This window comes from Equus quagga, chromosome 19 (genome assembly GCF_021613505.1).
Source record: "Equus quagga isolate Etosha38 chromosome 19, UCLA_HA_Equagga_1.0, whole genome shotgun sequence".
NCBI lineage: Eukaryota > Metazoa > Chordata > Mammalia > Perissodactyla > Equidae > Equus > Equus quagga.
The window spans coordinates 18,387,283-18,531,461 of record NC_060285.1 but is presented as its reverse complement, the minus strand read 5'-3'; the positions used below and the strand labels follow the sequence as shown (position 1 = coordinate 18,531,461).

The 144,179-nt window shown below is 41.9% G+C and overlaps 2 protein-coding genes across 7 annotated transcripts; both read left to right on the top strand.

Moving 5' to 3' along the window:
- The first annotated feature begins 75,263 nt into the window (after positions 1 to 75,263).
- TXNRD1 (thioredoxin reductase 1) lies at positions 75,264 to 139,979 on the top strand. 6 transcript variants are annotated; one of them, XM_046646065.1, is made up of 16 exons: positions 75,264 to 75,399; positions 76,808 to 76,905; positions 97,005 to 97,342; positions 98,360 to 98,482; positions 99,944 to 100,016; positions 101,670 to 101,789; positions 109,119 to 109,261; positions 109,690 to 109,805; positions 111,206 to 111,431; positions 114,402 to 114,494; positions 115,100 to 115,176; positions 116,677 to 116,833; positions 122,829 to 122,936; positions 126,032 to 126,127; positions 129,158 to 129,292; positions 138,009 to 139,979. In XM_046646065.1, the coding sequence occupies exons 3-16, from the start codon at positions 97,037 to 97,039 to the stop codon at positions 138,069 to 138,071; spliced, it is 1,836 nt and encodes a 611-aa protein (XP_046502021.1). In that variant the 5' UTR covers positions 75,264 to 75,399; positions 76,808 to 76,905; positions 97,005 to 97,036; the 3' UTR covers positions 138,072 to 139,979. The 6 variants fall into 6 exon arrangements, with proteins under 6 accessions (XP_046502021.1, XP_046502024.1, XP_046502025.1 ...); XM_046646067.1 differs by having other exon boundaries at positions 75,328 to 75,481; XM_046646068.1 differs by lacking the exon at positions 97,005 to 97,342 and having other exon boundaries at positions 75,266 to 75,399.
- On the top strand, positions 86,257 to 89,246 carry EID3 (EP300 interacting inhibitor of differentiation 3). The gene has a single exon (XM_046646072.1). The coding sequence runs from the start codon at positions 87,403 to 87,405 to the stop codon at positions 88,609 to 88,611; it is 1,209 nt and encodes a 402-aa protein (XP_046502028.1). The 5' UTR covers positions 86,257 to 87,402; the 3' UTR covers positions 88,612 to 89,246.
- Positions 139,980 to 144,179: the final 4,200 nt, after the last annotated feature.

Sequence of the window (144,179 nt, the reverse complement as noted above, 5' to 3'; positions counted from 1 at the left end):
ATTGGCTGAGCTGCGGTGTTTCTCATTGGCTGAGCTGTTGCCTGGTGGGGAGAGAAATCTTCCTTCAGTAGTGAAGTAGTTTTACTTCTTGTCCAAGATGCAAGCTATTCTCTTCCTGTTTGGTATTATTGATGATATGTGATAGGGCATGAGAGCTCCCCCTACAGGCCTTCCTGACTCCAATTTTGTTAAGGTTTCTTTTACAAATTTGTGCAACAGGAAGCAGCCAAAGTCTGCATCACAACAGAGGGTCTGGAGAGGCCGGATGCAGGCACTGATTGTCCTCTCTTTGCGGGGCTGAATGGATGCACTTTCTCTTTTAGATCAGGAACCACTAACGTGGGCACAGAACATCTTAGAATTAGAGCATCCAAAATGGAGTATAGGCTGGGCATCATATACCCTGCTGATCACATGGGAAATTCTTGCTATGTAAGCACCCCAAGGCAAGAGCCCCCCAGGGGGGTCTCACTGAGACCAGGTGCAAATAGTCAGCCTCACAGTTATCAATAAACAAAGCTGACAAGCTGGCACAAACCACCCTGAAACTTGCCTTGGACTCCTGGTTACAAAGTAACACTTCAGACTTTTAAGTCTTGACGAGAGGCCAGTTCTGTGCAGGTACATCTGTCCCTTCAGCAGCTCATCTCAGGCCAGTTCCAGACCCACAGGAGGTAACCCTGAAATTCGTCTAATCGGTTCTCCACACCGCATCCAGTGAGCTTTTAAAAGGGAAAATGAAACTTGGTCTGAGAAAACAGAAAATAACAAGTCTTAGTGGGGATGTGGAAAAATTGCAACCCTTGTGCACTGTTGGTGGGAATGTAAAATGGTGCAACTGCTATGGAAAACAGCATGGAGTTCCTCAAAAAATTAAAAATAGATCCAGCAGTCTCACTTCTGGTATATATCCAAAGGAATTGAACGCAGGGTCTTGAAGAGAGATTTGCACACCTATGGTCATAGCAGCATTGTTCACAATAGCCAAGAGGTGGAAGCAACCCAAATATCTATGGATGGATAAATGGATAAACAAAACAATACATACGTAAAGTAGAATGTCATTCCCCCCAACAAAGAATTACCCAGCCCCAAATGTCGATGGTGCCAAGGTGAAAAACCTTGATACAGACTAACAAAGGGGATGCTTAAAGATAATCAGAGTAGGGGCTGGCCCGGTGCCGCAGCAGTTAAGTGCGCACGTTCCACTTCAGCGGCCTGGGGTTCTCCGGCTCGGATCCTGGGTGCGGACATGGCACCGCTTGGCAAGCCATGCTATGGTAGGCGTCCCACATAGAAAGTGGAGGAAGATGGGTATAGATGTTAGCTCAGGGCCATGGGCACGGATGTTAGCTCAGGGCCAGTCTTCCTCAGCAAAAAGAGGAGGACTGGCAGCAGATGCTAGCTCAGGGCTAATCTTCCAAAAAAAAAAAAAAAATGATAATCAGAGTGCTTTTGCCAGAAGAAGGAGGGCCTAGACGCTGGCAAACCCCAGATTCCACTGCAAGGACAGTGCCTGGCCCGGTTTTCTTTTTCTTCTTTTTCTTCTTCCCCTGACTTGTTTTCCCTCTCTACTCCTGACTCCAACCTTTTCCCGCACATCCTCTTAGAAATGAGCCTTGCCCCAGTCCACAAAGATGAGGTACCACAACCTCTCCCATAACCTAAAGCCCTCTAGGAATTGCATGTCCTCGTGATGCCTTGAATACTGAGGGGTCTTTACGTCTCCCCGACTCCAGGCCACGCCCACCTGCCATCACAAATGTCAGAAGGCAGGAGAGGGGAAATGGATGGCGTGTTTGTTGAATTTGCACACTTCTTCAGTCCTACTCACCTAGAAGATCACATATATATTCTTTTTTGGCCCAACTTTCCCCTCCGGATACCATAACACCAAATTCATGCCCCAGCTACTTTTCTTTCTTTCTCCTATCTCTGTCTCCTCTCAACATGATTTTCCCTGGCTACCATCCTCTTTTTAAATTGGTTTCTATTCATGTGGTTCAAAATTCAAAAAGTACCAAAAGACACTTGCAGCAAAAGTTACTCCCACCTGTCTCCACTTCCCAAATCCCTCACCAGAGGCGACTACTGTTACTAATTTGTTAAGCACGTACGCACACAGATTCTTCTCTTTCCTTTCTTCTTTTAAACAAAATGGTAGTATACTATGCACATGGCTATGCACCATACTCTGGCTTACCACACTTAAAAATTATTTTGGAGATTGTACCTATCAGTACATAAAAGCTTGCTTGTACTTTATATGGAGACTTAGCGTTCCATTTCATGCATGTGTCAAAATTTATTTAACCAATCCCCTCTTGCTGGATACTATACATGGAATGTTTGTGTCCCCCAAAATCCATATGTTAAATCCTAAAGCCTAATGTGATATTTGGAGGTGGGCCTTTGGAAGGTGGTTAGGTCATGAGGGTGAAGACCTCATGAATGGGATTAGTGCCCTTATAAAAGAGACACCCCTCCCCCAGAGGTTGCTCATCCCTTTCACCTGTCAGGACACAAGGAGAAGATGCCCTCTATGAACCAAGAATTGGACCTACACCAGATGTCAAATTTGTTAGCACCTTGATCTTGGACTTCCAGCCTCCAGAAATGTGAGAAATAAATTTATGTTGTTTATAAGCCACCCAGACTATGGTATTTTTTTAATAGCCGCCCCAATGGATTAAGACACTGGACATTTAGATTACTTCCAATCTTCTGTTATGAAAAAATTCACCATCGCTTTGCATATGTATGAGTATATCTGCAGGACAAATTTTTAGGAGTGAAATTGAAGGGTCAAAGACGAAGTACCTTGTTGTTTTGACAAAAGTCTCCATTTTGCATCAATTTGCTCTCCTGCCAGCAATGTATAAGACCGCCATTTCCACCACTCCCTCACCAGCATGGGGCACCGCTGTTGCCACATTCATTCCTAATGGTGTTTGCAGTCAGAAGAGCTAGTGAGGTTCCTTCTGCATAGAAATAGAAAGGAGCGTGAAGGGCCCAGTGGGCAAAAAGCAGCGAAACACCTGCTCAGATGGAGCTCCGGGTTGGGAGTTTCTAAGCTACAAAAGAACTCAGTGACTAAGATGAGAGGCTATTCAGCTATGAAACATCTAAACACACACCATGGGGTGTGATGAAATCTTACCGCATAGAGAACCCTAAAAACAGGGTGGCCTCTGGCACTCTGTGCTAAGGAAATACTTCGAAGTATGCAAAAAGCTTTATGCACGGTCTTGGTCTGCTCAGGAGGCCACAACAAAATACCACAGACTGAGTGGCTTAAACAGAAACTTATTTCTCACAGTCCTGGAGGCTGGAAGGCCTAGATCAGGGTGCCAGCGTGGTTGGTTCCTGGCCGGAACCATCTTCCTGGGTTGCAGATAGCCAGCTTCCACTGGGAGGTGGGAGGGAGAGAGGCAGAGGGAGATGCAGTGCTCTTTGGTGTCTCTTCTTATAATGGCACTAATCCCAGGAAAGCCCCACCCTCACGACCTTGTGTAACCCTGATCACCCGCCAAAGGCCTCATCTGTAAACACCACCACACTGGGAGTTAGGCTTCAGCATATGACTTTGGAGAACACAAACATTCAGTTCATAACATGCACAAAGTTGTTCATCTAACCTAAATGTCTAGCAAAATGGGCATGGTTAAGTGCACTGGGGCACAGCCCTGAGATGGAATATCACAGTTTGCAAACAAAACTGACAACTTAGGTTTATCAGCCAGAGCTCTTTGGCTTCACAATAGAAACTGACTTTGGCCTATTTAAGCAAAAGGGAACTTATGGAAAGATGTTGGAGGCTGAGACCATCCAAAATCAACAGGAGGCCAGAGGCTGAGGTGGCAAGTGGGCAGGAATCAAGGTAGTTCCAGAGTCCTGGGCAGCAGCATCTCCCCACTGGGCTCATACCAGGAAGTTCCTGGGAGAGAACTGAAGTGGCAGCAACTCCCCTGGAGCTGCTCCTTCCCTCCTGGCATCATGCCCCCGTGGGGTGCCTCTAGCCTGCACGGAGGTGAGAAGATGTGGATCTGGCCCTTTCAGCTTCTGGGGGGGTGGGGGGGGGGGGGGGAGGGAGTGGGGGGATGGGGGAGTTGGGGAGCATCACCTGGATTTACTCTCACATGATTCACTATGGGGGGGAGAGAATTTGCAAAACAAACAAACAAACAAACAAATCAGGGCATTGCTTGGATGATAAATTGGTGTGCGCTGGTCAAGAGTGACTGCTACAGTGAAGAAAAGTCTATTTTACACTATTAAATTGAAAAAGTAGGCAACACAATTCAACATTTGGTGTAACTACGTAGAAAATGCACCCACTGAAAAAAAAAACTGGAAGGAAAGACACTCAAATGCTATTAGTGCTTGTCTTTGGGAGGCGGATTATGGGTGTTTTTTCTTCTTTCTACTTTTCCATATTTTCTTCTTTTTTTCTAATACACCAATCCCTATTTATTTATTTTTAAAATAGCTGTGTGAAAAGTTTAAGTGCACTGCTTCCAGGGAAAAGAGACATTTAGGACTGGCCCTAGGTGACCTTGTGAGTAAGGGAGCTTTTGGGAACGCCAGCTCTTGTTCCGTTTCTTCTTTCTTCTTCCTCGTATTCCTCATCCTTAGGCAACCAATGACTATATTTTTCTCAACTGACTTGCCACTTTCTCTCTATCAAAACCTGCTCTCAGAAAAGGATGTGATATCAGTTGTCTTAGGGAAATTCAGTAAGATTAAAGTTTTCAGTAGTAATAACATCAGCTGTAAGCTAACGTTTACTGCCGCGGACTCCCTCCCTGCTCCCCTCAATTCATATGTTGAAGCGCTAATCTGCAAGGTGGCTATACTTGGAGATGAGGTTTCTAGGAGGTACTAGAGATTAAATGAGGGGCTGGCCCGGTGGTGCAGTGGTTAAGTGCACGCGTTCCACTTCGGTGGCCCGGGGTTCGCTGGTTCGGATACTGGGTGTGGACATGGCACTGCTGGGCAAGCCACGCTGTGGTAGGTGTCCCACATATAAAGTAGAGGAAGATGGGCACGGATGTTACCTCAGGGCCAGGCTTCCTCAGCAAAAAGAGGAGGATTGGCAGCAGATGTTAGCTCAGGGCTAATCTTCCTCAAAAAAAGAGAAACCACCTTTTATTATCTCACTATTTCTGTGGGTCAGAAATTTAGGAGGGGCCAGCCCCATGGCCAAGTGGTTATGTTTGTGCACTCTGTTTCGGCGGCTCAGGGTTCACTGGTTTGGATCCTGGGTGCCGACCTACATACCGATTATCAAGCCATGCTCTGGCAGCGGCCCACATAGAAGAAGTAGAAGGACTTACAACTAGGATATACAACTATGCACTGGGGCTTTGGGGAGAAAAAAAAGAGGAAGATTGGCAACAGATGTTAGCTCAGGGCCAATCTTCCTCACCAAACAAAAATAATAATAATAATACCTAAGAAATTTAGGAGCAGCTTAGCTGGGTGGTTCTGGCTCAAGGTCTCATGAGGTTGCAGTCAGATGTTGGCTGGCGCTGCAGTCATCTGAAAGCTTAACTGGGGTTGGAAGACCTGCTTCCAAGATGGCTACTCACATGGCTGTTGGCTAGAGGACTCAGTTCCACACTGATTGTTGGCAGGAAGCCTTAACTTCTCACCACATGGACCTCTCCATAGGGCGGCTTGAGTGTCCTCCTAACATGGTAGCCAGCGTCCCCCAGAACAAGCCACATCATCTGAGAGAGCAGCTCACGTCATTTAGATCTGGCCGCAGATGACACACACTCCTCATTTATGCAGCATCCTCATTGTTCTAAAGTGAGTCACTGGGTTCAGCTCACGCTCGGGGTCAGGGATATCAGGCTCCACCTTTTGAAGGGACTAGTGTTAAAGAATCTGTAGACTTACTTTAAAACTACTCTAGCATTTGAACTGATGTCGGAACAAATTCTAATACAAACGACTTGATTTTTCTGAGCTTCTGTTTGCTCAAATGACAATGACTGAAGTGATGAGGTATGTAAGTTGTCTGGTCTGAGTTTCCTTGAACTTCATGTTATGGGTTCCTCCACAAAAAAAGAAGGATTCTGTTTCCGGAAGGAAGGAGAAGGGGAAGGAAGGGGTAGTCAAATGTGTCCAGATGTCCACTGCACACATCATTTTGGCATAGCGAGTGTCAACATGAGCAGACTGCAACAGAGGCATTGCCCATTGTCCTGCCTGAGTTAGAGGAGTCTCAGAATTTTTTTCATTTTCATTTTTAATTTTTAAAAATTGTGGTAAAATACACATAACATAAAATTTACTATTTAACCTTTTTTTTTTCTTAAAGAGATATTACTTTAAAGGTATGCTTTTTTTGGTGAGGAAGATTGGCCCTGAGCTAACATCTGTTGCCAATCTTCCTTCTCCCCAAAGCCCCAGCACGTAGTTGTTTATCCTAGCTGTAAGTCCTTCTAGTTCTTCTATGTGGGACACCACCACAGCATGGTTTGATGAGCTCGGTGTATGTCCACACCCAGGATCTGAAACAGCAAATGGACCGCCGATGCAGAGCACGTGAACTTAACCACTACACCACTGGGCCAGCCCCCATTTTAACCATTTTTAAGTGTACAGTTCAGTGGCATTAAGTATGTTCACATTTTTGTGCAACCATCACCACCATCCATCCACAGAACTCTTTTCATTTTCCCGAACTGAAATTCTGTACCCATTGAACCCTAACTCCCTATTTCTCGCTCCCTGCAGCCCCTGGTAACCACCAGTCTACTCTCTGTGTCTGTGAATTTGCCTACTTTAGAAGCTTTGTATATGTGAAATCATACTGTATTTGTCCTTTTGTGTCTGGCTTATTTCACTTAGCAGAATGTCCTCAAGGTTGATCCATGTTGCAGCATGTGTCAGAATTTCATCCCTTTTTAAGGCTGAATAATATTCCATTGCATATGTATATACCACATTTTGTTTATCCATTTCATCCATCGATGTACATTTGGGTTGCCTCCACCTTTTGACTATTGTGAATAATGCTGCTGTGAACATGGGTATAGAATCTCAGCATTTTACCAGTAGCTCACTTGGAGCATTTGAAGGCTTTATTTTCAAATTGAGATCCTGGGCTCTGAAGGTTTCAACTGTGTCAGGGGAAAAGCACACTGGATGTGCAGGCAGAAGATACAGGTTGAGGTCCCCACTCTGCCTGCATCAGCTACATGCCCTTGGGCAAGTCACTTCACCTCTCTGAACCTCAAAGGGTTTCTAGGTGACTCAAAGGAAATGATGAAAATGGAATGGCTGGAAGGACAGATAAAGAGGGAAGCAAAAATAACAATTGTCTACTTACGTGACTCCTTTTCCCAGCTCCTGGCGTGAGGCAGACCTGGAACATCATAAATGCTCACTGAATATCTGCTAAATAAATGAATCCTAGAACTTGTTAGTATACTTGATTCATTGCTTAAATCTCCTTCTTTATGAGAACATCGTAAACTGTGATGACTACTAGATTCTGTTTTTCTCCTTTTATTACTCCGTACAGAAAGATTCCTCAGGACAACATTTTTCAGATAGCACACAATATTGATTTTATATAGAATCTCGTCACAGGAGCATCTTTTCATAGGATTCCTGGGTCCAGAGGCTCAGAGCTGAAAGCCCATTTTAATGAAATAACAATCCTATTTGACCCCAAGCTGGTTGGTCTTTGATCATACTTAATTCTCAGTATTCTTTCAGGCTAATCTTATTTTTTCCCCCAGAAGTTGACTGATTTCAGATATCGACACTAATTCTTCGTTTTCCTAATACAGGAAAAGGACCCAATTCTCATCTTAAAGCTGTTCCTTGATTGTAAACGCAAAGATTCTCTCTGGAAGGATCCACAGGAGCCTAACTGTGGTTGCCTCTAGGCAGGGAGATTTGGGGCTTGGGATAGGGTGGGAGAGAGACTTATTTTTTAGTAAATGCTTTTGTATTTTGGGGGGAAAATTTTTATGTTGTGCATGTATTACTTTAAAAATAAAAAACACCATTCTTGAAGCAGGAGTAAGTACTAACGATGTGTTCAGCCAACTCTGAGTCACTGGGTGGGGGGGGGGGGGGGGGGGGGGGGGGGAAGGGGGAAGATTAAAATGGCAGAGGAAGGTAGTTCTTGAATCAGAAGACAAAGCCAGCCCAAAGAAAACAGTAAACGAGATGCAACTGCTTCAGAGGCGATGGTGTGTAGGATCTGTCGACAACGTGGGAGTTGGATAAAGTTGGAAGCAAATTCCAGTTTTGCCATTTTTTGGGCAGAGAAACCTGTTTAACACCTTCAGGTCTCAGTTTGCTCATCTGCAAAATGGGGATAATAATGTGCATCTGTTATTACTAATTGTAAGCGTATTTGGAGTTTTTCTCAGGGGACCTCTGAAGAACACAGCTCCCCAGGGAAGGCAGAAAACATTCGCTAAGTGTCTACTGTGTCCCAATTTTCTTGCTGAGTAATTACTTTTATTTTATTTAATCTTAGTAGCTATCCTGCCATGTAGATATTATAACAGTCTAATTTTATAGAGAAGGTGGAGGCTCAGAGAAGTTCAATAACTTGCTCAAAATCACACAGCTGATGAGTGCCAGAAGCAGGATTGGAATCCAGATAACAAAACTTGTTTCCCTGCTGTACTCACCTGGAATTTCAGTTGCCAGGACAGGCACTGTGGGAACTTTTTGAGGCAGGAAGCAATCTAACCAGAATGCATCAGAATGACCAGCCTTGCAGGTACATCTCCAAATGACCTGCCACAGGTCATTTTGGAGTCCACCTTCCCACCCAGCGTTCATTTCATCTTTATCTTACCCAGCATACTAGTTGTTTTGGGCGAATAGACCACATACAGTCCTACATGTAAGTGACCCAGTGTTATAGTCACCTTTAAAATGGAACATAGAGTTTGTGTGTGACTCAAGCAAAAAGTTCTAATATTAGAGAAATTAGATTTAGGGAAATTGCTTTAAAATCTAAATTCCAGGGCAAATTCAAACAACCAGAAGACTCAAATAACTAGAATGTTTTTCAATGTATAATTGAGGATTGATGTTATGGTTTTCAATGTATAATTGGTGATCGACATTATGTGATAGGCTGTTCATATTCATTCTCTCAGGCACTGAGAAGGGTGCTGGGGACACAAAGGTGAATTAGACAATAACAATTGTTGGCAAAGATGCGGAGAAATGGGACCTCATACATTGCTGGTAGGGATATAAAATGGTGCAACCACTTTGGAAAACAGTCTGGCAGTTTTCCAAAAGGCTAAACGCAGAGTTACTATTTGAACCAGCTGAAACAGATGTCCACGCAGAAACTTGTCCACAAATGTTCAAAGCAGCATTGTTCATAATAACCAAAAAGTGGAAACAACCCGCATGTCCATCAACTGATGCATGGATAAACAAAATGCTGTATATCTACACAGAAGAATTTGTCCCTAAAAAGGAATGAAGTACTACTTCCTTACATAATGATACACGTCACCACCATTACCACGCGGGTGAACCCTGAAAACGTTGTGCTGACTGAAAGAAGCCAGTCACAAAGCACCACAAATTGTATGGTTCCATTTCTATGAAATGTCGGAATAGGCAAATTCACAGAGATGGAGTGTAGATTTGTGGTTGCCTAGAGCTGGGGGTGGGTGTGAGGGGAACAGGAAAATGACTGTTAATGAGTATAGGGTGTCAATTTAGGGGATGATGAAAATGTTCTAAAAGTGATTGTGGTGATGCCTGCACAGTTCTGTGAACGTTCTAAAAACCATTGACTTATACACTTCAAATAAATGAATTGTTGAATGGCATGTGGATTATAAAAAAATTTAGGTGAGGTGCTGTTTACTATAAGACTTGTAAGCATTGGGGGTTTTTTTGTTTAAACTTTTATCACTGACTTCTAGTACTATCTCATTGTGGTCAGAGAACATTGCCAAAACAATTTCTCTGAAATTAAAAAAAAGGTGAATTACACCTGCCTTAAGATAGATCTGCCTTAACAAGTTCACTATCTTGTAGGGAAAATCGTGGTGGCGTCAAAGGGTAGCTTGGAGCATTTGACTTCTCCACTCCTCCCAGCCTCCCAGCCATCCCCAGTCTTTGATGTGGACAGTTAGAATTTTCTCAAGCTTTTGTGAATCTGGGCAAAGCCAGCTTCAAGTTCTTGTGCCACCCCATCTCTGCCCCCTTGAAGCCCCCTATGAGAGACATTCTGGCGTGACTCTGAGAGTGTGAGTAACGGGCAGCCTAAGGGCAATGATAGCAGGAGGGTGGATTATAGAAGCACTTGTCCCGGCCAGCCCACCCCTGAAAGAGGAGTAGAGGAAGTCAGCCCAAGAAGGGCAGCAGGAACCTGAGCCAGCTGCAAAATCTCAGGGCCCACAGGTGACCTGGCTTCCCTGTGCCCTTTGCTCTGGGGAGAGCAGCGAGAGATGCAGACGAACGGAGGGCCTCCTCCTGGGGTCTGCTAAGAAATTTGTCTCTCCTCTCTTCCAACCATGCTGTAAATTTCAGAGATGGCAGGAAGCTAGTTTTGTTTGATTCTCCTCTGGTGTCCTAGCTCCTATCACAGTAACTGGTCGGCCTGTTGCAGATGTCAAACGTGTGTGCTGCATGGAGGCACATTAGGGGAGCCACACAAGGCAGAGATGTCACAGAAGACTTTCCTGGCTGCCACGCAGAGGCAGGATGTGAGAGGAACGAGACTGAAGGTGGAGAAGAGACTAGAGCCTAGGGGCCTCATAGGGGTGGGGATGGGGGGACTAAAGCACCAGCAGTAGGGCTGGGGAGCAGCAGATGTATTCGAGAGAGATTTAGCAGGTGGAATGAACAGAATTTGGTGGGCTACGGGCAACCTCTGACCATGGATGATGGGACAAGGGCTGGCAGGAGGCGGGGGTGGTCCAGGTAAGGCACAAAGCTAACTAGAGCAGGGTATTCCTCAATCCTTCTGAGTAAAAAGAAATGTACTGTATCTGGATTGCCAACACTTAGAGACTAACCAAATAATTGTGGAGCCCTAATTTTGTTGAGATTTTAAGACTTTGTTCATAAACTCCAATTATGGAGTGGCCCTCTGAGGTGGACTGATGGTTTATTTTAAATGACATGTTCTAAATTTGATCTGACATCAGCTTTTATGTCAGTTATCTCATTTTGAAAATTACAAATATGGTGGCGGTGGCGATGAGTCCATCAGTTATTATCCTGTGGTACCTAGAATAATGCCCTACACACAGCAAAGCCTCCATAAGTACTTTCTGAGTGAACGAATGAATCCTGCTCCAACATCATCAACTTGTAAATCACATTGATGTTCCTTCCTTCTTTCGTTCAGCAAATACTTAGTGATTGCCTGTTAGTGCCAGATGCTGTTCTGGGCGCCAAGAATACAGCAGCAAACAAGACAGACAGAAATTCCTGCCCTCGAGTTGACGTTCTTTTGGGAGAGGCAGAAAATAATCAAGATGATTAAGTAAAATGCATAGAGCATGACATATCATCATTATATATTATAGATTGCCTGTTGTTATATTGTTATATTATTATTATTTCCTGTTATATATTTAGATGGTGATCATTTCTAAGGAGAAAATTGTAGCCTGGAAGGGAGAAAGTGGCCGTGGGGGTTAGCTGCAGAGCAAGGGGCTTATTAATTTTAGAAGGAGTGGCCAGAGGAATCTTCATTGAGAAGGTGCATTTTGAGTTGAGGTCTGAAGAAGGCAAGGGAGTGAGCCAGGCGGATATAGGAGGGAAGCGTGGTTCTGGCAGAAGGAAGAGCCAATCAAAAAAAACACACACAAAAAGGCTTAAGATGGGAGTGTGCTTGGTGAATTTCAAGCAGAAAGAGATCAGTGTGGCTAGAAGGGAGCAAGGAGGAGAAAGGCAGGAAAGGAGGTCAGAGAGGTACAGGCTGGGGATGCCTCATACAGGACATTTTAGGCTACTGGTTTCACTCTGAGGAGATTGAGAGCCATGGAGGTTTCTAAGCAGAGACAGGACACGATTTTAACAAGATGCTTCTGGTTGACCTGTTGCAATAGCAGGAGGGGGAGGGGGGCTGGGCCAAAGCAGGGAGACCATTAATGGGCTGCTGCAATAACCCAAGTAAGAGGTGATGACAGCAGTAGACATGGTGAGAAGTGGTCATTTTTTGGATATCTCTTTTTTCATATCTTTAAAAAAATTTTTTATTGTGAAAAATTTCAAATACACAAATTAGAGAGGATGTGGAATGAATCCTCATGTACCCATCAGCCAGCTTCAACAATCTGCACCTGGCAAATGTTATTTTATCTATAAATACACTCTACCCAATGCACTGGATTATTTTAATGAAAATCCCAGATATATAATATCAGTTGTAAATATTTCAAGATGTAACTCTAAAAGATAAGAACTTTAAAAAAATATTAATAGGGCCGCTTCGGATCCCGGGTGCAGACACGGCACCGCTTGGCAAAAGCCATGCTGTGGTAGGCGTCCCATGTATAAAGTAGAGGAAGATGGGCATGGATGTTAGCTCAGGGCCAGTCTTCCTCAACAAAAAGAGGAGGATTGACAGCAGTTAGCTCAGGGCTAATCTTCCTCAAAAAAAATAAATAAAATAAAATAATTTTAAAAATATTAATATAATAAAAGAATCACAATTAAAACATTAATATATAAATAACCAGTCCATATTTTATATATTTATATATATATATATTTACATATTTTACAATTGATTTGTTCAAATCAGGACCCAGAGTCCACATATTGTATGGTACTAAAACATATACAACATGAGAAACTTACCATTTTGAACATTTTTAAGTGTACAGTTCAGTGGCATTCAGTACATTCACATTGTTGTGCAACCATCACCACCATCCATCTGCAGAATTTTTGCATCTTTCCAAACTGAAACTCTGCACTCATTAAACAAGAACTCCCCATTCCCCTTCTCTCCCCCAGCAAGCACCATTCTACCTTCTGTCTCTATGGATTTGCCTACTCTGGGTACCTCGTATATCCTGTCTCTTTGATTGATAAGCTCCTATGCCCTCTTTTTCTTCCCTTCTTTGCTATTATTTGTTGATGAAATCGGCACATTCTGGATTTTGCTGATTACATCCCTATGGTATTGTTTAACTTGTTCCTTTATCCTCTGTTTTCTATAAACTGGTAGTTAGAGGGACTTTGTTTGTTTGTTTTTAAATATGCTTTGAAGGTAGAGTGGATAGGATTTGCTGGCAAGTTGAATGTGGGATATGAGAGAGAAGAGTCAAGAATGACTGTGATGTTTCTGGCCTGAGCAACTGGAAGAATGGAGCTGCCATTTTCTGAGACGGGGAAGACCGAGGGAGGTGCAGGTTTGGGGGAGGGGACAGTGTTTGAACACTTTTGGTTTGAGACGTTTATTAGAAACTCAAGTGGAGGTGTTGGGCAGCCAATTAGATCTGTGAGCCTGGCATTCATGGAAGTGGTTGGGGCAGGAGATATAAATTTGGAAGTTGTCAGTGGATAGATGGCATTTAAAGCTTTAAGACTGGATGAGATCACCAAGGAAGCAAATGCAGATTAAGACTGAGAGAGAGAGAGAAAGTTTAAGGACTGAGCCTTGGGGCACTTCAATATTGAGTGCTCGGGAGACTGGGGAGGAACCAGCAAAGGAGACTAAGAAGAGGCAGTCAGCAAAATAGGAGGAAATTTAGGAGGATGTGGTACCCTGGAAGCCAATTGTCCCAAGGAGGAGAGAATGAAAAATGGGTCAAATGCTAGGGACACGTCAAGTGACGAGGACTGAGAATCGATTATTATTTAGTAGAATAGAGATGTTCTCTCTTTTGATGCTCTTTAAATTAATCGTGTATAATTAAATTAAAACTCAAAACATTTCCCAAGGAAGAGTCCTTTCATGGACAGGGATTAGTGGACTGGAATATCACAGCGAGGAGAGAGGTGAGTGAGTGGTTAAGAGCAGAGATCCAGGAGGCTGCGCATCAGCCTATGTGAACCCAGTCAATTAGCACACAAAGTGTCAGCACTCCACCTGTAAAATAGGACAAGAATGGTCCGTACCGCATAGAGCTCTTGTGGCTCATGAGATGATATGAGTAACATACTTAAGCAGGATATCTTAGTCATCTTAAGTGCCCAATGAATTGTTGGTATATAATAGGATGACTCAGGTCAGCACCTGACTTTCAGCTACCTTTGCCTAGGTATTTAAACAGAAAATGGAAAAGCCACCATTTTAGTTAAATGTGTACTTTCAATAGAGAAAAAGGGAAGACAACCACAATTGGAATTTTGCTGACAAAACAGTAATTTTAGCATAAATTGAACACCATTTTAAAAAAAATCTCTGAAACAATCATTCCAACTGAATAAAGGAAATGCAGACCTGGTTCTCTGAGGGAGAGAACTTCGCTTTTAAAAAGTCCTAGTTTAATTCTATCAGTTGCTATTATAACAGACTGCAAACACCTGGATGAGGTTGTTATTCAGATTCACTTGGCTTTTTGCATGTCTGTTTTTAAAAGGATTTTATTTGTTCAGCTTTTATTTGTTTTTTGTATTTAAGCAAATAAACACCTGGTGTTTTCCAACAGCGTTTTGACTCTGGGTTACTCCCAAGAAAAGCAGGAAATAAGCTTGCCCATAAGCCCAGATAAAAACAAAGGGCCTGCACCATTCCACACATCTGGTGACCAGACAAGCTCACTAAATCTCAGCTGGGATGCAAGTTCCTCAAGAGCAGGAAACTATGTTAGACCCCGTGTAACCCCAGAGTGAAGGCGGATATGGGTTGGATGCATAACATATGTCAATTAATTGAAAGAGGGAAAAACAAAGCCATGCACTGATTGGGAACAGTGACCTCCACCTGATGTGGCACCATGTGGTTTTGGTGTTAAATATCACTCTCGGGTAGTATGGAACTTTCATTCATTACCACTGGGAGTACAGATGGGGACCACCATTCTGGAAAAGCAATTTGGCAATGTGTAAGCAGAGTCTTAAAGATCTAAACACAAAGATATTCACTGCAATCTTATTCATAATATTTTAAAATAAGAAACAAATGTCTAATGATAGAGGACCAGGTAAGCATAGTACAATAGCTCCCTTGGAAGGACTATTATATTGATAGTTATTAAAGATAGTATCTCCTCTCATCTCCCTTTCTTTCTTCAATATTGAATTCCTACAGTGTCCCAGGCACTGTTCTAGGCTTTTGGCATATGACAAAGGAAAAAAAAAATGTGAAGATGCTATTCTGGCGGGGTTTACATTGTAGGAGGAGGGAAGTAGGAGCAGGAAACAGAGACTATAGCTTAAGTTAGAAGGCTGTCAGTGCTGTATAAAACAAAAGAGTAAGGTAGGAGGTGGGGGTCAGGTGACGGTGGGGTGAGCTTTCAAATAGGATGGTCAGTGCAAGTCTCATCCATTGGGAAAGTCTGAGATGAGGCTGGAAGCCAGGCAATTATCTGTGGCTTAAAGATTATGTGATAGTATGGAAAATGCTAGTATTAAGGGAAAAGCTGGGTGCAAAAACTACGTATTGAGGGAAAAAAATGGGAAAGAATTAGTAAACGCAGCAACGATAGTTTGAAGCGTAGGATTTTGGATGACGCTTTTTTTCTTCTTTCCACTTTTGATTTTCCTATTTATCATTACTGAACGTATCTTAACGTTAAAAAAATCCATGAGCTTGAAAGAGAAGTAGGCCTAAGCACTAGGGGCCCCCCCCCCCCCCCCCCCCCCCCCCCCCCCCCCCCCCCCCCCCCCCACCGCCCGCCCCGCCCACCGCCCGGGGCCAGCAGAGGGCGCGCGCCCTCCGCTCGGCGCCCCGCAGCCCCGCGAGTTCCCACAGTGCCTCGCGCGCCATGGGCTGTGCGAAGAGCAAAGAGACGTGTTGGGCTGCCCGGCGGCAGCAGGAGGCCGTGGGCCCGAGCTGCAGGGCCCACCGTTCCTCAGGTACGACCGCCGGCCAGAGAGGGCGCCCCGCGACGGCCCGCGCCGCCCCGCGAGGGTTGGGCTGCAGCGCCCCGAGCCCTCGGCCTGCGCCTCGCCAGCGTCGCGGCCCGACGTGCGGCAGCCCGGGGCATCCCGAGCTGGCGAGGCCCGCCCGGCCTGGGCCCTGGGGGTGCCCTGCGGCGGGGAAGGACCCCTGCCCCCGCTGACCCGCAGCTGGAGGCCGGCCGACGGGCCGCCCCGGCCGAGGCTCACGACTGGCCTGAGTCCGGTCACCGGCCGGCAGGTGACCCGTGTTCCAGCACCGTGGTTCAGAGGCAGTGTTAGCGGGGAGGGGCCGCACGGTCCGCGCCCACCTTCACCTCCCGGAAGCCAGGCCCCCGAGCTGAGGGTGGCGGAACCCCAAGTCAGGCGTAAGCGCCAGAGGGCACTTCAGGCCTGTTTAACTGGGGGTTCTGACCGGGGTGGGGCCCGTGTACCCCCTTGCCCACACGCCCCCTCCTCTGCCAGCAACACTCTTGTCAGACACATCTCTTCTCTGGTCCCCCACTTGCCCAGCAGGGTGAGCAGTGGGGGATAGGCTGCCGAGAAACCCAAGAAAAGACTCAGAGACAGTCAACAAGACATATGGGTTTATCGGGAGCTGTTTACAGAAAAGGTCCAGTGGCCATGGCTGGACAGTAATGTGGACTAGCTATGGACCCCTGAGAGAAGCTTGCTTAAGTAGGCAGAGGAGCAAAGGCTGCATGCTTGCCACAGGGGACTGTCCCTGTATGACCTGTGTTCCAAGGACTGGAGACCCCCCTCTTGTTCCCTCTGACCTCGTGGGTCTTGGTGCTCTCCCCCGAGAAAGCAGCTGGGTTGGCCAAGCCCAGGACTGTCGTGATCGTGAATGCTGGCATTAGGCTCAGACAAGGGGCCTCAAGGACACATGGTTTAAAGGGACGTGCCAGCCAGTGACCCTGCACTCCACCCCACAGTGTCCGCGTTGTGCCACTCTGTCATGGTTTCCCTCCAGCCAGACACAGAGAGGAGCGCTGTAGTCAGACCACAACAGCAGTAGAGAGCACAACATGAAAATAAAAGAAGCAGTGAAAAGGCAGGGACACCAAAGCAAGCACGTTCCCCCCCCAGGTGGAGGGGTAGGAATGGGAAGGTGGGCAGCGCTCCTCCACTCTCACAGGGCTCTCCAGTCAGAGGCGTTGGCAGCTTGGAGACGCCATGGTAACCCCGTGGTTGAAGAGAGGCCGCTCCCTGCATACCCAGCAGTTGGAGTGGTTTTGTGTGTCGGCAATGGTGTGTGCCTAAGTGGTGAAAAGGTTGGCAGACATTGTCCTAAGGATGAAAAGTAAGATATTGAGAGGGAACTAAGACGGAGAGATCATGACCATCCAACAAGACACACCAGAGGGGAGAGGATGAAAGTGCCTTGAGGAACAGGAGGTGTTACTGTGATATCCTGTTTTAAGCCTGTCCCCCAAGGGGTTAAGAGACTATACCAGTGGGGCTCCTACCTGCCAGTCCCAGGGCAAGTGACCATGTGGGTCCCAGTAGGGAGTTCTGTGACAGAGGAAAAAGCAAGTTGTTCTGAGTGCTCATCTGTGGCTGTAGTTTGTCTCTTTGATGATCCCTTGTCTGTAGACGCACTGTTGTATCAGGTCCTTGTGTCAACATCTCATATGCGTTGGGTTGGGTGCGCCTCTCATGTTCATTCAGTTGACGTATTGCAGTTGCCAGGTGTCTTGTCTAGTGGGCTAGGGTTCTGTCTTCTATCCTTAATTGTTTCAGGAAGCCATTCATTTGTTCTACCAGCCTTGTGGCCATGGGATTGTGTGGCAGGTGAGAATGCCAATGTATGTCCATTTGACCAGCCTGTGTCTGTACCTGATGGCCAGTAAAATGCATACCTTTGTCACTGTTGATGTCTGTGGGAACACCGTATGCAGCACAGAGGCGTCCCAGGCCTCTTATGCTGTGGCCCTTTTGCTGGGGTATGTCTGTAGCAGTCCTGTAGATGTCCCCACACAAGTGAGAGCATGCCGACAGCCATCAGAAAGAGGCAAGGGCCCAATGTAGTCCACTTGCCAGCGTTGTTTCTGGCTATTTGGCCTGTGTCCCAGGGAATGGCCCAGGGTCTCTGCGAGGAGCAAGAAGGGCACACCCGACAGACCTGCACCACACCAGCATAGTGCAGGGGGAGGCCCCAGGCCTTGGCAATAGCCCCTAGGATTCTTTGTCCTTTGTGCCAGTCTTCTTGTGTAGCTGCTCTGCCACTCTTTTGGCTGGCACTTCTTCCAGGAGACGAATCCAAGCTAACTCATCTGCTTGTTGGTTCCCTGGTGGCGTCATCGCCTGATGTGCAGACACATGGTACACTGTTACTGTCATTCCCTGGACCTGCTGCCAGATATCATCCCAGAGTTCTGCCCCCCACAATGGGCGACCATTAATTGTCCACTTTTGTTGTGCCCGCTGTGCCATCCACAGGGTGAGCCCTTTGTAGACCGCCCCCTGTCCATGCACAGACACAGTGGATCGGGTTCACGAGTCAGCACCATCCAGGCAGCTCGCAGTTCAGCCCATTGACTATTGTACCCAGAGCCACAGTCCAACCACACGCTGTCGGTCGAAGGCTGGATGGCTAGTGCTGTCCACTGGGGGGTCGGGAGGGGGGTTGCCCCTTGCAGAGCCATCCATATACCAGGCCTCCACTGGGATTGGTCCTTCTCCTTTCTGTACGTTTGGCAGGGTTTCAGGCATGGGCGCCTCATCTAACAGGGTTGTTTTTTCTGTGGTGTATGTTACTGGCCCCAGGATGGCATGCAGTTCGGCACTGAGGGGACTGTTGGTCAGGGTCCCTCGTCGTTGTAAGTGTGCATGCCATTTTGCCAATGTCTGTTTGGGCTGCTCTCGAGTGGGGCTTCTGGAGAGCGTCCTGCAGCCACCTGGCAATGGGCAGATGAGTACGGATTGTGACCAGCAGGGAACAGGTTATGGGCTCCACCTGCTGGAAGACCAAGTAAGCAGCACACAGTTGTTTGAGGGCATTGTACTGGTTTCCAGCCCCTTTCCACAATGGGGACCAGGAGCCAAGGTTTATTGCCTTGCCTCTGCCAGAGACCCCATCCGAACCTCTCTAGGTTACTGGAAACATCCAGTTCACACAATTGTCCTTGTGTTAAACACCCAAGGACTGGATTTGTTTCACTGTTATTTGGCTTGGGTGAAGGCCTTCTGCTTGGTGGTCCCTCAGTCCCAGATCATACCCCTTTGCCCCAACTTATAAAGAGGACAGACACCCCTTATCTTATTTATGACAGTAGCAAGAACCACTTTTGTCTTATCTGACCAGATAACAGCCAAGTATTTGACAGATAATCCAGACCTTTTGTTGTCGTTTACCACCCATCCTTGTTGGCATAGGTGGGTGATGAGGGATCGGGAGGCTTCTTGAAGGTCTGGAAAAGACTCCGAGGTTAGCACGACATCAGCAATATCATGAAACAAAGCAAGCTCAGGGGGTTTTGTCCACCGCGCGGTGTTATAGAAGCATGGCTGCAGGGTGGGGTGAGAAGTGATGGAAGTCATTTTGCTCATTTCCACCCCCGACAGCAAAATGTCTTTTTGCTCCTGTAGACCAATACATTGTTATTTCTGCATGTGGCCTCCAATCCCCTGATACCCGAGTCACCTTCACGGCGCTTGAGGTCACTTGGCCTTTCTCCTGGTGGGCGGCGGGGGGGGGGGGGGCGGAAGTTGCTCTAGGGTGTTCCCAGGCTGTCACTGGGGTCACTGTTAAAGCCACCAGAGCAGCGTTTGGTTATCACTTTTTTCCCAGAGGTGCTTGCTGTTTCCTGGGGCTGCGGCAGCCGCAGCGCAGACTGTTCTCTCTGCGCTGTGCTCAGCCTGGTCGTGCCAGAGAGGAGGGAAGAGAGGGGAGTCCCGGCCACCTGCCGCTCCGGACTCAGCATCCCGCTTTGCTCAGCCGCTGTGCCAGTGCTGGGGTGGCTGGACCATGCACTCCCCGCACTCTCCCTGTCCTCTGCAGGTACTTTCTGCCTGTGGCTAGACACCCTCCTGCTCTGCCCTCACTTCTGCGCGCAAGCTGGAGCCAGCGGCTCTTCTTGTGACTGCTTTACTTTTTTTTTTTTTTTTCAAATTTGCACCTGAGCAGGGCCTGGCCCCGTGGCCAAGTGATTAAGTTGGCACTCTCTGCTTTGGCGGCCCAGGGTTTTGCTGGTTCGGATCCTGGGCGCGGACATGGCCCAGAAAAAATAAAATCTTAAAAAATAAATAAATTGGCCCCTGAGCTAACATCTGTTGCCAATATTTTTCTTCTTCTTCTTCTTCTCCCCGAAGCCCCCCCACTATATAGTTGTAGATTCTGGTTGTGAGTGCCTCTGGCTGTGGCATGTGGGATGCCACCTCAGCATGTCCATGCCCAGGATCCGAACTGGTGAAACTCTGGGCCGCCGAACTGGAGCACGCGAACTTAACCACTCAGCCACAGGGCTGGCCCCTGACTGCTTTACTTTTGATATTGAAACTCTTTTATTTTAATCTCAGCCAACTTGACCATACACAAAACTCCTCAGGGTTTTACTCCACAAACCTTCTGTCACTTGTTTTTAAAACTCAGAATTTGTTCCATACTTTTTCTTTTTTTCTTTTCTAGTTCTTTAAGACAAATTTATCTTTCTTAACAAAACAAAGGAAAATATTTCTATTCGTTATACCCTCTTCACTGAAAACATACATTTTACTTTCCTTGTATACAGACTTTCTAGAAATATGTGCTTTCTCATAGAAAATTTTTCACCATGAGCAAAGCATGTTTATCAGTAAACTCAAGCATCTTTTAGTTTCTTTGAGATAAGAAACCAAAGGCAGACAAACCTATGTTTAGTAATCAATTTCTGATATTTTATCTTGATTGGAAAATGACCTAGATACTCCACAAATTTTTATTATTTAGCTTAACTTAGCAAAACTCTTAAGTTTCAAGTTACCAAAAAGATTTTGGAAGCTGAGTTTCAAGCGTTTATACCATAAAACATAATTATTGTACCTGAAAACTCTTACCCATTTTTATCTAAATCATTTGTTCACAACAATTATGTTTAGATTACTCACAAAAATTTCATGTGACATTAAAGCAGTCAGCCATCATCTTGGATTGTTTTAAATACATAGACCATAACACAAAATTATTGTTGAAAGTTCTCCCCTAATTTTCATGCTTTTCACATCTGTTTAGTTTACTTCTTCTCCAATTCCACCAGTTCTGCGGTGGTATAATCCCTCATGGTGCAATGCATATGCCCAACAGGTGGAGGCAGGTCCCTGGGATCCACCCCCGCAGGTCAGGGCTGGTCACACCTTTATCCTCTCATCAGACTCCCACAGGTGTGTTGACAGAGCCTTGGTAGTTTCGACTTGAACCAGCCATGCTTCCCTTTCTAATTTTAATTTCTCTTGTGGCTGCCTCACCTTTGTCTTAGCTTCCATTTCGGCTTCTGTTGCTATGCGAACAGTGGCAAGGAGGGGCCATCCCACCACAGCAGCTACTGCCCAGGCTTCTAATTTCTTTCTCTCATCGTTTATCCTGCCCAGGACTTCCCCTACTTTCGTTGCAAGCTGTCCTACGGTGGAGAGGGGCTACCCCATGGCTGTAGCAATGGCTTGGGCTTCTCTCATGCCCAGGACTTTCCCCTAGGCCCTTTTGTGTTTTTTGGGGTGTCCCCATACTCACACAGTGGGCCCTCTCCTTCAAGGATGGTGGCAACCAGCCCCCACAGGGCGGACCCAGGATTACCCCTGCAGATTCCCCTTCCATCGCCCATAGTCTCAGCACTCATGGGGGTTTTTCTGTCTTCGCCAAGTGTTCTACCACACACCCAGCTGGGTGAGCAGTGCGGGATAGGTTGCCAAGAGACCAAAGAAAAGACCCAGAGTCAGCGAACGAGATATGTGGGTTTACTGAGGAGTTACTTACAAGGAACGTCCACTGGCAGCTGGCTGGACAGCAATGTGTACCCACTACTGCCTCCTGAGAGAAGCTGGCTTAAGTAGACAGAGGAACAAAGGCTGCATGCTTGCCAAGGGGACTGTCCCTGTTTGACCTGCATTCCAAGGACCAGAGCACCCCCTACTCCCACCCAGTGGGCCTCTGTGTTCCCTCAGACCTCAGGGTCTCTGGGCTAACTCTCCCATGAGAAAGCAGCTGGGTTGCCTAAGCCCAGGACTGTTATAATCGTGAGTGCTGGTGCCTAAGCCAGACAAGAAGCATCAAGGACACATGGTTTAAAGGGGTACGCCAGCTAATGCCCCTAATTCCCCTTGAATCTTAGGCACATTTCTGACACCACCATCCTACTTTATCCTTTCAACTACTCTTTGAAATGAGAAAGGTGCTTGTATTTTCTCCACTTTTCAGATGACGATAATAATGGCTAACAGTTAGTAAGCACTATTTTAAGCACTTTACATGAATAATCTTGTTTCATTTTAGCAATGATAGTATGAGATAGGTTTATCATAACATTCATTTTACAGATGAATAAACTGAGGGACAAAGAGGTTATGAAACTTGCCCAAAGTCCCACACCTGGTAAGTGGTAGAGCTGGGATATAAGCTGAGGCAATCTGACTCCGAAGCCCAGGAGTCAACCATTACACTGCCCCCTCCTCCCTGGGTTTTATAGGTGTGAGAAGGGAGACCCAGAAAAGTAACTTGCCCAAGTGATGGAATTTGTTAATGCTGTAGGATCCATCTCTTTCAGAGGCTTACAATTTAGTCACAATGCAGCATATTGTGAACAACTATGAGCAATGGTAAAAACAACCAAGGGGGGAAGGCAGCTCCCTTGGGAGAGTTAGGATTTGACAAGAGTGTCTGAAGGGGAAGATTTTGTTGGGGGAGCAGCTGATAAGACCATCCTGGAATAATGAGGATACGTGTCCTGCTGGAGTTGAGGAGTTGAGTTGGGGGAAGGGGAGATGGGAGAGAAGGTTGGGTGGGGGCGGTTTGCATTCAAGGTCAAGCAGCTGATTTGTGGCCATCACTTGAGTCTCTTCCCATTTACACCATGGAGTTTGAGTTGCTGTATCCCAAATCTGCCTTTCTTGTACCATCGTCAGGATTTTTCCAATATCCATGTACTGCCATTTATTTACTATTTTTCTTTAACTATATCCACCTTTTAAAATACTTTTTGGGGCTGGCCCGGTGGTGCAGTTGTTAAGTGCGCACATTCCACTTTGGCAGCCAGGAGTTCACTGGTTCGGATCCCAGGTGCAGACATGGCACCGCTTGGCAAATGCCATGCTGTGGTAGGCATCCCACATATAAAGTAGAGGAAGATGGGCATGGATGTTAGCTTAGGGCCAGTCTTCCTCAGCAAAAAGAGGAGAATTGGCAGCAGATGTTAGCTCAGGGCTAATCTTCCTCAAAAAAAATAAATAAATAAAATACTTTTTAATTGAAATACACTGTCCATACAGAAAGGTGCAATTATCATAACATAGGTTACTAAATTTTCACAAACTGAATGTCCTTATGCAGTCAGCACCCAGCTAAAGAAATAACATTTCCGGTACTCCAGAAGTCCCCTCATACCTCTTACTCCCATACCCAGGGCAACCACTACTCTGATTTCTCATAGCATAAAAGTATCACCTGTTCTACATTTACTTTTTGGAATAAATTTAGCATTGTTTTAAGCATTAACTTATGAAAACACTGCTTTGTTGTAGATATTTTTCTATACACATACATATATGCATACTGTTGAACTTTACAATGTCCTTTCATGTATCACTTGTAAACATTCTAGAAGCTGTCTTCCTTGAGTACCACCAATGATCTACACACCAAGTTTAGTGAAATGCTGGACCACGTGATCTCTAAGTTGCCTCCCAGTGTAAAATTATGTGGCTCAGTTTCAAAAAACTGGTTTCTTAGATGAGCAGCTAGCATCTAATGTGAGGTTTCTCACAATCTGGCCCAAGTTGTCATGATTAAAGAATGTCTTGATTGAATGACTCTTCAACCAAGTGTTTATTATTTATCAGGCACTAGAGACTCAGGAGTGAACAAGGCGTGATCTCAGCCCTTGAACGTGCAGTCTAGTGGAGAGGAATAGTGTAGAAAGTGCAGTGTCATCATGGGTAGTCATAAAGGTGGACAGGTACGAGGTACTGGGGAAGAAGCGTAGAGGGAGTTAACTGCTGGGTGCTTAGAGTTTAATTTAGATTTCTGCCGTGACACATATTCCATTCTATTTTAATTAACTTGTAAACATTTATTTTTCCTGCTGGATTTTTGAGGATCAGGAATGTGTCTTGTACATTATTATATCTCCCACAGTCCTTGACACACTGCCTTACAGATAGTTGGGACTCAGTAAAAGCATCTGTATGGTCCATGTGGCAAAGGGCTGTTTTTTGTAAGTGAGGAATTTTTTTTAATTGCAGTAATTTCAGATTATAACATTGTATAGCTTTCAGATGTACATGGTAACATATTTCGAATTCTATGTAGATTACATCATGTTCACCACCCAAAAACTATAGTCCATCTCCACACATGTGAGCCTAATCACCCCTTTTGCCCTCCCCCCTAGGAATTTTCCAAACGCTGATGTTGCTAATACTGACCAGCTTCTTCAGTGAGGCAAGATGTTGTTTCTCAAAGTGTGGTCCTAAGACCACCTGGAAGAGAAGTAATTACGTAAGGGATGGGGATGTGTAGGTCAAAAGCTCATTTTCCTGGTCTCCACCTCAGACCTACTCAGTCAGTCTTGGGGCGTTGGGCCAGGAATCACCACCTTTGTCGCCTCAGGTAATCCTGTTTGAGCCAAGGTCTGAGAACGCGGAGGTGAAGTTTTGGGCCAGAGTCAAGCCCTTTTCCTGGGCAGAGGCTCCTGTCCTCCGCGATGGGGCTGAGGCTTGCATGGAGGTAGCTGCTGCCCATCGTTGAGGCTGATGGGGTGAGTCAGACGAAGGAAGAGGAAACTGAAAGCTGTGGTGTAGAACCAGAGATCATCCTGACTAACACGCTAGGAATCTGCAATGAGAAGTGATTTACTAGATAATTCAAGAGAAAACTTGCTTTTGGCCCATGTTAGCCAGATAATTTAAATAAAAGTCTTTACCCGCTGTTTGGGTCTTCACACTTGAATGTTCAGTTTTTTGTGTTAATGTGTACTGAGTAAAGCTTTTAAGTTATTTAGTCTTTTTCTTAAGTGTATTTTGGATTTACAGGTGGATTAAGTCCCTGAAGGAAGGGATTAATCTGTATGCCTTTTTTTTAACCTTTATAGAACATCAGTGAGTATTTCATAAGTGTTCCTTATATCCTAATTTTTACCTCTGAGCTTTAGCTGGTAGAAGCTAGCGTACATGTGTACAGCTGTAAATCACTATCACAAATTACTCTTTGATGTTAAAAACAAATCATTTCTTACCTGTTGGATTAAGTAGTAGTGCAATGGTTTTCAGCTTTCTTCTTTCAGGTTTGTCGAGAAAGTCATCTAGGCATGCTACCAACTTGATCAATATGTAAATATTATTTTTTGCCACCATTGAGTGTGTATGTGCCTGTGTGTGTGTGTCCGGTGTGTATACACGCATATAGACACATACACTTCACATGTCAGTGTCTATTAGATGAAAAACTGAACTGAGCAGGTGATGGGAAGTGGTATACAATGTGAAATAACTTATTATGAGAAGAATTAGGAGGCCATGGCTGAGGAGTTGAAAACCCAAATATCTACAGGGACAGCAGGTAGTACAAATGAGTGAAGCAGGCAGGTGGTAAACAATAGGGAGTGGTGGAGACTGGGATGAACTGAGGAGAGAATGCTCCAAAAGGGGCTGCCTCTACTCAGCTCCCCTTCCATTGAATAGGAATATGAATGTAGTGTTGCCACTCTTTCTAATTTTTCAAAAGAAACTAGAAATCTGTATTTATTTATTATTTTTGTGACTGCTTCCAGTTTGTAAATATCAACAGTAATTCAATTAAATAAAGCAAAACACTGAGGGCCAAACAAGGTATGATTGCAGGTGATTGTGGCCTGTGAATGTGTAATGTCAAGCTGGCACACATTAAAAAAAAAAGTGGTGCCTTTTAATTGTGTAGAAGTGGCCAGGACAGAAAATGGTTTTTCTTAGATACCAATGCAGTGCAGAGAAATGAGCGAGGGAACAGTGTAATGACTGTTGTCGAAGTATGGTTTTCAGAAAGTTAAAACACATGATTCTTGTTCAAAAATAAAATGAACGTGTATAAAAATTTATTAAACTCATCAGTTAATGAAGGAATCAGTAAAGTGGTAAAGCTGATTTAAAGGAGAATTCAAGGAATATAGACATAATAGTCAAAGAATTGCTGAATTGAATTTGCTAGTAATTACAAAACTGATTAATGTCTACAGAACAATAAAACTGTAACCTTTGGTATTAAGGGACAGAAATGTACAAGTTAACGCGAAACTTCAGTGTCTGGACGCTAATAAAATAATAAATAGCAAAGTCAAGTGCAGTTACATTCTCTTAGGGAATTAAGTGATCCTTGATTGCACTTGTTAAACAATGCCCCAGCATGACATTGAAAGGACATTGTTATCCCCTTCCTTTATTTCCAAGTTTTTTCTTAAGATTCTGGATATTACAGTGTAGTTATAATTTCTTTGCAATTATCGCTCACTTATTTAGTGGTATTTTAAGTACTTTATTCCCCTCAAACGTGCTGCCAAAATTTGACTACTTTCTCAAGTTTGTGCAGCAGCCTGCTAAAGCCACTATGAGCATCCTGAGGGCTTGCTGCCCTCTGTATCCGGTTAACGATTGTTTCATTGAGTGCTTTACCACAAAGATTTATTTTGAAGTGAGCTCAGTGTACTCTTGATCATCACATGTTTTAGGGAGTAATCTTATCTACTGGAACAAGAGCCAATATTTTTGCTTTTCTGTACACAGTGAGATCAAGGAAGAAGGTAGAGTGGAAGGAACCAGAACTCAGTAAGCAGCTCCCCACCCCCAGGCTAAGTTGGTCAGATGTATACTGCTAGACTAAACAGTCCTCATTTTGGGAGAGCAGGAAGCATGGTTTCCTCATACCTGTTTGCAACAGGGTTCCAAGGTGTCTTTCTGGATGTGATTTGATCTGCTAGCCTGGTAATATAATCCTCAGGATTTGGCCAGGCCCATCTGGGTGGGCAAGAGGGGGTGTCCAGGCCAAGGCAGAATAAAAGGAAAGCTGAACTGGGATTTGGCCTTCAGTCAAGCACAGGGAATAAGCAATAAAATCTCTCTGGTGTCAGTAAGAGGCAGCTGAAGGTAGGGACTGGCGAGGAGGGAGGAGGGAAGCGTGGGCCGGTGTGTGTCAGGCAGCTGGTTTTGATACCGGCTCAACACAAGGTTGACATAAGGGAAGCCATATTGTAGAAAAGAAACCATATTGTAACTTTGAGTGACTTCTGGTTAACCCTGACTCACTAGCTCTTTGAATCTTTGCTTTAGTTTGCCTAGATAAGTAAGGGTCTGTCTCTGAGGTATTTGCAGGGTCTGTAGATTTTATGGCCCCTCTCAGCTACTGTGTTGATAACTGTGTTCTTTTGAGTTCCTTAGGAATGTAATGACCCCCAGGCAGAGAGTCTATGCTGATAGCCATGCATCAATGACAAGGAAAGATCAGGGTGTAGGGCGTTGCTCCTGTTTCTGATGCATATCCAGTAAAACAAAAGACTATCAGGAACCAAGACCAGACGTCTGCCCCCACCTGGAGGTCAGATGGAGGCCCCACTTGGAGACCAGCTCCATATGTAACTCGCCTGTAGTCTTTGTTCTGTAAGATGATTCTTTCAGACATTAGTTGGCCATCTTCCCTCTTGCTAGCAGGCTGTAATAAAAAACCCTTCCTCTCCTACCACCTTGCCTCCTGACTATTGGCATGTCTTGCCACGGGCAGATGACCCCCCTTAGGTGGTAACAGTTTTAGGGTACAGTGGCTGAAGCAGGCTTGCTAAGGAGTGTTAATTTTATTTATTAACCCAACAACAACAAGACAAAGCCAAATCGTGGGGCCGGCACGGTGGCACAGCAGTTAAGTGCACATGTTCCGCTTCAGAGGCCTGGGGTTCACCGCTTCGGATCCCAGATGCGGACATGGTACTGCTTTGCAAGCCACGCTGTGGTAGGCGTCCCATGTATGAGGTAGAGGAAGATGGGCACAGATGTTAGCTCAGGGCCAGTCTTCCTCAGCAAAAAGCGGAGGATTGGCAGATGTTAGCTCAGGGCTAATCTTCCTCAAAAAAAAAAAAAAAGACACAGCCAAGTCAGTTTCTCTGGCTCTGGGTGTGGGCAGAGTGGTATGAGGGCGGTAGATTTTATGTGAGTAGAATCACATAGTAGTGTGGAAGGGGCAGAGGGTAGAATTGTATGTGAGATCTCTTCTTTTTGCACCAGCAGTCATTAATAATCATTCACTACATTAGATCAACACTGTAACTCCTGGTGAACTTTCTTTTAAGAACAAAGGACCTGGGGCCTTCCCAGTGGCACAGTGGTTAAGTTCATGAGTTCTGCTTCAGCAGCCTGGGGTTCACCAGTTTGGATCCCAGGTGCGGACCTACGTACTGCTTATCAAGCCATGCTGTGGCAGACGTCCCACATATAAAATAGAGGAAGATGGGCACAGATGTTAGCTCAGGGCCAGTCTTCCTCAGGAAAAAAAAAAGGAGGATTGGCAATGGATGTTAGCTCAGAGCTAATCTTCCTCAAAAAAAAAGAACAAAGGACGTTAGGCCTCTTTTTAAGCCCTCCTCTCTTGCATATGGCACAGTTTTTTTCCTGTTCCCTGACTTTGCCAGGCTCCCTCACTCATCTGTTTTTGAGTGTTGTTCTCTTTCTGCCTGGAATACCCTTCCTTCTCCTCTTTGCTGGACACAGTCTCCTTACCCATCAAGACCCCATCTAAATGAGTCGTGTGATTCCCCAACTGGAGTTAACGTTGTCTTTGTGGACGTCTATGGCCCTTCCCATTTCTGTGATAGGGCTTACAGTGCATTGGGTAGCGCATTCGACTAGACTGCGTTCCAGGGCAAGGATGTCTTATTCAGAGCTGGATTTCACGTTTGAGATAGTGCATGGCACACAGTAAACGCTCAGCAAATGTTTGAATAAAGTGAGTCAAGTTATTCCATCCTGACTTTCTCTCCCACTGTTGATCAATCCAGTAAAGTCTTTTTCCCCTTGGAGACTTCTTTTGTCTAATTCTCTTGTCTCTGACTCTTTGGAATCCTACAAATGGGACAGCTCAGGCAGGTAAAATTGCCCTTGCCATGAGGAAGAAGGAATGATGTTTCCAACATCCCCTATAGAACATTGTAGTTCCCTGTAATGTGTAGTTTTTTTGAAAGAGGGGATAACTTCTAAGATGGTCTTGAAAATTAGGTTGCATTTACTCATTCAACATTTGTTAACTGTCTTTTAGATGTCAGGCATTATTGTAGGTGCTAGGGATATGAGTGAACATGGCCTTCTGGAGTTGTTTTCTAGAGTAATGTATAACTTCTGAGACTTTTTTTTTTTTTTTTCCTGGAGCCTGTTGGTTTTGGCTCCTAGCAGCCTGTGGAACCAGGCCCGGATCTCAGGAACAGCCAACAGAGACCGCTCTTTTGAAGAAAAAGAATCGCAGTCGTGGAAGAGAGACTAGTCTGAGCATTATTCATCCACTCGCTCATCAAAGAAGCCACTTAATGCCCATTGTCCTCATGTTTGGATCTGTGCACAAAGTTGACTCGCACACCAATTTTCTGTCTCCTTATGTGATTATTTCCCTTCTCCAATTAACTAGAAGCCCTGGAAGGTCTTGCACTGTACCTGACCTTTTTTCCTGATTTTGAAAAAATAATATGTTCCTGTGTTATGTTTAAACAGTATAAAATGGTAAACAGTGAAAACTGAGTCTCCTACTGAACCCCTCAATTTCCCAGTTCAGCTCTCCAAAGGGAAATCACGGCTCCACTGACACCTGTTTCTTATGTATCTTCTCTGAGATTGACTGGCTGTCTCCCTCTGTCCCTCCCTCCCTCCCGCGCTCCCTTCGTCTGTGTGTCTGTGCATATCTCCCTGTTAAAAATACAAATGGTGGCTATACTGTGTATCTTGCACTTTGGTTTTTCCCCACTTACTAGATTATGTCAGTGCTGTGTATCAGCACATAGAAAATGTGTGTCATTTGTTCAGTTGCCCCATAGTGTTCCACTGTGTGGATATACCACAGTTTTAACCAGTTCCCTCTGATGAACACCTAGATTGTTTCCAGTCTTTGCTACCACAAACAGGCTGCAGTTTAATGTCCTGTTTGTGTCTTTGTGCCCATGTGCAAGTGGGTCTATAGAATCAGTTTCTTTTTTTTAAAATTTTTTATTGAGTTAATGATAGGTTACAATCTTGTGAAATTTCTGTTATATATTATTGTCTGTCAGTTGTGTTGTAGGTGCAACTGTTCACCCTTTGTGCCCACCCCCCATCCCCCTTTCCCCTGCTAGCCACTAATCTGTTCTCTTTGTCCTTTGTCCAGAGGTTTAAATTCCTCATATGAGTGGAGTCATACATAGATTGTCCTTCTCTATCTGGCTTATTTCATTTAACATAATTCCCTCAAGGTCCATCCATGTTGTTGCAAATGGGACGATTTTGTTCTTTTTTACGGCTGAGTAGTATTCCATTGTATATATATCCCACATCTTCTTTATCCAGTCATCTGTTGATGGGCACTTAGATTGCTTCCATGTCTTGGCTATTGTAAATAATGCTGCAGTAAACATTGGGGTGCATAGGACTTTTGGAATTGCTGACTTCAAGCTCTCTGGATAGATACCTAGTAGTGGAATAGCTGGATCATATGGTAGTTCTATTTTTAATTTTTTGAGGAATCTCCATACTGTTTTCCATAGTGGCTGCACCAGTTTGCATTCCCACCAGCAGTGTATGAGGGTTCCTTTTTCTCCACAACCTCTCCAATATTTGTTACTTTTTGTTTTAGTTATTTTTGTCATTCTAATGGGTGTAAGGTGATATCTTAGTGTAGTTTTGATCTGCATTTCCCTGATGATCAGCGATGATGAACATCTTTTCATGTGCCTATTGGCCATCTGTATATCTTCTTTGGAGAAATGTCTGTTCATGTATCCAGCCCATTATTTGATTGGGTTGTTTGATTTTTTTGTTGTTGAGTTGTGTGAGTTCTTTATATATTATGGATATTAAGCCTCTGTCAGATGTATGACTTGCAAATATTTTTTCCCACTTAGTGGGTTGTTTTTTTGTTTCAATCCTGTTTTCCCTTGCCTTGAAGAAACTCTTTAGTCTGATGAAGTCCCATTTGTTTATTCTTCCTATTGTTTCCCTTGTCTGAGAAGGCATGGTGTCGGAAAAGATCCTTTTAATACTGATGTCAAAGAGTGTACTGCCTACATTTTCTTCTAGAAGCCTTATGGTTTCAGGTCTCAGCTTTAGGTCTTTGATCCATTTTGAGTTTATTTTGGTGAATGGTGAAAAAGAATGGTCAATCTTCATTCTTTTACATGTGGCTTTCCAGTTTTCCCAGCACCATTTGTTGAAAAGACTTTCTTTTCTCCATTGTATGCCCTCAGCTCCTTTGTGGAAGATTAGCTGTCCATAGATGTGTGGTTTTATTTCTGGGCTTTCAATTCTGTTCCATTGATCTGTGCACCTGTTTTCATACCAGTACCATGCTGTTTTGATTACTGTAGCTTTGTAATATGTTTTGAAGTCAGGGATTGTGATGCCTCCAGCTGTGTTCTTTTTTCTCAGGATTGCTTTAGCAATTTGGGGTCTTTTGTTGCCCCATATGAATTTTAGGATTCTTTGTTTTATTTCTTTAAAGAGTGTCATTGGGATTCTGATTGGGATGGTGTTGAATCTGTAGATTGCTTTAGGTAGAATGGACATTTTAACTATGTTTATTCTTCCAGTCCATATGCGTGGAATGTCTTTCCATCTTTTTATGTTGTCATCCATTTCTTTCAGAAAAGCCTTGTAATTTTCATTGTATAGGTCTTTCACTTCCTAGTTAAATTCACCCCAAGGTATTTTATTCTTTTTGTTGTGATTGTGAATGGTATTGTGTTTTTGAGTTCTTTTTCTGTTAGTTCGTTATTAGAGTATAGAAATGCTACTGATTTATGTAAATTGATTTTATACCATGCAACTTTGCTGTAGTTGTTGATTACTTCTAAAAGTTTTCTAATGGATTCCTTGGGGTTTTCTATATATAAGATCATGTCCTCTGCAAACAGCGAGAGTTTCACTTCTTCCCCCCCCCCCCCCCCATTTGGATTCCTTTTATTCCTTTTTCTTGCCTGATGGTTCTGGCCAGGACCTCCAGTACTATGTTAAATAAGAGTGGTGATAGAGGGCATCCTTGTCTCATTTCTGTTCTCAGGGGGATGGCGCTCAGTTTTTGCCCATTGAGTATGATGTTGGCTGTGGGTTTGTCATATATGGCCTTTATTATGTTGAGGTAGTTCCCTTCTATCCCCATTTTTTTCAGAGTTTTTATCATAAATGGCTGTTGGATCTTGTCAAATGCTTTCTCTGCATCTATTGAGATGATCCTGTGGTTTTTATTCTTCAGTTTGTTGATGTGGTGTATCACGTTGATTGATTTGCGGATGTTGAACCATCCCTGTGTCCCTGGTATGAATCCCACTTGATCATGATGTATGATCCTTTTGATGAATTACTGTATTCGGGTTGCCAAAATTTTGTTGAGAATTTTTGCATCTATGTTCATCAGCGATATTGGCCTGTAGTTTTCCTTTTTTGTGTTGTCCTTGTCAAGTTTTGGTATCAGCGTGATGTTGGCCTCATAGAATGTGTTAGGAAGTGTTCCATCCTCCCTAATTTTTTGGAATAGCTTGAAAAGAATAGGTATTAAATCCTCTCTGATATTTTGGTATAATTCCCCAGGAAAGCCATCTGGTCCTGGGGTTTTATTCTTTGGGATGCTTTTGATGGCTGTTTCAATCTCTTTCCTTGTGATTGGTCTGTTCAAATTGTCTGCTTCTTCTTGAGTGAGCTTTGGGAGATTGTAGGAGTCCAAGAATTTATCCATTTCCTCTGGGTTATCCATTTTGCTGGCATATAGTTTTTCATAGTATTCTCTTATAATCCATTGTATTTCTGTGGAGTCTGTTGTTATTTCTCCTCTTTCACTTCTGATTTTGTTTATTTGAGCTTTCTCTCTTTTTTTCTTTTTAAGTCTGGCTAGGGGTTTGTCAATTTTATTTATTTTCTCAAAGAACCAGCTCTTTGTTTCATTGATCCTTTCTACTGCCTTTTTTGTTTCAATAGCATTTATTTCTGCTCTGATTTTTATTATTTCTCTCCTTCTGCTGACTTTGGGCTTTGTTTGTTCTTCTTTCTCTAATTCAGTTAGGTGTAGTTTAAGATTGCTGATTTGGGATTTTTCTTGTTTGTTAAGATATGCCTGAATTGCAATGAATTTCCCTCTTAATACAGCTTTTGCTGCATCCCATATGAATTGGTATGGCATGTTATCATTTTCATTTGTCTCCAGGTATTTTTTGATTTCTTCTTTAATTTGTTCAGTGATCCATTGCTTGTTCAATAGCGTATTGTTTAGTCTCCACATCCTTGTGCCTTTCTCAGCTTTTTTCTTGTAATTAATTTCCAGCTTTATAGCATTATGATTGGAGAAGATGCTTGTTATTATTTCAATTTTTTTAAATTTGTAAAGGCTTGCCTTGTTTCCCAACATATGCTCTATCCTTGAGAATGTTCCATGTGCACTTGAGAAGAATGTGTATTCTGCTATTTTTGGATCAAGTGTTCCATATATGTCTATTAAGTCCAACTGTTTTAGCTTTTCATTTAGCTCCACTGTTTCTTTGTTGATTTTCTGTCTCGATGATCTATCCATTGATGTGAGTGGGATGTTGAGGTCCCCTACTGTTATTGTGTTATTTTTGATATCTTCTTTTGGGTTTGTTAATAGTTGCTTTATGAACTTTGGTGCTCCTGTGTTGGGTGCCTAGATATTTATAAGCGTTATTTCTTCTTGATGAAGTGTCCCTTTGATCATTATATATTGACCCTCTATGTCTCTCTTTACCTGCCTTATCTTGAAGTCTGTTTTGTCTGATATAAGTATTGCCACACCTGCTTTCTTTTGTTTGCTATTAGCTTGGAGTATTGTCTTCCACCCCTTCACTCTGAGACTGTGTTTGTCCTTGGAGCTGAGGTGTGTTGCCTGGAGGCAACAAATTGTTGGATCTTGTTCTTTAAACCATTTTGCCACTCTGTGTCTTTTTATTGGAGAGTTCAATCCGTTTACATTGAGGGTGAGTATTGGTGCATGGGGGCTTAATGCTGTCATTCTGTTGCTCGTTTTCTGGTTTTCCTGTGTTTCCTTTGTTTCTCGTCCTGTGTGTTTACTTCTGAGACTTTTAATGAAAAGTAGAAGTATTTATGGAATGCTCCTTATGAGTGCTTTACATGTATTAATTCATTTAATCATTGCAACAGCCAAGTGAGGAAAATGAGTCACAGAGAGGTAAAGGGCATCTAACTGGTGAGTAGTGGAGCCAGGATGCTCACCCAGGAAGCAGATGCTCTTAACCACTGGGCTGTACTGTGTGGGGGACTGGAATTGGCCACCCCAAGATATGTCTCTTTGGCATGAGGATTATTTTGGGCTGGTTACTTTTAAAAACTGCAGACAGGAAAGAAACTCTGAAAAGTGGAATTTACTTACCCTTTGATAAGATACATTTACATTTGTAAGGGAAATCTCCATCTGTAAAGGTGTCTCCCTCTCTGTACCAAGAAGAAGGGGGGATGACCTTATCTCTAGAAACTCTTATCAGTGTGGACTTAAATCTGCATAGTAACCTTAGCCTTGTTTACTGTGCTTTTCTGGTAATCTCCCATAAGTTACTCCCCCCACCCTCAACATCCTCCTTTGTCTTTAGCTGAGGGTGGTATTTAAGAGGAGAACCTCCACCATTTTGGTGAGTTGCATAAAGCTTTGTTTAACTTTCTCCTGCTACTCTGTCTCATGTGAATTTAATTCATTTCCCAGCCAGAAGGACCCCACGCGGGTAGAGAAAATGTCTTCCTCCCCTCCAGCGGCCTCACTTAATAGACTGGTTGCCCATCTCTGACCTGGTGAGGACCTGCGTCCTCCATCCCCTCATAAGACTTGAAAGTAAAGCATTGTGTTCCCATGAAAACAAGCAATCAAATTAAAATGAAACTTTTTAGAGGATTGCCAGTACCTGGAAACAATGGAAAAAAAGAGCATATTCAGGACAGCTTAACCTTATATTAAGGGATGAATCTACTAAAAATGAGTCACAGAAATCCTTAATACAGCTAAAAATGTCCAGCTTAGGTGGCAAGTGCTGAATGCTGTCAGCTCACTGACTCTGCCTACAAAGCAGAGTAGAATCCCTTTATCACTGCATGTCCGTAAATCAGTCGTGTCCCTGGAACATAACCCTGAACCAGAAGAACCTGATATAAAACAACTTAGCCCTTTAGGTTGGTTCCCAATGTAGGACCATCATTACAGAGAGCTTCGGTTACATTTGAGGGCTACTTATTTAGCGTATGGCTCCACAAGTCACTTGAGGCGGGGTGGAAGGAGAATTAGAGTCAAGAGAACAGAGTTCTGGTTCCTCTACTACCATCAACTAGCTGTGTGATCTTAGACAAGTTCCATAGCTCTTCTGGGCGTTGGTTTCCTCATTTGCAAAATAAAGTGAATGGATAAACATGAAGTCCTTTCCAGCTCTAAAATTTGTGGATCTATCTCCCAGAAAAATTTAACATCAAGCCCCTAACTGCATAGGACATGTAATAATTCCAAATAAAAATACCTAGCATTTTATGGTATTCTACAATACACAAGGTAATTTCACATGTTTATCTAAGACATGTCTTTTTTCTGGTCTTGGCTCCTGGAATGCATACCTGAATAACTACTAAGATTTTAACTCATGTATTTCATTTTATATGGGTAAAACAGCAACTCCTGAGATAGCAGGAAAGAACTTGCTTTACAGTAATAAATATATTAAGATCCAAGATAATATCTTAATTGCATTTGAAAAAGGTTTGAAAAGAGAAATTTTCATAAATTGAAGTACATTTCTGGGACCAGTTCTCTGAAAGGAATGATCTTTTAATTCATGTCCCTCTTCCATGTATAAGATCTGCATTTCATGGAAAGATATTCCATGCTCATGGATTGGAATAATAAACATAGTTAAAATGTCAATTTTATGTAAAGCAATCTACAGATTCAATGCAATCCCAATCAGAATCCCAGTGACATTCTTCACAGAAATAGAACAAAGAATCCTAAAATTTATATGGAACAACAAAAGACCCCAAATAGCCAAACCATTCCTAGGAAAAAAGAACAAAGCTGGAGGCATCATACTCCCTGATTTCAAAATATACTACAAAGCCATGGTAACCGAAACAGCATGGTACTGGGACAAAAATAGATACACAGATCAATGGAACAAAATTGAAAACCCAGAAATAAAACCTCACAGCTACAAATAGCTAATCTTCCACAAAGGAGCTAAGAACATACAGTGGAGAAAGGAATGGTCTTGGGAAAACTGGACAGCAACATCCAAAAGAATGAAAGCAGACCATTATCTTACACCATATAGAAAAATTAACTCCAAATGGATTAAAGACTTGGATGTAAGACCTGAAACCATAAAACTCCTAGAAGAAAATATAGGCAGTACACTCTTTGACATTGATCTTAGCAGTATCTTTTTGACTACCATGTCTACTCAGGCAAGGCCAAAAAAAAAGGAAAATAAGCAGATGGGACTACATCAGACTAAAAAGCTGCTGCAAGGGGCTGGCCCAGTGGCATAGTGGTTAAGTTCACACATTCTGCTTCTCTGCAGCCCGGTGTTTGCCGATTCGGATCCTGGGTGCAGACGTGGCACTGCTTGGCAAAAGCCATGCTGTGGTAGGTGTCCCATGTATAAAGTAGAGGAAGATGGGCATGGATGTTAGCTCAGGGCCAGTCTTCCTCAGCAAAAAGAGTAAATGTTTGCAAATTATATGTCTGACAAGTGGTTAATTTCCAAAATATATAAAGATCTCATACAACTTAACAACAAAAAAAGAACCCGATCAAAAAATGGGCAGAAGATGTGAACAGACATGTTTCTAAAGAAGATATACAGATGGCCATGAAAAGATGGAGAACATCACTAATTATTAGGGAAATGCAAATCAAAAGTACAATGAGATATCACCTTACTCCTGTCAGAATGCCTATAATTAACAAGATGAGAAAAAAGTGTTGGAGAGTGTTGAGAAAAGGGAGCCCTCATACACTGCTGGTGGGAGAGCAAACTGGTGCAGCCACTATGGAAAACAGTATGGAGGTTTCTCAAGAAATTAAAAATAGAAATGCCACATGATCCAGCTGTCCCGCTACTGGGTATTTATCCAAAGAACTTGAAATCAACAATGCAGAGAGACTTAGGCACCCCTGTGTTCATTGCAGCATTATTCACAATAGCCAGGATGTGGAAGCAACTGAAGTGCCCATCAACTGATGATTGGATAAAGATGATGTCATGTATATATACAATGGAATACTACTCTGCCATAAAAAAAAAGATAAAATTGGGGGTTGGCCCCACGGCCAAGTGGTTAAGTTCGTGCGCTCCGCTTTGGTGTCCTAGGGTTTCCTGGGTTTGGATCCTGGGTGCAGACATGGCACTGCTCTTTAGGCCATGTTGAGGTGGTGTCCCACTTACCACAACTAGAGGGACCCACAAGTAAAATATACAACTATGTACTGGGGAGATTTGTGGAGAAAAAGCAGAAGAAGAAAAAAAAGAAGATTGGCAACAGTTGTTAGCTCAGGTGCCAATCTTAAAAAAAAAAATGATAAAATTGTCCCACTTGCAGCAACACAGATGGACCTTGAGGGTGTGATGTTAAGTGAAATAAGCCAGACAGAGAAAGACAAACACTGCATGATTTCATTCATCTGTGGAAGGTAAACAAACACATGGACAAATAGAACAGATTAGTGGTTCCAGAAGGGAAGGGGGTTGGGGGTGGGTGAAAGGGGTAAAGGGGCACATATGTATGATGACAGATAAAAATTAGACTATTGGTGGTGAGCATAATGCAGTCTATACAGAAACTGATAAATAACAATGTACACCTGGGAGCTGGCCCTGTGACCGAGTGGTTTAAGTTCGTGTACTTCGCTTCGGCGGCCCAGGGTTTCACCAGTTTGGATCCTGAGTGCAGACATGGCGCCGCTCATCAAGCCATGTTGAGGTGGCATCCCACATGCCACAACTAGAAGGACCCACAACTAAAAATACACAACTATGTATCGGGGGGCTTTGGGGAGAAAAAGGAAAAATAGAATCTTTAAAATAATGTACACCTGAAATTACACAATGTTATAAGCCATTATGACCTCACTAAAATTTTTTTAAAACACCATGTTAGTGTTGTTTTTTATTTTATAACAACTGCTCAGTGAGTATATCTTTTGAGATATATTTTTGTTTTATTTTAAAATTAATATGCAAGTAAAATTGACATTTTTGGTGTCAGTTTTATGAATTTTAGTTTACACAGTCAGAATATATTAATGATCCATCACTCCCAACAAACTCCCTCATGCTATCCCTTTGTGGTGACAGCCTACCCCCACTTCTAACTTCTGGCAACCACTGATCTGTTCTCCGGTAGTATAGTTTTGCCTCTTCAGGAATGTCATATAAATGGAATGTGTAGCTTTTTGGGGTTGATTTCGTTCATACAGCGTAATGCCTCTGAGATTCATCCAGTTTGTTGTGTCTATAGTTTATTTCATTTTATTGCATTCATTGCATTGTTTGAATGTACCATAATTTATTTAACCTTTCACTCATTGGAGGATATTTGGATTGTTTCCATTTTCTTGGTGACTATAAATAGAGCTGCTATCAACACTTGTGTGTCTTTACAGAATTGAGATATAACTCACACGCCATAATATTCACCACTTTAAAGTGCATAGTTCAGTGTGCAGCCATCACTACTATGTGATTTTAGAATCTTTTCACTACTCCAAAAAAGAAACCCCGCACCCATGAGCAGTAAAACCCCACTCCTCCCTCCTGCCAGACTCTGGCAACCATTAATCTACTTTCTTTCTCTACAGATTTTCCTCTTCTGGGCATTTCGCAGAAGTGGGATCATACAATGTGTGGTTTTTTGTGGTTTCTTTCACTAAGCATGTGTCAGGGTTGCTGTAGCAAGTATCAGTACTTTATTTCTTTTTATTGCTGAATAATATTTCATTGTATGGATAAACCACATTTTATTTATTCATCAGTTGATGGACATTTGGGTTGTTTCCACTTTTTCGCTGTTATGTATAATGCTGCTATGAACGTTAGTGTACAAGTTTGTGTGGACACAGTTTCTTTTCTCTTGGCTGTATGTTAGGAATAGAATTGCTGGATCGTATGATAACTGTATGTTTAACTTTTTGAGGAACTGCCAAGCTGTTTTCCAAAGGGTCCACACCATTTTCCATTCCTACCAGCAATGTATAAGACTTCCGTTTTCTCCAAAGCCTTGTCAGCACTTATTATTATCTGTCTTTTTAATTTTAGCCATCCTAGTGGATGTGAAGTGGTATTTCATGTGGTTTTTATTTGCATTTCTCTAATGACTAATGATATTGAGCATTTTTTCATGTGCTTATTGACTATCTGTATGTCTTCTATGGAAAAATGTCTGTTCAGGCACTTTCCCTATTTAATAATTGGGCTATTTTTGTGTTTTTATTGTTGAGTTGTAAGAGTCTTTTGTATATTCCAGATACAAGTCCCTTGTCAGATATGTGATTTGCAAATATTTTCTCTCATACTGTAGGTTGTTTTTTAGCTTTACTTGATGGTGTCCTTTGAAGCACAAAACTTTTAAATTTTTTAAGATTTGTTTTTTTATTTTTCCTTCTTCTCCCTAAAGCCCTCCAGTACATAGTTGTGTATTCTCGTTGTGGGTCCTTCTAGTTGTGGCATGTGGGATGCCGCCTCACCGTGGCCTGATGAGCAGTGCTGTGTCCGCGCCCAGGATCTGAACCGGCAAAACCCTGGGCTGCCCAAGTGGAGCACGCAAACTTAACCACAGGCCGGCCCCAAAACTTTTAAATTTTGATGAAGTTCAATTAATCTATTGTTTTCTTTTGTTGCTTGTGCTTTTGGTGTCATATCTAAGAAACCATCCAAGGTCACAAAGATTTACTCCAATGTTTTTTCCTAAGAGTTTTACTTGTTACATTTAATTCTAAGATTTATCTTGAGTTAATTTTTGTTTACGGTATGAGGAAAGCCTCCAGATTCATTATCTTACATGTGAATATCCACTTTTCTCAGCATCATTTGTTGAAAAGACTATTCTTTTCCCATCGAATTGTCTTGACACCCTTGTCAAAAATCAATATAATGGTTTATTTCTGGAGTCTCAATTCTATTGCATTGATCTATGTATCTATCCATATGCTGATAACACACTGTCTTGATTACTATTGATTTGTACTGAGTTTTGAAATTAGGAAGTGTGAGTTCTCCTACTTTTTTCCTTTTTTTCAAGATTTTGGCAGTTCTGAGTTCCTTGCATTTCCATGAGAATTTTAGAATCAGCTTGTCAATTTATGCAAAAAGTACAACTGCAATTTTGATAGGGATCGCCTTGACTGTAGATTAATTTGGGGAATATTGCCATCTTAACAATATTAAGTCTTCCAGTCAATGAACTTGAGATGTCTTTCCGTTTATTTAGTTCTTTAATTTTTTCCGGCAATGTTTTGTAGTTGTCAATGTACAGGTCTTTCACTTCTTTTGTTAACCTTTTTATTTTATTTGAGTATTTATTTTATTTAAGTATTTTATTCTCTTTGATGCTATTGTAAAGGAAAATGCTTGCCTAATTTCATTTTCAGATTATTAATTGCTAGTGTGTAGGAATATAATTCATGTTTGTATATTGGTCTTGTATGTTATAACTTTGCTTATTCATTCTAAGAGATTTGTGTGTGTGTATTCCTGAGGATTTTCTAATTACAAGATTGCGTTATCTGTGAGTAGGGTTAGTCTTACTTCTCCCTTTCAAAGCTGGATACGTTTTATTTTATTTCCTGTCTAATTGCCCTGACTAGATCCTGTAACACAATGTTGAATAGCAGTCCCGGGAGCAGACATCTTTATCTTGTTCCTGGTCTGAGGGGCAAAGCGTTCAGTCTTTCACCTTTAAGTGCAATGTTAGCTGTTGGTTCTTCATAGATGGGCTTTTATCAGGTTGAGAAAGTTCCCTCCTATTCCGAGTTTGTTGAGTGTTTTTATCATGACAGGGTGTTGGATTTCGTCAAATGTTTTTTCTGTATATGTTGAGATGATCGTGTAGTTTTCGTCCTTTAGTCTATCACTATAGGATATTACATCAACTGATTTTTAATATGTTAAATCAACCTGTGCAAAGTTTGTCCTGGGATAAATACCACTTGGTCTTGGTACATAATCCTTTGTATGTTTTGCTGGATCTGGTTTACGAATATTTTGTGGAGGATTATTGTGTCTCTATTTACAAGGGATATTGGTCTGTAGTTTTCATGTGATATCTTTGGTTTTGGTATAAGGGTAATAATGGTCTCATAAAATGGGTTGGGAAGTGTTCCCTCCTCTTGTGTTTTTTGAAAGAGTTTGTGAATAATTGGTGTTAATTCTGCTGTAGAAACATGGTAGAATTCACTAAGTGAAGGCCTCTGAGCCTGGGCTTTTCTTCGTGGGAAGTTTTTGATTACTAGTTCAATCTCTTTACTTGTTATAGATCTATTCAGATTTTCATTTCTTCTTGAGTCAGTTTGGATAGTGGTATCTTTCTATGAATTTGTCCATTTTGTGTAGGGTATCTATTTAGTTGGTATATGATAGATCACATGGTTTTTCTTTTTAGACTATAATATGCTAGATTACATTGATTGATTTTTGGATTTTGAACCCCAAAATCCACTAGGATAAGACCCACTAGCTCATGGCATATTATTATTCTTTTTGTATATTGCTGGATTTAATTTGCGATTATTTTGTTGAGGAATTTTGCATCTTTGTTTATGAGGGATGTTGGTCAATAGTTTTCTTTTCTTGTATTATCTTTGTCTAGTTTGGGTATCACGGTAATACTTGCCTTATAAAATGTGTTGGAAAATGGTCCCTCCCTTGTGTTTTCTGGACAAGAGTGTGTAGATTGGTAGGGTATCTTTTATTAATTTTTGTTTCTCCTCGTGTTTTTTTGGTGTGTGTGTGTGTGTGCGTGTGCATGAAAATGTTGCTGAATTGGAGGGAGTTCTGAATGCCCCTGCTTTCTATACTTTTTCCTTAAGCCCTGGGGTTAAGAGAAATCTGTTCCAATATAATGCAACCTTATTTCTCATTTCTAAACCTTTTATGAGAGAATTAGAAAGATTGAGGCAGTTTATTTAAAACTCTAATATTGGTCATATTGGCAGAACATTTTAATGTACTATGATTACTCCATTTATTGGCTATTCTTAACACTCATTAGGTAATATGAATATGAGAAGTGCAAAATGCTTTCTGCATGTATATTTGAAGCATGCTTCATGAAATTGTGAGCATTAATGGTCTAGTGTCGGTGAGAGAACTTCTTTTTATTTAGCTTTTAAATGGTATTTAGTAGGTATGTATGTGAGGGATCAGTTTAGTTGATGCGGGGTCGGTGAGCCGAGGAGTCGAAAGAAAGATTTCTTAGACTCTCAAGATCTGGCAGTAGTGCTCTTTTATTTAGAGAATAGTATAGAATAGCATGGGGACAGGACCCATGGGCAATCAGAGCTTCTGCTGCTGCCCCCAGTTGAGGGTTAGAGCTAAATTTAAGGCGTAGGTATATGATTCATCTCTTTACAAGACAAAGGAAAGAACATGAAAAAAAAGTTAAAATGGTATCAGTGCAGGTGGGGTCTGGTCATTGAGTGATCCCATGACTTTTAGACAAGAATCAAATCGGATTAAGTAAAGGTTAGAAAGGTTAGACGCCACCACCCTAAACCAGTTACATGAGATTGCCAGACAGCAACCAACTTAAGTTCTTGCCTTCCCCATTAAGAGTTTCTAGGGACAAGGTCATCTCTCCTCTTCTTCCTGGTACAGAGAGGGAGGCATCTTCACAGATAGAGGTTTCTCTTAGAAATGTAAATGTTTCCCAACAAAGGGGCAAACAACTTCCACTCCTTGGAGCCTGAATCTCATCTGTAGTTTTAAAACTAACCAGCCTAAAAATCCTCATCATAATCCATTTTAAAATTAAGCAGCCTAAAAATCCTCATCATAGTCATCTCCACAGATTCCTTTTATATTTTCATGACTATAATTCGGTTTTATAGTGGGTATGTTGTACAATCAAAGGCAGCATCTACACTTTCTTCCATGTGTAGGGACCTGAAATTGGCCACCCCAAGATATGTCTCTTTGGCATCAGGATTATTTGAGGCTGATTGCTTTTGATAAACTGGGACAGGGAAGGAGGCTCTGAGGAATGGAACTTGCCCTTTGTTAGGACACCTTTACATTTGTAAGGTAAATCTCTATCTGTAAAAGGTGCCTCCCTCTCTGTACCAGGAAGAAGAAAGGAGATGACCTTCTCTCTAGAAACTCTTAACCAATGCCAAAGGCAAGGACTTAAATCTGCATTTTATTGTGCTTGTCTGGTAACCTCCTGTAACTGACTTCCCTCCCCCTCCCAACGTTGGCATTTCTTTAAGGATTAAGCATCTTTCCTTAGGCTAGGAACTGATTGCTGTGCTCACCTGTGACCGCCCAGCTCCAGACTATAGACTTGCCTCCTGATAGACTTGCCTCCTGCTACGCCCACCGAGATAGCTGACCACTACCTGCTGTGTCCATCAAGCACTGTGCCGACAGGGCAATCTTGTGACTATTGTGGGAGGGACATTTCAATCACATGTGAAACACCCTGTTTGGGGGTATATAACCACTCTGTGCACCCCACTTCTTTGGTGCCCTTTCTTCCTTCGAGAAGAGAGGCCCCGGGCCATGGTTCCTCATAAAGCTTTGTTTAATTTTCTCTTGCTATTCTGTCTCATGTGAATTTAATTCGCTCTCCGGCCAGACGAACACCCATTTGGGAAGAGGAAATGTCTTCCTCCCCTACACATGTATATGCTTTATGTCCAGAAAAGACATACTTGCAGAAATTTTGTATGTATCTACATCAACTCTTATAGATGAAGGAATTTAAGTCCAGAGGACATTATTAAGCCAAGGTTATATCTACCATAAGTAAGAAAAATTTGATTTCTTAAGTCATTTTTAAAAGGTAATATACTAAGGAAAACTTTTAAATTATATTCTTTCATGTAACATCTTTTATGTGGTTATACTTAGGATTTTTTAAAAGTTCTGTAGCATTGCCTTAAATGATGTTTTTATCTTATTGACAGCATCAATATGAAATTTAACAGGCAAGAGGAAGTGAGATTTTTTTCTTCTACCATTTGGTCCTTAAATAACCCTTCCAAGTTCCCTGTGGTAGGTCCTAACTAACCCTGACAGGATAATCTTTGGGTGGAGTGATCCCGTAAACCAAGACTAATCCACCCCCACCCTCACCCCACCCCTTCCAGTGATAACACACTTGAACTTCTGGCATAGTTTCTCCCGTCATACATCATGCCTTATACCAGTCCTTTGGGGAAGAGATACTTTCTTTCAAATGTGTATTCTCAGCCTCATATAGCCACTGGATCCTGAACATGGCGCACAGTCATATTAGAATACAACCGTGGAGTGAAGCAGGTGGGACATTCCTTCGAGGCTGGAACTCTCAACACAGCTCTGGTTTAATTTCAATTTCTAAGAAGACTCCTTTGAAGGAGACCCACGAAGAAGAGCTGTAACTAGTGTGTTGTAGGTCTTTTTGTAGCAGCTTGCTTCCACTGTAATTAGTACTTCACATGACAAGTTCTTTGTAAGAACTGAAAACCCCTTTTAAGGCTGAAAAAATCATCCCAGTGTTTTATTTCAGTTTAGTAAACAAATAACTGAAAACTAAGGTGTATTTATGTTCAGCGTCAGAGACTCATCAGCATGTCCTATTCAGTCTCTAGTCGTCTTTGTGTTTCCACAAATACTAGTGTTTTATTTTTCCAGCATGTCTCATACCCTGCAGACTTTATAAAACACAATTATCTTGTCTTCTTCACTTTATAGGTCGTCATGCTTCCCCATTTAAGCTTCCCCACTCTTAGGTTTTTTATGGAATAACTTCTTATTTGATGTGGTCTTGGTAGATCTGGGTGTAGTAATATTCCATGTGTCTTGTGGTTTGAATAAAATACTATTAACAATTATTAATTTATTTAAAAATTTCCGGCCAGCCCGGTGGTGCAGCAGTTAAGTTCGCATGTTCTTCTGCTTCTCGGCGGCCCAGGGTTTGCTGGTTTGGATCCCAGGTGTGGACATGGCACCATTTGGCAAAAGCCATGCTGTGGTAGGCATCCCACGTATAAAGTAGAGGAAGATGGGCATGGATGTTGGCTCAGGGCCAGTCTTCCTCAGCAAAAAGAGGAGGATTGGCAGTAGTTAGCTCAGGGCTAATCTTCCTACAAAAAAAAAAATTCTGAGAGTGGCAGTGTTTGCAAAACTTTGCACTTGAATTGAATAAAAAGTTTTGTGATGAGCTATAGGATCTGCAGAAATCCTTGATTTGTTCTGACCTCTAGGAGTCCAGATGCTTTTAACCGCAGGCAACAGAATAAAAACATACACGTGACAAAACTACAGACCAGAAAGTGATGACAGCAGGCAGAGGGGAATGCTATAAAATTTTTATCATCACATCTGAAGTGATCACATTGCTTATTAATGGCAAAAATTCAGGTTCTAACAAGCAGCAGGTTGTCTGTGTTGAGCCTTGCCATTTTGCTTTCTTCTGCTGAGCTCCCCTTTGCTTTCCCCCTTGTTGCCTTGCTTTGAAGTTCACAAGTTACTTCTCTCATCCTTTGAGTGGCATAAACCTCTTGACCTTGACCTCATCTTCTGAAAAGTCTAATTAGTCAACTCTAATAATGATCTTCTGCTGATTTTTTGTTAGTTCCCGTGACCAAAGAATAGAAAAACAGGCATTTGTAGCTTCATGCAATATGTAAGGACAAATATAGGACAGAATGTTGCTGAATCTGTTCCTTAGTTAGAGTCAAGCTACATCATCATATTCTTCTTTTGTCTTTTTGCAGAATTTTAAGTGGCATGTAATTACAATTCACAACAAAAAACATTCTTTTTTTCTTTTTAAGAGAGGCCTAGACTAAAGGACTACCCCATTCCAATTAGTTTTTGGGGTTTTGGAAGAGAAGCCAACTTGTGTTCACTTCACTTAGTTTTAAGAGAATTTTTTTTTGCCAGCTTAGATAAAAAGTTTAGTTCTTATGGGAACCTCACTTTTCACATATTCTTTCTTTCTTTTTTTTTGAGGAAGATTAGCCCTGAGCTAACATCCACCGCCAGTCCTCCTCTTTTTGCTGAGGAAGATTGGCCCTGAGCTAACATCTGTGCCCATCTTCCTCTGTTTTATATGTAGGATGCCTGCCACAGCATGGCTTCATAAGCGGTGGGTATGTCCATGCCCGGGATCCGAACCAGCAAACCTTGGGCCGCCAAGGTGGAGCGCGCAAACTTAACCACTGCGCCACTGGGCTGGCCCCTTGCATATTCTTTCTTTCAAACTTTTGAAGATGTCCAGGTTGATGGTTTTCAAACTTTTGGTCTCAGGGCCCCTTTACTCTTAAACATTATTAAGGACCCCAAGAATGAAAAACGCAAATACATCTTATTATCATGAAAATAGTTTTGACCTCAGGGACATCCTAAAGTGTGCCTACTACATTTTGAGGGCCACTGGTCTAGGAAATTATTTTTAGAAATGTTTATGTTGCATCAGAGAAGTCATTGGGATTCTGCCTGAACAAAGGAAATCAAGCAGTCAGTCCCAGAGATTCCTTATTAGCTACAGAAGGATGTTTTAGGGTTGGCTGACTTATAACTTCCTGAGTTTTTCAAACTCAAACCAGCCTCAGTGCAGGTACATGACTGAGGTGGTGGAATGAATATGAATGGGCCAGACTTCTCCCACAAATCCAAACAGGAATATACTGTTATGGGTTCTATAAAAATGTTTTGAAAGCTACTAACCCAACAATTCTAGCAATTCACCCAGTCAACAGAAAAACTGAAGGAATAATATGGTGAATACCCATATTCCCACCACCAGACTGGCATTTTGCTACATTTGTTTTCTCTTCCTTCCTTATACCCTCTTTTCTCTCTGTTTCTCTCCCAATCTCTCACTTCCCCTACATACTCACACACGCACTTTTTTCCTGAACCATTTGAAATAAGTTGCAGACATCATGACTTTCACCCCTAAATATTTCAGCATGTGTCTCCTGAGAACAAGGACTCTTCTACGTAAGCCCAATAGACTTAATGTTGATACGATAATGTCATTCAATATAAGTCCATATTAAAATTTACTCATGGGGCCGGCCCGGTGGCGCAGTGGTTAAGTTCACGTGTTCTGCTTTGGTGGCCTGGGGTTCACTGGTTCGGATCCCGGGTGCGGACATGGCACTGCTTGGGAAGCCATGCTGTGGTAGGCGTCCCACATATAAAGTGGAGTTAGAGGGGCATGGATGTCAGGGCCAGGCTTCCTCAGCAAAAAGAGGAGGACTGGCAGCAGATGTTAGCTCAGGGCTAATCTTCCTCAAAACAACCCATAAAACAGTCTCTTAGATGTTGATCCTCTCTTGACAGTGTATAATAGGGGTTACTTAAAAAAATTTATAATTAGCTTTTAGAAAACTTTTATTTATTTATTTATTGAGGAAGATCAGCCCTGAGCTAACATCCACTGCCAATCGTCTTCTTTTTGCTGGCCCTGAGCTAATGTCCGTGCCCATCTTCCTCCACTTTATATGTGGGACACCTACCATAGCATGGCTTGCCAAGCGGTGCCATGTCCACACCCAGGATCCAAACCAGCGAACCCCAGGCCACTGAGGCAGAACATGCGCACTTAACCGCTGCACCACTGGGCCAGCCCCTAGAAAACTTTTAATAAAAATAATACATATTCATGGCTTAAAAACACATAGTACAAAAGAGGATATGATGAAAGTTAGAAAGTCCAGTTTAGTAAAGATAACCGTTGTTAACTTTCCAGGATTAGCTGGGTTTTTTTGTTTTTTTTTTTGGTGAGGAAGATTGTCACTGAGCTAACGTCTGTGCCAGTCTTCCTCCATTTTGTATGTGGGACGCTGCCATAGCATTGCTTCCTAAGTGGTGTGTAGGTCTGTGCCCAGGATCTGAACTGGTGAATCCCAGGCTGCTGAAGTGGAGCACGTGAACCTAACCACTGCCAAGTGAGCTTAACCACAGCCAGCCCTGGCCCGGTGCTTTTTAATGTAACACTGTTTTTAGTTGTTTTTTTTCACTGGGAAATGTTTGCTCTTAGCTTATATCTGTTGCCAATCTTCCTCTTTTTTTTCCTCCCTCAAACCTCCAGTACATAGCTGTATATTCTAGTTGTAAGTCTTTCTAGTTCTTTGTGAGCTGCCGCCCCAGCATCACTACTGACAGATGAGTGGTGTGGTTCCGGGCCCCGGAATCAAACCCTGGCCGCTGAAGCAGTGAGAGGGTGGAACTTTAACCACTAGGCCATCAGGGCTGGCTCATGGGCTTAGCTGATTTTGTTAACACTTGTTTAAATATCGGTCTTGGTGCAGTGGCAGTGTAGCATACTAGTTAAAAGCATGGGCTCTGCCCTTACCTTTATGGTCAATGGATTTTCAACACAGGTGCCAAGACGTTTCAGTGTGGAAAGAATAAACATTTCAACAAACGGTGTTGGGACAACTGGATTTATCTACATGCAAAAGAGTGAAGTTAGACCCCTTCCTCACACTATACACAAAGATTAGCTCAAAATGGATCATAGAATTAAATATGTAAGAGCTAAAACTATAAAACTCTTAGAGGAAAATTATGGGAGTAAATCTTTGGGACTTTGGATTAGGCAATGGTTTCCTAAATATGACATCAAAAGCACAAGACAAAAATAAATATGTTGGACTTTATTGAAATTAGAAACTTCTGTGCTTCAAAGGACATCATAAATAAAGTAAAAAGAAAAGCAACAAACCTATGGAAGGGGAGAAAATATTTACAAATCATATATCTGATAAAGGATTTGTATTCAGAATATATAAAGAATTCTTACAAGTCAATAATAAAAAGACCAGTAGCCCAATTATAAAGTGGGAAAAGAATTTGAACAGACATTTCTCAAAGAAGATATATATACAAACAGTCAATAAGCACATGAAAAGTTACTCAACATTATTAGCCATCAGGGAAATGCAAATCAAAACCATAATGAGACACCACTTCACGCCCAACAGGATGGCTGGAATCAAAAAGAACAGATAATAAGTGTTGGCAAGAATGTGGAGAAATGGGGACCCTCCTACATCGCTGGTGGGAATGTAACATGGTATGGCGGCTTTGGAAAACAGTTTGGTGGTTCCTCAAAAGATTTATCTTGACCCAGCAATTCTACTCCCAGGTATTTACCCGAAAGAATTGAAAACAAGTGTTCAAGCAAAAACCTGGACGTGAATGTTCTTAGCAGCTCTATTCACAACACCAAAACGTGGAAACAACCCAAATGTCCATCAACTGATGAACAGATAAATAAAATGTGGTGTATCCATACAATGGAATAGTATTTGTCAGTAAAAAGAAATGAAGCACTGACACACGTTGCAACCTGAATGAACCTTGATAATAGTATGCTAAGTGAAAGAAGCCAGTCATGAAAGACCACGAGTTGTGTGATTCTAGAAAGCAGATTAATGATTACCTGGAGGTGGGGCAGGGGAGAGGGAGAGCTAGTTGGGGAAAAATGAGGAGTGAATTTTCTAACGGGTACAGGGTACAGGGTTTCTTTTTGGGGGTGATAAAAATGTTCTAAAATTGGTTGTGATGATGGTTTCACAACTCTGCAAATATACTAAAAACTATTGAATTGTATACTTTCAATTGGCGAATTCTATGGTATGTGAATTATATGTCAATAAAGCTGTTTTTTAAAAAAATGTGGGTTCTAGAGAATTATGACCTAGGTTTGAATCCAACTCCATTACTTACTGTAAGCTGTGCAAACTTGAGGAAGTTGCCTAACCTCTCTGAGTCTGTTTCCTTGTTTGTAAAATAGGGATGATGGTAGCAGTACCTACCCTAATGGTATCCTTGCAAGGATTAAATGAGATGATGCATGCAAACATTAACTCCCTGTCTAGTTCTGGGTAAACATGAGTATCAACTGTGAGGATAATGAGGAGATTGGAGAAGAATGGACAGGTCTTAGATGAGCAGAAATGAGAGGAAAGCACTTATGGAGCAAGGAAGAAGGATAGAATTGAGCTTGATTGGTTTGTGGGCCCTGAAGAAGAGAGCTAGTTTAAAACATTGACAAGCCGGTGGCAGTGCAAACTGGTGCAGCCACTATGGAAAGCAGTTTGGAGTATCCTCAGAAAATTAAGGATAGATCTACCATATGATCCAGCTATTCCACTGCTGGGTATTTATCCAAAGAACATGAAAACACAAAGGCATAAAGATACTTGCACCCCTATGTTCATTGCGGCATTATTCACAATAGCCAAGACTTGGACGCAACCTAGGTGCCCATCAAGGGATGAATGGATAAAGAAGATGTGGTGTTTATACACGATGGACTACTACTCAGCCATAAGAAATGACGAAATCGGCCATTTGTGACAACATGGATGGTCCTTGAGGGTATTATGCTGAGTGAAATAAGTCAGAGGGAGAAAGTCAAATACCATATGATCTAACTCATAAGTAGAAGATAAAAACGACAAAAAAAAAAAACACATAGCATTGGAGATTGGACTGGTGGTTACCATTGGGGAAGGGGGGAGGGGGGAGGGCAAAAGGGGTGATTATGGTCACATGTAGGGGATGCACTATAATTAGTGTTCGGGTGGTGAACATGATGTAATGTATACAGAATTCGAAATATGATGTACATCCGAAAAAAATAAAAATTAAAATAAATTAGATTATATATAGAAAAAATAAAAAAATAAAACACTGACAAGCCAGAGGTAGCAATCTCGGTGGTTCTGGCTGGTGATGATGCCCAGGCTGACAGTGCTGTCATGTGGGGATAATATGCCACTAAGCTGGCTCCTGTGTGTTTTGGTGCCAGATTGGACCACAGCAAAATCCTGGGGAGGAAACAGGGAATTTGAAGAAAGCATTTTTTTGAAATCTCGCTGCGTCTGTGACCTGCAGATCCAGTGCCTGCTTACCCAGGAGTTAGTTGGAGAAAAAGGAGTAAGTCTTGGTTTTAGTGGTTACTCCCGTCTCGGAGCAGGGCTGTGTAAAGAGGGCCAGATCCTTGGCGTTAGGCCTCTCTGCGTTTCAACCACAGTTGGGAGTACGGCTGGGGTAGAATGTGGCCCTCAGTGTCCAGGACTTGTTACTTAATCTCCTGCCTCCAGGTGGGTTCAGACTCTTGCTAGCATTTGTCAGGATCCCTTGAGAATTAATCTTGCGTGTGACAAAATGAGTTGGGAATATTGAGTGAGTTGCCAGAAGTCTCCAGTCAGATGACAGAACTAAACATATAATCCGTGTTAGAGTCCTTCCTCAGATTCCTTACTTTGGCCCTTGGGGCTAAAATTGTAAGGCTTTTAGAGTGAACCTAATATTAGAAAACGCATCATCATGTTTTCCTTTCTGATAATTAGCATCTTTGCTTCCATTACTTCTAGCTAAGGATCATCTCCGTCGTCAAACTTTGCCAGAAAACCCAGCCACTGGTGTGAGTGGCCCCTCAGGACCCACCAGCGTAGCCACGGCAGGCCCCCAGGCCCGGCTGCAGGCCTGCATAGACAGCCACCCTGTGGTCGTCTACAGTAAGTCCGCGTGCCAGCGCTGTGCTGAGGTAAGGCTTTAACGTCAAGGGGTGATGACAAATTGTTGAATTATAAAAATTTGACAGACTTTTGAGCTCAGGTGTGAGTAATTGGATTTCACTTTAGGAAGGAGTGTGTGTGGGTGTAACTTGCTTCAGATTGCTTGGGGAGTGTTGATTTGAGAACAAGATATTGCTTGAGTAATCTTTTTCTGAGCTTTTGCAAAATACTAGATGTTTTCAGGTAGTCAATGTCAGGGAAGGTTAGGGTGGGGGAGTTACCAAACCAGGTGATTTGCTGCTTTTTTAGACATGTCTATAGGGAATATTTCCTGAGGAGCTGTTACTTGGGGTACTCCAAAATTTTGGTAAATGTCTCTTTATGCTCTGGCTTATTATGGGGAAAATGACTACAAAGAGTAAACTGTGCTTCCTACTTTGTTCTTAATCTTAAACTGTCAGAGGGAGAAGGTTGGTGATCACAGCCATGGGAGAATTGGTTTAATGCGCCCTGTTTAACCACAGAATGAAGCTGAGAATTGAAGGACAAACCTGATCAGGTGCTTTATGGGAAGGTTGGGGGCATGTAAATGTCCCTGCAGGTTAGCTTTAAATTATACTCAGGGTAGCTCTAGGACTGGACACAGCGGGCTCTGAAGTAAACATAACTGGCCATCTCTCCAGGTTCACCTGTAGGGTAATTTATTAAGTCCAATTTTCCAGCTCTCAGGGAGGCTGAATTCAGAAGCCTTTTTATTTTGGAAGCCTTACATGGCGACAGGCTTTTTTGACTCTGTATGTGTGTGTGTTTTCTCTTTTTCCAAATAAGGAGAAAGAGAAGGTGGGCGGCAGTGGAACACTGAGAGTAGGCAGAATCTTTCCTCTTTGTTTCTCTCCTGAACATAGTCTGCTTCATTGTCAGCTGAGGCTTGATTCCTGTGAAGGCCATCGCGATGCCCTGGGTTATCGCATCAGGAGTAGGGTTGCAAAGAGGTTGGAGACAAGTCCCATCCCTAGGGGTTTAGTCAACCTAAGAAGGTAGAACATGGGCTTAAAAAGAAAAATGATCTAAGAGAGCCCATGCTAAATTCTAAATGGTTAGTTTGGGCAGTAAATGTTAGAGACTTTAGAAGAGGGCTGGGTATTAGAAATGTGCTGTATAATTTCTAGCCTCTGGAGGCTTAATTATCTAGCTCTGGTGATCTTGTCCATTTTGAGGTTCCCGTCCCTTGTTTGTTTAATCTTTGGCTGGTTGATTACTGAGATTCTTTTTAGCTCTGCAATTATGTAGTTGTCAATTTTTTGTCACCAAATATTGGTTAAGAGCCTGGACTCTGAAGTCAGAGTTTGGATCTTGGCTCTGTGACTTATTAGCCATGTGACTTTAGTTATTAACCTGTTGTCACTCAGTTTCCTCATCTATAAATTGTGGATAATAATAGTGCCTGTCTCATAAGTTTGTTGTGAGGATTAAATTAAGTAGCATTGATAAAAGCCACAGATCATGCCTGGCGCATAGTAAATGCTATGTAAGTGTTTGTGAAATAGAAGAGCTGCTTCTTCTTCCTGTTTTCCTGTCAGGACTTAAAACCTTGGGCAGTGATCTTCCTTCCATCAATACTGAGGCTCGGTTACGTGACAGTCAACAAATATCTGACTATTCTAAGTACAGTTAATCCTATTAAAAAGTGCTTATTTTTTCTAGTCTAGCCGCCCCCAAAGCTCCATGCTCACAGGGGTGTAGGAGAAGGAATGCCTGGAGTTAAAAGACCTCTCTTCTCATTCTGTAAACCTCAGTTTTCTCAACAGTAAAATAGGGAACACAGTGACACCTTATCTACTATACTTGTTAAATACACAGCTCTCTTATGAGGACCAGAGGATTTCAAATCTGTGGGAAGCACTTGGAAGCCTACAATGTGTGCTTATGCTAATAATGGCCACCATGGAGTGCCTGCTATGTGCCAGGCACTACTTGCTCACTCTACTTATATTTTAAAACACAGTTCAAGAATTAGAAAGTTCTAATTTTGACTCTGCTATGGTCGTGCAGTGAAGGGTGGGCTGGCTTGGTCTGGACCGTGCTAGTGATAGGCAGTTAGGGTCCGTGTGCCCTGCACTCTCAGGTCTCTCTGACCTGTGAGTACTCTTACCCCTGCTGCCTTATCTCTGAACTTACTGACATCCTCATTTCCCAGAAAACGCAAAGCCAGGCCTGTTATTTATTTTTTTATTTTGCAGTTTTACTTAATTAAATGTACTCTGGGAATGATGAACTTGTCCTGTAAAATTTGTGGTAGGTATTTGCATACTTATTTTATTAAAATGTATAGTTATTCTGGCAACTTTATTTAATGTCATTATCTGAATAATTCCTGGGTATGCCAAGTCTTATGGACAAACATCCTCCGGTTTTACCATTCCTGTAGCTTTTCCAAATATATAATGTATAAGCTGTTTTCAGATTTGTGCCAATTGATATGGAAGTTAATTTTCAGTGTCTTTGGCCATGAAGGATAGGTAGGGCCTCTCCTGGTAAAAATAGTGATTTTTTCCTGTGGGGGTACAACTTGTATACTTGGCTGTTCACATTCACTTTTTAAAAACTACCTTGAAGTAGCATTTCCTCAGATTATTTCCTTCAGTTTTGATTTTATCATCACATTTAACAGTTGTGATGTGAATAAGTCAGAATGGAGAAACTTCATTTTTATATTTGTACTTGGTCTGGTTAATTTACATTTCTCTCTGGAATGAGCAATGTAATTTGCATTAATTCAGATTGGGAAATCCCCATGAAGAAATTAACTTTTACATAAAGTTAGTTTCCTGCTTGTTATAACACATTACCACTTGTGCTTCGAATGCATCCTACTGTGAAGAGTGGGTTTTACAAGGCAAAGATAGACCCTTCTTACCTTTTCAAAAAATGTGATATTTGTTTCTTATAGGTATTTCAGTGAGAAGTCAGAAATATGCAGCTGGAATTAGCAAATGTCTTATTACAGTTTATCTATTGCTTATATCCAGATTCACTGCCAGTTCTCAATAGTCTGTCTATTTTACAGGCAAAGTTTACCATCCTCTACTTTTATCAGTAAATACTCTAGAAACCAGCACTTCTGATATTCAATACAAATCTTTAATCTTGTACTGTAGAACAATACTAAAGTTTAATCAGAGTTAAAATAACTTACAAAATAGTTTCTTAAAGTGGGGTCATGTGTACTCCAGAATCTAGAGAGTGTATTTTCTATATTTCACATAGTATCAAATTTTGATAATTACTTTCAGGAGCTGCTAAGATTTACTCTCTAAATCTGGAAAACTTGTTGGTTTTTGTTTTTTTTTGGTAACAAACTGCAAATGGTTTATTTCTGAAACTAAGTGGTTAAGGAAGTCCTAAGAGTCCATGATTTTATGTGTATGAACTTGAGCATTGGAATATGAAATGACATTTGTCCAGGTGGTCTCCCACTGTAGCTTTCCTGCCCTTTCCTTCAAGTCATCCTTATTCACTGCGTCATTCTTCAGAAGCATTCTTATCTTTTAAACCTGTGTTGCCAGGGGGAGCTGAATTCAGACTGGGGCAGAGGTGCTGTCCCAAGGGGTGCAGGAGGAAGGCCACCGAGGTTGTGTGAATGAACTTGCTCTCCTTTTTATCACAGTGTTGTATTTGGTCCTATAGAAATGGTAGAACTCTTTCCGAGTACTTCTGTACAGTAGGAAGCCTACTGTTTTAGTAGTTAAATTACAGTGGGACAAGAATAATTTCTCTTGATTGGTGATTTTTTCAGGCTGCTCTGGCCTTTTTCACTTTATTGTATAAGCTGGAAAAATGTGATTCTAAACTTTCTTAAAGTATTGATTACAGGCTGTCTGTGTCACGTATGTAAATGTCATTTTAAAGTCTCTTATCAGTAATTTAAATGTTATTTAGTGGTACAAATTTGGCAAAAATAATTCGTATCCTTCAAAAAAAATTTTGTTTTTTACCGGTATAATTTGTATATTCTTGACTTTTGTAACAGATTTGTTGGTTGAAGTTTACTCAGCCAAAAAATAAATAAATAATACTTTGATTATTGTGGGATGTGTTTTTTCCCGAGTTGCCACATAATGTTTTGGAAATATTAAGTATTCTGGTGCCTTTTTAAACATGGTTAGTGTTAAACCCATTTTATAGTGGGATAGACTGAGTCACTAAACATGTAAAATATATTTTATGAAGCCATACAGGTGAATCATTGAAAATAGGATGGACTCAGCAGACTTCAAATACCCTTTTAAATATTTTTACTATCAACGGGGAGAGTCTTGTGGGTTACATAAAAGTGAACTGGAAAGTGTTCAAAGGAGAAGACTGATCGAGGAGGGAAGTAGCAAAGCTGGAGAAGAGAGACTTCTGTTGGTTATAACCTTTTTTTTGGACATTCTCCTCGTTTTTCAGTTTCTTCCAGGTAGAGAAGTTATTTAAGTCTATCCGTGTTTCTTATTTTTTGCTTGAACTTGATCAAGCAGGTAAGATTCTGTGTAATATGTAAATTATATCCGCTGACTGTGCATTTTATTTAATCTGTTCTGTTTGGCTTTCATTTTTCTTCCTTGAGGTTTTCATTGTTTAGTGAGCCTTACCAGTTGGTTTCTCTTATTGACCATTTAGACGCAGCACGCCCCTGGGACACATCATATTCACCTTTAGTCTTTACCTGGTTTATAGCCTTGGTATTACTTTGAGTTTCCTGTTTTTGAAATCATTCTTCCTTTTGACCTTGAGTCTAGTTACAGGTACAGTATTTGCTGGTTGTATGGTAACTTTGTTTTTCACAAATTTGCCTCCTTTCTGGCAAGTCATATCAAATAGTATTTGAATTAAGTATAAATTGAGATCCATTCAGAAATTGTGGAAAGGACATATAAAGACAAGTAATGATAAAGATCCATGGAAGAAGCCATTGGGAGATAGTTGCATGTGACTGGAAATCCCAGGGAAAGAAAAGTTGGTGGGTTAAAATTGAAAACCTCTTTCTAGAATCATGGGGCTCATGTTTTTGTTCATGGATCAGAAAATCCCAAAGATTCATCAGTCAAACATTATTAAGAATCTGATCAAGTCCCCAGCATCATCATTTCTATTAGGAAAAGTGGGCCCCTCCAGATCAGGAAGTGTAGGTAACCTTCATGCCTAGAAGCTTGGGGAAGCAGAGTCCTGGGCATTTATAGTCTCAGCCCAGTTTCTGAAGGAACAAAACAACACAGAAGAGACTCAGCCAAAGAGAGAAATGGTAACTGGGATAGAAAGCTCATTTCTAGGGTCAAGAGAAAGGAGGTAGTTGTGGGGGAGGAAACTATTATTTGTTGTTTATAAGACAGATTCTCTAATACAGAGAGAATCAGATAATAGCCGCTACTTATTGAGTGCCTGCTGTTTCATAGGGACTATGCTGGGTTTGTATACAAAGTCACTAATCCACAAGAGCTTTGCAAGGAAAATTTTATCCACATTTTACAGATGAGGAAATTGAGTCCCAGAGGAACCGACTAACTTCACTTAAATCATATAAGTAGTGGATCTATAATTTGGACATAGGCCTGTCGAATTCCAGTCTATGTTCTTTCCATGATACCATGTTGTTGTCTCCCCTAGCGTGACCTTTCTATTCCTCCATCAAGCAAGGTTCTTGCCCCTAAATACTCCGGAGTACATGGAAGGAAATCCCAATAATTAAAATTTCATCTGTGTCAAAAAGTAGCCATTTAAAAATATGTTTTCCTGGAAGAGTTAAGTCACTTGCAACTTGATATGAATTAGGGGGCAAAAGCACACAGCAAGCTAATTAAGCTAACAAGATAAAGCAAACGAACATGTCTCTTAAGGATAGGAAAAGTGAGGAGGGTAACATTGGAAGTGGGTGGGCAGCATGTACCAGGTGTTTGGGGAGCATGAACCAGAAGGTAAGGGAGTAGGGGGGCTGGCCCCATGGCCGAGTGGTTAAGTTCGAGTGCTCTGCTTCGGAGGCCCAGGGTTTCACTGGTTTGGATCCTGGGTGCCGACATGACACTGCTCCTCAAGCCATGCTGAGGTGGCGTCCCACATGCCACAACTAGAAGGACCCACAACTAAAAATACACTATGTACCGGGGAGCTTTGGGAGAAAAAGGAAACAATAAAAATCTTTATTAAAAAAAAAAGAAGAAGGTAAGGGGGTTGACAAGGGTGCCAAAGGGTGGATGGGAGGTCAGTAAAGGCTAACGTCAGCTACTTTGAAATTTTAATTCTGGCAACACTAAACAGACGAGAACCTCCTTCCCTTTACTATGGAAGTGGCCATAGTTCCATAGGTCGTGGCTGGGAGCTCCCACTCACCCCTTGCTTGAAGTCCTGTCTAAGAAAACCTGAAGTATGTGAGTTGGGATAGGTTTGCTAGGACCAGCTTCTGTAGTTGCAGGATGGGAGCCTCTTGCTAGATGAAGGGACCGAGGATCCTCTGTCCTCACTTGTTGCTTCATCACAGCTAAGAAGCGCTCTTCCTTCCCACGCTCACTTACAGTCTGGAACTTGAGCAGCTTGCAGGGGCGGAGCAGGATGCACAGAGGGAGGCAGCAGTTCTCAAAATGTGGCCTGCAGACTCCTGGGGGTGCCGAAGACCTTTTGGGGGTCCTCAAAGTCAAAACTGTTTTCATAATAATAAGACATCATTTACCATTTTACTTGTTTTTGACATTTCATTGATGGTATAAAAACATGGTAAAACTGCTGATGGCTTAGCGTGAATCAATTAGGGGCACCAAACTGTACTATGTATGTTACAATCTTCACTACCACACACTCACAGTAGGAGAAAAGGTCCATTTTACTTGACTCTGCTCAATTAAGTAGTAAAAATTAACTTTATTAAATCTCAACCCTTTGAGTATACATCTTTTTAATATGCTGTGTGATGAGGAATCTGCATAGTGTTTTTGTGCATGATGTATGATGGTTGTCTCAAGGAAAAGCACTTGTGCATTTAATAGTTTGGGTTGCAAACTGAACTAGCTGCTTTTTTCATGGAACACCTTATACTTGAAAGAATGACTGATAGTGCAAGTATGGTTATTCAGACTTGGGTATTTGACAGACATTTCCCCCAAAATAAACAAAGTGTGTCTGTCAGTTCAAGGAAAACAACTGACAGTATTTGTTGCCAATGACAAAATTTGAGCTTTCAGGTGAAAATTTGAATTTTATATCTGCCATGTGAACTTGATAGCTTTTCAAAACTTAGAGACTTTTCTGATGAGGTTGGTGGTAATGTTTATGAATGTGATTTTTTTTGATGTTATATATTGAAATATGTCAACATTTGGAAATATGCATAACTTAGTGAATGAATATTTTCTAAATGATCAATGTATGATCTTACAAAGTCATTTATGGGGAAAAAAGCCGCTCAAAGTATAAGACAGACCAGTGGATTTTAATGTGATAGAGTATGAAAAGTTCATCCATATGGTTTCAGATTCCACACTGCAGCTAACTTTTAATCAACTACTACTTGTTGAGTTTTGGTGTAGTGTCAAAGAATAATATCCACAATTATCTGAAAAATCTATTAAATATTTCTCCTTTTTCCGACTACTTGTCTCTGTGAAACTGAGTTTTCTTCATACACTTCTACCAAAACAACACATATCACAATAAGTTGGATGCAGAAGCACATATTTGGCTGTCTTTTGTAAAGCCAGACACTAAAAAAATTGCAAAAATATAAAATAATGCCAATCTTCTGACTATATTTTTTTGTTTTGGAAAATATAGTTATTTTTAATTATATTATTTGTGTTAACATGTAATGGATTTATTATTATTAATTTTAAGTGAATTAATAAATACTTTTTAAATGTCTGTTTTAATTTCTAATGTGGTAAATATTGATAGCTATAACCCATATAAACTAAAGTTCTTTGGGGTCCTCAGTAATTCTTCAAGAATGTAAAGGGGGGCTGACACCAAAAGTTTGACATCTCTGTTCTAAGGCAGATAGGAAGTGTGAGGGTTAATCCAACCACTTTTGATTCTCTGAGGTTACTTGTCCCCAGCATGGAAGGAGCACTGTCCAACATGTGCAGGGCCTCACAGGCCAGCCTCGTAGGAGAGAGATATGATCTGGTCCATGTCTTCAAGAAGCTTGTAAGTACAGAGCTAGAATTGCTGAGGTGGTCTCTAAGTGCTGGTTTCCTGAGAGAATAGCTTTTTATCTGTTTCTGCCTGCCTCCACAGAGATCCCTCCATAGGCATGATTTTCATACTAGTCTTGGCTACCTAATCACCCCAGTGCCTGGAGCATAGTAGATTCTCAAAGAGCCCGAGGGACAATTGGTAGGCAGGGGTGTTTGGTATAGAATCAGGTAGGTGCGTTTATTCATTGTGCATGTTTATTTAGTGCTTGCTGTATGCTAGGCTCTGTATAAGCACTGGAAATATACGAGGGAACTGGGCAGGTGTGCTTCTTGCTCTTCTGGAGTTAGACTTACTTTTTTTCCCTCAGAAAATCCCCTTTATCCTCCTTTAGAGTGGAGGGCAGTGTGTTGTCTAACTGGACTGGTAATGTAGTGACTGCACAGGGAGTTCCTGTGTTTGCAGTATTTCTCCAAGAAAATCAAGAAGGGAAGCTCCCCTACCACCCCAAAGTTTTCTTCTTCCTTCTTTTGGGCCAGTCTATATAAATTAAGGTTGTTATTTGAGAACAATTGTCAAGATCAATTTGGATCTGCCAAGATTGGTCTTGGAGAGAGGAGCTCAGCTCCCGGAAGACGTTGGCATTATCATCTGTGTGTGGGTAGTGGTAGTAGTCGTAAATGCTCTCCTCCCTCTGCTGGAGGCTGTGCATGTTCTCCTGTTTAATCTTCAAAATACCATCAGTGGGGTAGGTAGTGATATCACCTTCTTATCATGAGGAAACAAGGTGTAGAAAAGTATTAATATACAGGAGATCTGGCTTGCTGGTGAACCCATTGGTAATTCCTGGTCCCTCCCCTCTGCTTCCTCCATCTACTTCCTCAGAAGCTTCCATGACTCGCCCTACGTGCCTTGTGTATGGTGTTCATGGTATTGATACTATGATAGGTGTTCTTGGATGTGGCAGTGACTATTGCAACCAGAGGTTGTGCAACCTGCCATCATGCCAGCTGCATGTTAGCTGTCCCTGTGGATGACACAGGATGTCCCTGTGAGCTGCCACTCACAGAGCTTGTTGATATATGAAGCCTTGTTTCTTGGCCTCGGGTATCTGCCCAGTGGCCTTGATCTGAGTAACAGACGACATCAATGTAATCATCTTAATTTGGTCTGGCAGCTGCTGCCATTCTTCACCTGTTGATGTGAAAACAGATGGAAGGTTTGAGAGGACTTGTGTGACAATTTGCCAGAAGTGTATCTCTGGATGTCATATGTCAGTAGCTTCGGGGTTCTAATGTGTATGCTCCTTGTCCCCGGCTGTTTATAGAGAGCATGGCTTTAATGTCTTCAGCGAGAGGGAGAGGAACTAACATTTGAGTTCCTTTTTTGTACCAGTGTTTTACATCTTTCTCACGTAATCTTCACACCAAACTTGTGAGATTATTGGATTTAATTCTGTTTTACAAGTGAGGAAGCAAATGCTCAGCATTTTAGAAAGTTGCCCAGTGTTGCTGTGTCAAGCCCAGGCCTGTCTGGTTCCCCAGTTGCCTCTTCAGGGATTGCTTTCCTTAAACAAATAAAAACCCCTTGCAAGAAGAGGTACTCTAGGCTAGCGCAGGTCTCACCACTTTGGTATTGATGCTTATTCATTTGACTGGTGTGTTTTGGGCGCCTATTTATGTGCTAAGCACTGGCAGGAAAAAAAAGATGAATAAGGTGCATCTACAGACAACTAATCTTCGACAAAGGAGCTAAGAACATACAGTGGAGAAAGGAAAGTGTCTTCAATAAATGGTGTTGGAAAACCTGGACAGCCACATGCAAAAGAATGAAAGTAGACCATTATCTTTCGCCATGCACAAAAATTAACTCAAAATGGATCAAAGACTTGAAGGTAAGACCTGAAACCATAAAACTTCTAGAAGAAAATATAGGCAGTACACTCTTTGACATCAGTCTTAAAAGGATGTTTTCAAATACCATATCTTCTTGGACAAGGGAAACAAAAGAAAAAATAAGTTGGAGTTCAGACTGAAGAGCTTCTGCAAGGCAAAGGAAACCAATCAAAACGAAAAGACAACTCACCAATTGGGAGAAAATATTTGCAAATTATGTATCTGACAAGGGGTTAATCACCATCATATATAAAGAACTCACACAACTGAACAACAAAAAAGCAACCCATCAAAAAATGGGCAGAGGATATGAACAGACGTTCCTCCAAAGAAGATATACAGATGGCCAATAGACACATGAAAAGATGTTCAGCATCACTAATCATCAGGGAAATGCAAATCAAAACTACACTAAGAGGAGCCGGCCCTGTGGCCGAGTGATTAAATTTGTGTGCTCCACTTCGGCGGCCCAGGGTTCGGATCCTGGGTGCAGACATGGCACCGCTCATTAGGCCATGTTGAGGCGGCATCCCACATGCCACAACTAGAAGGACCCACAACTAAAATATAGAACTATGTACTGGGGGGATTTGGGGAGAAAACAGGAAAAAAAAAAAAAAAGAAGATTGGCAACAGTTGTTAGCTCAGGTACCAATCTTTAAAAAAAAATTAAAAAAACCCACTACACTAAGATAGCACCTTACACCTGTTAAAATGGCTATAATCATCAAGACAAAAATCAAAAAGTGTTGGAGAGGTTGTGGGGAAAAGGGAACCCTCATACACTGCTGGTGGGAATGCAAACTGGTGCTGCCACTATGGAAAACAGTATGGAGATTTCTCAAAAACTAAAAATAGAAATAGCATATGACCCAGCTATCCCACTACTGGGTATCTATCTAAAGAACTTGAAATCAACAATTCAAAGAGACTTAGGCACCCCTATGTTCATTGCAGCATTATTCACAATAGCCAAGATGTGGAAGCAACCCAAGTGCCCATTGACTGCTGATTGGATAAAGAAGTTGTGGTGTATATATACAAGCAAAACTACTCAGCCATAAAAGAAGACAAAATCGTCCCATGTGCAACAACGTGGATGGACTTTGAGGGTATGATGTTAAACGAAATAAGCCAGACAGACAAAGACAAACACCATATGATTTCACTCATATGTGGAAGATAAACAAGTATACCAACAAAGACAACAGTTCAGTGGTTACCAGGGGGAAGGGGGCTGGGGGTGGGCACAAAGAGTGAAGGGGAGCACTTATATGGTGACAGACAAATAATAATGTACGACTGAAATTTCACAATATTGTAAACTATTATGACCTCAATAAAAAAAATCGGTACATGCATTTTGTATTACATGTACATCCACACATAATGTACATACACCAGAACATGTGGAAATATTCCTCTTCTGCACTCCATTTGTTTTAAGTCTCTCAGTGTCCCATTTCAATTCTAGACTAAAGAATACTTTGTTAATGTAGAAAACCATTGGTCAGCAGAGCTTCAGGGGTACAGGCTGAACTGCAGTAAACTCTCAGATGTCTTGTCTTATAAAACAAGATCAAGTACTCTCATCACCAGCCAAGAAGCTGTGTGAGTATTAATAGTGGTGAACAACTTTTAGATCCTACAGATGAAATAAGTGCCATATAGCTGCTTCTTGTTATTAACCTCTAAATTCTTAAGCCCCATTAGGCAGCTGATATTGAGAGGAACATCCCCTCTAATTTCTCCAAGAGCTGAAATTCCAGAATCCCAAGACGTTGATGACTACAGTCATTGATAGAGGGCTATGGTCACTCTTGGAGCTGAGCCTGAAGTAGCCTTGGATCTTCCTGGTTAGCAACTAATACTCCAGACCCTGATTTGAACTGAGAGTGACCTGTGTCTCATTTATAACATTAGATGTATTCAGACCAACTTTTCCACTCTGAAGACAGATGAAAACAGTGAGTTTTCTTTGTACTTAGCAACTATTAAGAAATAATACTAGGTTTTAAAAAATATTTTACGTTATTACAAGTTCTTAATAATTTTCTCAGTTGCTATAAAATATTCCATATAATATATTTACTTAGCCATTCCTCTATGGTTGGACAAATAGTCTGTTGCAAATTTTTTGCTATTATGGAAGAACAGGTTAGAAATATTTTTCTTTTTACATAAAGTTTTTGCCGTATTTATAATTATTTTCTTCTTATTTTTTTTTGATTCTTAATGCCTTTTTTTTTTTTTGAGGAAGATAAGCCCTGAGCTAACTGCTGCCAATCCTCCTCTTTTTGCTGAGGAAGACTGGCCCTGAGCTAACATCCATGCTCATCTTCCTCTACTTTATATGTGGGATGCCTACCACAGCATGGCTTGTCAAGCGGTGCCATGTCTGCACCCGGGATCCGAACCAGCAAACCCCGGGCCGCTGAAGCAGAACATGTGCACTTAAATGCTGCACCGTGGGGCCGGCCCCTATAATTATTTTCTTAGGATAGATTATTGGAATGGATTTCTGGGCCAGAGTGAACATTTCTAAAGTTCTAGAACCTTTTAAATGATGCATACTAATTGATAGCTCTACAAACTCAATGAGTTTTTTTGTTTTTTTGTTTTTTTAAAGATTTTATTATTTCCTTTTTCTCCCCAAAGCCCCCCGGTACATAGTTGTATATTCTTCATTGTGGGTTCTTCTAGTTGTGGCATGTGGGACGCTGCCTCAGCGCGGTCTGATGAGCAGTGCCATGTCCGCGCCCAGGATTCGAACCAACGAAACACTGGGCTGCCTGCAGCAGAGCGCGCGAACTTAACCACTCGGCCACGGGGCCAGCCCCTAAACTCAATGAGTTTTTAAAAATTACTGTGCAGAGCTAAAAATAAAAAGTTCAGCTAGTGATGCTAGTAACATCTTGGTTTTGCCTGTAGAACAGCTGAGTTTGGTTCGTCTGAAGGGATTTGTATAATAATCTCCGTATAAACCATACATTTGTCTCCTATTTAATTCATAAGTATAGAGGCACCATAATATGGTCATTATATAATGGTAGTAAGCTGGAAAATACTTTGTCTTCTTAGAAAGGCCAGTGAGGGGCTCGCCCCAGGGCCGAGTGGTTAAGTTCATGTGCTCCACTTCGGTGGCCCAGGGTTTCACCAGTTCTGATCCTGGGCATGGACCTAGCACTGCTCATCACGCCATGCTGAGGCAGCATCCCACATAGCACAACCAGAAGGACTTACAATTAGAATATACAACTATGTACTGGGGGGCTTTGGGGAGGAGAAGAAGAAGAAGAAGAGAAAAAAGATTGGCAACAGATGTTAGCTCAGGTGCCAATCTAAAAAAAAAGGCCAGTTACTGAACACTGAACCAGAGGCCTAGTAAATTCACTTAATTGTTAACACTGAAGCCTGTGAAAGAGAGTAGGAGGGAGTCCAGCTTCCTTCACTGCAGCACAGCCTCAAAAGAGTACCTGAGATTATTGAAAGATTAAATAAGCATTGTAAATCTGTAGATAAAGGAGTTCAGAAATATTTTGGTGGAGAACTACATTGTTTGTTGAAAATTAGCTGTCCATAGATGTGCGGTTCTATTTCTGGGCTTTCAGTTCTGTTCCATTAATCTCTGTGCCTGTTTTTGTACCAGTACCATGCTGTTTTGATTACTATAGCTTTGTAGTTGCATGTACCAATTTTTAAAGAAGTTCTCATGTCCTTTCCACTTCTTTTAGCAAGTTGTTTAAAAAAATTATGTTTGGGGCTGGCCCCGTGGCTGAGTGGTTAAGTTCGCACACTCTGCTTTGGCAGTCCAGGGTGTCGCTGGTTCGGATCCTGGCCGTGGACATGGCACTGCTCATCAGGCCATGCTGAGGTGGCGTCCCACATAGCACAACCAGAGGCACTCACAACTAGAATATACAACTATGTACTGGGGGGCTTTGGGGAGAAGAAAAAAAAGAAGATTGCCAACAGATGTTAGCTCAGGTGTCAATCTTTAAAAAAAAGAAAATTATGTTTTTCTACTGTCAGGGAAACAACAAGCTCTGAGTAATGAGAATGGATGCACTGTGGCAAATGGCATGCTAATTAAAGGAAGGATGAATGGGTTACACCCTTGAATTAAGTATTGAAAAGCATCCACTGGGGCTGGCCTGGTGGTGCAGCAGTTAAGTTTGCATGTTCTGCTTCAGCGGCCCGGGGTTCACCGGTTCGGATCCCAGGTGCGGACATGGCACCGCTTGACAAGCCATGCTGTGGTAGGCATCCCACATATAAAGTAGAGGAAGATGGGCATGGATGTTAGCTCAGGGCCAGTCTTCCTCAGCAAAAAGGCTTAAAAAAAATAAGCTTAAAAAGATAAGCTCAGGGCTTATCTTCCTCAAAAAAAAAAAAAATCTACTGTAACACATTATTGACAGTTACTATGAATAACTTGTAAAAGGGGAAAATCTAAACTCTTAACCACACTGAGGTCTTCCTAGATTTACACCATGCATAAGGACATAATGATATAATTTAAATATTGAATACCTACCATATTCTGAGCCTTTTACATCTACTTACTTAATTTCTACAACCACCACATGAGGTGTAGGTACTATATTACCATTTTGCAGGTGAATAAACTGAGGCACAGAGCGGTAACAGAACTTGCCTAAGGGCAGGCAGCTTGTCAGCAGAAAAGCCAGGTTATGTGTCTTCAGAGGAGGCTGCCATAACTATTGGGCTATACTGCTTGTTAGCAGAAAGCCAGATGAGACTGTGGGATAAGCTCCAATATTTGCAAAAGACGGGGCCTGGGCACATTTGAAGGCAGGAGGGCTTGAATAGTCCTGGATATAAAATAGGGACAGGATGTTTAAGGGATGTGGGATCCCTAGGATCACTTGGAATTGGAAAAGGTTGTGGGGCTCTGGTGGAGGTGAGCTTCAGCAGAGAGAACAATCTTTATCCTTGTCTTCTGAGGTTGCTGTGAAGAGGAGATGTAGGAGGGAAAGGAGCTCGTACCTGATAACCTTGAGCTTTTGGGTGATGTGCTGGAACTGGCTGCCAGCCCAAGAGAGCCATTGGTAAACATGCAGGAATTTTGCTAGCAGGTTGGTGGCTTGAAATCAGCCCAAGAAGGAGTATTTATACCACAGAAATTGGCAAATGCTACAGATGAGGGCTTCTCCCCCTGACTACTCAAAGCTGGTTTACCAGAACACCTTAGACTCTCTTCTCTTCTCCCCTTCACTAAAGTTCAAAAGCCTGCTGAAGTGCCAGTTGAATTCAAACCTCGACTGAGTGCCTACTGTGGGAAAGGCACTGTGCCAGGTCCTGGGGATACAAAGACCAGCCCCTCAAGTGAAAATACTGTGGTGGAGAGAGAAGAGTCTGAGGGCATAAATCCTGGACTAGCTGTCAGACCTTGGGCCACTCACTTAAACTTGGTTCACTCATTTGCAAATGGAGATGATAATACACATCCCAAAGGGTTATTGGATGACTAGAGAGAACGTGTAAAGTTTCTGGCAAACAGGTGCTCACTAAGTGACAGTTCTGAGAGTGGCAGACGTGTAAACAGATGGCTTTAGCATAGCTTGATGTAAGAAATAAAGGAGTGACTGGTTCTATGTTTGATGAGAGAAGGCTTCACAGTGATCATGGTCCCCCAGGTAGGATTTCGCAGTTTTCAGGGTGGATGACTCATGGATGAAGTTTGCCCTGGTCCTTGTCAGAAAGTTAATGCTGCTTTTTTAGTCCTTACAGCATGTTGCTTTTACTTCCTTTTAGCTTGTACCTCACTGTACGTTATTGAAATGTAAGACAAACAGTGGATTTGAAGCTAGGCACACCTGGATTTATATCCTCACTCCAACACACCTACTTTGTGACCTTTGGCAAGATTTTTAACTTCCTGGAATTTCAGTTTCTAATTTTGTATTATGGGTGTAATACTTGGATGATTTTGAGGATTAACCAAGAACGTAGGGAAAAGAGCCAGACACCTGGCTGCCTTGTGAACCTCAAACTGAATCCAATATATTTATGGTTTCATCTCCCCTGATACTTCTGCATCTTGTGCAAAAACACACTGTATCTTTCCTAGTGCTGAGTCTTTGTACATATTGTTCCCTCTGCCTGGAAAAATTCCGTTCAAGAGGTAGAATGGCATCATGGTGAGAGCCAAGGGCTGGATGTCAGTCTCAGCTCTGCCAATTATTAGCTAGGTGACCATAGGCAAGATAATTATCCTCTCTATCCCTCAGGTTTTTTCAGCTGTAAAGCGAGGAGATAATAGCATCTTATTCACTGGATTGTGTGAGGCTTAAATTACTCACGAGAAGACCTAGGGTTATGCCTGGCGCATAATAAGCACTGAAAAATTCTTAGGCATCACTCCCACTCCCATCGCTCCTACCTTCATTATTCCTCCAGATATGGTCCAAATATCACTTGCTTTGTGAAGCCTTCCCCAATTTTCCCACACCGTTATTCGCTTCCCCTCTGTGAAGTTGATGGACGATCACGTTTTGAGCACCTACTCTGTTGCAGGCACGCTCCTAGGCATATTACAGATGTCGTTTTACTCAGACCACCCAATATGTTCTTATTTATTATCCCAGCTACCCTCTGGGGTAGATCAAATTCTTGAAAGTCATTTGCCTTTATAGGAAGACTGAGAAGCCCCAACAGTTACCATATAAAAACTTTTTTTCCTTTCCTCTCTGGAAAAAGATGGAATCCACAAATTAACTAGTAATATCCCCATTAACAAATATTTATTGAGCAATTACTGTGTGTGGGTACTGTATTAAATTCTGGGAACATGGTGAGCATAAATAATCCTGGTCCCTGCGCACATGTGGCTATTTTCATTTAAATTAAACAAATAAAATAAAAACTTCAGATCTGTACTTGCGCTAGCCATATTTTAAGTGTTCGTGTGGTTAGTGGCTATTGGGTTGGACAGTGCTGATATAGAACATTCCTGTCATCACAGAAAGTTCTCTTGAACTGTCTGTTCTAGAGGAGGAGGCTGACATTGATCAGATAATCATAAAGGAACAGATAATTGTAACTGTGTTAAGTACTAAGCAGAAAGAATATATGGTAACACAGGGCATTTCATAGGGGGATTTGACCTATTTAACAGCTTCCTTAGGGAAGACATGTTGAACTAAGATTTGATGAGTGATTGGGAGTTAGCAAAGCCCCGTGGTTGGGTAATTAAAGAGATTTAAAAGGGCTAACGGCTGTGGCATAGAGATTAAGGGGAGGTTCTGGTGAGATAAAGAGCAGAAGGGTCACAGGGGCCTTGTAGAAAGAGGATGAAGAAGCTGAGAGGCTGAGTATCTTGATTCTTTTGTCAGTGGTAGAACCTAGATTTGACTTAAAAGTTTATGTTGCATAATAGATGTATATTCAAAGGACTGTACTTCTGGAATGATCTCCCTTCACTCCCTTTCTCCTTGGAAATTGCCAGATTTCCCTCTACTGGATGATTCCTTCAGCATAAAAACATGCTATAATAATTTCCTTCTACATGAAACAAAAAACCTTCCTTGACCCTACATCCCTCTTCAGCTACTTTCCCATTTTTCTGTTTTTATAGCAAAACTCCTTGAAAAAGTTGGCTATACCTACTTACTACCTCTACTTCCTTATTTTCTGTTTCTTCTTGAATTTTCTCTAATTGGGCTTTCTTTCCCCCCATCATTTTCATAAAATTCAGCAATGACTTCTATGACTCCGTCCTTATCTTGCAGGATTTCTCAGCAGCACTTGATATAGTTGATCTTCTTTTTTAGAGCACTTTTTCATTGGCTTCTGAGACACTACCTTCTCTGGGTTTTCCTTCTGCCTCCCTCCAGCTCCTTCTCAAGCTCCTTTGCTGGACTCTTCTCCTCCTTTGCAGTTTGCCAGGGCTCAGTCCTGGACTGTCTTCATTTCTCTAAATATATTGACTCCCTGGGTAATTTCAGCTAGTCCCATAGTGTGATGGTTAATTTTATGTGTCAAGTTGGTGCCCAGTTGTTTGGTGAAATACCAGTTTAGGGGCTGGCCCCGTGGCCAAGTGGTTAAGTTTGTGCACTCCACTTCAGCGGCCCAGGGTTCGGATCCTGGGTGCAGAACTAGCACTGCTCATCAAGCCATGCTGGGGCTGTGTCCCATGTGCCACAGCTAGAAGGACCCACAACTAAAAATATATATATACAACTATGTACTGGGGGGCTTTGGGGAGAAGAAGGAAAAATAAAATCTTTAAAACAAAACAAAAACAAAAACACCATTCTTGATGTTGCCGTGAAGGTACTTTCTAGATGTGATTAACACTGAAATCAGCAGACTTTAAGTAAAGCAGATTACCCTCCATGATGTGAGTCAGTTTCATCCAGACAGTTGAAGTCCTTAGAGAAAAGATCGAGGTCTCCTGAAGAGGAAGGAATTGTGCCTCCAGACTGCCTTCAGACTCAAGACTGCAACATTGACTCCTGCTGGAATCCCAGCCTGCCAGCCTGCCCTATGGTTTCAGACTTGCCAGCCCCCACAATCATATGAGCCAGTTCCTTAAAATAAATCTCTCTCTCTCTATATATACATCTTATTGGTTCTATTTCTCTGCAGAACCCTAACTAATATACATGGCATTGAGTATGTTTTATATTTGACTCCCAAATTTTTATTTCTAGCCCTGAGTTCTTGCCTTAATTCCAGATTTGCATGTCCAACTGCCTCCTCAACACCTCCATTTGGATAACTAATAGGTCTCTCAAACCACACTATGGATTTGTCCCAAACTATTGCTTTCCATTGCATTGCAGTGCCATCTTTCCTCCTCCTCCCTGAGTGTTCCCCCTTTTCATTAAAGAGTGCCTCCATTTACCCAGTTGCCAAGGCCAAAACTCTGGACTCATCACTGATTTTTCTCTCTTTTACATCTCTCATGCCCTCCATCTACAAAAATTATTAGCTTTACCTTCAAATACATCTTCCCTCACTAATCCAAGCCTTCATCATCTCTAGCTTGGACCACCACAGTAACTTCCTAACTGGTCTATGTTCCTCTACTCTTAGGAGTCCCTTCCCCCCTCTTAGGCTGTTCTCCACACAGCAGAGCAATCCTTTTAGAACAGGAACTAGATCACTTCCCTTTCCTCTCTCAACACTCTGGCTTCTTATCACACTTAGAATGAAATCCAAAGTCCTGACTATGGCCCTTGGGATCTGACCCCTGGCTACTCCTCCCACCTCACTGCTTACTGCTTTCTTCCTTGCTCACTGTGCTTCAGACCCACTGGCTCCCTTACAGATCTTTGGACAAGTCAAGCAGGCTCCCCACTTAGGCGTTAGTACTTCCTGTTTCCTCTGCTTCCACAGATTTCCCCCCAGATACTCTTATGGCCTGCTCCCTTGTTTCCCTCTGGTCTCTGCTCAAGTGCCATATTCTTAGATCTTTCCTGGACCCCTCCCCTCCGCACACACACACACTACTTTATTCTACTTCAGAATTCTACAAAGAATTCTTTCAAAAAAGTTTTTTGTCCCCTGTGAAGGGGAGCAATGAAATGGAGTCGTAACTATGGGGTTGGGCACATGGGAGGCTTTTTTTAAATAGAAAAACTACAGTATGTTTGTATGATGATGGGAGTGATCAGGTACAGAACAAAACATTGATGATGCCAAGGAGGGAGGCTAATTTCAGGAGTGAAGTTATTGAAGACTCAGAAGACAAGAAAAGATGAGAATCTGCACACAAGTGGAGAAGTTGGCCTTCATTAAAGGAGTGAAGGCAGGGACTATGGCAGCTTGGGGGTTGAGAGGAAAATAGGGGGGAGTCCTGTCTGATTGATTCTATTTTTTTAAAGTAGAAAACAGGTCATGAGCTAATGGGAAGGTGTAGGTGTATTAGAGTTTTGAGAAAAGAGGAGTAAGTATGAAATAGTCACTTTGGAAACTGAGAAAGCAAATATAGTAGAGACGCAAAGGATTGCTAGGCAGCTTTGGGGACACTGAGGTTTGTGCTCTTGACTGTAAAGTGAAATCACTTTTAATTTCTGTGTTTTCTCCACCAGTGTTTTGCCTAAGTAGGGTGCAGAATGTATGGACATCTAGAACAAGGGTGGGCCTTGCCAAGTCAGTACAGTTGAGGAGTTTGGACTTCATTTGGACTTTAACTTGAGGGTCCTAGGGAGCTATTGAAGGTTTGAAAAGAGAAGATTAGGGTGTCAGAAAGGTTGTTCTAGCTTAGTGTGGTGTATATGTATATGAGAGAGGCGTATGGTAAGAGGAACAGTAGTTTAGTGCAATAGTACCCTTGATCAAACACCTGCACAGATCTGTTTATAGTGTGCTTAGATGACAGCTCAGGAACATAGAGGGTCTTTTCCAGCATTTTCTGAGTACTTACTGTATATAAGCAGGTTCTGGGAGGACAAGGTAAATCAAACAAGGGTTTGCCTTCCCAAAGCTCTCTTGGATTTAAATGGTTTGTAATAATTTTTAGGTATTTGGGGACACAGAAGAGGGAAGGAGCGATTAACAATGGGTGGGAATCAGGGAACACCTCCCAGAGGAGGTGACATTTCAGATGAGCTTTGAAGGAGTATGCCCTTAGGGAGGGAAGATAATTTTAGGCAGGGGGAATAACATGAGATGTAAAATGTATGACTAGAACAAATGCTGTATGATGGGAAATTGTGGGAGATGAAGCACTTCTTCCACTAACCAGCAACTAAAAAGAACTAAGGAGTTTGTATTTTGTGACAAGGGTCAGGCATCTGGGCCCTTCACTGTAGCAGGAAGGATTTCAAAGAAAAGTGAAGGTTTTTAAAAATGGTTTTAAAAAAATTTTACTTAAAAAAAAAACCTACATGGAGCTACTCTAGGGATCTCTGCTATAATTTGCTCACTTAAGAACAGTGTGAAGTTCAACAGCCAAGACGTGGAAGCAACCCAAGTGCCCATCAATTGATGACAGGATAAAGAAGACGTGGTGTATATATACAATGGAATACTAGTCAGCCATGAAAAAAGGACAGAATCGTCCCATTTATAACAACATGGGTGGACCTCGAGAGTATGATGTTAAGTGAAATAAGCCAGACAGAGAAAGACAAACACCATATGATTTCACTCATATGTGGAAGATAAACAAACACATGGACAAAGAGAACAGATTAGTAGTTACCAGAGGGGAAGGGGGTTGGGAGTTGGGCGAAAGCAGTAAAGGGGCACATATGTATGGTGACAGATAAAAATTAGACTATTGGTGGTGAGCACGATGCAGTCTACACAGAAACTGATAAATAATAACGTACACCCGAAATTACACAATGTTATAGACCATTATGACCTCAATGAAATAATCAGAAAAAAACAGAACAGTGTGAAGTTAAAATGCCTTATCTAGCCTTTTCTGGTATACTGTTAAAAAATGGTAATTATGGTAACCCTGACCTCTCTGTCATAAAAGGTTCTTAGAAATCAATCCTTATCACTTGCTTTTAGTACGTTATTTCAAGTTAAATGATTTTAAAATCCCTCTCTATCCTAAGACATACTTTTGAAATAAACTGTAGTTTCTATATATTTTTAAGAATGAGGAGTTTATGACCCTAGTTGGTGGGTTGTAATTGTGTAGATTAGATGGTATAAAGCATATAAAATAGTTAATACACAGCTTGGCACAGCAGCCAGGAGTAAATGTTGTTTTCTCCCTAAGTCCCAGCTTGCTTTTTTTCCCTCATGTTATTCATTCTTTGCTCCTTAAATCACATTGTTTCCTGAACACCTATATGATAGAACCATCCTCCTTCTAAGGACCCCAGAGTCAGGTGAGGCGCGCACTCACTAAATAACCATCATGCAGAAAGAGTGTCAGTGTAGAGAGTGTGTGTGTGTGTGTGTGTAGCTGAGAGGCTACACCAGACCTCCAACTTGTGCTTTGGAATGAGCTCAAAGGAGCAAATTATGGTTACCTGCCAGTTCAGAGAGATGTGGCTTCTTGCTCCCTTAAGAAGCCAGCAACCCTTTCACTCCTGTGTGCTTCAGTCTGGCAGGATCCAGACAAAGAAGTGGGAAAGACATTCATTTATTTATTCAGCACATATTGGTCGCTACCTTCCAGTGCAAGGTGCTGAGTAAGAATGAGTAGGGCAGGGAAGTATGGGCAGCTGCAGGTGGCTTGGCATGGCTGGAGTTAAACACACTCTCAGTTTTCCTTAAAACAAACATGACAGACCAAAACTTGAGTAGTTAAGGGGGAAGTACTGTAAGGGGAAGTTATGTGTTGGTGAGAATTTGTCATTTTCTTTCCAGGATTAGTCAGGATGGACTAGATGTTTCTTCTAGCCTGATAACTTCCTTTAGGGAGTTGCCAGACTGACTAATCCATTACCTTAGGGCAACGGGTCCCAAACTTTGCGGCTCACAGGAATTACCCAGGGAGTTTAAAAAAACTCAGATGGGGGCCGGCCCGTGGCCAGTGGTTAAGTTCATGCCCTCCGCTTCCTCTGCCCAGGGTTTCACCGGTTGGGATCCTGGGCGCCGACATGGCACCACTCATCAGGCCATGCTGAGGCGGCATCCCACATGCCACAACTAGAAGGACTCACAACTGAAAAAATAGACAACTATGTACGGGGGGAGGGGGGCTTTCGCGAGAAAAAGGAAAAAATCAAATCAAATAAAAAAAACCCCTCAGATGCCCAGGTGGCACCCAATACGGATCACATCAGATCGTGTGTGTGTGTGGGTGGGAGCCAGGCGGCAGTATTATTCAGGATCCTCCCGTGATTACAATGGGCAGCAGAGGTCTGGAGTTACTGCCCTAGGGCATAGTACAGTTTTGTTCAGTTAAAACACTCTTATTTTGGTTCTGGTTCCAAACGTTCCTTAAATTGTTTTTGCTCGTTTCTTGGGTTGGGGGCGCTATGAGCAGGAAGAGGATGTGGTGTCACCCAATTAGGAGATCTCGCTTTGCCAAACCCATTCGCGTAGGTTGCCAGGGCTGCACGAGGAGTGGATTTTTGCTTTGTCATTCTGACTCTGGCTGTTAGCCCGCCGGTTCAGAGAAGGGCGTGGCTTCTCGTAGCCACTAGAAACCAGCAACCCCGCCGCCTCAGTTTGCTCCAGTCCCGCATTGCATCGGAGCGGAAGGTCGTGGGAGTCAGGCGGAGAGGCTGACAGCCTAGAGCTCGCGTTCACGTAAGCTTTGGGTTAACTGCACGCGGACCGGCTCCGAGCCTGGAGGCTGTGGGCACGTCGGGCCGGGAGCGTCCGCCTGTCGGTGCGTGCGAGTCCCGGGCGGGGGGTGGCCGGGGGGTCGCTGAGCCGGCCGAGGCTTTGCTGTGGCCGCCGCGCTTCTGGGCCGCGGGCATGGTTTCGCCCGGGTCGTGAGAGCTCAGCCTGTGGTAGGCGAGACCGGCCCCCTGTCGGCGGCCCGTTTCCTTCCTTTAGCTCTTCTTTGTAGGTACAGTCTGCAGAATATCTGAGAAAATGAGTGTTTGTATCTTGAAATGTAGATCATAGCGTGGTGAATAGATTGACAGACCCTCAGTCGCATTAAGAGAGTATAAAGATTTAAGGATGCTTCTCAGGGAATTTTCACACCACTGAATCCTCGAAACCCCGAGAGGTTGACAGATCTGTGTATCTCCATGTCTACAAGTGGGGAAACCGAGGCTGAGAATCATGTGACTTGCCCTGGGTCACAGGACAGTGAAGAGTGGAACCTCGTGCTTATCTCACTTTCTCGGGCAGTACAGGGTCGTGGTTAAAAGCAGACACCACCCTGCCTGGGTTTGAATCCTGCCTCTGCTGTTGACTAGCTGCTTGAACTTGGGCAAGTCAGCTTTTGTGTGCCTCAGTTTTCCTGTCTGTGAAATGGACCTGATAGGACCTACTTCAAAAGGCTAGTTGTCAAGATTGTGTTAATACATGCAGAGCACTACAGAAGTGTCAACTGCTGTTACTATTATCAAACAACTATACGTTTGAGTGTTGCTGTGGTTTTTGTCTCATGAATGGGCTTGATGTCAGTGTATCTGGAATCTATTTTTAATTCCGTCACTGACTCATCCTCCACCTGAGTTGACCCGTTTGTAGAGTTGGACCTTAGCTCCGGGTCTGTCACGAAGGGTGTTGCCGCAGGGCTTCAAGGTTCTTAGGTCGAAGCGTCCTGAGTGGGCAGTGTCTTCATTTTGCCCCGTGGTTTCACATTTCCCAGAAACACTGGAGGTAGGATTTTGGCATTCTGTATTGTTGCAGGGTTCACAGGAGGATTAAGCTGGGAGGTGTTTTATAAAGGCTGAGGGAATTGTGCATTAAGCTTCCTTTTGAGGCCTTTCTGAATTCCGGATTTACTGGGGAAGGAGGACGTTTAATTTTAGCGAGACTTCGCTGAGCTGTCTGCCCGGAGCTGCGGCGTGTAGCCGGCCCCGAGGCCCTGTTTCCAGGCGCGTGCAGGTGTGCGGCCGGGGATCCCTGGCCCTGCCCGGGCGGGGCGCGGGGCGGGCGGGGCGGGGCGCCGGGGCCACGGAAGCCCCGCCCCGCGCCCTTCCCGCCGCGGCCCCGGCGGCAGGCCTGACCCGCTGCCCTCTGCTTTGTGCCACAGAGGACGGGCGCGGCCTCGAGGGAGCGCTCTCCCAACTCACCTCGGAAACCGTGTTTGTGAAACGGAGAAAGCTGGGCGGCCATGGTCCAACCCTGAAGGTAGGTGGGAGCCTGAACGTTGCTGTTACCGGCCTGAGCGGGGAGTGAGCTCACGGAGGCCATCGAGGTCGCAGCCCTGCTTTCAGAGCCGGGGTGGATGCGGATGGAGCCCGGGCTTAGGAAACGACACAGAGGCGCACAGGCGCCGGCTCACGTGTCAGCCCGAGTTGATGGGACTGATGGGTAAATTTCTGAACCGGAGCCGCTTGGGGTGGGGGGAGTATGTAACTCTTTTCATCTTGTAAACTACGTTTTTAGAAGTGTTGTTTTTCTCCTGTTTTCCCTTTCTCTTTCCCTCCCAGTAAATCTAAATTACTTAAAAATTTTAGCAACAGTGTAAACTGCGGAAAGTGAGTAGTTTGGAGAATTGCTGAGAAAAGGGGACCAGGAAATGCTCGTCTTTGTCGGTCCCTGCATCTTCCTCTTTAATTCCCTGGGGAGGAAACCCGAAACCCCGGGCTCTGAGGACAGCAACCAGGCAGCTCCTGGAGGGAGTTCATTTCCCTTCAGGTGGCGGTTTCTAGTCCAGAGTTAAGAGCTGGGCGGAGGGAAGGGAAGGACTCTTGCGTTTGGCCGGTGGCAGTCCTCCCTTAGGACCGACCATCTACCGAGGGGTGCATGGCCATGGCCTGTGGTATTGGCGCAGTGCTGGGAGGCTGGGAGTGTGTTCAAGGTGATGCACAACGTGGATGATGTTCTACATCAGGTGTGGTTGTTACGGGTTAGAAAGCCTCATAATTCCATCACCTTGATACATCTGCTCTAATTTTTGCGGATTGTTTTTTGGCCTTGTCTTTTTGTATCTAATTTTTAAGAAATGGAACTCACACTTGAACATTGCCTCCTTAGAAGTAAACCTGAGGCTTCAGTTAAATGTAAAAATCTGTTTAGATGTGTGCACCTTTAGAAAGGATATTAACAATTAATTTGCATTTTTATTTACTGTCTTTTCTTTCTTCTAAAAGTCTTATTATTACTATTTTTTTGTGTGAGGAAGATTGGCCCTGCGCTAACATCTGTTGCCAATCTTCCTCTTTTTTTTCTCCCCAAAGCCCCAGTGCATAGTTGTATATCCTAGTTGTAGGTCGTTCTAGTTCTTCTATGTGGGATGCTGCCTCACCATGGCTTGATGAGCGGTGCGTCGGCCTGTGCCCAGGATCTGAACTGGCAAACCCCCTGCCACTGAAGCAGAGCTCGTGAACTTAACCACCCGGCCACGGGGCTGGCCCAGGAGTCTTACTTTTTTAAAGAATGGGTATTGGAAGTGGGAATAGACTTCAAAGACAAATAGCAAATTAATGGAAAATAATTAAAACGAGATAAAAAGACTTTTAGCCTGATTTAAAATAATATTGTGTTACCCACACCTTTGGTTTGCAAGTAAAATGAGACAAATATCTATTAATATTCCTTCCTATCTGATTATTCTCTTTGGTCTACCTGTGTCATAAATTTGCACTTAAAGAGTTATATAGGCATTTGATCTTTATATAAATTCTACACGTGGTCATGGTTTTAACACCAATGGGAGTAAAAAGAATCACTGTTTTTAGAAGCTTTGGACCCACTTTATTGATATGATCTGAAGTTTTCAATTCCATACAATCATAGTTAATTTCAGACATTTAGTGCAGTGCAGCGCCATGAATAAAAAGCATACCACGAGGTCATAATTAAAGTAAAAAAAAAATCATTTAGTACATCTCTTTTAAGTAAACTTACCACTCTGTTTTGTATCATTTGATTTACTTTTGGTTTTTAATGGGTACAAAGAAATGGAACAAGAGACACAACAAGATGTAAGGGCTACTAGTTTGAAATTTCTAGCAGTTGTTGCCCACATTTGGGGCTAAATAGTGGTTTCTGAAAACCTTTAGGAAACATTGGGTTTGAGTGGAGAAAGGCATTTGTTTAGTGGAGAATTGGGTGCTTATAGGATTAGTGTTATAATCCTGAAGTCCACAGCTTAAAAAAAAGGTTAAGATTTCATACTTTAATGCCAACAAAATAATGGAGAGGGAGCCCTATAGAAGGTCTGCTTGTCCTTTCTCCTCTTAATATTCTTTCTTCCTGTGTCTCCATTTCCCCTCAATAAACAGCAGCAGCAGCCGCCAAACCTGCTTTGCTTTCACAGTGTCTTATAGAAGACAAGGGAGGGAGAATCCTCCTGGAAGGAATGGATAAGTGTGGATGACTACCTACAGGGTGAAGGCTTTAAAGAAGTGTGTTTTAAAAAACTAGTCTACTGGCCACCTGCACAGAATCCCCTGGAGTGCTCGTTAAACATGCATGCCTGGGCCTACCCGAGGTCTTGTTAATTAAACCCTCTGGAAGGGGCTAGGATCTGCCTTTTAATTTATTTTAAACACGCCCCCTCAGGTAATTTTTATAACTACCACGTTTGAGCCTTGCTTTAATGTATAAGGTAGTTTGGTCAAGATTAGTTGCTAAATAATTAGAATTGGGGAAAATCAAACAAATGACTTCTCTTTAATACCAAAAGATATTAGTTAGAAGGTAGCAAATGGAGACTCAACAGGCAGATAACACTTTATTTATTTTTTTGAGGACGATTAGCCCTGAGCTAACATCTACCACCAATCCTCCTCTTTTTGCTGAGGAAGACTGGCCCTGAGCTAACATCCGTGCCCATCTTCCTCTACTTTATATGTGGGATGCCTACCACAGCATGGCTTGCCAAGAGGTGCCATGTCCACACCCAGGATCTAAACCAGCGAACCCCAGGCTGCAAAAGCGTAACATGTGAACTTAACCGCTGCGCCACCAGGCCGGCCCCCACATAACACTTTATACCTGAATAGAAAAATAGGGATATATACCATCTGTGGCCAGAGCTTGTATGTCCATGTGGGAAATAGGAACCAGGTAGCTACTAAGTTTTAAGAACTATGAATAGATTCTGCTCAAACATACCTAGCTTTCATAAATATTTTAGTTCTTAGGGCAAGATTGCAAGTATTCTTATAGGGAACCTTTCTTGTATGTAATCAGTGTCCAGGATCCCAGAGTTTTGAAACCACTGTATAAATGCCTGTTGGTGGTATTGAGAGGAAAAGCAAAGTGAATGAAAAAGTGCTTATTGGAATACTAAGTGCTGGACAGAGTTAAGACTTTAGTAGTTTGAGGTCATAGTCTTGGGAGATAAGACCACAACTGGCAACATGGGACTGAATTTCTTCAAGGCAATAATAGGAGAGATGACAGACACAAAGCAGTGCATGATTAACATCCAAGTGAACTACGCAGACAGTCGGAGGAGGAGCTCAGATGTGATCATGTGGTAGTCAGGTTTGGTGACCCCAAATTCCAGTCTGGGGGGTAGACACTGAAACAAAGGCAGGTCTCCTTCTTTCAAACCTAACTTCTAAATTTACTGGAAACCAGACTCTTAACTAAATAGACATGAGGAAATGAGTGGCAATTTAATAACTCTCCAGCTGTTCCCTTTCTGTTTTTTCTTTCTTTCTTTTTTCTTGGTGAGGAAGATAGGCCCTAAGCTAACATCTTTTTTTTTTTTTTGAGGAAGATTAGCCCTGAGCTAACTACTGCCAGTCTTCCTCTTTTGCTGAGGAAGACGGGCCCTGAGCTAACATCCATACCCATCTTCCTCTACTTTTTTATACGTGGGACACCTACCACAGCATGGCTTTTGCCAGGCGGTGCCATGTCCACACCCGAGATCTGAACCAGTGAACCCTGGGCCGCTGAGAAGCAGAACGTGCGGACTTAACCGCTGCACCACCAGGCTGGCCTCTAAGCTAACATCTGGTGCCAATCTTCCTTTTCTTTTTCTCCCATAGTGGCATATCCTAATTATAGGTCATTCTAGTCCTTCTATGTGGGTTGCCACCACAGCATGGCTTGCTGAAGGGTACGTAGGTGTGTGCCCAGGATCTGAACCAGCGAACCCTGGGCCGCCATGTGAAGCGAAGCACACCACACCAACTTAACCATTGAGCTAGGGGGCCGGCCCCCTTTCTGTTCTTTGTTTTTTGAGGAAGATGAGCCCTGAGCAAACATCTGCTGCCAATCCTCCTCTTTTTTTGCTGAGGAAGACTGGCCCTGAGCTAACATCCGTGCCCATCTTCCTCTATGTGATATGTGGGACGCCTACCACAGCATGGCTTGCCAAGTGGTGCCGTGTCCACACCTGGGATCTGAACTGGCGAACCATGGGCCACCAAAGCGGAATGTGCACATATACCACTGTGCTACCAGGCCAGCCCCTCCTTCTGTTCTTTATTTCAGTTCCTGACTTCTCTTCCTGCTCAAACACACTTTTCCAACTGCCTACCTGTTACAGAGTACAAGGCCAGGTTTGCCCCTTCGTCCCTACTCTGTACTCCCACAGCACTCCCACAATCTTATCTCCAGAAAAGGAGGAATCCTGCCAATGATAATTTTTTGACTTACTTATCAAAAGTGGAGAGTTAGTCTTATTCTTTGTGCCTGTGATCCCAGGCCTATATTAGACCTCAGCAAATATTTAAGTAAACATGCCTGTTAATGATAGTAGCTACTATTTATTGACTGTCTACTATACACTAGACTTTAAATCTTATAATACCTAGTTATTAAATCCTCACGATAGTCTTATGAAGGAGGTGGTATTAGCCAGTTTTGCAGATGAGAAAATGGAGGCCCTGAGAATTTAAGGAGCATGCCCAGATTACACAGCTAGTTAAGTGTCAGAGCTAGGAATGAAACCTAGGCCTGTCTGAAGTTCCTGTGGTGTACTCATACTTCTGGAGCTTGGCTTTCTCTTACTGCTGTTGGGATACATGCCTCATCTCCTTAGTGTGATTGTGTGCTCATGAGTCAGGGCTGGGCCCATGCACATCTTGGTATTCCTAGTATAGCTCTGGCAAATTGGCCTTCATTCATTAGATGCTTGCTGAGCAGGACTGCATTCTCATGTGCCTACTAAATTGCACATTCCTTTAGGAAGAAAATGATTTATTTTTATACCTTTGATGTGTTTTTTTTTTTTTTAACACTTAGTGTGCATTCAGTAAATAGTTGTTGAGTGAGTGGATAGAGGAGACTCACTTAAGTGAGAGATTTGGCTACCAGGTGTCTTGATTTTGTGAAGTTGGACTGTCTCTATCAGAGACAGAGCCCTAAGTTATTCAGGAGAGATTCTAGCCAGCACATAAAGCAGTTCAGGATTTTAAAGAGCTGGATGATAGCAGTGTTGTTCACCTTCAGCAGTTTACGCAGATGTGTCCAGGTCAGTTGAGAAGTCAATCTATTTAGCTCCTATTTATTCAGCAGCTGTGTTTTCAAGTTCAGCTAGACACTGTCTTTAACTCTAACACGAGTCTGTAGGGTAATGTATATATTTTATAATACATTTGTCAACAAATGTTTGCATACGATTTTTTATAGAGTCACAACCATTCTGTATGGCAGAGAAGACATCCAATAGACTTATTTTACAAATGAGGAAACTCAGGAAACTAATAAAGCACTAGTTTTGATTTGAACCCAGACCTCCAAAGCTGAGACCTTCAAGGCTGCCTCCTTTAAAAGCCACCTACCCAGTGCTTTCCTACTCCTAGTCTATCAAAACAATGCTCTTGGGGCTGGCCCAGTGGCATGGTGGTGAAGTTCGCATGCTCTGCTTCTGCGGCCTGGGGTTTGCAGGTTCGGATCACAGGCGTGGACCTGGCACTGCTCAGCAAGCCACGCTGCGGCAGCATCCCACATAAAATAGGGGAAGATTGGCACGGATGTTAGCTCAGCAACAATCTTCCTCAAGCAATAAGAGGAGGATTGGCAACAGATGTTGCTCAGGGACAGTCTTCCTCACACACACACAAAATGATGCTCCTGGTCATTGCTGACTTCTGAGGTATCCCAAGCGTTGATAATTGTTCTCATAACTGAAAGGTTTTATTCTCCTCGTCTCACACCCTTGTTTATGTTAGTTCTTGAGGCTTGGCAAGTCAGCCAGTACTGGGTTTTCTGATGTGTCCGTTACATGTATGACTTTTGACCACAGAGCACGGGCGGAGGTTTTATGTACTCTCAAGTCTTTCAGTGTGTGGGTCCATATTCTTTTGTGGGACTTGACTTTGATTTTATCTTTTACTTCACTAATAAAGCCATCTTATTTGACTAGAATGGTTATACAAAGCCTCTTTTGGATACTACTGGGTTTTTTAAAGAATCTGTTGAAATCCAAGGAGCCATTCATGAGAAAAACATACATAAATAATTTTGCATTACAATCTCAGACTCTTTGTGGACTTGCTTCAGAATATCCAGAAGAGTTTTCCCTTCACAGTACTATACATATTTCCATTAGTTGAAGGCTTAGTAGATTTATTTTATTAGATGGTAAATTTCTTTTCACTGGTATTTGTTATTGTGGGATATATTTCTATGTTCCTTCTTACAGGTTTAACCTTTAAAATATTTTTCTTTTCCTAAAACAACATCCAGAAGTGAAGCTACTAGTTTGTATACATTTTTTGTCTATTTACTGTTTATTTATTAAAGATTTACTATCTTTGAGATAATTTGATTTAATAAGTACCTACTCAATAGTTGAAACTATTTCAATCTATCACATAATCCTCATTCGATACTTACAGTAACTTTGTGATGTAAGTAGTCGTATTCCCGTCTTTCAGATGAGGACGCTGGAGGCTGAGAGGGTGGCAACCTGCCTGAGATGATACTGAGAGCCAATAGGTCAAGACTGGAACCTGGGTTTTCCTCCTTCCACTCTCCATTTTCACAAAATCATTTAAAAAACACACAGCTATCTGCCTTGATCACAGCAAAGTTTACCTTTAATACTAAAAAACCAAACAAAGCAAACATATAAACACAAACATAACTTTAAAGGAAATTAAGATGAGAGAGAAAATATACCTGATGTCCTGCTCCTATTACAAATCAAACTAGGACTTTTACCACGTCTCTTCACAACTCCACATTAAATAGATACCCTGGCAGGATGAGGGGAGTAAAACTGCTGTGAAAGAAGGAAGAGGAAAGTTTAGGGAGGTGCCTAATAGCAAGATAAGTCTATGTGTTAGAGTGCAGGACTCAAACCTGACTGGGTCCTGGTCTTGGCTCAGAAGTCTCTTAAACACCTATTATAGATTGATCCTGCAATAAAAACCCTACTGGAAAAGATAGTTCACCCTATGTGAATTCTTCTTATTTGACTGTACAGAGACTTGTAACTTATGACATCTATCCCACCATGTTTTTGGTGAGCCCTGGGGGCTATGGGAGAGGGCTTAAGAATGCTGGGAATGAATGAATCTGAACTCTTAGCAAAGGGACCGAAAAATAATATGAGAAAAAAACTGAAGAAAAGAAAAAGGGCCATACTGAGCCCTTGGCAGCAACTCCTGAAAGAGGAAAAAAGGGGAGAAGAGGTTTGCTAAATTACCTTGAAGGCCAAGCTGTGTGTCTTGGTTGCCTGAACTAGGCTTCCTGCATGAAGCTAGATCTTAGTAACTTCTTTGAAGAACTAGTACATTTTGCTTTCTGTAATAAGTCATAGAGAAGCTTACCAGTATAACTGAACTTATGTACTGCTGTTTCTTCTTTTTATTTTTTTTTATTGAGGTCACATTGGTTTCTAACATTATATAAATGTTCTTTCTTTCTTTCTTTTTTTATAATGCTGTATTTTTTTTTTCAAGATTTTATTTTTTCCTTTTTCTCCCCAAAGCCCCCCGGTACATAGTTGTATATTCTTCGTTGTGGGTCCTTCTAGTTATGGCATGTGGGAAGCTGCCTCAGTGTGGTTTGATGAGCAGTGCCATGTCTGCGCCCAGGATTCGAACCAACGAAACACTGGGCCGCCTGCAGCGGAGCGCGCGAACTTAACCATTCCACGGGGCCAGCCCCTAAATGTTCTTTCTTTTTAAGCCACATTTATATAACTATTACTAGTAATTGGACCTTATGTTAGAAAATCTGTTTGGTGATTTAAGGATTCATAGGTGTAGAAATCCCATTCTTTAAATGATTAGGGAAAATCATGAGACTTGAGATTTTTACTTTGCAGCGACATCTAAACTTTGTGCTCTAAAGGCAGATTTTAAAAGGAAGGATGTAATGCACGCATGACTTGCTGAGGACAATCTAAGTTACATGTTACTAAGGTTCTTAGGGACAGAGATCTAGCATAGAATGAATTCAGCGCCGGAAATGACAATTTAGAAATGATACTTGTCTTGATGTGTTCTGTTGCTCTGAGCAAGTTGTGTGGGCTGTTATCTCCTGAGAAATCCCTGTAAATGGCACTAATAATATTTTATAAGTAGGTTGGGAGAATGAATTTATTTTTCTAAAGCATTTTGAAATTCTTAAATGAAAGGGTCTGTATGGAGCATATTGGTGTCAGCCTGTTTTCTTTTCTCTGAGCCAGCAGAAAATAAGTACCTTATGGTGGGAAGGCCAGCTTATCTTTTGGAGTTCTTTTATAAATTGCTTTTATTGAATATGAAGTGGATATTAGAAACTCCCAAGAATATGGTTAACTATAAAAGCAAACTTTTTTGGATTTGGGACATAGAATTAACTATGTGTTTTCATCTAAGATTTGAAACAGGTTTAACGGGCCGGCCCCATGGCTGAGTGGTTAAGTTCACACACTCCACTGCGGCGGCTCAGGGTTTCACGGGTTTGAATCCTGGCTGCGGACATGGCACCGCTCATCAGGCTAGTCTGAGGTGGCGGCCCACGTGCCACAATTAGAAGGACCCACAACTGAAATATATAACTATGTAGTGGGGGGATTTGGGGAGAAAAAGGAAAAACTAAAAAATCTTAAAAAAATAAAATCAGAGTTTGTTAAAAATAAATAAAGCAGGTTTAAGTATTAGTTTGTAATTGGCCAGACTTGGAGGGAAAATATGGCCCTTTGATGAACCTGGGTCCCAACTTTGGTTTTCCTCTTGCTTTTTCTTTATTTCGGAGAAGGGATAAGGCTGACTTTCTGAAAAGCAGTTAACTTATTTTCAATGTGTAGGATCTCTTTCTTCCACTGACCTGTGAAATTAATGTTTTGCTGCCAAATAACTTGCAATAGGTGTTGGAACAAAGTTTTTCATCTACATTCATTTATACATACAAATGTGCATACTCAAATGCCTCTGTGAAAACAGCTTTGCTTGGAAGATGTAAAACAAAGTTCTCACTGTGGAGAACAGGATAATATCTGTGCACAAGTAACCGTAATGCATGGTGTTTTTGAAAAATGCATGTTTCTTCCTGAATTACCCCTACTTAAGAAAATAATGGTGGACGAATAGTAATATAAATATTTTGGAGTAACTTAATACTATTTTTTGCTGTTCATGCATTTGCAAAAAACTTTCCGCTAATGTCAAAGAAAAATGAGCAGTCTAGATGCATAGGAAGGAAGGGAAGGGAAACTCGAGTTGACAGATGCAGTGTGGTGGGCTCTTTTTCTCTCCCAAAGGGGCACCTGTTGCAGTGATTAAAAGCTTTTGATCTTGTGGGTTGAGAGTGTACATGTTCTCTTTAAAAACAAAATATATTCCTTCCCATTGTTACCTATACTTTGCTACTTATGTGACTAATGAGCTGACTCCTTTCTCCAACTGTACGAGAATTTCCAGTGAATTAGGTAGTGGGTGCATTTTCCAACATAGATTAGTCGCCTGATGTACATGTCCTTATTCGCTTTTATATACTTATAGCAGATTGTGTTTAAAATCATCATAGCTTTGCTCACTTTTTAGCGTTTCGATTTACTATCCATTTCGTCTGTGGCCTTTAGCCTTTCGCAAGCTTCCAAATAGACAGGTCTTTTGCAGAGGCCGTACCCACTTTATTCCACCCTTGGGTGGCGGAGAACCAAAGCTCACTTGAGATATGCGCCGCGCTCCCCCGCCCCCCGCCTTTGCGCATGCGCTAGCAGAGAGGCCCACCTCCAAGACTGACCCTCCCTTCCCCCATGGGGTAGGTTGGAGGGGGTTTGGCTTTTGAGGGCCCCTGAAAGTAACTAACTCAGTTTGCACTTGTATAATGAAGAGTGAGTTGCAAACAACCACCTTGCAAGTGAACCCTGAGAGTTCAACCTATTTGTAATGGAGGTTCTGCATTTCACAATCCTTGGCTTTACGGGCAGTTTATAATCTAGCCAGAGTTAGTTCTCAAAAAAACAAAAAGACACCCTACGTTTTAATCATATTAAGAACGGAAAATGGAGGTCGACCTAGCTGCAATATGACAGCGAATGTTTTAAAGCGCAGGACCTTTAGTCCCGCCACAATTTTGTCGTAAGATTGTCCAGGTGATTCTTTGAAAGCTAGATGACACTGTGAGTAAACGCTAAAATACCAGCTGTTGCTGGGCGGGGTATCCGGGCGCGCGTTCTGGGCGGCCGCCGGCTCGAGGCGAACGCGGGGCCTGGGCTCGCGGCGCCGCGTCCGAGGGGCGGGGCGGGGCGGGCCTGGCCTCCGGGCCGCGCCAGTGCGCATGGGCGGACGCCCACCCGTCCAACTGACCCCGTCAGTTTCTGCTGTCGTCGGAAGCGTTGCGAAGGCCGTTAGCTGGGCGTCAGCAGTCGCCGACATGTCTGATGAGAAGGATTTCCTGAAGGGAGGCGTGGAGAAAGAAGAGCCGGGGGTGAGCTTCACCGGTAGCGCGGCCTCTGTGAAGCAGGCGGAGGAAGAGAGAGAACCCATAAAGGTGGAAGTGGCGCTGGGGGCTGACGGCTGCTCTGACGACCTCGGCTGTGGCGATGCCGGCATCACTCCAGACCTCCTAGGGCTTGCGGCTGACGAGGAGAAATGCCGGAATATCCGCAAGCAGTACTGGCAGCTCATCTACAACGTGCAGCAGAACCGTGATGACATAGTGAACACAGCCAGCGACTCATTAACCGAGGCTCTTGAGGAAGCCAACGTCCTGTTTGATGGAGTGAGCCGAACGAGAGAAGCAGCCCTCGATGCCCAGTTTCTTGTTTTGGCTTCTGATTTGGGTAAAGAAAAAGCAAAGCAGCTAAACTCTAATACGGGCTTCTTTAATCAAGTAGCGTTTTGTGACTTCCTCTTTCTGTTTGTGGGTCTAAACTGGATGGAAGATGATGAACAGGATGATTTGAGTGGCTGTGATGACAACGTACCTCTTTCCTTCTGGGAGACGGTACAAAAGGAAGCATCGTCCTGGATGTTGCGAGCTGAAACATTCCACTTTATTTTTGGTTCGTTCAAGTCAGAGCCCTCTGCGCCAAAGCACCGGCTCGACCACCAGAAAAAAGTTCACAAGATGGAAGAAAACGGGGATATGCCTACAAAGCTGAGGAAGTTGGACCTGAATAGTAATCAAGAAGCGACAGAAAAAGAAGTAGAAAGAATCTTGGGATTGTTGCAGATGTACTTTCGAAAGTATCCTGATACTCCCGTGTCCTATTTTGAGTTTGTGATTGATCCGAACTCTTTTTCTCGTACTGTGGAGAATATATTTTATGTTTCTTTCATTATAAGGGATGGTTTTGCAAGAATAAGGCTTGACCAAGACAGGCTGCCAATATTAGAGCCAATTAATATTAACCAAATGGGTGAGGGAAATGATCCCAGTTCCCATGGCAGGAAACAGGGAGTTATATCTTTGAGTTTAGAGGACTGGAAAAATATTGTGGCAGCTTTTGAAATTTCAGAGGCTATGATCACAAACTCATACTGAAGATTTTTGTTCTTGGTATAGGATGCGTTTTGTGGCTTTTCTAACATATCTCAAATGAACAGTAAAATCCTGACAGAAGCATATACTGTATCTCTTGTAAAGTAAAAAAGTATTTTCAAGAACACCAGAAATTGTTTTACTGTGCGATGTATTTTTCTTGGTAGTTTATAAGGTTGTCATGGTCTTCTGTTATTTAAAAAAAACACACTGGCATGTTCATGAGAAAAATTTTTCGAATGCCCTTTAAGACTATTAATAAAATTCAGTTCTGAATTTCATAAATTAGAGAGTATTTGATAATTTGCCAAAAAATCACTTACAGTGCTCTTTGGTATTACATTACTTCCCCTGTTACAGGGAACCAGGGGAATCCGATATGGGGCTCCTAACCACGTTGGGGAAAGAGTGGGTGAAAACAGTGATCAAGAAAGACTATTTGTAGTGCCAGTGAGTCTGCAATGCTAATAGTGTAAAAAAATTTAGCCATGCTTCTTCGCAAAGAGGACTGAGTAAGATTAGTGAGTGGGTGGTATCCATGTTCTAAATAGTTTCTCCTGTGATTAGACTCAACAAAAGTAGAGGATCTCTACTGCAGTGGGTGAGGCGTTCATTAAGTGCTGAGAGATGAGTAGGAATTGGTCAAAGATAGGAAGGGTGTTCTAGGCAGGGGAGTATGGAATTGTGAAAAGTTACAGCACCAGAGAACCTTAAGATTTTTAAGAAAACTATTTGAATGTTAAACTGAGCAAAAGTTGAATTACTTCATCTTTTAGTATCCTCAGAGGTAGAAAATATTTTTGTCAGAGTATTTCAAACAAAACCTTTTAACATCCAGTTATAGTCTTTATCTACTTGGTCAATTTCTTCTCTGACCCCTTGTTTCGCTTTGTAATTTCTGCTAGTACACAGCATCCTTGGGAATCAGTGATGTTTCATTGTGTAACAGCCTTGACTATTAATTCGCTATTCAATTTTGCATCTCTTTTTTTTTTTGAAGATTAGTCCTGAGCTAACATCTGTTGCCAATCCTCCCCGTTTTTGCTGAGGAAGATTTGCCCTGAGGTAACATCTGTGCCCATCTTCCTCCATTTTATGTGTGGGACGCCTGCCACAGCGTGGCTTGATAAGCTGTGCGTAGGTCCATGCCTGGCATCCGGCCGGCGAACCCTTCACTGCCAAAGCAGAGTGCACAAGTTTAACTGCTGCGCCACCGGGCTGACCTCCAATTTTGCATTTCTTAATTGGACCTTTTAAATGCCTGGAAACTGCCCCTGATTAAACTGAAGTATATGAAATTTGTCCAAATGTTTTTTACTTTGTATAAAGCCATTAAGGCTTTTTCTTCTTTTTGTTGCTTTCAATTGTTTTATGAATAGAAATTGCAATCTTATTTGGAGGTTACTGCCAAAAATTTGGGTCTTTCAGAAAATGATTTCTAAAGGTGCAGTGAGGATGCCTATAAGCTTTTCTTGATCCCTGTAGGAACGTAATCGTTGATAGGAGTAGAATTGTACCATGGAACATTATTTGGCAAGTGGATAAGTGTCTATTTTGCATAGCAGTAACGATAAACTTTCCTACTGAGTCTGGTGTAGTGTACAGGGAACGGAAATCAAAAGGCTTGAATGAGTGACATTGCTATTGAGAGGAGAGAGATCTTATGTGTGTGTGAGAAGGTTCTTCACCAGTGATAGTGGAGGTTTATAGCAGAGAGAGAAATTTCTCATGCAACTTGGCCAGTTAATTTCGAAAGTAGTCGTTCCTACCCATTTTTCATGTGAGGGAATGCTAACTTCGCGGTGTCTATACCCTTTGATTTAGCGGCATGGAAGCATCGTTTGGTCTCTCTGATCCTCACTTAGCATGTCTCTGCCAACCAAGTTCCTTGGGTTTTCCAGAGGTTTGCTGTTTGAGGAAAAGGTGCTCTTAATGATAGCAAAAAGATCTTGTCTCAGTTCTTTGCTCACCAGCGGATTGTTCTGTTAAATGCCTAGTGTCTTTACTAGGGTATTTGAAACTTTGTGATGACTAAAAGTATTAATAGAGAATGTGGAGGTTTGTGGGGAAGGTAATTTTTTGGGTATTCTCTAAAGTTAAAGTTGTTAAAATATAAATCAAGTTTACCTCATATTTCTGTTTTTGCTGGTTGTCTTGACACCTAGGTTGCCTCATCACTTTGAAATTAAAGCGACTGCTAACCTTGAAGAAAAAAGAAGAATTGACCAATAGATAATTCAATTATAGAGATTAAGGATGAACCAAACTGCAAATATGCTGGTTTCCTCCTAATAGAGTGGCTTAAATTTCACAGGTTCAATAAAATCAACTGAGTTTTAGGGGAGTATTATGGAAAATTTTTTAAATTAGAATTTTATAACAGAACCACTTTTTTTTTTTTTTGAGGAAGATCAGCCCTGAGGTAACATCAGCTACCATTGCTGCTCTCTTTTTACTGAGGAAGACTGGCCCTGAGCTAACGTCCGTGCCCATCTTCCTCTATTTTATATGTGGGATGCCTGCCACAGCATGGCTTGCCAAGCGGTGCCATGTCCACACCCGGGATCCAAACCTGCAAACCCCGGGCCGCCAAAGTGGAACATGCGCACTTAACCACTGCACCACTGGGCTGGCCCCCGGAACCACTTTCTAATCAAAGGACATGGGATCAGATCCTGACTCTAACATTCTAGTTAGAGACTTTGGGCAAATTATTGAACCCGCAGACCTTGGGTTTTTGATTTGCTAAGTGGGAATAGTACCTCTCCCTTAAGTTTACAGTAAGGATAAAATTAGGAAGTGTATGTGACAGGTACTTTGAAATATGAATTACTGGGTATGGTGTAGTGAGACAAGCAAGAGATTTGTGTTTCACTGGGTTCAGTTCTTTTTTTTTCCTTAAGATTTTACTTTTCCTTTTTCTCCCCAAAGCTCCCCAGTACATAGTTGTGTATTTTTTAGTTGTGGGTCCTTCTACCTGTGGCATGTGGGATGCCGCCTCAGCATGGCCTGACGAGCAGTGCCATGTCCAACGCCCAGGATCCGGACTGGTGAAACCCTGGGCCGCTGAAGCGGAGCGCATGAACTTAACCACTCGTCCACGGGGCAGGCCCCACAGTGGGTTCAGTTCTTGACTCGGGGAAGTTTCTTAATCTCTAAGGGCTTCTGTGTTGTCATTTCTGAAATGGGAATGACATATGCTTGGAAGAGTATTGTGAGGATGAAATGGGATGATAGACATAAAACATCTAGCGCAGCATCTGGCTTATTCTGAGCACTTGTGTTAGTGCCTCAGTCTGGATCTGGGTCAGAAAGTCCATGTCTTTCCATGGTGATATGACATGACATGACGTGGTGACAATCTCTGTCATGGTTCATTTAATTTCCTTTAAATCTAGGCTGACTTCCTCATACTCTTGCCTTAGTTCTGGGGCTCTAATACCAACTTATTGGAATTGGCACTTTGTTAACATACTCCATAACTATTTGAGTGCCCACTGGGCCGGGTGCTGCTCCAGGCACTGGGGGAAAGTGGCAGACAGAAAACGGCCCATCTCCCAGGGAATTCATATTTTAGTGGGTATATTAGTTTCCTATTGCTGCTGTTACCAACTACCATTTAGTGGCTAAAACAACACAAATTATCTTACAGTTCTGGAGGTTGGAAGTCCAGAATCAGTTTTTCTGGGCTACAATCAGAGTGTCACCAGGGCTGGATCCTGTTGAGGCTCTGAGGGAGAATCTATTTTCTTACCTTTTTCAGTTTTTGGAGGCTGCCTGCATTCCTTGATTCACAGTCTTCTCCTGTTTTCAAAGCTGACAGTGCAGCCTCTGCTGTTTTCACATTTACTGCTGTAAGGAAGCCTCTCTCTTAAAAGGATGCTTGTGATTGAGTTGGGCCCACTGGGATAATCCTGGAAAATCTCCCCATCACTGAAGCCCCTTCCACAGGTAATAGATTCACAGGTTCTAGGGACTCGGACTTCGATGCTGGGGGACCATTGTTCAGCCTGTAACTGGGGGAGACAACAGTATTCCTGTGAGTGATGATTGCTCTAAAGAGAAACTGCTTGAATAGTGGTAAGGGAAGGCCCCGAGAGGAGACGTTGGAAATGGAATCTGTTTGTCCTAAGTAATTTATCAGAAAACTTGCTACAGTGTAAATGTTAAATACTACCTTGGCTCTAGATATTTTAAGGTGTGTGATGGCTGAAGATGTAGATAATTAGTTGGTCCTGGAGAATCAACTTGCTTGGTTCTCGTTGGAGGAAAAGCGTGTAGCGAGAATCTCTACTTCCCCAAGCGGGAAGATGATCCTTTGATTTGCCGTCTGCTCAGTACTATAGTTTGGTACTTCCCGCCTAGCGCCACCTATCAACAGTGACACAATTTCCCTGGGTCAGGAATTGGCGAATTCTTTTCTGTGCAAAGCCAGATAGTAAATATTTTAAGCTTTGTGGGGCATACGGTCTCTGTTGAAACGAATCAACTGTGCTGTTGTTACAAAAACAGCAGCTTATAGACAATATGGAATCAAATGGGTGTGCTCTTTTCCAGTAAAACTTTATTTATGGATAGTGAAATAGGAATTTCATGTAATTTTCATGTATCATGAAATATTACTTTTGATTTTTTTCCCCCTTATCATTTAAAAATGTTAAGAACCATTCTTAGGGGCTGTTAAACACACACACACACACACACACACACACGCACACACACAAAACAGGCCTGCTGGATTTTCCCTGCAGGCTGTAGTTTGCCAACTCCTGTCATAGGCTTAGGCCCAGGGCCCATTCTCTTCTAGAAAGTCTGTAGCATTTAAACCATCATTTAGTGTTACTTCTTTCCTGACCTATATTCTTGCAAAGCACAAAGAAGCTTGAGGCACAACCCCAGTGGATGCTGCAGCATGTCGGCAACATAAGTTGCTGGTGTAGGCTGTGTAATCACTGCAGACAAGGAAGCCAGACAGGAGAATTTAAGGAACTTGCCCAAGATCACACGTAAGTGTCACAGTCAGGTTCAGATTTGGACTATATCTAAGCTCCTAACCCACTGTGCCATAGCCCTTGTACTTTTCCAGTGTTTTCCACACTTTTATTTTTATGGATGAGAAAACCGAACTGAAGCCCAGCTTCTCAGTATACATAGCAGAGTAGGAACTAACACCCAAGTCTTTTATTCTAAAAATATTTTCAAATGTCACATACATGCACAGTTGGCACTTGTGATGCAAAGATGAAAGACTAGATGCCTGTCCTTGCAGAGCTTATGAGATTCTGTGGTGATGTCAGTGGGATCTCAGAGGATGACCCGACTTGAGCGCTGTCAAGTAAATGCTTTCAGCTAAATCTTGAAGGACTCAAAGGGACTGGGCTGGAACCACCTGTGCTAAGTGCCCTGACAGCATGTGTTAATGGAGTTGCAAGAAAACAAAGAAGAGTGTTTTTGGGGGACTTTATGGAGACTTCATGGAAGGAATGGGCATTGTGTTGGAGTCTTAGGATGTTAGTGAAAGAAACCCCCTAACTCCTAAAGGAATGCTGTAGAAAGGGTAATGTGTTTGGGTACTGTAGGGGAGGAAGATATTTCCTCCACCCAAATGTGGGTTCGTCTGGCCGGAGAACGAATTAAATTCACCTGAGACAGAGTAGCAAGAGAAAATTAAACAAAGCTTTATGAGGACCATGGCCCGGGGCTTTTCTTCTCGAAGGAAGAAAGGGCACTGAAGAAGTGGGGTGCACAGAGTTGTTATATACCCCCAAACAGGATATTTCACATGATTGAAATGTCCCTCCCACAATAGTCACAAGATTGCCCTGCAGCACAGCGCTTGATGGACACAGCACATAGTGGGTCTGCTATCTCAGCGGGTGTAGCAGGAGGCAAGTCTATTGTCTTGAGCTGGGCGGCCACAGGTGAGCGCAGCAATCAGTTCCTAGCCTAAGGAAAGATGCTTAATCCTTAAAGAAATGCCAACGTTGGGAGGGGGAGGGAAGTCAGTTACAGGAGGTTACCAGACAAGCACAATAAAATGCAGATTTAAGTCCTTGCCTTTGGCATTGATTAAGAGTTTCTAGAGAGAAGGTCATCTCCTTTCTTCTTCCTGGTACAGAGAGGGAGGCACCTTTTACAGATAGAGATTTACCTTACAAATGTAAATGTGTCCTAACAAAGGGCAAGTTCCACTCCTCAGAGCCTCCTTCCCTGTCCCAGTTTATCAAAAGCAATCAGCCTCAAATAATCCTGATGCCAAAGAGACATATCTTGGGGTGGCCAATTTCAGGTCCCCACAGTACACTGAATAAAAATCATAGAACGTTGTGCAGTCTGCTGTGTACTGGATCAGGGTTTGATGGGAAGAGGGCATTGCAGGTGGGGGCGGTGCAGGGGACATCTGTAAAACACTCCAGAGGTTTCACTTAGCCCCAGGCAGATCCCCTTCTTTAGGAAGGGGAGAATTAGTAACTCAAAGGGGTTTTTCCTACCAGCTGCTGCTAATATGCATTATCTGTCTTAAACTCAGCAGTTTGATGAGGTACGGGTATATGGTAACTTCATTTTACAAAATGAAAAAACAGAGACTCCTGAGGATTAGGTGATTAGCCCAAGTCACCTAGCGTTGAGAGTGGTAGAGTGAGTATTTTAACCTAGGTCAATTCAACACTAGAACTCATGTATAATGGTAAAAAAAAAAAACAAAAAACCAAACCAGTACAAATCTGTGCCCAAAGGATATGAGTCATGTTTGGGGAGGAAATAAAAATTACTTACTCTAATTTTTTTTTCTTTGCTGAGGAAGACTCTCTCTGAGCTGTTCCAGTCTTCCTCTATTTTATAAGTGGGTTGCTGCCAGAGCATGGCTTGATGAGTGGTGTGGGTCTGTGCCTGGGATCTGAACCTGTGAACCTGGGCTGCTGAAACAGAGGGTGCTGGACTTAACCACTATGCCACGGTGCTGGTTCCTTACTTATTCTAATTTTAAAGAAATCTGGCACACTTGAAGTGCTTTCAGTGTAGTGCCTTTTTGGAGGAGTCTGGAGCAGTGTTTTACTAGGGCTGGGCTGGGGGAAGGGTATTGCTGTGAGAGGCAGATGGAAGAATATCCTGTGTGTGAGCCTGGCAAACACCTGCCGGTGAGGCGTTGTATCTTTACACTGTCCTGTAGCAGTGGTTCCCAAAGTGTGGTCTGGATCCCTCTGGGGGCCCCTGAGGCCCCTTCAGGAAGTCCTTGAGGTCAAAATTATCTTTATAATGCTAAGATGCTGTTTGCCTCTTTTACTCTGACTCTGTTGCAAGTCTACCATGGAGTTTTCCAGAGGCTCCGTGACAGGCAATGTTGCAGCAGACTGAACATAGAGAAGATAATGAGCTGTTTCTATTAAGACACACATTAAAGAGAATTACAAAGATATAAAACAAGGCCACTCTTCTCACTAATTAAAAAAATATTTTTAATAAACTGTTTAATAATATGTGATATTTAATAATTTAAAATATTTAAAACTTTTTCTTAGTTTTAATTTTAATATACTAAATATTAATAAATAAATCCCACAGTAATCAAAGCTCTTTGGGGTCTTAAGTAATTTAAGGTTGTAAAGGGATCCTGAGACTAAAAAGTTTGAGAACTCCTGTATCAGCTGCTGTGGTCAGTGGCCAGGATTTCTAGCAATCGTGACTGGAAGAGAATGGGGGCGTTTTTCTCGTCTCTCCTTATGCCATCCATGTGCTCCTTCCCTACGCTGTCTGGGGGAGCTGTGTTCTACTGTCTATCTTATTTGTATTCCAGGTGGGAAACCACTTCCCTGGAGCTAAATGACAGCAATTTCAGTTTGAAGTTGGATTAAAATTTAAAAACATTGTGTTTAGTTCTGGGGTCTGCTGAATGCTGCTTTGTGTGTGTCTTACTGATTTTACTTTACAGGGTTAAAAATGTTCAGGCTCACTCAGAGCTTTTTTTGTAAAATCTGTGCGCTGGTTGGTATAATTTGACTTGAAGCTTGAACTATAAGAACCCAGGTCAGATACAGAACAGTTATAAACCTTGGTGGGGGTGTAATGTGGCCTTTCAGCACGGCAGTGTACTTTCTCTCTTTCCTTCTGGTAGGTATGTTGGGGGAGGTGGTTACAAGAACGGGTGGTTTTTATTTAGACAGCCAGCAATTGTGTTCTGCCTCCACCTGTGTTAAGTACATGCAGATGAAAGGAGGCTGAGATTAAAAATGGTTATTTTTCCAGAAGAACATCTAGCTGCTCTGTTAGTTAATTCTTTGAAACCAGCAAGTCTCACATATGCTCTTGGGAGACCAACTAGAGTAACGCTTGTTATCTGAAGCTCATATTGATCCTTTGCTCCGAATGCCTATTACCAAATTCCTTTTCCCCCACAGAGCCCTGTATTAAAGGAGGAGCCTCTGCCATAATGCCAGTTTTTGAATACTGGCTGTGTTTACCAGCCTCTCACGTTAGACCTTGTGTCCAGACGGTCAGTGTGACGCAGTCTCGTCCCCATTGTTGCTGGTTTCGAGGTGTTCTCCCTGTAGTCCCTGAGCCATCGTGTGTACCTGCCATGCTGCCAAGGGGCGGCCACAGTGCCGAGTCTCCTCGTCCACCTTCCTCCACAGCACTCCCTTCCACATCCCAAGCGTCCTATTCTACTGACCCTCAGCTCTGCCCTTTGCCCTCTACATCTCATGGTAGGCAGGAGAAAAATGGGCAGTCTGGGCTGGTAAGTTTGGGGGCTTTTTTGATTGTTAAGGTTAAAACTTGATTTTTAAAAAACATTTTTTTGTGCTTGTTAACTTTTCCAATCATTATCCCATGTTAGCACAGAGTTTTAATAAAAGGTAATATTAAATATATCACCAAAACAGTGTTCCAAGCTAATATGAAATGTAACTGATGTGTATAAAAACTAGTGGAATGAAATTTTTTTTTTTTAATTAGAAGGCTAACATTTCTATTAATAGCCTGTTACATGCCAAGTCCATGGAAGCTAATTACTAAACATAGGACGTTTCTCACATAGGTAGGTTAAATAAATGAGCTTTACAGAGTTGTGCTTAGTTAGCCCCCTCTCCCTTTTTTTTTTTTTTGCTTATTTACAATGCCTTACAAAAGCAGAGAGCTTTGTGTTTAACTTTTCATGCAGGTAAATGTCAATTAAGGATTTTGTTCTGAATTTCTAGATTTTATGCCTTACCTGAATAATGTAGAAAAGTCTTTATTTAGCTAATCTGTTTCAACTGCTGTTTACCAGGCCCCTATCTTAATCTGAGACCTTAGCCCCCTCATTATTCTATCTTTCACTAGAAAGTAAAGATGATTGCCAAGTTATATGGATGGTTCTATTAGAAGCATACAATACAAATGCTTTAAAACCTAATTAAAAACCCAGTTTAATAATTCCTGGAGAAAAGGACGGATGGTTAAACTTAATTTAGGCCTCAGTTGACTTTGTTGGCCGTCAGGACCTTGCTTCTGTAGAATCACTATAGGAACACTTCGGAGTAGCTGTCTGGGATGTGAAAAGGCATAGGACAGTCCTCACAGGAAGCAGGGTAGCGATCACCACTTGAAGGAAGGTTGAACATTTCCATCTGCATGCCATAACATGAACCAAACACTGTTTTTCCTTTGAAAGTTCCTTTTGCTTTTCTTTAAAGGAAGGTTTTCTCGCAAAACTTGTTAGACATTGCTGCTTTTAAGTTAAATTATTTTCCCTTCCATTGTTTTTCTTCTTTAGGCTTCTGAGGAGGGCAGACTTCAAAAGCTACTGAAAATGAATGGCTCTGAGGATCTTCCCGAGTCCTATGACTATGACCTCATCATCATTGGAGGGGGCTCAGGAGGCCTGGCGGCTGCTAAGGCAAGGCCCCTTGTGTGTTGTCTGGGTTGTGGGTAGAGTAGCTACATCCCTGACACAGTTCTCCAGGTGTGCTGTGGGATCTGTTTGAGTCACTCTTGTGGCATTTTGCACATTAATCTGGGCAGGACATGTTAAGGGACCACTTTATAAATCATTTTTCTAGGTTGCACTATTTGTTCTTTATATAAAAGTAGTGAGCCCAGTATTTTGGGACTCATTTTCATTCATTTTAAGTTCGGTTGATTTTTCACAGTGCATAAGGAAATAGTTTGGAAATGGAAATTGTATGGAAATGCTTTGAAATTAAGTATATTTAATTTTCTTTATAAATATTAATACTAGGCTTTTCACTTTAATGATTTCTCTGTTCACAACCACTCCTCCCCAATAGAAAGATGGAGGGCAGCAATTGGATTTCGTGCTTATTAAAATTTTTGCTTCCTGTGTATATGAAGTGAGCTAAGAGGATAACCACTGACACTGTGGCCCAGGGTGATGGGGTAGAGGATGTGTAATGAGGGAGGTTAGGAGTGAGGCTCCTGGCCCGGAATTGAGACACATTTTTCATGTATGAGGGGCCTGGGACCCTTGGGCCTGTCATCCTTCCCCGACAGGTTCTTTTAAAAGATGAGGCGGTAATCCCCTCAGGTAGCTTGTGGTGAATCAGTAAAGGTAGATTCAAGTGAAGCTGCCCAAGTTAGGAGCAGGCCGATGTCTGGCATCAAGCAGTGCTTTGCTGTAAATGATTCAGGAGTAATACCAGATGTGTTTTGCTCTAGCGGTGGTTGTTTTGAAGGGATGCACAGACTCAGTCCTTTCAAATAACCTTTGGAGGTCTAGTGGCCAATACACAAAGTTTATTTTCTCAGAAAGATAAAGGATACTCTGCAAAATGAACTTCTGAGTGTTGTCATCACTCCCCTAAAATAGATTAGAAAACCTTATAGCTACCACCAACTTTTTCATGGGCTCCTCACAGGAAAATTTTAGGAAATCTGACAATTTCTTAAGAAAAACATGTCCAATATTCTGCCTAGAAACTGAGTTAGATGATATTTTGTTAGAGGATACAGGGTGAATGAAGGCTTGTAGACTGTCAGCAAGTCTGTTTTACTGGCTACTTGCCCCTTGCTCAGAAGTGGCCGCGTTTTTCAGGTTGGTGCTTAATTTGTCACTGTCTGAGTGGAATTGTGTAACAGGATTCTAGGGTTTCCAGCTGACTCTTGACAATTTTACAACTGTATCTGCATATTCTTTAAAGCTACCCTATGACTATCTAAATATTGCTTAATTTTTGTCTTGGATTTACAGTTTCATCTTGGTATATGAAATTCCCAGGTATTAATGACTGATTATGCTTTAAGCATTATAGCTTAATAAAAATAGTATGGATTTTTAACAATCCATTTCTGGTCTATCATGTTAACCTTTCCAACTCATTTTAATAATTTTACTTTCCAGGAGGCAGCCAAATATAATAAGAAGGTGATGGTCCTGGATTTTGTCACTCCAACCCCTCTTGGAACTAGATGGGGTAAGCTTTTAAAATACTTTAGAAATGAATTTGTAGGAGCAAGTTTTCACCTGGCATTAGTTTAAATGACTCCTAAAACCTAATTTAAAAATTAAAAGCAAAACAAAACAAAAACATGTACTTCTTTCACTTGTGCTAAGTTAAAATGGACTCCAGTTAAATGTTGAAAATTTAGGTTCTTTGGCGTAGAGTTAAGATAATGCAAAACCTTATCCACAGCTGCTATGGTTTAAAGCTAACTATTTGAGTAACCTAATATACTTAGGGGCTTAATAACTGAAAGTTTAAACTCTTGATCTGTGGATTTCTGTTTTAAATCTGCCTCCTACAGCCAGCAAGAACTAGAATCAGATACCTTAATGGATAGCCCTTCTCAGTCTTAGTGAATTATGTGTTCATTATTCATTTATTCAACAGTGTTTATTGAGCACTTACTGTGCTCCAGGGTGATGAGGCTATAGCAGTGACCATGGTAGACAGGAACTTCTCGCCTTTGTGCAGTTTACATGCTAGTGGGGAGGCAAAGATAAGCAAGATCTTTACAAATTGTGGTGAGTGTACTGAAATAATTGTGTAGTGGAATAGAGAGGAACTGGGTCAAGGAAGGACTTAAGCTCTGAGATTCTCAAGGAAGGCCTCTGAAAAGGCGGCATTTGGATAAGACCAAAAGCTAAGAATGAGCCAACCGTGCCAAAAGCTGAGGAAGAATCTTGTAGGCAACTCTTCTCTGTCTTTCTCACACAATAGCACATACAAAGGCCCTGAAGTAGGTTAAGAGTCCTGCATGGTTGTGCCATTGGTGATGGGAGCCGGAGGTAAGATTGCAGAGGAAGGCAGGTGACTCAGCTGCTCAAACTAGAAGGACGCCAGAAGCAGGAAGTCTGGATAATACAGTGTCACAATTTCTAATGCAAACATTCAGCACATATTTATTAGGTGTCACTTGTGTAAAGCACTGGCCTTGTGCTGGGCGTAGCCCCTCTGGCCTGTGGAGCTTACACCCCTAGTGACACTCTGGTAATGTTCTCTTCAGAGGGCTTAGTTTTCCTGAGCTATGGAGTCCACTGCCATCTTGTCCTCTTACTCATGTCATTTTGGCCACCTCCCCACCTGCCCACATTTTGTTCTTATGGAGACAAGTTATCACCATGTTCCTTAAGGTTAGTGATGCTAAACATTTTTGGGCCAGGTGGGTGGTCATGAATTCTTTTGTGAGAAGCAATGAAAGCTGTAGACCACCTCCTTAAAAAAATGCTCATATATCACAAATCTTATAGGTAGTCACAGACCCACTACAGCTACAGTCCAGTCATGCCCAGCGTCACAACTCCTTATCGGTTAGTTTATTCACAGATTGGGTGGCAAGTCTTTGTGCACAAAGTAAAATTTCAATTTCTGGCTTCTTTATCAGCAGTCAGTTTTGAATCTTTGAAGTATGTGGAAATCTGTTCATTTTTGTTTTAGAGTGATGTCACTGTGTTTGGTATATAAGGCTCTCATTACATAGAAATGTCATGAGACTTAGGAATAAACTTGTATAAACAATATTGCTACATTAAGCAAATTATGATGTCATAGAATAGTAATGATCGTTGACCTTTTTCTCTGTGGGTTGTGAAGCAGCTATAGATTGATGTCTCAATGTTGTTGCAGGTCTTGGCGGCACGTGTGTGAATGTGGGTTGCATACCTAAAAAACTGATGCACCAAGCAGCTTTGTTAGGACAAGCCCTACGAGACTCTCGAAACTACGGATGGAATGTCGAGGAGATGGGTAAGGGGGAGAAGCCACTCTTCCCTTTGTGCTTTTGCAGGGTTTGAGCTATGATCTTGAAATGCACCATCCATTTTTACAAGACTAACAAATAACCTGGAAGTTGTTGCTATTGTTTATGTTTTTTTGTGGATAAAATCACTGCAGTTATCCTGCGCCGGGTAGCTACATAGCTATTATGGTAGGAACTGATATGGCACTTGGAATATCTTTCTATAATAGAAAACCAGAATTCTGTCAAATAAGTTCTCATAATTATATAGAGTTCCATAAGGAAGTACAAATTACATTTGCTCTCCTTTGAAGCTGTCACATTTTTCTCTCTCTAATGAAGTCTGTTTCATGAGCTGATATTTTGAAGGTGGGGGAATTGTTTGTTGAGAAGAGGATAGTTAGTCTTTGTTGGATTAAAAATATTTAGAGTACCCTAGAAGCCCTAGACAAGTTGAAAAGGAACTTGTTGACTTTAGAAAGTTGATTGCGTTATCTGGCAGAAAAAGAGAATGAGGCCTGGCACAGCTTTGTGGCTAATTAATGACGTAGGTCATGTCCTTGAAGAGTGAAACTCCAACCCCTATCTGATGTTAGTTTGAGATGTATGGGCTATGGGACGTATGAGGGGAATCTTCCAGCCATAGCTAGGGCAAATTATTTTGTGGCCTTTTCTAAGTTTGTTTTTTTTTTTTTTAAGATTCTACCTTTTTCCTTTTTCTCCCCAAAGCCCCTCGGTACGTAGTTGTATATTTTTTGTTGTGGGTCCTTCTAGTTGTGGCATGTGGGACACCACCTCAGCGTGGCCTGATGAGCAGGGCCATGTCCGCGCCCAGGATACGAACTGACGAAACACTGGGCCACCTGCAGCTGAGCACGTGAACTTAACCACTCGGCCACGGGGCCAGCCCCCTAAGTTTTAATTAATAGTTTATTAAATATTTAAAAAAAACCCACAAGGCATAAATACTTACTTTGAAACACTTTGCTCCCGCTCAAACTAGTCATGCTTCCTTCATTGATGCTTTTATTTCCCATTTAAAATCAACAGTACTTTTTTCCAAGTCTGGAATCTTAGAAAATCAGTCACTTTAAAAGTTTTCTTAAGCTGGGGTCTTATCTCTGCTCAAACTGTTACAGGCTGCTTTCTGTCGATGACCTTTGGAGGCCTGAGGCCGGCACTGAGAGTTTCAGTGTTTGGTTCTGGCATGCCATGCCCCATGTCCTTTTCTCTTGCCCAACAAAAATGGCAGTTGAGCAGACTCATTGACCTGTTGAGCATGAATTTAACACATAATCTACAAACAGTCCACTTCTATTCCCACCTCTACCCTGCTCCAAGTTGTTATTTACTCCTGTGTCCGAATGCCTGCCAACTAAGTCTGCCATTAATGCACTCTTTCCCTTCCTGGAAGCCTACTGATAATGCACCTAGTTAACAGCAGGGTCTCCCTTCAGCTAATTTTAGACTTCTTTGTAGACATTTTAGAAATCCTACTGATGAAGTTATATGACATTACTATTGAGTACCTACTATTTGCACTTCAGTCTGTGCTGGGGAAATAGAGATAAATAGCACAAATCCTATAGGTACACAGATTCTGTTATCATTAATATTATTGATGTACAGACCAAGAACCCTGGGAGCCCAGAGTTGGAATTGGAAAATGTGATTTAAGAGGTGAGTGGAGATGGTCTCTCAGATGTTGTGTCCTTGACAATCAGCAGAGGAGGCCCGGGGCGGTCACTTCATTTAGGCAGTGAGAAGAGAATGAACAAGGTACATATTTGAAGAATAGCAAATACCCTGGCGTCGCTAGAGTCTGGGCTGTGTGGGGAACGTATATGAGGAGTGGGAAAGGACTGTTGCTGTGGGTTGAACGCCCAGGGTGGTTTGGGAGAGGGGTAGCAGGAGGAATGCAGATCAGCTCAGCAAGCTGCACCATTTTGCTAAGGGCAGGTTGGAACAGATGCTTGTAGATACTTCCTGTCCTGGTTTTTGAGATAGAAGTAGGAAGAAAGTGGGGAGAGAAGGTAGAGACCAAAGCTGAAGCAGAAAGGAAGCTACCATCTTTCCCTGTTACCCTCTCAACCTCCCACCAGCCTTCTGTGGATTCACTGGTCAGGATTGGTGGTTAAAGTCAGATCATCTCATACTACCCTCTATTCCATCTCTAGTCCAGTACATATTTAACCCTTCTATCCCTTGATAGAGATCCTTTTGTTCCCATTTGGCAGCAAGGAAACAAGCTCTAGGAGGGGAAGTAGTTTGCTCCTGTCATAGCTAAGAAATTGGTGGCACTAGGACTGAGGTCTTTCTGACTTCAAACCGTTTGGGGTTCACACCACAAATGGTCTTCTTTAAGCCCTCAGGGCTTCGGTGGCAACCCCTTTGTAGGATCAGAGCTTCAGGAGTGTTACAAGGGCAGACACATTGAGAGCTTTCGACATGGCTATGTGTGTGTCTCTCCTTACCACACTCTTCCCAAAAAGGGCAAGTTAGATATGTAGTCTTTAGGCCACACTCCAGTTTTCCTTCTGTGCCCTTGGGAGGAAAACCTAAGAACCACCCATTTTATTTTCCAGTCACTCCTGGAAGATCTGTGATCCCCTCTCCCCCAATCATTCCATGTTTATTTTTTACTGGTATTCTCAGCGGGACTTCTTTCCCTAGGATATCTAGAGTTAAGATCCTTCCTTCACCCCAGCCTTCACGACCCATTAAATTGTTGGTTATTATAGTAGATAGACTTGGGCACAAATTCTGATTTTGCCTTTTACTGCCTGTGTGATGAGGATTAAGTACAATAGAGTGATTAAAATACCTGCCACTCAACAAATGTTTATTTCTGTCCCTCCTGGATCACTTCTTTTAATTCTTCCATTCAGAGTTTCAATAAATTTGGAGTAGCCGCTGCTCACTTTTCTTGGTTCTTTGTTTAATGGGTTGTAGAAATAGATTTACAGATGTTATAGAAAGTTGTATATTTGAGCCAGGTTAGTTCCCTTTTAAAGAGAAGACATGTAACAAGAATATTAATCTAAAAAAGTCTAGAATTTGTTGGAAAGCGTAGAGTTGTTCCAAGCAAATTTTGATATATGAGGCTTTGTAACTTCCATATGTTTTCATAGTGAGGGCCACTGTCCCTTACGTCTAGGTAAATAATGGTGGTGGGGAGCTACAACCTAGAGTCATAAAATTTTTATTCATTCATATAGGGTCTAGTACTTGAATTGGTATGTTGTACTAGTTAATGTTAGCTTTAATCTATCAACTCTTATAAAAGTAAAGTCAGTGGAACAGAATTGCTTAATTTGTTAGAAATGTAGGAAAATATATATAGTGGGTCTTTAGAACCTTAAAAAGATAAGGGATAAGTGCACGTCTCTGCCAAACGTGAATTTTATTAACAGGGTCAACTAAGTATAACTCTAATAAATTCAGTCACCAGGTAGGTGATTAAATATAATTGGTGAATTGACAAATCTTTCCAGCAAAAGCTATTTCTGTAGCTGTCATGTAACAATAATAAGCACTGGCTGTTCTTATTTATGTTGAATTTATGTCTAAATTATATAAAAAAATCTATTAAAGTACAACGTTTGAGGTGGTAAAGAGCCACTACTGGCATAGTCCAGATCTATACATTAAAATCAGCAAATACTCTGAATTCCATGGAGTTTTAAAACTTGAACCAAGTCAAAGTTATCTGTGTCTAACCTTACAGAAATTACTTACCCAACTAATTTAATAGTTTTACCTCTTTTGTGTTTCTTCCCTCTTTCCAGATTTCAAGGTAAAAATATGTGATTGTTTTATACCTCCCACCTCCTGTGTTGGTCAGCAGCAGCAATCCCAAGGTCTTTGATGAGAGCTGTTGAAGAGCTGTGCCCTCTGTTTAGATCCCTTCACTCTTCCTGAGTGGAAGCCTGGTGGTTTGTTTATTGTTGTCTTCAGCTCTCTCATCAAGCCTTGGGCCTCCCGGAGCCAGCTGGCCTGACTGTGAGAACCAGAGCTGGGCTTTGTGGGCGTGGCCTGCTGTGCCTCAGGATCCACCACTCAGGGAGCAGTAATTCCCTGCCTCCTTTTTGTGCTAAAATGATTGTGGTGAAGAATACAGTGGATTTAGGCAAACCTTACTTTATGTCATTAGCTCTTAGAGGAAGAAAGAAGCTTGGAGGTGTATTTTTCAAATGAGAGACCCCTAGAGGCTGCTGATCCGTGTTCCCAGCAGAAGGCTTATTTTGCATTTTTCGTATAGAAACACATCTAGTCTCGTGTCCTTGACCAAAGAACAGTGCTCCAGTTTTCTGGGAAGACTGTCTTCTCTGACACTGCAAATAGTTCTGAGTGCAGTAGAGGAGGAAGGGACTCTGGACCCTGCAGAACAGCTGAATCTGCGTGGTGACCAGGGGAATGACACGTCCGGGACTCAGCCTGTGCTCTGCCTTTTTCTGAAAGCTCCAGGCTGAGAATATACAAAGAGTCTCAGCCTTGAAAAAAAAATTACTTGAGCTCGGTCATTTAAACTAGATGAATTGGTCCTTTCTGGAAGGTTTATTAGCTTTATATTTTTCAAATTTGTCTCAAGAATTTAGTCTGCCTTTAAAAAAACTAAGTATTTGAGAAGTTTTAGGATTCCATTGTCATTACAAAGAAAGCAACATCATTGGTTCCCCACTGGAGTCTTGCAGAGTTTCTGGTTGTATTCTCCCACCACACACCTGACGTTTCACGTACAGTGTGTCTGTGACTGCCACTGAGTTAGTCTGTGACCTTGGGCAGGTCAGTCCATCATTAATTTTCCTGTGTGTATAATGGGACTAATTCCAGCCCCTTCTGGTGCTTTGAGTTTCAAATGAGAAGTTGTGCTGAACTTGTTAAAGGTAGTTCTGTTAGTCTGGTTACTATTTTTGAATTTAAAGGTGTAGCCTGGCTTTCTCTGGTGGGATGGGGCAGAACAAGAGCAACAGAGAGTTGACTGAAGATCCCGCTGCTGTAGTAGGCATGAGGGTACATCCAGGTGAAATACAAGATCTGCCTGGCCAACTAGAATCCACGTTCCAGAGGCTTAGCATTGGATTACAGCTGGTTGACCAAGCCAGCAGGGTCAGGAGGCCTAGGAGAAATGCTGGGGCTATGCTGTCAGGTGGACTGAGGAGGATGTAGTGTCCAGGTGGGGTTGGGGGTTACAGGGAGCTGGTGGATTTGGGGCATTATCAGAAGGCAGGGCTGCCCTAGAGATCTGGGGTTCCAGGCATGGTACCACACTCAGTCCAACAAGGATCCAGTTCCCACCAGTAGCATATAAAATAGGAATTTGGATTTTATGAGACAGAAACTTAGTTCTCAGAATGGAATGCACGATCAGGACCTTAGGAGCAGCTAGAGTGCCTTGAATGCTGAATCCCAAACTGGTGGGCTGGAACTTTTAAATTCCGCCTGCCTGAGCGAGTGTAATCACAATAGAGACTGGGAGTGGAGGTGGCTGTCTGCTCTACCAGAGGACGAAGGGACTTTGGTAGGGAAAGCGGGGTTGACGAGTTTGGAAATCTGACAGCCACAAAGGGAGGCTTTAACGGAATTAAGTTGGATTAGATCTACTCATCGAATTTGAATTTCCATCATGGAAATAATTGAAGTTGTTGATGCTGTTATTTAATCCCAACTGTGTCTTTTAGAATATGGTATCTCCTGTAGGATTAGCAGAGTATAATCCATTTAGTAGTTCTACAACTGTAGAATTTCAGAACTGAATCCTCTCTTTGATCCAGTTCATTGTTTCTCCGTGGGGGCATTATTGGCACATTGGGCTGGGCAGCTCCTAGTTGAAAGGAACTGTGGTGGGGGATACTTAGCATCACTGGCCCTTGGGCATCCCTGAGTCACTTGACAACCACAACCACCGGCAATAAAATGTCTAGAATTTGCTTAAAATAGTAAATAGTAAAAAAAAGAGAGGTATGTGAAATGAGACTGATAAACTGTTGGTAGTTGTTGCAACTAGATGGTTGGCACATGGGGGGTGAGTTCTGCTATTCTATTCCATTCCTGGTGGAGAAACAGTGAGTCCTGCCTCTTCTTTTTATAGTGGTGGTTATGGAGGCCAGACAGACAGGCTGCCAGGCTCCCTGCAGCATCCACCACGCCCCAGCCCCTAGTCCTCTTGGTACCACAACCACTTGGCCTCCACAGTCACTTGTTTTCTAATTGAACTGATCTCTCAAGATTTGCTCCAGTTTAACATTTTATGATTCTCTGAATCGAATATCTATAATCTGTTCTCTAGGAGGCCGCAACCAATTTTTATGCTGTCATTCCTACTTCCAGAGGCTGACCATTGGTTCTTAGAGACTCAATTTCACCACTTCCTGTGTGGCCAAGCTACTTAGCCCAGAACCTAAGACTCAGACTGCTCATTTCTGCAATAGAGGCTTTCAGTATATATTGATTCTATTCTCTTCTTCCCTTATAACCACAGCTTCCTCAGAACCTACCTTCTTCCTGCCACCAGAGTATATTTTACCTATATCCTGTTTTTTTTCCCAGTCATTGGTAAGGTAGTAATTAATGAATGACAAAGGATTGGTTTTTATCCATTGAAATTTGATATTATATTATGCCTTGACTCAATGGATTAATTTTATGATAGAATTTAAAAATCCTACTCTCTTTGGAGAGATGAGGGTTTGGGGAGCCAAGAGACAGACTCTTAATATTCTTTGACTAGACTAGGGGAGTTGGCAAACTTTTTCTGTAAAGGGCCAGATAATATTTTAGGCTTTTCAGGCCATGGGGTCTCTGTCACAGCTACCCAACTCTGCCATTGAAAATGGCCCTAGACAATATATAAATAAATGATAGTAGCTATATTTCAATAAAACTTTATTTAAAAAAAAAAAGATGATGGGCTGGATTTGGCTCGTGGGGCCTTAGTTTACCAGTTTAATAACTCCAAGCCTGGCTGCATCAGAATCCCTTGGAGACTCTTACAAGTACAGAATCCTAGACCTTACTACACCCCATTACCGCAGCAATCAGTGTGTACAACGCAAAGTAAAATTCCCATTTGTTTTTGATAAAGAAGAAAAAAGTTTGTGTGCAGTTGTTTTAGTCTTAAGAATTGCCAGGAAGCCTTGCATTATTTAATTGTATCATAGTTTTCTAAAAGAGAAAGAATGTTTGAAGATCAAAAGGTTGATTATATGCTTGAAATGGAGGACTTGCCCTTTTAGACTAAAAGCTCTGCTCTTTGTATTTTATGTGAATGGTTTCTGAGAAATGATCTTTGCCAGGCTGTTGGAAAGCTACACATTTTTTCATCTTTTCTTGTGCAGTTAAACATGACTGGGAAAAAATGACAGAAGCTGTACAGAATCACATTGGCTCTCTGAACTGGGGCTACCGGGTAGCTCTGCGGGAGAAGAAAGTCACCTATGAGAACGCATACGGGCAGTTTATTGGTCCCCATAGGATTAAGGTAATTGTGTGACAGCTTGAGTGGCCTTTTTTCTTTGTTTTTTTGTTTTCTTAAGCTTTGCATGAGGGAGGGGGAAGAAAAGAGAAAGTGATTGTCCTAATAAAAGTAATAGCGCAGGCTGTCCAGTTTGGTGACTTTGCAGTCACATCTTATGGGGCTTTCTCTTGCAGTGTGTATGGTAAAGGGTAAGAGTACTGGATCTGGGGCCAGATGACCCGAGTTTGAGTCTTGGCTCTGCCACTTCCTAGCATTATGACCTTCAGCAAGCCCCTTTGCTATGCAGAGCTTTAATAGCTCGCTCTTACTGCATTACCAAATTTCACGAGGATCAAATTGGACAGTGTGGTGACTGGCCTTTTTAATTACAAAATTTATGGTTCTAAAGGATAATAACTTATTAAAAATTGATAATATTGGTTCCTTTGTAGACAACAAATAACAAAGGCAAAGAAAAAATATATTCAGCAGAGAAATTTCTCATTGCCACTGGTGAAAGGCCACGTTATTTAGATATCCCTGGTGACAAAGAATACTGCATCAGCAGGTAAGGAAAAAGTAGCAGGGAGGAAAGAAAAACCCGTTGTGGATTTATGCGTTTGCTTTTTTCTTCAAAACCATTTAATCAGTTTCCTGGAGTTTAGAGATTTTTGCCCAAAGGGATCGAGGATTGGGAAAAAGAGAAAGGAAAAATTTAGTTTACCCCAGAGAACATTTAAAAAAGTCAAAACTATAAACATTAGTTATCTTATCACCCAGAGTTAATATCACTGCTAATGTATATGCTTATAATATTTATATTTATATTAGAAGTTTATATACGTGAGTATATATTACAAATATATACTGTATAAAACCAGATGGATATTCACAAACAATTTTGTAAAATAAATGATTTATACATATGTACTTTTTTTTTTTGCAAAACTAGGGTCATCTATTACCCTTTAACACTTGCAATGTGAATGCTAAAAGAATTAGACGATGGCAGGCCGTCTGAGTTTATCAGACCCTAGTCCCTACTTGTTGCTGTTCAAATGATCATAGTGTCAGTGCAGAGGGACCTTCTGAAATAAGTGAGTCAGTCAGGGTTTTGCTATGTGATTTATTTTTGCCCATAAAGTGATAATACTGGTGACGTTGAGTTTTAAATTATGAAATCATTAAGGCAGATTGTTGGTCCCCTTGGATGCTTTTGGCCCAGGATTTTCTAATTGTGTTATAAATGACTCATTTTTAGGCTCTTTTTTTAATAATATGATTTTATCCTTTGTGCCTCATCTGGGGCAGCTCAGAAGGCAACTGTCATCATTGTTATCTTGATGAGGCTCCCTTCTCATATTTAAAAAAAATTCGTTCCCCAACAATGCTTTTATGATCTCTCTTATGTCTTGTCTACTCCTCACTTGACTAGAAGATTTTGTCAGGTTTTATTCTTTATGGTTGGCTTTTATATTACACAAACAGTATGTTGAAAGTGTTTTCCCCACTCTTCTCTCCTCTCTTGATAGTTGATTTTGCAGATGAGGATTAATAACACAGGTTTTCCACCTTGGGGAGAGCTGAGTGGTGGGATGAGGGTAGGGGTTTCGGTTTGCAAAGCTGTGATTTTAAACACATACATGGAGAATTACTCTGAACAGTACAAAATCGTTGTTTGACCATGAGTTGGACTGATGTCAGAAGTTAGATGGTTTGCTGTGTTCAGCCACGGTAGCTTGAGCTACTCCCAAAGCAACTGAGTAGCAAGAATGGGAGAATGTCTAAGACCTTATAAAAACTTCTCAGATATTATGTATGTAGCTAATTGAATGTTTTTAATCTTAAAAGTGTCTTGTTCTTAACAAAGTAAAAGTATTTACTTTGATTTGGTCATTATTCACATATGAACATTTTTCTCTTTCATTTCTTCTTATTTATTTATTTATTGTTTACATTTCTTTTCAGTGATGATCTTTTCTCCTTACCTTATTGCCCGGGTAAGACCCTGGTGGTTGGAGCCTCCTATGTAGCTTTGGAATGTGCTGGATTTCTTGCTGGCATTGGTTTAGATGTCACTGTTATGGTACGGTCCATTCTCCTTAGAGGATTTGACCAGGACATGGCCAACAAAATTGGTGAACATATGGAAGAACACGGTGTCAAGTTTATAAAACAGTTTGTACCAATAAAAGTAAGTGGGGTTGCCTGTAGGTTTGTTGATCTTATACTCAAGTTAAAAGGCAAGAGAAGAGTTGGGGTGGGTGATGGAAGCATCCTTTCAGCATTGTAAACCGTCAGGACTGCTGGGATTCCTCAACTGTGATACACAAACCTCTCCCTGCCTGCCGCCTAAATAGCTTTGTTCTTGTTTGTAGATTAATAATTTCTTCCTTCCCTTCTCAGCTTTCTTACCTTTGATTCTCTTCTGTTTAATGTTTCCTGTTATGCATTTCTTTATTTTCTTTTCTTTGGTCTGTTATACTTTGTTTCTTCATACGTATCAGTGATTTAAATGAGAGTTCAAGACTGGGCTGATTTTTTTTTCCCCCCTGCATAAGACCTGTCTCTTTGGTATACAGCAGAGTCACAGATGTACTGTATTATTCTGGCTTCCCTAGAAATGATTATCTAATTTTGTTATGTAGGCTGACCTTTTTTTTTTTTCATTTAATCTTCTTTTGAAAAAAAGGCTGAATAATATGCCACGTCATATTTGGAACTTGTTAACACTGTCATGAATGTTTTGAAACGTAAGAGTGACAAGATTGATCACTTTGCATATCTCAAACTGATAGTTGGCTTTAGTGCAGATCAGGATGGGGACTATTTTGCTAAAGTGAAGGAATTTTAGCCATCATGTTTTCTGATTGCTCAGTGGGTTATTGTGGGATCAGGAATCTCTTAATGCTGATGGGTTTGAGTTATGACTATTGGGATCAGAATGACCTGAATTCAGATACTGTTCTGCCAATTTCTTGCTATATGACTTTGGGAGAATGACTGGACTTCTCTGAGCCTCAGTTTCTTCTGTAAAGTGAGGATGATAAATAGCACCTATCTCAGAGTTCTTATGAGGATTGAATTAGCTTTTTTTTTTTAAAAAAAAAAAGATTTTATTTTTCCTTTTTTCCTCCAAAGCCCCCCTGGTACATAGTTGCATATTTTTAGTTGTGGGTCCTTCTATTTGTGGCACATGGGACGCTGCCCCAGCATGGCCTGATCAGTAGTGCCATGTCTGCACCCAGGATCTGAACCGGCGAAATCCTGGGCCGCCAAAGCGGAGTGCACCAACCCAACCACTCGGCCATGGGGCCGGCCTGAGGATCGAATTAGCTTATACTTAGTTAGAAAGTTATTAGAATAGTACCTGCGACAGAGTAAGTTTAAAACAGATCTCTCTCATAAGTTTGTTGTGAAGATTACGTAGCAAATTTCCTGGAAGTTACTGTGTTTAAGGAAATGGGAGTGTTCCATCATCATTTCATTATTTTTTGCTGAGGAAGATTGGCCCTGAGCTAACATCTGTGGCCAATCTTCTTCTATTTTGTATGTCATAGCTAGTGAGAGGTGTAGGTCTGTGCCTGGGAACCAAACCTGGGCCGCTGAATTGGAGCACACTGAACTTAACCAGTAGGCAAGCAGGCCGGCCCCCCTTATTTACCTTAAATAAATAAATAAATTAGGTAGCTGGTTTTGGGGGAGTAGAGATACATATACTATATTTGAACTAGGACTATGATTAGAAAACAACACCTGTATGTATGTGCTGTACTGATAGAAAAGTAACATCTTCGTTTATAATATCTTAACATTTTGGGAATCGTGGACCCTTTGAGAACCCGGTGGACTATCCCTAGTGAAATAACCCTGTGTCTGGGCACGTCGCATTTTGCTTGGGTTACCAGGGTGTCTTGGATCCCCACAGACAGGTAGAGAATGCTAGCTGTATTATCAAGTAACTGAGTGGAGGGAACCTTCTATGGAGAGGAGGGGAAAAGCACATATTGAACAAAGAACATAATATGTGCAAAGAGGCCGTGGGGAATAAAATTGTTCTAAATGCAGGAAGTGTTCTAGATACAGAAAAGGCCTGCCTGGAACACAAAAATGAGTAAGCCAGGAAGGAAATAGAGGTGGGATGAGACCCTTATCATTTTTAAGCAAATCTAAGCTGTGGACCAATTCAACTCTTCTCCAAGGATTAGAACATTTTAATTTAAATTAAACAGGAAAGACATTTCCGATATGTTTAGAGGGGCTTACGTATATGAAAAAAGAAAGAAATTTGAGAAAGAAATCTCTATTTGTTGATGTTGAACATAAAATGAGTTTTCCTGTACAGAGTGGTTTATTTTAATGACAGAGTAGAAATTGCTGGTGACTTGATGGGTTTCTTCCAGTAAATATTTTATAGAAACCCATGGTTTGCCTCTCATTCAGAGACATCAAAGATTAATTACATACTTGCAGAGGCCTGCATGTGATAGGGTTTCTAAGTCATTGTTACAGAGTCTGTAGGTTATCGTTGACATCAATGTGTAGTGGGTTAGTATGTTCAGTCTCCTTTGCCATAGCACAAGTGCTTGGGCTTGCTCATTCCTCCCTGTAGCCTTAACAACTGAAGATAACCCCTAGTTATGATAAACACACATACCTCCTTGCCCTCTATGATTTTTAGGGCTTTCTAGCTGTTATTTGTATCATGATTGGCCTACTCTCATGTCTATTCTTTGTTGACAAAGCTGAACATCTAGTCGAAAGACAATCTTGAGAGAGCAGCAGTGGCTCTCCAGGGGATTAATGGTTCTGGGTGAGTGATAAGATGGGAGCCTGGGAAAAGCAGTAGGTGGTTGTTTTAATTTTAGGGATTGTAAGGTGCTTTCTCTGGCTTTTTCCTTTCCCAATTTTCTCTCTGAATTTTATTCTGTTGGAGAGCTATTTAAAAGAAAGTCCCTCTAGCTAACATTGTGGTGAGAGAAGAGGATAAGTAAAAGAATGACATACCATCCTAATGGTGTTAAGGTGAGGAAGATAGGGCATAAAAGAACTTTCAAGCCAGATTTTGTGTTTTAACTTTGGGTTAACCAGATAGAAGGGGAAGACACAATTATTCACTGGATACACGTCTTAGTTGTGGAGTAAGACTTTGTCACTTTTATAGGTTGAGCAAATTGAAGCAGGGACACCAGGCCGACTCAGAGTGGTAGCTCAGTCCACCAAAGGTGACGAAACCATCGAAGGAGAGTATAACACGGTAAGGACTGGACCTGGGTCAGTACTTCATTAGAAAGCAAATAATGTGCTTGTTGGGTATTTGCTGTGTACTTGCAATGGCTGTTTGCTATTTCCAAAGCCCCTGGTTCTATTCCCATTCTAAGATATCTTTTTGTTTGTGATATTATAGTTTGTTTGGGTACAGGGATAGTTTCAAATTTTTGCATTGTAACTTTTAAAAGGTTGTTTTTCAAATGGCTATAAAAAGGCATTAGCATTTTTAAATGAGCTAGAATTTTCTGTCCTGTGTTCTTTCCCTTTTTCTCCCCCACCCACCCCATTTTAAAAGATAACTTAATTCAGTCGTAGGGCTATACTGCCGTTGTCTCTCAACTTGGCTAGATTTATTAAGGAATTAACTCCTTTTTTCTTCACAAGAAATGAATAAGGACTTCTCCTATATCATGTTGAAAGGATTTTATTTAAAAGATTTGAATTTGTTTAAACTCTTGCATTATTTTGTTAATAAAATATTTCTTTCCAGATCTGGAAAATGAATCAAATTGCCTTAACAAGCAGAGAAAGATGATTAAATAACACATGGAAGTCTTCTTGTTAACGGTCACTATATATTTAATTTTTCAGGTGCTGCTGGCAATAGGAAGAGATGCGTGCACAAGAAAAATTGGCTTAGAAACTGTGGGGGTAAAGATAAATGAAAAGTAGGGAAAAAAATCTTTATTATATCTTATTGAATACTATTTCAGTTATTTATAATATTGATTAATACTGGAGTTTCAGATTTTTAAAGGTAATTTTTACCATAGTTGGAGAGTTCCCTTTTTAAGCTTAGAAAAGTCTTTTTTAAGTACCCTTCACAGTATTTCCTGTTTGTTTTTCCTTTTCAAAATCTAAATGAGAGATATACTGGCTTGCTTTTTTGTTTCTTCAATGTATATGTGTACAAGTGTGTGCTTTGAGCTTCATTAAATATTTAGATTTGAACTGTGTTTAAAATTACCAAGATTTAGGATTACCAAAGTGGTTACTACATTTTTAGTGACAGCTACAAGTATGAAAACTTTGATTTTTTTTTTTTTTTTTTTGAGGAAGATTAGCCCTGAGCTAACATCTGCTGCCAATCCTCCTCTTTTTGCTGAGGAAGACTGGCCCTGAGCCAACATCCATGCCCATCTTCCTTTATTTTATGTGGGACGCCTGCCACAGCATGGCTTGACAAGTGGTGTGTAGTCTGCGCCTGGGATCCGTACTGGCGAAACCCGGGCTGCCAAAGTGGAATGCGCGACCTTAACTGCTATACCATCGGGCTGGCCCTGAAAACTTTGATTTTTTTAAAAGTCTTAAAAGTTAAAGTCCTTTAGACAGAACCACTATACCAGAAAACTGAGACACTGGTATCTGCTTATGGGAGTGGCATGGTGTATTTCCCAGTATCACCTTGCTTACATCCAAGTGAAAACAAGTGTTACGAATGGTTAGCTGTCTTGGAAGCTGAAAATACAGAGTTTTTTCCCCCTTCCAGGAATAGCATTTATTCAGGAGAAGAGATTTCCTAATCTTATTGTGTGGACTTTTGCTTTATTTATTTATTTTCATTGGGGTGGAGAGGGGAGTTGAGGAGGTAACTAATAAGATGTAGCAGATCGAATATTGCATCATCTTAGTAACTTGCTAGCCTGTTCCCACTTGGGTCCAAGGTTTAGATTTTGTGTAATATTAATAGCTAACATTTATTCTGCGCTTAAGTATGAGCCAGGCACTATTGTGCTAGAAGTTTTATACACATTCCATTCAGTCCTTACAACCCCTTAGGTTAGATGATGGTCTTCTTTTTATTATTACCCCATGTATAGGTGGGAAAATGAGGCTTAGAGACATTAGGTAGCTCTCCTAAGATCGTAGAGGTAATAACAGACCTGGTTATTACAAGTTAGAGTCTTCGTTCTTAACCTCTGTGTTCCAGTTCTCCCATTTTAGGGTTTCTTACAGTTTTCTTATTCTGATTTTTCAAAATAGCCAGAATTGTCTCTAAGCTTTTGGTTCCTCTGAGCTTTTTTTTTTTTTTTTTTCCTTTGGAAATACATTAGAATGTTACCCTCAGCTAGAGTCACAATTTTGGGCTTCTTTGGGAGACAGGGGATTTTGTTCTACTTAATTAATTAGTGGTAATTGACGGTGATTTTCACTGAATGAATTTGCAGAACTGGAAAAATACCTGTCACGGATGAAGAGCAGACCAACGTACCTTACATCTATGCCATTGGCGACATACTGGAGGGGAAGCTGGAGCTCACCCCCGTCGCCATCCAGGCAGGAAGATTGCTGGCTCAGAGGCTTTATGGTGGCTCCACTGTCAAGGTGAGTGTTGTGCCCATCACCCACTGATACACTGTTTTTAGTGATACCCCAGTTCTCTGTTTAGGGGTGGTTGTGAAGTTTTCTGGGTCTTGAATAATTTAGTTATTTTGATGGCATCCTAGATGTGCTTTATTAACTATTCCAAACAAGACATTGTTAACACTGCTGTACCTTTGTGACTTTATTATGAAAATTATCGCTCTTGGAATCACACTAAGAATGAAATAAGCTTAATTAATGGAGTTTCATCACTATTATGTTCCACATACAGTAGTTGCATTTTACATCAATTTCATTATTACCAATGTAAATATAATTTTCTGAATCTTTTTATGGCACCTCTCTGAGCTATAAAAGGATTTGGGGATCTAGGTAATAATGTCACTGTGCAGAGCTGCTTAAACCAATATTCAGGCTTTATTCCCTTGTCCTTTGTAAAAATATATCTTCTGCTGTTGGACCTTTGAATGTGTTATATTAATGTTTTAAAGTAGTTTTTAAAAGTCAGTGTAGGAAATTGAAACTCTTAGGTGTGTTTCATGGGACCAGATGGCAAGAAAAGAATAAATATGCTGTATCTTTTTTACGACTATTTTTTTAGAGCAGTTTTAGGTTCACTGCAAAATTGAAAGTAAGGTACAGAGATTTCCCATATGCCCCTGCCCCACACTTGCACAGCCTTCCCCATTAATAACATTCCCTCCTTGATTATTTTTTTAATGGATTCTGGAAATGTTGATTTTAAAGAATTTGGTCACTACCCATCTTCTTTGTGCATAAATCATCATGGGTTGATTGAGGTTGGTTACAGTAATGGAAACCTCAAAGAATGCTGCTATAAAATTTGTGACAGGTGTTTTGAGTGTATCTGGGGTTAGTTTGGATTGTAGGATAATAAAATCTTCTATTCTGAAATTAACAGGACTGAGTGTAAAAAGGGTTTTGAATCCCAGATTTTCCATCGTCCAGGGACTAGCACTTGGTTAATATAACTGTTTGAAATAAACTTAACCACCTCTTTGAGTGAGTTACGTCTTGTATTCATTGTTGCAGTTGTTGAGTACCAGGTAAACCAAGAAAGGATCTTTAGAAATACAGCTTGACATGCATTTAATTTGTTCTTGACTTTATATTTTTGTGGCTTCCTAAAATGGAAAGAGATACTTTTATATACCAACAATAACTGAAGGGCAAACATGCAAAAATTTGCTCCTAAATAAATGTGAAATCATTGTAGCACAAAATTGCTAAAAAACAATGTAATGGACCTTTCCACCTACTTTGGACATATTCTTCCACGTGTGGGGATAGAACTATATTGTAGCATCTCTCAGGTAGAGCAGATTCTTTCTCAAAGTGCCTTAAGCTTTTATCAGCATCAGAATTTAATGTACATTGAAATTAAAAGACACTTTTTGTTTACCTTTTCCTTATCTTTAGTCTAACTAATATGACAAGTACTTTACAGAACAGGGGAGCAAACAGGTGCTGCTCAAGCCCCTGAGAGTTTGAAATCTCACGGTCTGTCCTTCAATATGTTAATAAAGCTGAAATGCTACCAGATATATAGATTAATTGCATTGGGGGAAGTTACACAAGTTTTTTTTTTTAAGCAACTGCATAATCCCTTTAATTTTGCCCAAAATTAATTTTGCTTTACTGAGAACATTCCCACATATCTAGGAAGGTAGAGGATCCACACCTGCCTGCCTGCCTTTAAAGGAGTAGCTCTCCATTGAAAAAATCAGCTTAACATAAACACCTGGCTAAGTTAATAAATCCATGATAGGATTTTTAGAACACAAATGAATCGTGAATGTATGCATCTTTCTCTGAATCATGTATTCTTTATTGCTTCACAGCAGTGTTGGAGGAAAGGAGACAGAGCAGCTACATTTGAGTGCTTCTGGCATGCCTGGCACTGTGCTGAGTGAAAGCATTCTCTCATTCAGCCTTATGACGCTGTGGAGGCGGATGACTTAGGTCACAACGCTAGCGGGCAGCCAAGGCATGAGTCAGGTCCAGATCTGGTTGTAGGTACTGCTGTCTCTTAACCATGACAAGCTACCGCCTAAGAGAGAAGGAAGATTTGGGAAATATAGATGATAAAAGAATAGGCAGTGAGGATAGAAAAGACGCCTCAAGACTTCAAGTACTCCACCAATTGGCAAATACCTCTATAACTCAAATTTTTCTCAATAAAATAAAGTGAAACATATATTGTAAAGTTTTAAATGAACTTTTTAACACCTACTAATGATTAAATCATTTTCAAAGCTGCTAAAAATATTTGCCACTAAATAAACTAAATATTCCATTATTTGGGGAACACAAATGAAGTATGAAAAAAATGTTATCATTTCAAAAAGTGATAGAGAACAGACCGTAATCCTGAGTCAGCTGTAGATGATGGACATTCCACTAAGCTCTTTAGAAAACCAATGATAAGACACAATACCAACTTTAAAGCAGAGGGTGATGGAAACATCACCAAAATGACCAGTCGTTTCTTGGATCTTTTTTAAAATTCCTCTCAAACACCTGAAATACTTTTATTACAACTAGTAAACGTTAGCATCTTTCTTTTTATTTAGAGTGCTATTTTATAAGTTAACTCATTTTTATAGTAAATATAAAGTATTTTATTTGGAAACTAGAGCACACGCATCAACTTCAGAATGAGTTATATTCTAAAAGTTCATTAACTTGATTGTTGTGAAAACTACAAAGTGTTTTTCCAAATAAAAGTATCAAAAACAATGATAACATTTTCAATGTAGGCCACAATTGCCCATTTCAACCAATTAGAAATTGACTTTTAGGACCCAGGAGAAACATGTCTTTGATTTGGATCCTGATTTCCCTCTGATATACCATTTTCTGCCTGAAGAACTTCCTTTAAGAGTTATTTAGTGTGTGTCTGCGTGTGGTGAATTCCTTGGCTTTTTTTCTTTTTTAAAAAAGTTTATTTTGACTTTATTTTTTGGAGATATTTTTGTTGAATATAGACGCCTAGATTAACAGTGTTTCTTTAAATATTTTAATGATTTGCCCATTGTCTTCTGATTGCATAGATTCTAAAGAGAATTAGGCTGTCGTTTTTATCATTATTCCTCTTAAGATTTTCTCTTTATCACTGTTTTTTTAGTAGTTTGATTATTATATGCCTTGGTATGCTTTTCTTTATAATTATTCTGCTAGTGATTTGTCAAGATTCTTGGATTTGTCAGTTTATAATTCTTGTCAAATTTGGATCAGCCGTTCTCTTATTTTTTCTGTCTTCGCTCTCCTTTTTTTCTCAGCCTCCAAATAATGAATGTTGGATCCTTGGATATTATTTTGTGGGTCTCTGATGCTCTGTTCATGTTTCTGTGCTTCATTTTCTTAGCCTATTGCTATATTTTCAGGTTCACTAATCTTTTCTTCTGCACTGTTTTGGGTTGTTAACCCCATACTGTGTAGTTTGCACTTCAAATACTTTTTTTCATGTCTACAAGGTTTTTTTTAAAATATATTTTCTTTTTTTCTCCTAAGTTCCTGTTTTCCTCTATCTTCTGAATATACAGAACCTGTTTATAGTAGTTCTATTGATGTTCTCTGCTCATTCCATCATCTCATTTTCAGTGTCTCTTCCTATTGATTGAGTTTTCTCTTGGTTTTAGTTCACATGTTCTTGCTCCTTTGTGTATCTTGTTACTTCCGTATGGATGAGGACTTTGTGTATATTACGTTGTTGGGTCCTGGGTTTTGCTGAATTCCTTTATACAGTGTTGGACTCTGTTCTGGCAGCCCATCGAGTCACATGGGTTTAGTTTTATCCTTTTGTAACTTGCTTTTAAGCTTTTTAGGGTCCGTCAACAGCAACCTTTCATCTAGAACCGATTTAGTTCCACTACCAAATCGATGCCCTGGAGAGGACTCTACCTCATTCCTCTTGCATTATGAAGTTTTTCTACTCTGGCTATGGGAGGGGAACTATTCTGGTCTTGGAAGAGCTCTCGTCATTTGGGGGCCTACTGCTTTCCACTGGTTCTCCTCACCCTTGAGGACTTTGCTGTGACACATTTTCTCGGCCCAAATCTCAGGAGGCCCTCTCTGCAGATCTCAGGAGTCCTCTTTGTGCAGCTCCTCCCTCTTTGGTGTGCTCCCCTGCAGCTTCGAGCCGCCTTGGCTTCCCTGAACTGCGGTCTGTGTCTCCATAAGTCAGAAAGACTACCTCGCTCTGCTTGAGTTCCCGCTCCTGGTACTGAGTCCTGGAAGCTGCTCTGGGCAGTCACCTGGGCTCGCCTTATTTGTTGTCCTTCTCTCAGGGATCGCAGTCCTGCACTGCCTGTTGTCCACTGTCCGCAGAGTGCTGCTTTGTGTGTGTCTGGTTTTCTGGTTGTGTTTTTGTTGTTGTTGTTTTGTTAAAGATTTTATTTTTTCCTTTTTCTCCCCAAAGCCCCCCTGGTACATAGTTGTATATTCTTCGTTGTGGGTCCTTCTAGTTGTGGTATGTGGGATGCCGCCTCAGCGTGGTTTGATGAGCAGTGTCATGTCCGCGCCCAGGATTCGAACCAACGAAACACTGGGCTGCCTGCAGCGGAGCGCGCAAACTTAACCACTCGACCACGGGGCCAGCCCCTGGTTTTCTGGTTGTTTAAGGCAAGAGGATAAATCTGGTCCCTGGCACACCAGTATGGCTGTCAGTGGATGTCTGCCTTTACTTTGGAGTCAGAATTTCAAGGGTTTGTGTTCTTCTTAGAGAAAAAGGAGTATATTTATTGTTTCTAGAGGAAGGCACGTTTTAAAGATTTCACCCTCCTGTCTTAGAGTGAGAACTGAATTTCTCATATTTTAAATGCAGAATATTACTTAGGCTCACTTCTGTGTGCAAATGTAACTGGTAGGTTTTTACCAAATAGCATTTGCAGACGTATTCGGTATTTACATGAAACGTTTTTCACAGTTCACATCAGCATATTAAAGGCTCTGAGAGGGGCTGGCCCCGTGGCCGAGTGGTTAAGTTCGCGCGCTCCGCTGCAGGCGGCCCAGTGTTTCGTTGGTTCGAATCCTGGGCACGGACATGGCACTGCTCATCAAACCACACTGAGGCAGTGTCCCACATGCCACAACTAGAAGGACCCACAACGAAGAATATACAACTATGTACCAGGGGGCTTTGGGGAGGAAAAGGAAAAAAATAAAATCTTTAAAAAAAAAAAAAAAAAAAGGCTCTGAGAAATCTGACAGTAAAGAAACCTGTTTATTTGCTTAGTGCAGCATTTTACAAATTTGCTTGACTTCAGAACCTTTTAGTCATCTACACCTGTTAACGTTATAAAATATGCTCTGGGAGTACTGTCATAACCATTAGCTCCTTTGTGTGTGTGGTCTTCTTCGCTGTGTTCATGGCTGCGTAGTGTCGCATTGAGAGTATGTACTATAGAACCCCTTCCTTACGGGCACTTTAAAGCCGCTCCAGTGTTGCCGCTATTGACGAGTGCTGCAGCAATGCTCAGTATACGCATGTAGCTTTTTCTGTACACTAAATTACTGTTATGGATTTCTAAAGATGGGGCTGTTGGGCCAAGGGGCATTAACTATTTTTGTGGCTCTTAATGTGTATTACCTAATTGGTTTTTCAAAGAAGTCTATTAATTTCTGTCGCCAATAATATGAGACTTTCAGTGTTCGGTACACTAGTATTGCTTTTGGCTGTTTTATTAAAGGGAGAAAAGGTGTCTCCTTGTTAACATCAGTTGATAGGTGGATGGGGAAACCACGTGACTCATTTATTCATGATCAGTCTTGACACGCTTCAAACTTCTACTAAAACTTTATCGCATCAGTTAATGGTTCTCAGTGTAGGTTTATCTCTGGGATTGTGACTTCCCATACTTTTGGTAGGAATTTATTACTGTGCTTTCCTCTTAATTTTCAACCTTTTTGAAGTATATCCTCTTTTGAGTTATAAATTCTCCTGCCATGACTCTTTTCCTTCATTGTGAAACAGTGTGACTATGAAAATGTTCCAACAACTGTATTTACTCCTCTGGAATATGGTGCTTGTGGTCTTTCTGAAGAGAATGCTGTGGAGAAATTTGGGGAAGAAAATATTGAGGTAAGTTCTACTCTTTACTCCTATGTTGAGTTACTGCTATTTTTCTTTTCAAAATTTAAGTGAATAATTTCAACCATACATAAAAGTTGAAAAATAGTACAAGCAACTTCTGTATACCCATTATCCAGATTAACATATTAACATTTTCCTCATTTGTTTTGTACTTGTCATATTTTCTCTTGCTCTGTATCTGTGTGTGTGTGGTTTTTTCCTGAATCATAGTGTAGTTATCACTGAGGAAATTTAATATTGATAGAATATTTTTATCTCATCCACCTTCTTTTTTTCAGTTTCATCAGTTGACCTAATAATACTTAGTTGTACTTTTTTTTTTAAAGTTTATTTATTTATTTATTTTTTAAGATTTTATTTTTTTCCTTTTTCTCCCCAAAGCCCCCCAGTACATAGTTGTATATTTTTCGTTGTGGGTTCTTCTAGTTGTGGCATGTGGGACGCTGCCTCAGCGTGGTTTGATGAGCAGTGCCATGTCTGCGCCCAGGATTCGAACCAACGAAACACTGGGCCGCCTGCAGCGGAGCGAGCGAACTTAACCACTCGGCCACGGGGCCAGCCCCACTTAGTTGTACTTTTTAAAACTACTTTTACTGGTTTCTTTTTATTATTAAAACAATATTTTGTGGGGGCTGGCCCTGTGGCCTAGTGGTTCAGTCCAGCACACTCTGCTTCAGTGGCCAGGTTCGCATCCTGGGCATGGGCCTACACCACTCGTCAGCCATGCTGTGGTGGTGACCCACATATAAAAAAGTGGAGGGGCCAGCCTTGTGGCCGAGTGGTTGAGTTTGCACGCTCTGCTTCAGCAGCCCATTGTTTCACTGGTTTGGATCCTGGGCATGGACCTGGCACCACTCGCCAGGCCATGCTGAGGTGGTGTCCCACATGCCACAACTAGAAGGACCCACAACTAAAATAGACAGCTATGTACTGGGGGGATTCAGGGAGAAAAAGCAAAATAAAGATTGGTAACAGTTGTTAGCTTAGGAACCAATCTTCAAAAAAAAAAAATTGGCACAGATGTTAGCTCAGGGCTAATTTTCCTCAAGCAAAAAAAAAAAAAAGCAAAAACAATATTTTTAGAAGTATGAAAATATAGGAAAAGAAGAAAACTAAAAATTGATTACATTTCTAGTGTTCTAAATTATTTTTTTCTTCCATACCATTAGCGTCTATTTATACTGTTTGCTACTTATCTTTTATGATATAGTCAAAGAAAATGCACATGAAATACGCTATTGTACATACACAAATAATGCTACACAAAGAGAAAGAGACTACTGTTTTAAGTCATTTGGGAAAAAAGTTTCCAGTAAAACCTTTTAGAAGACCAGATTTGTGAATCAGTAAGTTTTATAGTATAAAAGTCTGTTTTAAATCTCTTAATTGTTTTCTTTATTATTTGCATTAGTAGTGGCATATAATATCTTGGTCTATTAGTAACATTATTAACATTTTTTTCTGATTATAAAAATAATTTATCCTCATAAAAAGTTTGAAAAATTAGGAAAATATGAAAAAGGTAATTTTAGTTCATGATGAGATAGTTACTGTTAATATTTTGGCATATTCTAGTCTCCTTTTGTGTAGGTATCTATGTCTTAATTTTTTTAAGTGTGATTTAAGTGACGTGCAGTTTTCTGTCTACAATTAATGTTAGGTCATGAGCATTTCCCCCTAAAAACACCATTTTAAAAAATGACTTGTGTACTATTTCTTTTTAGGGATACTATACAATAATTTGTTAAGCCATTCTTTCTTTTCTTTTTTTCTTTTGCTGAGGAATATTCTCCCTGAGCTAATATCTATTGCCAATCTTCCTCGTTTTGCTGAGGAAGATTTGCCCTGAGGTAGCATGTGTTGCCAGTCCTCCTCTTTTTTATGTGAGCTGCCACCACAGCATGGCCACTGACAGGCAGGTGGTGTAGGTCTGCGCCCAGGAACTGAACCTGGGCAGCCAAAGCAGAACACGCCAAACTTAACCACTAGTCCACCAGGGCTGGCCCTGTTGAGCCATTCTTATATTATGTCGTTTACACTTTTTCACTGTTATAGATAGAATGATGAACATCTTTATAGTTCATTATCTGTTTTTCTATTTTCTGAGGACAGATTCCTATCACAAGGTATTTAAAATTTAAGGTTCTTACTATATATTCCATATTTCTTGACAGATAATCTTTGGCTTTTGTTTTATTAGAGTTTGCATTTTTTATTATAAAAGCAATGCATTTGAATTGAACAAAATTTGAAAAATATAAGGGAAATAGGAAACAATTACTCATAGACTTTGTAAGTAATTTCGGGTAATTTCTTTAAGCATCGTTTCCCTATATAATTGTTGTGATACTGTGATGCTATACATTCAATTTTGTGATCCACGTTTTTTTAAAAAATCACATCCTCTTACAACATAAAAGAACACTTATTATAATGTCTGCATAATTAGTGTGCTTTTAAAAGGTAGCCACCAATATATGTTTTGAATTGTGGCTAGCAGTTGGAGGAGAAAAAAAGCCCTTCAGTCATCCGGGACTTAAGAGTATGAAACATCCGTAAGGATGTCTGTGCGTCCCTCCATCTGTCCGTCTTCCCTCCCTCCCTCCTCCTCTCCTTTAGTACTTTTGGTGAGTAATGCCAGAGGAGGAAATATCTTTGGAAGCATTAAGCAAGAGAACTAGATAATTGCTGTAATTGTTGCTGGCATCTTATTTGTTTCTTGCCCAAAGTTGTCATTTCCGTAAGGTAACTAGAAAGTGCTGAGGTTGAGGGCTTTTTGTGCTTTAAGGCAAAACAACAAGTAATTATGTGGCTCCTTTCTCTCATTTACTTGTTCTTTGTTGTTATTACTTAAGGTTTACTCTTTTGAGGCTGAGTTGTATGTAAGGGATGAGCAAAAGGGCCTGACAACAAGGAATTTAAAGTCATTTACCTTCTGACCAGCTTCCTGTTTATTCCATGAATTTTATTGTTTAATAGAAGTCTAATTATTCAAGAGCCTCCACTGTCTTTGCACCACACCTAGTGTCTGACAAACGTTCTTCTTAAGATAATGAGTCTAAATTGTGCTTATATCTTCTTAGGTTTACCATAGTTACTTTTGGCCGTTGGAATGGACGATTCCATCAAGAGATAACAACAAATGTTATGCAAAAATAATCTGTAATATCAAAGACAACGTAAGTGAAATTCTCTTTTAATCTTTTCTACTAATGTCATGTTGTTTTTAAGATGTAACTGCATTTTGATCACACGATACACGTTGCATTCCTTTAGTATTCTACCTGTCGGTCTCTGCAGTCGCATGGACGTTATCCTAGGGCACGTCCCATGGCTCCACTGCTTGATCCCCGCTCAGCTTCCTTGGCACAGAGCCCTACAGATAGTAGGCAGGGAGTGAAAACTTGCTGTGTGAAGGAACCAGAGGGGCAACTTGAGAATCGTTTGTGTTTGTATTTATAAAAGGGGAGCAATGAAGTCATCGACTATCTAAAAATAATGACAAAACCAAAAAGAACAGGAATAACCTAAGTTCACATTCTAAGTAGCTGGCACTAATGAGAAAGCTGTAATGGAAGAGCTCTTAATTGGGTTCTGATTTAAGGTTTTATTGCCTGCTGCTACAAGTAACAACTGGTAACTGAAGGCCTTGGGCAAACTCCTTGACCTCATGGTTTCTTTCCATACGTATAAAGTGATTGAATAAATCATTGGTTTTCAGAGTTTTCTGACTGCTGTCCCTATTTTATATTGTAACCCAGGACACATGTATGTCTGTACTCATACTCTAAGTGTTGTGAATTGACTCCTGTAAGAACTGGAGTTTATAACTTAGCTGGAATCTTAACTTAAAAAAAATGTCCTCAGTAGAAATAGAAATGATGCTGAAGAATCCATATGTTAAAAGGCTAATACACTCATAGTTTTCTCATCTTGGAATTTGAATATGTTAAGCCATTTATCCTGTTTAGAAACTACTGCTCTAGACGGTAGCACAGTTGCAGATTACTTTTTGCAGAGGCCAGGGTTGTAGGAAAACCTGGATCTTCTCCAAAAATTTATCAAAGATGCATTTAAAAATGAATATACTAGGGTAACCCATAATGAGCTATACACATAACTAGCTATACACAGTTGACAAAAGAACAATTTTATGTAGACTTTTTTCTTTTTAGACGTGTTTCATCATAAGTTTATTTGTATATGTATATATTAGATATCATGCTACTGTAGACAAAAGGAGAAAACGTCAGATGTTCTTCTCATCGACGGTCTGTTATCTGCCTGTAGCGAGAGATGCTGCCGTTGCATGTAGCAGTCAATGAAACCAAGTTTCCTTCATACCAAAACAAATCTATTTTAACTGTATATAGTTCTTTGGTCCTTTTTTTTTATTGCTGTGTCGTTTTTTCAAATGGCATTTCTTAATAATATGAAAAGTAATTTTTACTACCAGTAACCCCATCTTAATTAAAATAGTTGAGGCCATAAGCAGGGTGATATTCTTTTCAACTATTTTCGTAGACAAAGGTGGTGTTAGAGAGGATGAATCCTAGTTATGGCTCTTGTCATGAGCAGTCTTGTATAAAAACATGCTTCTAGGACTTGACCATTCTTGGGGCATGCTTTTATTCATCTTTAGTCAGCCATTGCACAGTGTCTAAATGTCCTTGGTTTTCAGTAAGAATTATAGTATTTATTATCTGTTAAGCTTTTATTTTCTGTATACTGTTCTTCTTTGAAATATTTTAAATTTACAGGAAGATACGGAAAGAATGATAATACCCACCATGCAGAATCAATGAATGTTAATATTTTGCTGTGTTTGCTTCAGAGCTTTTCTCGTATGAGAGATTAAATGTCACAGAGGCAGTTTATAACAGCGTGCATTTGTGGAGCACTTAGTATGTGCTGGGCACTCCTTCGAGGTCCGCATGTATTAACCTCTTTAATCCTCATACAACCCTATGAGATGTGTGCTATCATTATCCTGATTTCGTAGTGAGGAAACTGAAGCACATGGTCATTGAGTAATTGTGCCAAAGTCACTTACCCAGGTAATGGCAGAGCTTGAATTCAGTCCCGGGCAATGCAGATTCCATGCTATTAACCATTGCCCTGTGCCTGTGTAGTCTTTGCATTCCTTCCTGATCCCACACCCCTCACTCCTTCCCTACCCCGGACGCAACACTGTCTTGAAGTTGGAGTGTCTCACCTGTTCATGTTTTTTGTATGTTTGCCACCTATTATGTGTTCATAGACATTATACTGTGTGAGTTTAATTAAGAGTGCTATTCTCAGTGAATAGAAGCCTGCAAATTGTCTTTTTACTCTCGTTCTTTTGAGATCTATCCATAGGATTACATGTCAGTCTAGTATATTTTAAGTGCTGGTATATTTTGTGCTTTATTTATGCATACACTAACCCCCTGATTGTCGGGATGAATAAACAGATTCCCACATGGAGTATTACACTACTTTGGCAACAGAATGACTTTCCTGACTGTTTCCAGGGAGCGATGGAACCTTAGATAAGGCTCTGCACCCCACAGCGAGTCACCTCATCCTTGATGAGGAGGTTGGACTGGGCAGTCTAGCTCAGTCAGAGTTGGCTCTGAAAGTCTGAGTAGTGAGTGCATCTTGGCAGATGTAGTGTGAGTTTGGAATTGAGAATTTATCCAAAATAATCCCATGCACGTATTTCAGAGTTCTCAAACATTTTCCTATTGCTTTCAAAAATGTTTTCAGATTAGAATGGTCTTCAGTCTAATTGTGCTATCTACCTCCAAAACCTGAATTAAAATGATTTTTTAATTTGATTGACTGCTCTTAAATGTTACAGCTATCACAGTAATTTATTTGTAGTTTTGAGAATCAAATAGAGGCGATGAGGACACAGCTGCCATTTGAAAGCACTTTCCAGAACATTTTTGGTGCTTAAGGAATTGGAGACATTTTTGCTTTTACTGTTGTTCCTTGTCATCACTCGTGGCTGGCTCTTGTCCCTTCCTTCTTGCTTGCTGTGACCATCGCACCCTGTACTGGCTGGCCCATGCTGGAGTACCTTCAGCCTCACAGCTTCAAGCGGCAAGCATTAATATAAGTCTTTGGCCATTTCTGAATGGGGTTTTAGAATAGACTGGGGAAATATTCTAGGGTCTTAAGGACCAAAAATCAGCATAATCATATTACTTTATTTTATATCTTAGGAACGTGTTGTGGGCTTCCACGTACTGGGTCCAAATGCTGGAGAAGTTACTCAGGGCTTTGCGGCTGCGCTCAAGTGTGGACTGACCAAACAGCAGCTGGACAGCACCATTGGCATCCACCCCGTCTGTGCAGAGGTGGGTCACCTGCACTTCCACTGCTCTGTTTAAAAGTGCCTGTCTCCTCGCTACTCCTCCCCAGGGAGCAGATCTATGGCTCTGCAGCTCGTGTTCTTTCTGCAGTACTCGAGCTACTTCTGTACCTCCTTACAGCTTATGAATGACTGAGAGCACCTCAAAAGAAGCCTTGTCTCTAGAGACAGTTTTTCCTCTTTGAAATACTTTTTGTCCTGGTGTGAACTGGATAATACTGTCATGCTATTAAATGGTAACAAGGGTGAGTGATTTATAGAGATGAGCCTTAAATCTTTTATTTATCTCTCCTACATTATTTTCATGGCAATCAGCTAATAATGCCATTCATACCCAGAAAGAACATCAATCCTAGTTTTCCTGGAGCCACCTCAAGGCTAAATGATGTTGTCTACCCCTTTAGCTTTTGGTATCAATGAGATTTGAAAGTGGTGCTTTTAAAGGATGAAGCAAATGACGGTAGAACTGGAAATTGACCACTCTGGGCCTCTGGGTGTCAGTGTTTCTTCACACTTGTCAGTGATCATCCAAGAGTTGAATATTGTGATGCTTACTTCTAAGTAGGGATTGTAAACCAAAAATGTGTCTATGATGGAGAACCTGGTGATGGTTGGAAGGAGGTATCCCGTATTATACTGGCTTAAGTAGGGAGTTGAAAATGGCAGCTATTACCTGGCCGCCACAGTCAGTGGTTTCCAGGGTGTACGCTGTGCATACACACACATATACACACATCTACACATTTATGCCAGTTTCATTCAACAGCTTGTTAACTGGTTGGTCTCTGTTCTTGATTGCCCTTGCACAACTGAATTCTTTTCTAAGTAAGTGAAATGTCAGCTTTAAGACCTGGAAGAATGTTCTAGTTTTTTTGCTATGCCTTTTTTATGATTAGGAGTATTCTTCTCTGTATGCATATGCACCTGGCTGGAATGGAAGCCTAAAATCTTAACATGTTTCGTGACTAAGGCATTATTCCTAGAAAACTACTGTTTTTGTGAAATAAAACTAAGCTTCAAAAAAATAACATAAAAATTGAAAAGAGTCTCAACTAAAGCTCTTAAAAAATGTGTGATATGTCTTTTATTCAGTGTAATGACTAAGATCCTGCCTAGGCAAGGATCCAAATAACTTCATTTTTTTCAGAAACACTTTTAGTGAGTATATTAGTTTCCTAGGGCTACTGCAACAAAGTAGCACAAACTGGAGGGCTTAAGACAATGAAAGGTTATTCTCCCCCAGCTCTGAAGGCTGGAAGTCTGAAATCAAGGTATCAGCAGGACCACACTCCCTCCAAAGGCTCTGGAGAAGAACCCCTCCTTGCCTCTTCTAGCTTTGGGTGGTTGCTGACAATCCCTGGTGTTCCTTGGCTTGTTGATGCGTCACTCCATCTCTGACTCTGTCTGCACATGCCCTTATCTCCTGTGTGTCTGTGTCCAGATGTCCCCTTAATAGAAGGACCATCAGTCATTGGATTAGGGCCAACTAGTCCAGCATGACCTCGTTTTAACTTGATGACATTTGCAATGACCCTATTTCCGAATAAGGTCACATTCACAAGCACCAGAGATTAGGACTTGAACATATTTTTCTAGGGAGCTTCATTCAACCCACAACAGTAAGTATATTTAAATTTTAGATGCTAGTCCAAGATACTTAAAAACTACAACAACCATCTCTGAAATGGATGAAAGGATAACTTCCCAACTTGCAGATGAGAGTGTCTAATTCTTTTTATCTGAGTTCAGCTCTCAGTGGGCCGATTCAAAGACTGACGTGTGCTTGACTCCTGCCTCCCCACCTGGTTGTGTTGTGTTGTGTTGTGGTCCAGCAGTGGCAAGTACGGCAGCATCTGGCAGGATCATTGCCAGCTGGATGGAGAGATGTGGTGAAGAGAGGCAGGATGTCTTGGTGAAGCCTCTGCCTGTAGGGAGGTCAGCCAAAGGCCTCTCCTTGTACGCCTGGCACATATGGGAACCCTTTTTAAGCATTTGCTGTTATGCATCTCTGTCTGTTGGTTCTCTTATGACTTTGAAATTCAGAGGCTGAATGTTCCACTGCTTTGATAGGATTTAAAAAATTTTTTCCAAGCTGGCAGGTGGTTAATGAGATGAGAAACTGAGTGCTGTCTCACTCTGTAAACACATTTGTTGTGCAGCGATGTATATAGCACTGTGCTAGGCACTTAGGGATGCAGCAAGGATTTAAGACGTGCTTAAGATCGAGGAGGCAGGGGCCGGCTCCGTGGCCGAGTGGTTAAGTTTGTGCACTCCGCTGCCGGCGGCCCGGGGTTCGGATCCTGGGCGCGGACATGGCACCGCTCGTCAGGCCACGTTGAGGTGGTGTCCCACATCCCACTACCAGAAGGACCTGCAACTAAGATATACAACTGTGTACAGGGGGGAGGTTTGGAGAGATAAAGCAGAAAAAAAAAAAAGAAGAAGATTGTCAACAGTTGTTAGCCTAGGTGCTATCTTTAAAAGAAAAAAAAAAAAAGATCGAGGGGGCCGATGAGTGCAGTGCCAGTTACAGTTCCATGTGAGGAGGCCTAGGAACAGGACAGATGTAAAGTGTAAAGTGGTGTTTGGAGCAGGGATATTGGGGCAGGATGGTGGAGGAGGGACTTCTTGCCTAAGACAAGAAGATGTGTTGGTGTGAGCCAGTCAGAGGGAACATCAAATAAAAGGCCTCTGTGGGAGAGAGCATGGTTCATGCAGGAAACTGAAAGGCCCTCAATGCTGCTGTAACTTGAAGAGCTTAGAGAGAGGTTAAAAAAAATTTATGCCGGACGAGTAGGTGGGAAGGTGATGGCCTTGTAAACCAAGGCGGAGTGTTTTGACTTGACTCTGGGGGCACTGGGATTCAGCCGAAAGAGGTTTAAAGCAGGGAATAATGTGATCAGATACACTGTTGAGAGAATCACTCTGGCTTCACTCTGGAGAATGAACCAGCGGAGGCCACCTCTAGAGGCTAGAGGGGATGTGGTAGTGGCCAGAACTGGGGTAGTGGCAGTGGGTGTCAAGAGACATTGATATATTTGAGAGACAAGTAGGAGATAGAGTTGATAGTGCTTGCCAAATGATTGGAAATGGGAAGAGGGAAGAACTAAGAATGGTTCACATTTGTAGCCTGCAGTAGGAAGCGACAGTAGAGTGTGCGGGTCCGAGGGAATAACACTTGACAGTAGTTAGTAGTGCTGATGTTTCTGAGGGTTTACTGTGTGGGTCAGGCACTCTGCTCTCCGGGAAGTAGGTCCTTGCAAGAACTCCATGGGGTAGGTGGCGGGATATCTCCATTTGACACATGAGGAAATTGAGGACGTGGAGGTTGAGTAACTTGCCCACAGTTACTCACTTGGAAGTGACAGAAGCAGGATTCAAACCCAGGCAGTCTGGCTCCTGAGGCAGCACACTGTACAGATGATGCTCCACTTCCACATACCTTCCTACGATATTTGACATAGAATTTAAAAATGGAGCTGCTTTCTTGGTGGCAATATGAGCATAGTGGAGACACACAGACCTGGGTTGTAATCTCACTCAGCAAATTCTCACTGAACTTGGCCACGGCACCCAGCTTTCTAGGAGTTTAGTTTACTTGTTAAATGAAATAGAGATACTGTCTCACTCATAGGGCTGCTGGGCAGCGCCGTGTGGAAAGTGACTTCGAGAGTTCTTGGCGTTTGGTAGATACGCAGTAACTGCGTCTGTTGGCCGGGTTTTCCCAGGGTATTTCATTACAGAAGATGTGGCTTGACCGAAGGTCCTCATTACAGCATTTTTAAGGTGGGTGAGTGGTGGGAAGGCATGCATATTTTGAAAAAGCTCCTCTGGTAATTTTCTTTACTCTTGAGTATGAAATACTTGCTTAGAAACTAGATTTTGAAAAACCAAAGCCTTCTGACCCCTGGCTATGGAGATCTTTTTTAAAGCTTCTTGATGAAGGGAAAGTGACATTTGATCAGTAGGGGCTTTTTAGAGACTCTTTCCTTTGTGCTAAATGCTGGGTTCCATCCAACTTGGATTTGCTACTGGACCCACTGTTTTTTCGTGTCCAGTCATGCTGTCGAGGGGTGCCGCTCAAAATGCAGTCCTCAGAATATGTCTAATGCATATGAGACAAGAATGGAAATGAAGAAGGAAGATTTAGAAACTTTAAGAGCTATTTGACAGTATCTGATGTAATCATTAAAAAATGGGGTTTTAATTTTACATGCCTTTTAAAATTTCATTTTCCTAACACGTTTTTATTGAATTTCACAAATGTCTGTCCATTGGATGGATTAGAAATAATAATTTAAAAACTGGTCCTGAGCACTGTTTTAAAGTGTTGAGAACTAGCCCCAGCTCCCAGGCCAGCTGTGGGTTGTTTGCAGAATGAATCAGTGAATGAAGTCCTCTACCATTTTGATGAAGTAACCTGGGCAGTTGAGTGACTTTTGGCTCTGAGGCGTAGTTACTTAGAAAAGTTGACAAATTCCTCATTGAGGAATTGCTCTAAGAGGAGGAGAGGCTACTGTTGTTTTGACTGAAAGCCCTTCTGCGTCCGTACGAGAGGGAGTACTAATGCCTGAAGCGTCAGTCGTGCATTAGCGTGATTGGGTGTGAAGGTAGTATGTGATAATTTATTCCCGACATCTGAGCAGCAGTAATTGAATAGGAAACTGATTACACATAATTTGGAACAGTAATTTCAACTAATCACGTTTATTTGTAGGAGAAAAATAATAGCTCAAGAGGAAGGAGCATTAGAAAAGACCCCTGTGAAATGTCTTAAAATGAGTTTTAGTGCCGAACGTCAGAAGTTTTGTTTTCATAGTCACCAGAATTACAGTCTAGGGTGAAGGGTGCGTGAGGCTGGGTGGTGAACGCCTCAGTGGCATTTGACCTTTTCTAAGTGTTCTTTGTGGTAGAATAGAAAAGTATGAAGGGGCAGCCTCCATGCTCACTTTTTAAAAATACGTTTTTATGAAAATTCTAAAGCAGCTGTGTGCAAATAAAATCTTGTAAAAATTGACCACATCAGTTTTTCCATTTAAACTAATCAACAGTGGCAGTTTCGCTTCCCCACTCTTTAACATAAGCATGTTATCAGTATAAGAAAAATAGATAAGGGCTCTTTTTTTTAATCTGCTTCCATTTTTGATGGGTTTAGTTTTCAATGTAAATCTTCTACAAGTTCTGTTTCTAAATTAATTCCTGAGAAATAAAGCTTAAGCTTGAAATTCACAAGCCTGAAATTTGTTTTAATGTATTCCCTGGCTGTTTATTTTTCTTCCTTTATAAAAATTGAAAAGAGCATGTTTGATGGTATTTTAAATTGCCCATATCATCATCGTCCTAACACAGCTATTTTCATTACCGCATATTGTCTTTCTGTCCTCATCCACAGTCACACTTTTTTTTAAACAAAGGAATTTTATTGCTTTTCAAAAGAATTGTACTAGTTTACAGTGTCGTCAGCATTGAGTTTGAGTGCTAATGAAAATGTTGCAAATTCAGTGTAAGTGTATTTTTTCTATAGTAATGTATAAAAGGGATAACTGTTTCAAGGATTTTTACGTATCTTTGCTAACAAAGATAAACCTCTTTTCTCATAACTGTTTTTTTTTTTGATGTGAGTTGTTCCTCTTTTCTTCTGGCCTCATATTTATAATGTCTTCGGATGTTGGCCATTATTGGCTCTGAATTTCTTAAGGTGTTGATGATATGTTGGTATATGGGAAGGAAAAAGGCTTGGTTGCTTCTTCAAGGCTAGAATGGACCAGGGCCTTTCTCAGTTATGTACCTTCTTTACACAAAAGTACTTTCCCTTTATTCAAAAGTAGTTTTGATGCTGTTCCTGAGTCTTTGACCCGCGTAAGTTAGTCAAAGTGGCCTTGACTTCTTGTGCGCTTTCCTCTATGTATTAAAAAATCAGGAAACCAGTTATTTCTCAGGAGTCAAAGGGGCGACTGACCCAGAAGCTTGTCCAGGTGTGCCAACCAGGCTACAGGCGCTGCGTGAGTCTTGCCTCCGCCGGGGACTCTCCCTAATAAGCCGTGACTTCCAGTCTCAGTGAGACAACTCGACGGCTTGAGAAGGTCGGCCTGGGTAGCGCAGGGCAGATGGATTCTCCGGAATCCTGCCACTTACCCACAGCTTACCCAGTGTGAGCAGCAGGGTTTGGATAGAAGTCTTAATTGTACTCAGTAACCAAATTTGTTTCTAAATTTAATTGATTGAACACAAAGCCCTTGGATGTTTGCATGTCTCAGCAACACAGATGAACACTTTGGGTGTTGGTTTTGGTTTTTTGCCTATAGAAACAAAGTTTTCTTCCTTGCTGGTGCTCTGTGCTCATCGTGGATCAGCTGCCGCTCGGCTTTCTATATCATCTTCGCTCCAGGACCAGGCTGACGGGGCAGCCTCTCCCTGGGCACTGCTAGCTAGGTGGCAGAGGGAAGGAGATGTTGGAAAGCACGCCTTGGTGCCCAGGGCTTCTGTTCAGCAGTGATGCAGCACAGTGCCACACGTGTCCTTGGTTAGAGCAAGCCCCTGGCCCTCACGTCCACGTCCAGTAGGGCAGCAGTGTGTAATGTGTGGACCATATGGAAGGTCATCACAGGGAGGTGAAGGCACTCTGTGTTTTGGATACTAACAAGAATCTTAGAATAGTTCAGTCAGAATTATAAAGACCTGAACCTGGTGTCAGTGTTAATAAAAAGAAACATCAGATTTGACAGAAAAGAAGCAAAATATATAAGACTTAGTAATTGATTACATATCAGCAGTAATGGAGATAGAAGAATTAAGGATTAATTCTTGGTTGCCTGGGCAAGCAAGTAGTGGCGATGCCATTCACTGAGAGGAACTGGCTTCAGGAAGATAAAGGCTTCAGTTCTGGACGTGTTAAGTTTGAAGTGTCATCCAAGAAGGGGTGTGTGCTAGGCCTTCTTGGTGGTAAGGAGAGACACACTGGCTGGAGAGGTTACGCATTCACCTGCCTGAACGGGGGCAGTTGACTGATTGAGACACTGTGATAGGAGAGTATCCAGAGGGAGAGCTGAGAGTGCAACCCTGGGCACTGCTTCCTGGCCTCGTTCGTGTCATCCCCATGTGGAAAGGGCGAGATTGCTGCAGCACATTGGAGTACATAGATCAGGCAGCTGGGTCTACAGCCAGCCCAGGGGCTGTGGCCACCCCAAGGACTGGGGACATCGGTGCTTGAGCACCCCTCTATGCCATGGCTGAGGAATGGCCACAAAAGGAGACTGGAAAGAGCACCCTAAAGGAAACAGGAGGAGGAATGAATTAAAAGGTAGGTGAGATGCACAGTGAGAAATTCTCCAGCAAGGCAGTGTAAAGTGAGCAGGCAAGGAGCCCTCTGGATGAGAGAGTTACTGATGGACTGCAGGAGAGCTGCAGGCTTCCGGCTTGCTGAGACTACAGAGCTTTCCCACGCTGTAGACTTCCAGGCTAGGGATTTTGCCAGAAATTCACAGTGCGGTGTCTACTCTGGTGTTGCTTTGCATAAGAAATTTTAATACGTGGACTTTGGACAGCCTGCATTAGAATCACTTGGGACTTCTGCTAAAAATGAGATTCCTCGGCCCTACCCTAGATCTGCCAAATCAGAATCACTGTAGTTTCCAGGTATTTTAATCAATGTGAACGGACTGTAAAGTTCAAGAACCATTGTTTTTTGTAGAGGCAGTCTTCAGTGGTAGCAAGTCAAAGCTGCCTGAAGATGATAAGGCTCCAAGTCCACAAGCACCGAGTGTTTGCGAGGATGTGAAATAAGGAGACCTTGTCAGTCACTGCACATGGCAGTGTCGGCTGGTTGGGCACCTTAGAAATCCAGCTGACCCTCCAACCCAGCAATTGTACCTCTAGCTCTGGGTGTGAGGAGACGTACTGGCATGTCACAGAGCATATTGCAAATGGCATATTAGCAATAGCTTGGATCGCCTGCAAAAGGAACCTGGATATGTAATTCATAATATAGTCACTATTTGCGTAATAAATACTATAGTATATAGTATGGATACTATATATGGTATAATATACTATAGTAATTGAATACTGCTCAGCGAAAAGTGGAAGAATTAGAGCTATTGGTATCCATAAATGGGTGAATTACAGAAATAGAGTATTTGAGCCAAGAAAGCAAGTAGCAGAAGAGTACATAACCATCTTGCCATTTACATGTAAAGTTTCTAAAAACCTACAAAAGAAATGCAGGAAGAAATGCATGGGAATGGTAAGCACCAGTTGGGGGCAGGGAGGAAGAAGGTGATCAGGGAGGGGCACACGTGGGGCTCTAACCGTACTCATAAAGCTCCCTGAGCTGGGTGGGCACGTGGTGTTGGTAATACTGTACTTTATACCTTCCTGCGTATCCAAAATAGTTCATGATGCATTTCTTGTAGGGATTTGGCAACCTGGGTAACCGATTGAATTGTTTTAATTACCCTCATGCTAATAAAGTTCTTCATTAGATATAACCTGAATTTTCTTCTCTCTCACCTTGGTTTTAAAATGTTTTTCCCCTTTTATCCTCTGGAGAAATTGAGGATATCCTTGCTCATATTACTTCTCTGTTTGATTCATTGTAAGTAGTCACCTAAGTCATTCTTAATACTTATGGTGTTATCTGAACTGCCCACTGTTAACTCGTTTGCTCAGGTGTCTGAAAATCTCTTGCTTCCTCTTCCCCACAGATATTCACAACACTGTCGGTGACCAAGCGCTCAGGGGGAAACATCCTCCAGACTGGCTGCTGAGGTTAAGCCCCAGTGTGGATGCTGTCGCCAGGACTCCACACCACTGATGTTTCCTTGCCCAAATCCAAGGCGAAGTTTTCAAGAAGCTTCTTGGGCTTTGGCATCTGCATGATCTGTGCTCACACCAGCCAGGGCCTCCTTGGATCTCATGGGTAGGAGGTGGTGAATGCAAGGCAGGCAGCATCACACTGGGGTCACCGTGACGACTCTAAACTGGCACTCGGCAGTGCATCGAAGGGATGCGTCCATGAAGTCACTGGCCTCAAAGCCCATGCGGTGGGCGGTGATGGAACAGCTGTCAAAGCAGTTTTAGCATGACCTCCCCTTTGTGGGTCTTCTTAGTCTCATTGTCAAGCTTTCTAATGTTGATTATTCTTTTCTTATCTCTCTAAGGTGTTAATGATACCAGAGATGAAAAATGTTAGTAGTCAATTTTTGTCCAAAAGCAAGTCATGGCTAGAGTCTGCAAATAAGGTGCCTAGTTGCTCGAAAGGCGCGATTTGGCTTCCTTGGAGGCCACGTGGGCTTGTCCCACGAAGGAGAACTGTCCGAGGATCAGGTGTGCTGCTCTGCTTCACCGAGCTAGTGAGTTCTCACCTAGCGTCTCACCTAGTGAGTTCTGTGTCCAAAGCAAAGAAATGTATGGTTCACTCTGGCCAAATTTGTCCCCATGTGCTACATCACTGATGATTTTTAGTTCTCTTTAGGAAAGGAAATGACTACTCGGCCAGCCTCTTTGAAGTAACAGTCCACTCTCTGGAACCTGGCAGGATGGTGTGGTTTCCACCATTATTTGTCCTGGAGGCAGAGGTACACCTTAAATGGAGAAAAACAGTCAGGGTCTTTATTTATTCATTGTGTGCTGGTCTCAGTAAGCTGAGATCCTTTGTAATGCAAAACACTCAACTTGTTTAAAACTCTTTTTTTGATAGCTTTAGCTTTAAGCTAAAAACACACCCATCACAGCTTTATTTTTCACATGTGTTATATCTCTCTCCCTTCCTAAGAACTGCATTCATAGGAAAATAGGTCTTTCCATACTTATGATTTAACTCTTTTGTAGTAATTATCTTTTTAAGGAAGCTGTTAATATCATAAGTTATTATTATTTTTGAACACAGGTGGATGTGAAGGATTTTCTTGTAGAAGCCGAATGATTTTGACTTTTTCTGTTGAATGAAGGACTGTGCCCGGTAGAATTCTGCAGAACTGTTTACCCTCCATTAGCATTCCAACTTGTATTATTACAAAGAGGTGTTAACTCCGCAGTTATGTATTTCTGTGTAAGTGTACTGACTAAGGATTGTATTTAGGCCGTCTTCTCATTATAGAAGTTGGATTTGAAATGTGTGTGTGCACCTGGGCCTCCCACCGGCAGTTCTCTGGCTCCCTTTCCCTCCCCTCTCTCCGCTCGTATTCCTCAGCTACGACACCTGCACCGAGTGGTTGATTCCGAGTCCATTTCTTGGCCACCTCAGGGAGCTCACACATCTGCTGGCATTTAGTCAGCAGAGCACCCAGCCCTGAGCCACAGGGCTCCCTCCGCCTCACGCCCTCGTCCCATCTGGTTGTGTGAAGAAAATGGGAAAAGGAGAACGGAGAGGGGAGCTGAGGCAGTCGACCGTGTTCAGTTTTATTTATTTTTTTAATTTGTTTTTTCTCCAAGTCTGCCAATCTCTGAAATTGGAAGAATAGGCGGTCTGAGATGGTCATGCCCAATCATGTTGTGATTCTCTCTTGGTGGGATGGAGGTTCTGCCCCCACAGGAAGGATTGTACTTGATGAAGTTGTCCTGTTTAGGTTCTGTAATTGCCCAGTGTATCGAAACTCATACTAAATTCTATGTTTTTGTTATAAATCTTCTGGAAAAAACCTCTAATGTGAAACATTAAAAGGTATTACTATCCATCCTGTGTGCCCTCTTCCTGCACGGCGGCCTTGGGGTCCTTCGTGCGAGTGCCCCAGAGGCTGCAGGGCCTGTGTGCACAGTTAGGACTAGCTGCTGTGAGCTTCAGTGAGCCGTGTGCTCAGGCCTGGCCGGGATCTGCTGAGGTTTACATTTTAGTGGTGTTGGCTTTTTAAATTCCATTGGTCAGCTTCTCCTAATTTGACTTGTCAGTCATGGTCTTTAAAGTGACAAAACCACCCCACTCTAGTCAAGCTCACTCTGGGCCCCAGCTCTTTGTAACCCCGTGGCTGCATTCCTGCATTTCCCCACGCAGCACTCGGAGGGTGTGTAATCCTTCCAGCCTCTGTGGGCCGAGCGGTCTGGGTGTGGATAGACCGGTCATCACCGTTCCCAGCGCCTGGCTGTATCAGGCACCTGGCAGGTGTTCAGTACATAGTTACAGTAATGTTGATGGTCATGCTCATACTGTTGGCTCACACGCACTTAATTTCCTTATGCAAAAGTTGTTAAGCAGAAACTCCTATTTTGTGTTAATCCTTACCAAAAACTTTCCCCAAATACGTTTCCATTCTGTCCTGAGTAATTGCAGAGTGCTAACAGTAATAGCCACGTGTGGGTTTACTGCAGCACGTGCCAGGTGCTGACTCGACGCTCACTGGCTGCCTTCATCCTTCTGACGACCCATCAGGAAGTGTTCCTGTGCGCATTCATAGGTGGAGAAACAGGCTGTAATTAGGCTTCCTTGCTCAGAATTACACAGTTAATTAGCGGTGTAGCAAGTTCTGAGCCCAGAGCTTAGGTCTCTGTCTTCAAAGGCCCAGCCTCTTAGCCACCTTGCCACACTGCCTCCCACTCGGTACTGGCAAATGGAGCGCTCAGGGCTGCCGAGTCCATTCCTGGGACTCAGCATTTTTCACATGGCATCGAGCACTGTTGTTGGAACAATTAATAAATACCTCTTCTGAGTGTTTTAGTACTCTTCGTAACTGATCTTTCCACTGCCAGTTTATTTCTACACTATAGCCAAGATTTTATGCTCAAACTTCTCTTGTTCCAAGCCCTTGGGTGATTCCAAAGGCCTCTAAATAGGCCCATAGTCCCCTGCCAACCACTGGGCCTGTCACCTGCACCTCTGACCTCTGTTTTCACTTGCCCATTCTGGCCACACCTACTCTCTGCCCTAAATACACTCTACTCCTAACCTCTCTGCTCTTGATTCCCTCCAACCAGGATTCTCTCTGCCTACACTCCATGGTAGTCTATTTTCTTTAGAGCGCTTTGAATTTCTCTACATGGAGACAGGTAAATGTGTCTGTCTCCACCTCTAGATAATTAGTATTCTTCACCTGGGTGTGCCCCGCAGCTTCTAGCACAAGGCCTACAAGTGCATGCAGAGGCATTTAAGGGTTCCTGTCAGTGGATTGGCAGGAGAGCCTCACCATTTGGATCAGGACCTATCAGAGATGGGCACTTAGGGAGCCTGTTAATCTCCTCCTCTTATGTCAGGAGCCTTTGGTTCAAATGTTGATGAAAATAGAAAGGACATAAACAAAAATGGTCAACCTCACCAAGGAGGAGAAATGCAAGGTGAACTGCTGTGAGGTACCGTTTGATACCTGCTACATTGCAAATATTAATAAGTGTCTGACAGTATCAAATGTTGGTGAAGATGTGGAGCAAATGGAACACTTACTTATTGCTGGCAAGAGTGTAAATTCATACAATCACTTTGGAAAACAATTTGATATCACCCAGTAAACTTAAACGCATGCTGTGGCCTGGCTCTTCCATTCTTAGATACACACCCAGCACAAATGTGCATCTGTGCACCAAATGACATGTATGGGAATGTCCGTGGCACTGGTAGTCATGGGACAAACAAAACCTGGAAACGACCCAAGTATCCATCGGGACAAGAATGGACCCGTGAATTGTGTATTCATGTAACTGAAGACTATAGGAGCAAAAGACACATAACGGGATGGGTCGGACTAAGAAACAGTGTTGAGTGAAAAAGTCACAAAGGAATGTGTGTGGTGTGATTCTCTTGTATGCATAAACAGGCAAAACAGCAATATATATATATGTGTTTAGAGATACACTTGGGGTGAAATCATAAGGGAGAAATGAGAATGAAAATTCAAAATGAAGAATGTGGAGTTTGAGCTGGTGGTTACATATGAAGGGACAGAACGGAGGAGGGAGTCGGGAAGGGGGCCCTGGGACCTAAAGGTTTCTTTCTCAACCTGAGTGGTGGACTTGTGCACTGGTTGTATCATTATATATATATTTTTTTTACAAATTTTCCTTTGCATCTACTCAGTAGTTCATTCAAACAGCCTTACAAGGGCGGGAGGGGCAGCTCAGAGAACTAGCGGATTGCTAGGGAACAGGAGTGTGTCTGTCAAGGTTTCACCTGCGGAGCTGGGAGACCAGACTAACAGAGAGTACACAGAAGGCCTTTCCTGACATCACCCACCGTGGTTCCATCCTTGACGTGAGATCTAGGATTGGACCAAGCATGCACAAAGTTGTGGGTAATTTGTGACACAGCAATTGAGAATGAATATGTGGGAGTTGGAGAGGGTGGTCACAGAACAAGCAGGCCAGGTCCTCTTCCCTTAAACCCACTTTAAATCAGAGCTCTCAACTTCTAACGTTTCGTAAGATTTTATTTAGAAAAAGGAGCTTTTTAAAAAAATTCAATTTGAAATTCCACTGCAAGGAAGTAAGGTTTTACTGCACAACCTTTCCTGCTAACGTCCTGTGACATGGACACCATACGTTGTCCTCTGGTCACTCCTGAGAGTCACGAGGAGCTGAGCAGAGCAGGACTGGGGTGTTCCTGGGTCTCCTGGCCGTCTCTGAGTGTCATCCCACCACTGAACAACCTTAGTCAGCCGTCGTCTCTCAGGCACTGTTTCATGACATTTGAGATTGGAAAAGGAGGTCGGCTCCTCCAAGTCCATTTACGGATGCAGAAACTGAGGGCTAGACGGGTGCAGCTGCCTCACCAACATCAAGGTCGAGGCTAGACAGCTAAGAGTGGGACCAGAAGCGTCCTGGCTTCCAACTCTGCTCTTCCACAACACGATGCTGCTTTGTGCCTGCCACCATCTCCTTTGTAGATTCTTCACATACTTAAAAGCACTCAGCCATGTAAGCACAGTCTTGACTCCAGTGAAACTGAAGGGCAAGAAAGCGTGTGTTGACTCTGATAAGCCAACAGATAGGTCCTTGGCCCCATGGTAGGCACACAGTAGGGATGCAGGACGTGTATGCTGACTGACCTGAAGGGAGGCATCAGATCGGGGGCTTTTAATATTGCCTTCCCTGCCTGTGCGATGGGGATACCTTGTACATCAGGAAAATGAGGCAGAGCCTGCCTAATCATTGCATAAGCAAACACCCTGGTTGGGTGTTTGCTAAATGAGTGAAGAGTCAAACAAAATTATGGATGCCCCTTACATTCAAGGCACAGAGGATACAAAGTGAATAAACACGGTGATGGGTAATTTATGTGTGGGATCACGGGATGCCCAGATATTGAGCTAATGTATTTCTGGGTGGGTCTGTGAGGGTTTCTGAATGAAATTAGCACTTGAATCAGTGGCCTCGGTAAAGAGGTTTGCCCTCTTCACTGTGGGTGGGCATCATCCAATCCACTGAGGGCCTGAATAGCACAAAAAGGTGGAGGACGGAAGAATTTGGCTTTTCCTACCTGAGTGATAAGCTGGGACATCAATCTTCTTGCCCTCGGCACTCCCGCTTCTCAGGCATTCAGACTTGGACTAAATTACACTCCCGGCTTTTCTGAGTCTCCAGATGGCAGAGCGTGGGACGACTCAGCCTCCATAATTGCATGAGCCAATTCCTTATAATAAATCTCTTCATATATATACACACACACTATTGGTTCTGTTTCTGTAGAGAAGTCTGACTAGTACAAACACAGACCTCACTCTGAAGGTGTGTATGATCAGGCAGTAGGGGGTGAGTGTCCATAAATACTTACTCCTTCATTTCTTCAACCAATACTGTGCACCAGGGACCCTCGTAGGGAGGAGAGTTCGGCAGTGAAGAAAACATTGAAAATCCTTGTCCTCAAGGGACTTAGGTTACATGTGAGGGAAACAGGCAAAAACGACATGAATAAGTAAATTATACAGAATGTTGTTGGATGGTAAGTGCCAAGAACA

Coding starts and splice junctions, on each gene's coding strand:
- EID3 (XM_046646072.1), top strand. CDS start 87,403: ATGGGCGGACGCCCACCCGTCCAACTGACCCCGTCAGTTTCTGCTGTC.
- TXNRD1 (XM_046646065.1), top strand. CDS start 97,037: ATGCCAGTTTTTGAATACTGGCTGTGTTTACCAGCCTCTCACGTTAGA. Junction 100,017..101,669: donor CCCTCTTGGAACTAGATGGG/GTAAGCTTTTAA, acceptor ATGTTGTTGCAG/GTCTTGGCGGCACGTGTGTG. Junction 115,177..116,676: donor GGGGTAAAGATAAATGAAAA/GTAGGGAAAAAA, acceptor ATGAATTTGCAG/AACTGGAAAAATACCTGTCA.